Source organism: Canis lupus, chromosome 11, assembly GCF_048164855.1.
Source record: "Canis lupus baileyi chromosome 11, mCanLup2.hap1, whole genome shotgun sequence".
In the NCBI taxonomy this organism is placed as follows: domain Eukaryota; kingdom Metazoa; phylum Chordata; class Mammalia; order Carnivora; family Canidae; genus Canis; species Canis lupus.
In genome coordinates, this window is record NC_132848.1 from 13,820,440 (window position 1) to 13,963,967 (window position 143,528).

The 143,528-nt window shown below is 48.9% G+C and overlaps 1 protein-coding gene across 1 annotated transcript; it reads left to right on the forward strand.

The window, feature by feature from the left end:
* The first annotated feature begins 4,773 nt into the window (after positions 1–4,773).
* MYRFL (myelin regulatory factor like) lies at positions 4,774–87,998 on the forward strand. Its single transcript, XM_072768770.1, has 22 exons — positions 4,774–4,851; positions 12,190–12,467; positions 13,908–14,071; positions 20,511–20,658; positions 23,951–24,146; positions 26,140–26,216; positions 27,926–28,036; positions 28,899–28,989; positions 39,393–39,593; positions 47,820–47,928; positions 48,688–48,797; positions 66,726–66,889; positions 67,544–67,607; positions 72,121–72,206; positions 74,296–74,370; positions 74,454–74,506; positions 74,627–74,842; positions 81,817–81,904; positions 83,989–84,063; positions 87,081–87,201; positions 87,510–87,584; positions 87,721–87,998. Exons 1-22 carry the CDS (start codon positions 4,774–4,776, stop codon positions 87,805–87,807), a joined length of 2,667 nt encoding a protein of 888 aa, XP_072624871.1. The 3' UTR covers positions 87,808–87,998.
* The last annotated feature ends 55,530 nt before the right edge of the window (positions 87,999–143,528 follow it).

Genomic DNA, 143,528 nt, shown 5'->3' on the forward strand with positions numbered 1-143,528 from the left:
TTTTCCACGTGCACTTGAGAAGAATGTACATTCTGCTATTGTTCAATAAGGTCTTCTATAAATGCTAATCAGGTCAAGTTGTAGACATTGTTGTTCAGATCATCTCTATTCTTGAGGATTTTTGACTACTTTTATCTGGTACTGGGAAAGGAATGTTAAGTCTTCAAGAATGATTGTGAATTTAGAATTCTTGGTTAAGTTGTTTTTTTCCCTAACACTTAAAAAATTTTGACCTACTGTCATCTGACCTCCATGGTTTCTGATGAGAAATAGACAGTTATTTGAATCATTGTTCCTTTATATATAATATGTCACTTTTCTCAAGCTGCAAGATTTTTTATCTTTGGTTTTCAGCAGCAGTTTTATTACAGTGTGACTTGGTATGGGCATAGTTTTGTTTCGATTTTTGAGAGAGAGAGAGAGCAAGTAGGGGAGAGGGTAAGGGTGGAGGGGTAGTGAGAATCTTAAGCAGGCTCCAAGCCCCGAGCTGAGCCTCAATCTCACAACCCTGAGGTCATGACCTAAGCTGAAATCAAGAGTAGGATGCTCAAATGACTGAACCACCCAGAAACCCCTGGGCTTAGTTTTATTTGGGATTATATTATTTTTGAATTTGTAAATTCATGATCTTCAGTACATCTGGGAAGTTTTCAGCTATTCTTTCTTCACATTTATTTTCCTGTACCGAGTCTTTCTTACCTCTTTTTAATACTCCAGTAATACAAATGCTAGATCTTTGATTCTATATATAGGCTCCTGAGTGTCAGTTGATTTTTTTTTTCAATCTCTTTTCTGTCTGTAGCTCAAATTAGATAATTTCTATTAGATAATCTTCAAGTTCACTGACCCTCCTCTATCATCTCCATTTTGTTATTGAGCCTATTTTGGCATACCTGTAAATGCCCTCCCTCCTCTTCCCCATGAAAGAATGAAACCAGACCTGAATCTCAGTAATGAGGAAACCTATTTGTGGATACCTCTGGCACCTGGCTTTTGCTGCTCTTTGCTAACAAGAACATGCTTGCCAAATGGCCACAGGATGAAGGGAAGCTCAACATTTTGCAAGCTGGTTAAACACAAACACACACAAAGCTAGTGGGTTGCCAAATGTGCGAGCCTACACTCTGAGCTAGCTTTCCTGCTCCCAGCACTGTATGGGCTGAACCCAGACACTAATTGCCCCTGTGCCTTCCCTCACATTCCCTCTCACTCCATCCGAACCACTAGTGTAAATTCCTGTGGAAAGAGTGGAAGTTGTCTAGTTTCTCTTCTATGTAACTACTCCTTAAGGGAAGGTACAGCTGATTGTACCAGGGTTCTGTGTACTTATCTGGGTCACTTTTATAAGCTGCAGAAAGAACTTTAGCTATTTGGTGGAGAGAAGTGAACAAATGTCTTATTCAAAGAACTGTCTTCTTCTTTGGAAAGTCTGAAATTTGTCATATGATCTTAGTCTCCATGTTAATAATGGTCCTTCCTATGGGATCAGAATTATCTCCCTGTGGGCTACCACTATTGGTTTGCCCAACTGGATTCATTCTCTACCTTGAGGGGTGGTTGGGTACAAGAGAGGTAGAGGGGGGAATTACTATTGCTGAGCATTTACCAAGTATTAGGCAATGTTCTTTGTACCTTTTACATGTTCATTTATTTAATTACATATTTAATTTTACACATGTCATTCTCTGAACAAATTTGCCAAATAAACACAATATTATCTATATTTCATGAATATAGAGGGGCAAAGAGAGTAAGTAATTCTCCACAGGTCAATAAGTGGCAAAGCTGGGATTAAGATGTGCCTGGCTCTACAATACTGGCCCTTTTTTCTATATGCAGCCTTTAGATTAGGTCATCTTTTGGAGGAATGTGAACCTCAGGACAATACATTCAATGCATCTAAAATTATCTGACAAAAGATGTGACATAGGATGGATCTGAGCCATACTTTGCAAAGATTGTCAGAGTTCCTGTCCATTAAAGAAAAGTCCGATAATCAGATAACTTATCACTGCTTGATAAAAACCATTCAGATGCATGCAGTTAAGTGAGGCTGCAATTAAAGTCTGAAAGAGAACACGTGGAACCAGTCCCAGTCCATCCATGACCACGGGGCTGTTCAGCTGGTTCAATGATCATTACATCTGTACAACCTATTCAGATACTCCAAGGGTTGAATATTTCTAAGTCCCAGGCTCTTTTTTGCAGGTCAGTTGCATTCCTTATAACAGCACTGACATGTAGGGTTTTTTGCCTGGGCTCACAGCTAATAAGGAGCAGAGCTGGGATTCAAATCTGAGTTTACTACCAATCCTGAATGACTTCCCCTGCTACTATATTTCTTATGAATTATGCTTTTAAAAAATGTCAGTGACAACTCTTTGCCTAAATGATCTAAGAGACCGCTAGGCTGCAAAATTGATGAGAACCAGTTTGAATCACATAGGGAGATTTTCACATCTCAAACATATTTAAAAATTGAATTATTGGCCCTATAAAACAGATGCCCCTAAATGCTCTCTGCAAAATTGGTCCCAGGAGATGCTGTGGGGAAAAAATAAAAGTTCCATGATGAGTAAATAAGCTTATGAATCACTGGCTTAAACAAAATTAAATGAACTTTACTGCAAGACTTTTCAGAGCCTTTGTTACGCTAATATGCAACTGGAGAAGGGAAATGGTATGCACTGTTTCTTAAATTTATTTGGCTATGGACCCCCTTTGGGAGGCAGGTATCCATACATGAGCATTGGAATACACCGCTCAGGACTCTCTCATTTTTCTGTCTGAATCTAATTGGCATGTTGAGCTAGGGGCAGTCCTGTCAGCCTGTGAAAATTTCTGAATATTGCCCTTAACCCTTTGTTTCCTTGTGTGGCAGAATCCAGGGCAGCTGTCTGCCCAAGAGGGGCAAGCTGAATCCTGGGATTTCCCTAGGTTAGCCAGCTAATTACTTACTAGGTACACAAGTAAGCTGTGGTGGACACACGGCGAAATGTCTAGGTGGAGAGCTGCTTGAAGGGAGGAGGGCTAGATAATTAGGGGATAGCATAAAACCCTGGAGGTTAAAAAAAAAGTGGGGGGGGGGTGCCCGGGTGGCTCAGTGGTTGAGCATCTGCCTTTGGCTCAGGGCGTGATCCTGGGGTCCTGGGATCAAGTCCCGCATCGGGTCCCTGCAGGGAGTCTGCTTCTCCCTCTGCCTGTGTCTCTGCCTCTCTCTGTGTCTCTCATGAATGGATGGGTAAAATCTTTAAAAAAAAAAAAAAAAGTCCTGGAGGTTTCAGGGAAAAAGGACAAGAAGTGTGTGTGTGTGTGTGTGTGTGTGTGTGTGTGTGTGTGTAGAAGGAAGACTCCAGAAAAGAGACTAGTGAATCTTAAAACAGATTTTGTTTCCTTCAAAAAGGCCCAGAAGTTCACCTGCTTCTTTTCTTTACTCTAAGTGTGGGTCAGGGAGCAGCACTCACATGACCTGGGAGCTAGAAACGTAACATCTCAGATCTTACCCCAGAAAAGGCCGATCGGAATCTACATTTTTAATAGGATCCCCATGGCATTCACATCACATTATGGTTGAGAAGCCTTGCTTTAGGTCACATAAATATGCTTTCTTCCCCATCACCTCCTATGTTCCAAACCAAATAATTTGGTCTGGTTTGAGTAAGTGCGCTCAGTGGGGATCATAGCATCCTGGACGTTAGGCTGGCCTTGGGGTCCTTCCTGTGGGGTAAGAGGGAACTAGCTGAGGGCACTGGGGTGTTACAGTTTTGAATGGGTGACTTCACCGGGGGAGACCTTGAAGATGCATTAGGTCTGTGCGGAATCAACTGCAAGTTGTATTTTATTTCATTCAAATGGTTGAGCTTATTCTGGGTTTTACTTAGGACTTGGCTTATTGGGGTCAGATGGCAAAATGAACTGGGAGTCAATGACCCACTGCATGCTTCAGTTCTGCCGCTAATGGAATGGGGCTGACAAGCTCTTTATGGTGGTGTTGTGAAAGGGGTGAGGTGACACACCGTAATTCTGTGAGAAGCACCTGTTAAAGGCTGTGTGAGTCATTGACCAGTTGACTTCTGGGTTCAAACGGATGCAGTAGGAGAAAGGCTAAACAGAATCCTGGGCTGAAACATTCCTGGTGGCATCTTGGTTCTAACGATAATTGTGGAAAATTACCTAGTAATTAATTTGATTAGGACAATCTGTATTGGGGGACCTGGTGGCTCAGCGGTTGGGCGTCTGCCTTCAGCTCAGGGTGTGATCCCACAGTCCTGGGCTCGAGTCCTGCATCAGGCTCCCTGCATGGAGCCTGCTTCTCCCTCTGCCTATGTCTCTGCCTCTCTCTCTGTGTGTCTCTTGTGAATGAATGTGTAAAATCTTAAAAAAAAAAAAAAAAAAAAGACAATCTGTATTCAAATCACAGTGTTTTTTTAGCTCTGTTTTTTAGCATTAGCTCTGGTGGTCGACCACTTGATTCCGGCTTGATTAGTTGTCAGATGAATCATCTTGGGTGAGTTATGTAGCCTTATCAAGCCTTAGTTCCATTGCCTGTGGAATGGAGTTAATAGTAGCCTCTTTCCCCATGGTGGTAGTTGAGATTAGATGAGATAACACATGCAAAGGATGAAGTCAGTGCTTGGACCAGAGTAGGTTCTCCTAGTAGTTTATCTATTTCTAAAGCAGCAGGGGGAGTGGTGGCAGGAGGCCCAGGGTCCTTGCAGTCTGCCAATAATGGGCTGGAGGGGTGGGGTGGCATCTTGCTTCCTCTGTCCTGCCATGAAATTATTCTCGTGGGCTATCTTACACATTGACAACATTGCTGCCAAGGCCCTTTCTCCTCCCAACTTCCAGGTGGTATGTACAAACCCTAACTAAGCTTCATCAAGTATTTATTGTCTGCCTACAACATGTTCCCCACTGGGCACCATGCAGGACACACCCACACACAGTATTAAGATTTTTTTTTTAAGATTTTATTTATTCATGAGAGACACAGAGAGAGAGGCAGAGACACAGGCAGAGGGAGAAGCAGGCTCCACGCAGGGAGCCCGATGTGGAACTCGATCCCGGGTCTCCAGGATCACTCCCTGGGCCCAACCACTGAGCCCACAAAGCACCCCCTAAGATATGTTCTTAATGCAAATGTTCACGTGGGAGGATAAATCATACACATGAAAAATTGAAGAAATTATTTTCAATAACAACTATGTTTATAGTTGGGTGTTGGAGTACAACAGCGAACAAAACAGATGAAGTCCCTGCTAACAGTTTACCAAGGGCAGCGCGGTGGGAAGCAGTCTGCCCTGGCAGGGCTCCCAGGCATTTTTCTCTGAGTTGGTGGTGCATGGTGATAAAGAAAGCACACTGACTTTTTTGTAGGGTTAAGTATTGTTTTTAAATTCCCAACAGATGGTGCATTTCCTTATTGCCTGCTGCTGGGGTGAGACGCTCCCGTGCCCTTACTCTTGGTACACTACTGCTGTCATGCCCCTCTGGTGGGAAGAGAAAGGCAATGGCATACAGTATAAAGTCATGAAGTAAGATGAAGAAAAATAAGGCAGTAGGAAGAGGGGTGGGGGAAGGCTATTGTTTTAGATTGGATGGTCAGGAAAGTCATCCTTTAATATATGAATTTACATATATATAACTTTTATGGCCATATGTAGTATAAAAAAGGCAGTAATTCATATTTATTAAGTATCAACTGTATACCAACCTGCAGAGTTGAGCTCACCGTGCAATAGAGCCTTAGAGAAGGCACAATTGGTGTGTGAAGAAGGCACTGGGGGAGTCATCAAGGAAAACTAGGGATTGGACCTTTTTTTTTTTTAAGATTTATTTATTTATTCATGAGAGACACAGAGAGAGAGAGAGAAAGAGAGAGAGAGACATAGGCAGAGGGAGAAGTAGGCTCTTCACAGGAGCCTGATGTGGGGCTCGATCCCAGATCCCGGGGTCATGACCTGAGCCCAAGGCAGCCTCCCAACCACTGAGCCACCCAGGTGTCCCTGGATTGGACTGTTTGAATTGTGAGTAGTCCCAACTGGGTATGCCCAGGAAGCCCGTGTCTTAATACTGTATGTCCTTCATAGTGCCTAGTAGAGTCATGAACACACAGTAGGCACTCAACAACAACTTGGCCGAGGCTGAATACAATCTGAATGAAATACCAGCTGCTTTGGGCACAGCAGGCAGCCGTCATGGATATATTATATATATATAAGTCCCACCAGATGGAAAGAAAATCTGTTTTGCATTCTCTCTTTTGGTTGGCATGGCATTCAACCTCAGGAGACCATATTTATCCATTTATCCTCCCAAACCCAGACACAAGTTATATATCTGAGAAGAAGAGGTTTAGAAGGCAAATTATTCGTTTTTTATCAGTAGCTAAGAATCTCTTGATTATCAACTATTTCCTACAGAAGATGGAGACAGAAATGGCCACTCAAGGAATGATCCAGGGTTCTGTTACTTTCCAGGTCCACTTCGTGCAAATCCCTTTGATATAATAGGCAGATTCAGAGCATGAAGACCAAAAACAGTCTAATATGCCTGACTGGGATTCCTGATGTGATTCCTGTGTCTCTCATTAGGAGATTAGCGCCTCATCAACAGTCCCAAACAACAGTGTTTTTCTTAAAGTTAATTATTGCCTTTGTCTTAACAAGTTGCTCAGTTTCAAAGGTATCCATCACTAATTCTTCCTTCAAATTCTCTGAAAAGAACTACAACATTTCTCTCAACACTATAAAATACATTGAGCATGGAATGCAATGGCATAAAGGAGTAGCTATGGTGAGTTTTGTAAGGGAGAGTAGACTGCAAGGAAAGCATTGAAGATTTCAAAATCTTGGGGTGCCTGGATGGCTCAGTTGGTGAAGTGTCTGACTCTGTTTCAGCTCAGGTCATGATCTCAGTGTCCTGGGATCAAGCCCGATGTTGGGCTCTGTGCTCAACAGGGAGTCTGCTTGAGGATTCCTCTCCCTCTCCCTCAGCCCCTCCCCCTCCTCGTACACTCTCCCTCTCTCTAAAATAAATAAGTAAATCTTTAAAGAAAATGTCAAAATCTTCATTTTGAAACCATCACCACATGTTGCTGCCCCTCAACAAAGGGACGTTGGATTCTCTGTGCGTGCATTCCTATATACGATATGCCATGCCATATTTCTCAAGCAAATTGATCATTTATTTGTGATTTTTAGTTTTTATTAACATTACTGAATTCCAGTGGTGCCAATAATGTAAAGTTAAACAACTGCCTAGAATCTTGAATGTGTAATTGTGCGATCGCAGAGTCAATCACAAAATACAATTTGTCAACCTATGAGAGTGATACATGTGCAGATGGTACTGTGTGTATCTGGCTTATGAAGAAGACCAGCCATCCTCTGCCCCAGTCTTCTCCATTTCCCTCAGTTTGCCTCTCCCAGAGACAGATACTTTCCAACTCTTTTAGATATGTCTCCCACTTTATATATATCTTTTTTTAATAAATTTATTATAAATTATTGGTGTTCAATTTGCCAACATATAGAATAACACCCAGCGCTCATCCCATCAAGTGCCCACCTCCCATTTTATATTTAAATGGTGTTTTATATTGCTGTTCTTACTTGAGATGGTTTGAGAACTTCATATCGTCTTCAGGGAGGATTTAACTTTCTTTTACCACATCTGAGACCCACTTCTAGCACCAGCCTCTCAATATCATACAGTTATATTAAATTTTTGGTTAGGTCAGTATCCAGGGCTTACATTATTATTATTACTATGTACTCACATATAATTTATTAGGATTACATTTTCTTGAACTTTTTGTTTTTCTTGAACCAGAGCCTTCTTTCCATGATTTTCTTTGCCTTGAATCTATCATTAAGTCTTCCCACAAATTCTCTGAAGGGGAAATTCCTCTCAGTATTGAAACACATCGGTTCCTTTTCTTGTTAAAGAGATTTCTCAGATGGTCTCTGTCATTCCTGATTTTTTGGTTCTATCAGTTGAGGAGAGAGGGATGTTAATTAAAATCTCCAACTATGATCGTACAATTATTTACTTCTGTCATTCTGCTTCATGTATTTTGAAGTTCTGTTATTACATATGTAAACAATAAACCATCATGATTGCTATGCCTTCCTTTTTTTTTTTTAAGATTTTATTTATTCATGAGAGACAGATTGAGAGAGAGGCAGAGACACAGGCAGAGGGAGAAGCAGGCTCCATGCAGGGAGCCCGACGTGGGACTCGATCCCGGGTTTCCAGGATCATGCCCTGGGCTGAAGGCAGCGCTAAACTGCTGGGACACCAGGGCTGCCCTGCTATGTCTTCTTAGTGAAGGGACTGTTATTATTATAGAATGAGCCTCTTTATTTTTAATAATATTATTTTGAAGTCTGTTTTACCTGTTATTCATGAAATTACTTCTCACTTCTCACACCTTTTTTTCTCCATTAGTTTTCACCTTATCTGAGTCTTTATATTTAAAGACTTGTTTATTATATTATATTATAGACTGTTTCTTACAGGCAATGTATCGTTGGTCTTGGTTTTTAAAAATCCATTCTTATAATCGCTGCCTTATATTAGAGTTTTTAGTCCATTGACATTTAATGTAGTTATTGATAAGGTATTTAATTAAGCCATTATATTATTTGTCTTCTTTTTATCCCTTCTATTTCTTATTTCTGTGCAATTCCTTTTTTACTCTATTTTGTATTATTTGAATAATTTTAAAATTCCATTTTATCTGTTGACTTCCACTATACTTCTTAGCATCATTTAACCTTTTTTTTTTAAAGATTTTTTTTTTAAGATTTAACCTTTTTTAAGACCCTGGGATCATACCCTGAGCCAAAAGCTGTCATAAGTATTATGTCATAAGTTTGTCATAAGTATGTCATAAATATTACCTCTTCATACATTATAAATGCTACAAGATAATGTCACAATTTTTGCCTTAAACAGTCTTATGTATTTTAAAGAAATTAAGAAAAATTTAAAGAAATTAAGAAAAAAACGTATTTGCTTTCAGATATATAATTTTTTATTCTCTACATTCCTTCCTAAAGTTTCAAGTTTCCATCTGATATCATTTTCCATTAGCCTAAATAATGTCTTTAATATTTCTTATTGTGCATGTTTATGTTTATGGTCTCCTAAATTTTTTTAAAAATCTGACAGTATCTTTATTTTGCTTTTATTCTTAGAAGATATCTTCATCAGATATGAAATTCTAGATTGGCAGTTTTGGTTTTTGCTAGCACTTTAAACATATTTTGCACTGTCTTCTCACCTCTGGAGATTTTCATGAGAAGTCATTGGTCATTTTAATTACTATTACCCTACATGTAATATGTTGTTTTTCTCTGGTTGCTTTTGAGATATCTCTTTATTTTTGCTGATTTGATGACCTAGGGGTGTGTGTGTGTGTGTGTGTGTGTGTGTGTGTGTTTTCTAGATCTATCTTGCTTAGGATTAGCTAAGCTTCTTGAACCCATAAACTTATGTTTTTTAATTAAATTTGGAAAGGTTTTGGTCATTATATCTTTAATTACTTTTCTGTTACATTCTCTCCACCACAGTTCATGAATCTCTTTTTCTCTCCCTCTTTTTTATATTTATTTCTTCCTCTCTGTTCTTTAGTTTGGATTATGTCTATTGATTTGTCTTCAAGTTCTTACATTAAACCACCCAATGATTTTTTCATTTTCTATTTTTATTGTTATTTCTAATTTTTTTCAATTCTAGAATTTCCATTTTGTTCTTTTTAAGTTTCTATTTCTTTGCTGAGATTTTTTTATTTTTTATTTATTTTTTACAAACACATTATTGTCTACTCCATTAGGCTTACTTATAACAGCTGTTTTTATAATAGCTGCTGCTAAATCAGGTTTATTTATTAATCCAATATTTGGATCGTCTCTGGATTGGTGTCCACTAATTGTTCTTTTCCTTAAGGCAAGGCCATATTTTCCTGCTTCTTCATTCGTTGAGTAATCCTCAATTGTATTCTGGATATTGTGAATGTCTGGGGTTTTTTTTACATTCCTCTGAAAAGTATATATACTTTTGTTTTGCCAGGCAGTAACTTTCATTAAGCTCAAATTATAAACTCTGTCTCAAATTATAGTTTTGTTTCATTTGTTTGTTCATTTTGCTCTTTTGTTTTTTGTTTTTTGGGTTTTTTTGGTTGGACAGTATGCAGTCAGCCCACTGTTGTTGATGACTCCAGAGTTAGACAGACTCTTGGCCAGAAATTATACACAGAATTTTGGGTTCACCTTTCTGAATCTCTTTTTCCCAAGATTCCTCTTTCACTTTAAGCAGCTGTTTGTCCCAAATTCTATTCTCTGGCTCTTTAAGTCAGAAAGTTTGTGTGTTTCTAATGGAGTTTTAGCTGTTCTGTGGTTCTGCCTTCAACTGGCCCTAAACCTAAAAGCTGTTAACGGGTAACTAACCTTATGCTATTACCTTCATCCAGGTTTTCAATGTCCCCCCAGAATCATCTTGGTTTTGTCTGCTTTCCAGTATTTTTAGGCAGATTTTTTTTTTTTTTAATTTTCCAGAGTTCGCAGTTTTTATCTATGAAAAGGTCAAATCTGGTAGGAGCTTACTACTCATATGAGAAGCAGAAGGGCTCTTTGTGGGGATTTTTGCATCCCTTCTTTATCTAGTTGTTCTTTGTCTTTGATATCAAGGGTTTCTGGAAATGTCTGGTCCCTCATCTTTTGTTCCTGTGTGCAAGCCATTATTCTCAAAGGATGAGTTTCATTGTAGAGTGATTAAGCAGGCACTGGCCATTTTGTGGGGGGTAACTTCAAAATATTATTTTTTCCCTTGAGGACATTCCATTTTTCTGGGGAACAGTCTTGCAATTTCTAACCATAGGAAGTCTGCTTGGATGCCTGCAAAGTCAGGTTGAAAAAGAGTCTCAGGATACAGCATTTAGACTTTTAATGAATCCTTCCATTTTTAACTCAGTTGCTTTACAATCTCCCTGGGATCTGTTTCTCCAGAGAGTAAGCCTTTCCAACTTCTATTGGGGTGATGGAGGTAGTTGGATGTACAGATTGGGGAAGCTAGTGTAAGGGTCCAGCCATTCCTTAATCAAACTTTCAACTGATGGTTTTGTTTTCAGCTCTAACTTAGTCCTGAATTCAGAGGTTCTGGTAGCTTCAATACCTTGGGCTTTTCTTGTATTAAAATTGGATAATTTCTTGTTGGCTGTGTCCCTTTTGCCCTCTCCAGTCTTGTTGTTGCTTTTTCCATTCCGCTAATTCAGTTACCATCCATCCTACTTGTTGCCGCAGTGTCACTAAAATAAAGTCTGTTGTGCTCTCTGTTTATGTACTCCGTGTCCTTTTGTGTTTGTGCTTCTTTCTTTACTCCTTTACTTTCATTTTTGGTGGTGTTTTTGGAGGACGGTGGCATTTTTGGAGGAAGGTGTTCTCTTCCTTTATTCATAAAGAGCAAATAAATTATAAAGTATTAACATGAGGAGAAAACTTAACTTTTCTAGTTAAACACTAAAAACAGACTTTTCACTGTATGAGGTTAAAATCTTAATCAGCCACGAAAGACAGGATAGCTCTCGCAGGAGAATCAAGTGGAGGGTGGTGGTGCTTATGAATGCCTTAGAATCACGGAGTTTCTGAGCCATACGGAACCTGTAGGTTTTATTGGAATGGAAAATTTCACACTTTTTTTTAGCGGTGGTACTTATTTCTTTTCTTAAATGAAATTTTACTTGTACCTCAATATATAAAACAGAAAAAGTTATGAATTCCTCCCCCCTCCCGACATTTAGTTTTTCTTTTCTTTTGTAAAGCCACGTTGCTCTTTTCCAAGAGCTTTGGGATTTCCCAGGGTGCAGATGGAACACCATCGCTTTAGTGGTGACATTTTATAGGGCTTTAGCCGGAAGAGTATGCACAACCATCTCTCTGGTGTGAGTGCTTGGAGAATGTTAAGAAGCAACAACAGTGCGAATTAAACTACAATAAATAAACTATACATAAACTGTAATTGAGCACACACTCCGATTGGGGGCACTCACTATGTGATGGGTTTTATACCCAGTATCTCATTTAATTCTCACGAGGCCACTAGGAGGAAGGCATGATGGTTATTCCCAGATTGTAGGGGAGGAAACGGGGGCCTGGAGGGACTGGGGCCTTGTTCGTGGATACACAGCTCGGAAGTGGGGGAGCTGGGACCCCAACCCGGTTCTGTCCGGCTCGGGCGGGGCCCATCTCCTTCACACCTGACACCAGGCCCAGGGGGTGGGCGGGCGGGCTGTCCCAGGGCTGCCTCCCTCGGTGGCAGAGGCGGCAGGACAGGCCCCGGCCCCGGCCCCGGCCCGGCCCCGGCCCGGCCCCAGCCCCGTCTGTCTCCCCTCCCCAGGCAGCCGCAGCTCCCGGACACCCCGCCCTACTCGGCGTCAGACTCCAGTTCTCCTCCCGACGCCAAAGGTGAGCGGCCCCTGCAGCCCCTGCGGCGCCCGCCCCGCGGGTCACGGGTCAGGAGCGGCCCGTCACCCGCCTGTGCCCCCAGGTGCGTGCTGCGCCCCCGCGACGCCCTCGGGCCGGAGGAGCCCCGCCGCGGCCCCGCCTGCGCCGCCCCCCGCGCACCTGCGGCCGAGCAGCTCGGGCCCCCTGCGCCGCGGCCTCCTCACCTGCCTCGAGGACACCTGTCGGCGCCCGGCCCCGCCCGCCCGCGGCGTGTGCGCCCACCTGGGGATCGGCCCGGCCCGCCCGCAGCAGCGCCCCCGCCAGCCGCCCCGGTACTTAGTGAGCACGACGCTCCCAGCGGCCCCAGCCCTCCGGGCCCCCCCAACCCCCCAGCCCTCGCGGACCCCCCAGCCCTCGCGGTCCCCCCGCAGCCCGCAGCCCTCCCGGGCCCCGCTACCCACCCCCAGCCCTCGCGGTCCCCCCCAGCCCTCCGGCCCCCCGCAGCCCGCAGCCCTCCCGGGCCCCGCTACCCACCCCCAGCCCTCTCCGACCCCCGCAGCCCTCCTGGCCCCCCGCAGCCCGCAGCCCTCCCGGACCCCCCCACCCCCGCAGCCCTCGCGGTCCCCCCGCCCGCTCGGAAGCGCGAGCCGTGGCGGCCTCTCCAGCAGGTGGCGCTGGTGGCGCAGAGATCGGACGCGGCCCGGCGCCGGCCTAGGACGGTCCTTGGGTTCAGCCGCCCCGACCCCAAAACCTCACCCTCACCGTCGGATACAGAGGGGGCCTGAGAGCCGGGCAGACTCCGCGGCTTCCCTGCCTTCCCTGCCGACGAACATTAACATTCCCCCCCTTCCTTCCCCTTCTTTTCTCCTCCCTTCCTCCTTCTAAACCTAAAGAATGGCAAAAAGAGTAAAGGTCCTCAAAAATTGTGCTGAAATTCCACGTGAAGAAAAAATTTCAGGCATAAAATGTGCACCTATCGGGCTATACCTTAGGTCCATATCTTCTCTGCCTCAGTGGGCCCTGCGCAAATGTGGTCAGAGCTTATTTTTCAAGTAGCTGAACCTCAGCTCTACAGGATATTGGAAAACTAAGTTTCAGACTAGGAGGGATGCTGAGCTAGGATCTTGTCCTATTGCAGACCAGCAGGGCTCGAGCAGTCGTAACCAACCAGAATTAGTCTTTTTTAAAAAATATTTTATTTATTTATTCACGAGAGACACACAGAGAGGCAGAGACACAGGCAGAGGGAGAAGCAGGCTCCCTGCGGGGAGCCCGACACAGGACTCAATCCCGTGCCCTGGGGTCACGCCCTGGGCCACAGGCCCAACGGCTGAGCCCCCGTGTGCCTCACCAGAATCAGCCTTGAGAAGGCCAGGAGCAGACGCCTGGAATATTGAATCTGATGTGCTGCAACCTGGAGAGCGGAAACTCTTAACCTTCGTTTTGGGTTCTTGATTTTAGAACCTCGTTTCCACCAACCAAGAAGAGAAAGTGCACAGAGGTGCTGGAGGACCCTGGGGACTGCCAGGTGTGGGCCCAGCACCAGGACCCTGGGGACTGCCAGGTGTGGGCCCAGCATGAGGACCCCGGGGACTGCCAGGTGTGGGCCCAGCATGCCCGAGCAGGTGAGCCAACCCGCGGCCTGTCCCCGCGTTCACCCTTCAGCCAGGGGTTAGTCCCCGGGGGTTTCCTCCTTTCCTCCTAACCCCGGTTACCGGCTGTGCTAGGTGGGGTCACGCGGGGGCTCCTGGGGAGAGATGCCGCATTCTCTCCCTCTCCCTCTCTCTGGTGGAGGCCAAATGGCCATCCCCTGGATCTCGGGGCGGTGTGTCTGGGAGGACACAGGCTCCGGGCAGGTGGCAGCGTGCAAGGTGGCAGCACGTTCTGCAGCCTGCCGGTGTGCTGTTGCTTGGTGCGTTGCAACCCTTCTCAACTTTAATAGGGATCTTGGTAAAATGCGGTTTTGATTGAACCTGAGATGACGTTGAACCTGCAGCCTGAGGCGGGGTCCGAGATTCTGGGGCCCCGACGAGCTCCCGGGGGCTCCCAGGCCTGCGGGCCCGCAGCAGGTACTCTGAGAAGCCGACTTCGGAGAGTTTCTCCAAAGTGGAGCAGGAACCACTGAGAGACTTGAGTTCCCCTAGGACTCACTTCCAAGTTAGCGGGTTCCAAGTCGATCTTTCAGATTCTGTCGGACCAGTTCCTTCGTCCGGAAGATCAAGTCTTCAGCAGAATCATAGGATGCCCAAGGGGTCAGACGACCTTATCTTTGGTCTTATATAACCGATGACGCATCATGTTTTGAGCTTAGAGACCTCTTCAAGTTGTGAACAAATTGGAGTTTCGGGGTCCAAAGCCTTAACCTTTGAGAATACACGCGGCGGCACTTACCAGGCAAAAGGATAAGCCCCCGCGCGTCTTCTATCAGCTGCTGTGAATAATCAGATGCAGGCCCCGTGAATGGGCGCCCAGACTTAGGGTACATCCCTTTTATTCCCATGCATCAGCTTGGCAGGAGGTTACACACTTCTGTCCTGGAGCATTCTTTCCTCCTCCTGTCCCCAACTCCAGGGGTTTCTACTACCCTGAAGGGTGATGCAGGTGGCTTCCTCAACTGCTTGAGTTGCTGCCCTTGTCTTTCAAGGCCAAGGATTAGAACCGGTCCCCTGCGCTTGTGCAGCCCACTGTCCTTTCAGGGATCCAGCTCCGCCAAGGCCCACACGGGCCGCCCCCCGGGAGTGCTGGGGCACACGCGCACTGGGCATCCGTCCCTTGCAAGAACCAGACCTCTCCCTGCCTCCTTTTCTTTCGCATGGATCCAGCCTGGCCAGCAGTTGCTTGGTTTTCCTTTTTCAACCCTTGAGCCACAAAATGCTAATGAAAGTCTCCTTTCTGGATAATTTGGAGCTCACGGTCCACCTTCCTCTGCGAACTTCCTCTGAGTCTCCTCCAGGATCCTTACATCTAGCCTGCAGCTTCTTTGTGATTCTCAAACACAAAAGGCTGAGTAAGTTCCCAGCCAGACGAGGGACCCATCTGTTCGCCTCCCACAGAGGCAGCGGCCCACGGAGAGAACCCAGCAAGCCACCCAAACCTTCCTAGCCTTTCCCCATCAAACCAGATTGCTGCTCAAATCGTCCTGGCCGTTGCAGGGCTCGGCTCCATCCTGCGATGATTTTCTGCTGCCTGCCTCTTGGAGAGGACATTGATTTTTTTTTTTTTTCACCATCTCCAGAGAAAGTCATGGAAGAGGATCCAAAATGTCTCAACAGATAGGAAATTTTGAATTCCTTGTTTTGGTCCTTATTCGGACAGAGGTCACTGAAAAGCCCATGAAAGATCATTGCCTCCAGACAATGGTTCCAGAATGTAAATGAACAGGTTCCTGGGGTGGGGGTGGAAGGAGGCAAAAATCCGAATGCTGTGTTTTCATCACAGTTTACATTTTCTGCCGAAGTCTTCTAGTAGGGAACTCCTATTTGTTGTGGCGGAGGGCAAGGTTTTTTTTACAAGGACAGGAGAGCAGGAAGGAGGAGCTCATGCTAGTTTTTATTGGGCAGGGATTTCGGTGGGAGGAGATGTTCTAAATCAATCAATAAGGCTTTTCTGGTGACCTTCGCCCAAGCAGTTCACTTTGTCCAAGGGTTCCAAGAGTCCCATTTATAGGCTCACAATGTGGACTCACTGGGTTGCTGTGGGCAGATGTAACATCTTGCTTAGAGAGAAAATAGCTGGTGGGCAGGCTCCTTCTAGCGGTTTCCAGCCCCACATGGTCTAGACCCCATATATGAGAGGGTTCCCGCTTCCCTCTGATCCGAACCCCAATTATAAGAGAGTTCATGGACTCATACGGTTTGAACCTCAAATATGAAAGGGTTTTTCAGCCCCAGAGTGGTGGCCTTTGGCCCCCAGGAGAGGTGCACTGGCTGAGTTCACACTTTGGAATCAGAAAAAGTATCTGCTCATCTCCTCAGCAGCTGGGGACTTTCTGAGACTGACTCTTTTTTTTTTTTTTTTTTTAAAGATTTATTTATTTGGGAGAAATTGAGAGAGTGAGCACACGCAAGTGAAAGCAGGGTGGGGCTTGGGCAGAAGGAAGACGGAGAGGGACAAGCAGAAGCCTCCTCATTGAGGGGCTGGATCTCAGGACCCTGAGGTCACCACCTGAGCTGAAACCAAGAGTCAGCCACTTAACGAACTGAGCCACCCAGGTGCCCCAAGACTGACTTTTCTTGATTGTCAAATGAGGATCATAATTTCTATTTCACCCATTTCTAAGATTCTCTTAAAAGTAATGTATAAAAGAACATTTTTGAAAGACATTAAAAATGCAAGCTATGAGTTTTTCCAACAGGTGGGGACTTGGGCAGTTTGCTGCCTTCACACTTCTATTCCTCTTCTGCTACATGTTCTCAAGAAATCCTCTGTGTAGCATGAAGGGAAGAGGATGGCTTGAATCCCGTCTCTTCCGCTTAGCAGCCATGACACAGGGCAAGTTATTTCAGGTGTTTGAACCCCAGTTTCCACATTTGTTAAATGACACGAGGAATCCTGACCTCCTAACCACTCGGTAAATCAGTTTGGCTGCATGGACTAATGCATATCCTATGTCCCCGTCATTCCACTGCTAGGAATATGTCTTCCAGAAATATGCAGGTACACCCACTAAAAGACACACAAAAATATCCATAGCAGCATTACTTATAATATCCACGAACTGAAAATAACCCAAATGGCCATCAAAGGCAGGAGAAGGGACGGCTGGGGGGCTCAGTGGTTGAGCATCTGCCTTCGGCTCAGGGCGTGACCCTGGGGTCCCGGGATCAAGTCCTGCATGGGGCTCCCTGCAGGAAGCCTGCTTCTCCCTCTCCCTGTGTCTCTGCCTCTCTCTCTGGGTCTCTCAGGAATAAATAAATACAATCTTAAAAAAAAAAAAAGGCGGGATAAATTGTGGTACATTCCTCCAGTAATAGAGATGACAAATGACTGCCATTTGCAACAACAATGAGTGAATCCCATAAACACAATATTGGGCAAAAGAAGCCAACACATAAGAGTATGTATCATAGGATTCCATTTCTATAAACTCCTCTATGGCATTAGATTTCAAAATAGTCATTTGTCTTGGGCAGGAGGAAGTAGTAGCTGGAAGAGGACACGAGAGTGTCTTCTAGAGGGCTGGACATGTCCTATTTCTTGGCCCAACGCTAGTTACCCAGTATAATTCACTTTATTAGGAAGCATCAAATTGCATACTAATGATCTCGCATAATAATACATTCTTTTTTTATGTATATTGTACTTAGTCAAGAAAGCTTATTGAAAAAACAAAAAGGTATCCTTACCTTGCAGAGTTGATGAGGAGCTATGCCAAGTGTGTGGGTGCGCTTGGGGACAGCGGTGGTGGAGACAGCACACGAGAGTAGTAGATGTTCTTATTAGTGTGAACAGTGATAGGTCCCAGCATTGGGCTCAGGCTTTTTTTTTTTTTTTTTAAGATTTTATTTATTTATTGAGAGAGACACAGAGAGAGAGAGAGACAGAGACAGAAGCAAGCTCCCTGTAAGGGGCCGGATGTGGGACTCGATCCGGATCCTGGGATCATGCCCCGAGCTGAAGGCAGATGCTTAACCACCGAGCCACCCAGGCTCAGGCTTTTGCCTTGAAGTTCAGTGTGGCCTGGGGCCCGGGGTCTCACCAGCGGACATCCAGCTCCTCCTGCGGGGAAGCCTGGCTGTGTCGGTCCCGTGGGAGCGGTGCCCCATCCCTTTGCTGCTGTAATGAGAAAAAGCAGGAAAGGCCCGATCCTTGACCTTGCTACCACGAGTGAGTGGGGAAGGGCCCCAGTTAGTGATCGTCACTCAGGCACTCGGTGTGAGTTATTCCACCTCCGACTGAGTTCTCACGAAGGCCAAGAGCAGAAGTATTGGCCAAGGCTTCTTAGAAACAGCCGAGGCACCTGAGCTGAAGCAAGGCCACGTGATGATGATGACAGGCCACTGGTAAGTCAAAGTGCCACCGTTTAGGCCCTTACTGGGGATAGACAGGCGCTGAGCATGGATGGACGTAACCCGTTGAATCCCTTCAGCAGCCCCGGGAGGCTGTTACTCCCGTTTTGTAGATGAAGAACCTGAAGCCCAGAGACCTGAAACCATTTGCCTGGATTGTACATCTAGTGAGTGTGGAGTTGTGACTCAGGCCCAGGCCCGTCGGATTCCAGACTCCAAGCTCTTGAACTTTTTTTAGCCTCTTTTTCCGCTGGAGGACAGAGGAAGAAAAGATGGGAGGATAGTGTCTTCCTTTCTCGGGATTTTGTCTAAGCAGGAGAACCCTGGAAGGTGTTTGTGTGTGTGTATGTGTATGTGTGTGTGTGTTTTGAAAAGTTTTTAGGTCTGGTAACTTTTGGAGGAGTGACAGCCTGAATGAAGAGGTCCTTGCACTGCTGACCTTCTACAGTCCAAGCCAGGAAAACGGTTTTCATGATTTTGCAAAATCATTTCAAAATGGTTGTTTACAAAAACTGAAAAAAAAAAAAAGTTGTTTTCCTAAGGTGACATGTAATAGAGAGATACCCCCATAAGCCTATTTTCTATGACATTTGAGACCAAAGACAACCTGCAGCAGCTGTGTTACTTATTCATTTGAGGAAGTCCTCAGTGCAAGTGTAAAGAAAGGAAGTTGGGAGGGCGAAAGCCAACCCAGCATTTACCAACCCGTGGGCTCAGGGCACGCTCCACAGGAACTCATGTCACACTTCTGTGTTGGTGCTTACAGCCTGCACCTGAGCTTACGAACACCCACTATTTCCCTCTCACTCCTGAAGTCAGGCATGAGTGATTGGAGGGGGATTAAAAGAGAAACAGAAAACATACCAATAGAATTTACACCAAGATTATCCAAGGGTGAATCACACGGTCTGGAGGCATACTCAAATTAAGACAATTTGCAAGGATTATGCAAAAATAGTAGCTTGCGCCTGTGAAATTGCTGTTATTTTAACATATGAAAATAGCAATTTAGTATTGTCAATACTACATACTTTCGACCCTTTCTGTCACTTTATCTTGGCTTTAGCTTCTGGAAGCGCTTTCACTTGTACTATGGTAGTCTCTCTGCTTGTATAACGTTGCAAGATGGGCAAGACATCTGCTTTAATTTCTGTTTTTGCTGTTGAGGGAAGTAAGACCCTAAGTGAATAAATAGCTCATCTAAGTTCAGAAAGCTAGTGCCACAAGGGACCTGTAACGGATTAGATGTAGTGGTTGCAATGAACAAAAACAAAGAAACAAAGGACAAAATCCCCAAAACCTCAAAGTGCCTTAAGCAAAAAACAAACAAAAAACAAAACTGGAGGATTCCTTGGCTCCTGTAACCCAAGAGTTTAGAATTGGATCCCAGAACTCCAATCACGACATCAGAACTGGGTGCCCTTCATTCTCAACCCTGCCTTCTGCTGTGTGGGCTACGGTCCCAGACAGGCTTTTCCTTCACATACCAAAATGGTGCCAGCAGCTCTTGGGGCTGTGATCTCATGGGTTTAAAGCTCATAGCAAAGAGTCAGCATCTTGGAACCCGTGTCCCCTGAAGGGCTGAGGTCCACTCTGCTTGGATTGGCTTGGGCCATGAGTCTACCTGACGCAGTTATCCATGCAAGTAGTGAATGCTGTACTTTAACTGGTCCAGCCTGGGCCCCCGTACCCTCCTCCGGCTGGGAGTGGACTCCACTGGAACCACGTTGACTGGAAGAGGGGAGATGCTGTGCAGGAAGTAGAGTAGATAGATACTGAGGGCAGAGTTTCCACCAAGTACTCATGATGGCATCATAGAGATCACTGACCCCAAACTGCTCTTGTTACAGATGAGGAAACAAGGCTAGCCACATGTCTCCTGCCTCCCAACACTTGTCACTTTCTACATGGTCACTCTTCCTCATACGCGGCCAGTTCATTTGCTCCATGCAACTGTCTGTTGAGTCCAGGAAAAACAGCCTTGGAAGAAGGATCTAACACTGATTTCTTTTTTTTTTTTTTTTTAATTTTTTTTTTAACACCGATTTCTTTGCAGTGACAAGTAGGAGTCACAGTGAAGTGCAAGACTACGACAGTGAGGGGCTGAACGTGATGCCTGTGGACCAGTGTTCTCCTACTCTGAAGTGGCAGCCATACCAAAGTGTTCCTTGGCACAGTTTATTAAATGGTCATTATGAAAAACTGTAAGTGGTCCAGGACCCCCTGGTGGCGTACTGGAGAGTGAGGGAAGAAAGGCAGTGCTAACTCTCAAGACTAAATCCAAGTATTTGGGCTTTGATGCCACCCCTGATCAAATAGAAGGGGGTCAATGAGAAAGTGTGTCTTACTCCTTATGTTTTGCAGTCCAGCTAATGAGTAGCTGGGGCATGGGCTTCTGGCTTTTTGGAATCCACATTATAATCCCAACTCATTATAATTTACCCACTAAATGATGGAGGGAGAGCAAATCTTTTTGAGATCATATACCCAGTTCAAACTAAAAGCTGGAAAATAGGGATTTCCCGAATCAGTAACATTTAAGCCTGCAGCTGATTTAAAATTCCACAGAATACTGTTTTGGGGGCCACGTTAAATTGCTAGCTGGTGACATCCCCCTCTCCCAATATCTATGTTGTGAATCAGTATGTCAAGCTCATTGTCAATATACACGACGACAACAACAACAACAACAACAAAAACATACACGACAACAATCCTAGCTGGTGGTGGCTTTGTATTTAGAGACTGAAATGAAACCGTACAAAATATCTTTAAACTATAAAAGTTTCATCGTGATCTTATGACATTATAGTTTCAAGAAATAAATGTGGACCTATGTTTTATTGCTCTTAAATATCCTCTGAACCTTCTCTTTATTCCTTAGGGTATAATTTACCTACGTAAATCTTCTAGAATTTTCAAGATTATAAATACCTTCTTGAAAAAACTGAAAAATGTTAATGGCTAAAGAATAGGACTTTCAAGTAATAAATATAATGTGAAATGAGAAACGTTGATCTATAAACTTGAGGGCCTTCCCTGGTATTTCCCAAATTCAAATATAGCTCCTTTAAGAGCAAAACTTATCACTAGGACTTTCATGTCAGAGGAACTCTTAGAAGGAAGAAATCATTTCCTTAAAACAAATTCTAAGGACTTAAACAGACTTTGGGGGTTGGTGTGTTGAATGGGAGGCAGAAAGGAGCAAATTGCTAATTGCATCATTGAAATGTCACAACTTTGTGTCTTTTCCACTGTGTCCAATTAGACGAAGAAAGGAAGGGTCCACTGGTCTTGGTTTTGAGTCTTGGCCTTCATTTGGTTATATTTTGGGGGAGTATTCCATGTGCTATCTTAAATATGACTACTGAGGTCATGAAACCCTTGATCAAGTTTTTGAGGCAACTTACCCTTCTTCTTACTTGGGTAGATTTTTTTTTTTTAAGTTTTGAACAGCCAATCTAAGCTCCACTGATCTGGAAAAAAAGGAGAACATGGATGGTATCAGCTCAAAGGTACAGAGGCAGATTTATCTTGAATGCTTAGACGTAATTCACTTCTCTTAAGTGCAAGAAAAAGACCATGTTAATCTACATTAGACTTCATGTTGTCTTGATTTCACTACTCATATCATTGAGACAGAAAATTGCTTGTCCCAGATTATTTTGTCTAATTTGTCACAAGAATATTGTTTCCTTAAATTACTTAAAAGCAATCCAGTTAGGGGATTGAACATTCATCAAAAACTTTGTCTTCTGAGTGATACTTAAAACCTGTTTTGAAAGAGCTTTTAAAAAGCCAGTTTAGTTGACTTGATGTATAACTTTTGATATCAAGAACAGAATTGCTATTTTTAGGTAAACAGATTTCTATAACCAGAGTTTGGTGTTTAAGATTCAGAATCATCTTCAACTGCATAAGTGTTGTTGGTTGATTCAGTTTCTGCTTCTGACTGTCTTTAAATTTCAGGCTTAAATGTTCCTATCTGAGCTGTAAACCTTACCTGCTTCCTTTGGAGTCTTTGATAGTGAAACATGGAAGATCACAAAAAGATACTTCCTTTTTTTCTCAACCAAGACAGTTCTTATTACCCTCTGCAGTAAAATCTATACAATTTCATTCATCTAGCCGTGAGATGAGTAAATTCGATTAGTTCTAGAAACATGAGTCAATATGAAGTTCCCAGATGGCATAAGACATGTGGTCTTTATCAAATCCTTCACTCAATGAATGTTCTTGGATTTGCTGCTGCGGGCACTCTGATTGCGGAGCCTTTGACGGATCAGCTACTTGGGAGTAATCAATGATCCAGTGACTTGATCCATTGGGAAGGTGCTTAACTTGCAAAGAACATGAACACTTTTTTCCCAAGAGACTCATTCATATTTTCTGTCTCTGGAATTAGAGGAAAATGTAGAAACTCAATGTTGTTCATTATAATGGCAGCCATCCAAATTGAGATCCCAGAAAGCACAGACCCATGAAGCAGCAGAGAGCTAGCAGAGCAGTAAATCTGCCCTTCTGTGCTTCTGGTCCTGGGAAGGAGCTTCTTTCCTGAGGAAAACCCCACATTTAGGAATCTTGACGAATTAAAAATCCTGTTCCATATCTACAACATGTATAGGAAAAACTTACCAAAAAGGTTTCACCTTCTATATTCTGTTCTTTACTCAATAATGTTACACATGTAGGGTGTTTTATTTTTCTTAACATTTAAAGGGATCTAATTAAACCCATGATACACAAAGCACTGATATTGAAAATAATTTGATAGGACAAATAAAGCAAGGGCCTGATTAGCCATCCTGCCACTTCTGTTCCCAGTAGATGTAACCAGTATAGTAGGTTTTCAGTGCCATTACCAGATCAGGAAGGGAAAAAGGAAATGGCCAAACTCTGGTGAAAATAGGTTTGCAATCAGTATTCTTACACTGGCTCTGGTGAATCTAGTTTAAAGCTATTCCTGGTAATTCTGACCAGCCTCCTTTTTCCTTCTGACCACCAGTAGGCTGAAGAGTCACTCATCTGAGGGACTATTTGTGTATGGTGTTGCTGATGACATTTAGAGGCTTATTTTTTAAAGGAGGAAAAAGATGAATTTCATCCCAGATATTTCACAGGTCTGAGTAATGCAGTGACTTCTCAACTCCTAGACTATGCTTTCTGTTGTATGGTAGAGTCCAATTAGAATTCTAGAAAGCACAAAGGGAAAAGGCAGGCTGAGGAGACAGTGTTTCCATTTGGCAAGAATTGTGCTTCTTTCTTGTGAGAAGATAAAATGCTGTGAGAGAACCATCTGTGTTTTGAAATAGCATTTCACTTCCTCAGCAAAAAATCCACAAAATTGATTAAATATAGCAAGGGTCACCTTCCACAATATATTTTCTTGAAATGTTTATACTATTAATATTTTATTTTTTACTATTAATGTACTTAATGAAAGAAGATGTGTAGAAAATGTTTGTTAAATTAGATTCTTGATTCCTCTTTTCATAGACCTGATTTAGGCTATCGAGTTGTCACAGACAAAGGATTTAATTTTTCGCCAGCAGATGAAGCTTTTGTTTGCCAAAAGAAGAACCATTTTCAGATAACCATCCATATCCAAGTTTGGGGAAGTCCAAAATTTGTCAAAACTCAAATGGGCCTAAAGCCAATAGAAATGTTTTACTTGAAAGCTTTTGGGGTTAAGGTAAGTCTTTTATTGAGCTCAATTTAATTAAACCAACATTTATTAAGTGTTCCAGTTATCTGTTGCTGCATAACAAGCTACCCCCCCCCCCCAACTTAGCAACTTAAAATAATGACAATCATCTCTTTGGGTCACAGATGTGCAGGTTGGTTAGGGATTGGCTCTGACAGTTCATATCTCTTCAGGAGTCATCAGCTGGGGCAGCTTAGCTGGGCCTGGATCCAATTTCCAATATAGCTCATTTATATATCTGTCAAGTTTGGGTCTGGCCATTGGCCAGGAGCTCAAATGAGACTGTGGCCGGGAGGCCTTGGCTCTTCTTTACGTGGATAGGTTGTGGGATAGGTTGTGCTTCCTCACAGCATGGTGGATGGGTTCTAAGAATAAATGTTCTAAGACATAGGAAGCGGGAGATGCCAATTTCTTAAGGCTGAAACTGGCTTGGAAAGAGCATCACTTCAAACTACATTTTGATAGTTTTCACTATATAAATCTTGCACATCTTTTACTAACTGTAATGCTTTATTCTTTTTGATTCATAGTTTTCACCTCATTCTCAAATAGGTCTCTGACTTTAAAAAGCCACGGAACCATTAATCTAGTCAATGTCCCCATTTTTTCAGTTTACCAGAGGGGAGACTGGGTCATGGTAAATTTAGACAATTCATCCAAGATAAGTAAATAAGAGAGCTGAGTTTAGAATGCAGGTAGGATGACTTCTGAATGGCCAACAAGGATTTGTTAACTTTTTACCTCAGATCTAGCATTTAGGGCGAGGAGCATCCATTATCTGCATGTTTTATTCTGATTATTAATCTAATTGCAGGCATTGAGTCTCCCAAAATAGGGCTCGACTGCTGCACACATCAGCTGCTCTTGCTCCAAACTGAGTTCTTAAACCAAACCAAACCAAAAGCAAACACAGATTACAAACAAACAACAACAACAAAATATATTTTTCTGTGATTATGGAAGTAACATGAATCCATCGTGAAAATTTTGGAATAGAAAACAATAAAGAAGAGAGAAAATTCTTTCATATTTGGGATCTGCCATTTGGTAGTCTAATTTTTCCCATTATTAAAATTAACCTCATATTGTTAATAGTGTATTACAAAAATAGCGTATGGTACTATTAAAGATCCTGTAAAATATTGTTTCTGAAGATGACATAGTTTCTATTGAATAAATGTACCATATTCCTACCTTATTTTAAGTTTTTCTTATTTTCAATTCTTTATTATTAATAAAACTTCAAAAACATCCATGAATACCTGTCTTCGCATGAGGATACATTCCAGAATAATTTATACATCAAAGGCATGAACATCATTAAAGCTCCTGCTGTATGTTGCCCAACTGCTTTCCAGAAGAATATTATGCTAATACCCACAAGCCATATAGAACAAGGCAGATCTCACCAGACCCTGGCCACTACTCATTCATAGCAAGAGGAGTTTTGTAGCAAGTACTGAAAAGCCATTTTCTGTATTTTATTTAATTTCATTGTTTATTGTTATTTCTTCTTACTAGAATGCTAGCTCTGCGAGGGCTGGGGTTTCTGTTAATTTTGTCCACTGCTCACCTCTAATGCCTTGAGCAATGCCTGGTGCATAGCAGGTGCTTGGCAAGGATCTAGGGAATGAAAGAATGTATCATTTGAGCTGCCTTGCTCCTGTGTTTTGCTCCTGATGTTTTAATTATCTACAAGTCACACTATATTCAGCACCCAGAAAACTCAACTGTCTTCTGTTGCCTTCTGTTTTCATTGTTTAGTTTTACATGTATTCGTTTCTTTTCTCACCAATAGCATACTCCTTAAGGTTGGGGCCATTGTCTTATACATCTTTTCAGTGACTTGTTCCTTCTACTCGGTGCCTATCCTGATGCCTTGGAAAACTTGTAAAGTACTGAAATGTTATTTACTCATGGACTGTTTAAAAAAATAATTTATTTATTCGGCAACTAATTTACTTTCCACTGTTCCACACAGGTAGAAGCCACCAATCAAATAATTGCTATTGAACAATCGCAAGCAGATAGAAGCAAGAAGACTTTCAATCCTGTTAAGTAAGATTTTCTCTTCTGAATTCCTTTGTGAATGTATGGGGGAAAAGACCTATTGCCTAATTTATTTTGTTTATTAAAAATAAATCCTGCTGACCATATGATCTCACTTATATGTGGAATCTAAAAAGATAAACAAATACACCAAAGAAACAGAAACAGACCTATAAATACAGAGGATAAATGGATGGTTGCCAGAGAGGAGGGGTTGGAGCAGGAGTAAAATCAGTGAAGGGGGGTGGGAGGTACAGGCTTCCAGTTATAGAATAAATAAGTCACAGGGATGAAAAGTACAGCATCGGGGATAGAGTCAATGTCATTGGAACAGTGCTGTGTGGTGACAGCTGGGACCTGCACTCACAGCCTAAGTAGAGAGTTGTTGAATCATTATGTCTACACCTGAAACTACTGTAACATTATATGTTGACCATACTTCAATAAAAAAAGTAAATAAATAAAATCACTCCCACAGTAGAAACCACATTAGTAATATATTAATATTATGAATACCTGCTTATTAGCAAAAACAAAGATGGTAAAACGCATTGAAATAATTTCAAACAAATTCTTGTAAAAAGTTCCATTTTGAAGTCATCATTATTAGTTTTTTAAAAGATTTATTTGTACATGAGAGAGAGAGAGAGAGCAGGCATGAGGGGCAGAGGGAGAGGGAGAGAGAATCCCAAGCAGACTCCATGCCGAGAGTGGAGTCCAACACAGGGCTCGATCCCAGGACCCAGAGATCATAACCTGTGCTGAAACCAAGAGTCGGACACTTAACCCCCTATGTCTCTCAGGCGCCCCAAGTCATCATTATTTTAATAACCATTTATAGCATCCTTGCTAACTACGTGGGTTCCTTGACATAGATTATGGTTAGACCTTTCTTTTAATGTCATGCTGTGCTTATTAACAACTCATTTTTTCTTATTTTTTAATGCTATGTTGATAGACTGCCTCGTATGTTCCAAGGTAGACAGCATACAGGACTGGCATGACACAAAGCAATATGACTGTCCAAAAGGAATGTTCATGCTGTGGGCTGACTTGGAGTGGGATTTGCGTTTTGACCGTCTGGCTGGGATGTAGTTGAGACATCTCAGTATTTTGACCATGAGTCAATCCCATCTGGGCTGGAAAGAAGATGATCCTCCTGCCTGGAGGGACCAGGCGGGAGCTCAGCCTGACGCTGAAGCCACATGTCCAAACACAGCCTTGAACTTGCCTGGCACACCTGGTTCTCCCTCGCCGGGGCAGCCTGGGTGTGGTCTCCCTTAGGAGCCGGGCCAGGAGGAGGCCAATATGTGAAGGGGAGGCAAAAACATTCATGAGAAACTTAGGGAAATTGCTTGTCGGGAGGCAAGTGCTCTAGCAACAGCGGCAGAGGTGCAAATGAGATGTCTTCCCACCCCCCCACGGTGGAGTTAAAAGAGCTGATACGTGGAATGGGGAGCACACGGCCCATGAGTCAGAAACTCTGGGCTCGAGCTTCTGCTGAGTGGGCATATGTCACCTTTTAAGAGTGATTCCCCGGCTGCCATTCCTGACCATGTTGTGGAGAGTTTATTAAAAGGCCAGGGCCTGGGGTAGGGTCCCCCGCGGTGTGATGGGGACCGGGGACTGAACGTCCCTGAGAATCTCAGGACCGGTTAGACATGACCAGAGTCCACGTTCTCTCACAGTGTCCCCGTATTTCTGCTCTTTTGTTTTAGAATTGACCTGCCGGCCGACCAGGTCACCAAAGTTACACTGGGCCGGTTGCACTTCAGCGAGACTACGGCAAATAACATGAGGAAGAAGGGAAAGCCAAATCCTGACCAGAGGTACTGGCATCCGCGCATAATGGAAAGACTTGGATCTGAAATTTCACACCGCCTTGAGCTGGCTGGGTGACCTTGATGCGTAACTTCCCCCATTCTGCGAAATGGGGACAACGTTTATATCCTTCTCCAGTAGGGCTGTCCGGGACTTCTAGATGAGATACTGTAGATGAACTGCGTAGCCCAGCGTAGAACCCATTTCGGGGACTCAGATGATGGCTAATAATCATGATGAAAATAACCATTGTTTTACTTTAGATTCAGGGGAGAACTCTTGTCTGTAAGGGTGAGAGGATCTGTCCAGTTTGCAGAGGAAGGTGGTGAGGCTTAAAGCCAAAGCTTCTCTCATAGGGATAGTTTTATTTTGACTTTCAGGAAACGATCCCATCTTAGGAATGCCTCATCCGTGTTACATACGAAGCAGTCATTGGAATAATGATGAAACCTGCACTGGGGGTGATTGGAGGGGAGGAGGGCCCAGGTCTTTGACCAAAGTCATGACTGCAGGGTAGACAGTTGGAGCTGGCCAAGAGCAGGTGGGGTGGGAAGGATCCGCGGTGGCCCTACTGGGACAGCTAACGCAGCCTGGCTGGCTCTGGGCAAAGGGACCTGTCCCGTGGCCACTTGTCTTGAGGCCTGCAGAACGGCTCACCTCGGAACAAGCGGAGGGTGGGCCCAGAACCATACCAAGGGGATCAGCTGCTCTCCCTCCCACAGCAGGGGCAACTTGGAGCAGAATAGAAAATCTTTCAATGCACACACCCATCTAGGTGGATTCCCCATTGGTTGACAAGGGTTGGGGGGTGTTTGATGGCTCAGCTCATGTCTCTGTTTCCTGGTGTGTTGATGGCTGGTTTTGAATCAGATACTTCATGTTGGTGGTCGGACTATATGCTGCGAACGGAGACCAGTTCTATCTATTGTCTGCCCACGTCTCTGAAAGGATCATTGTGAGGGTAAGGTTCAGTTCCTGTGCTCTCCTGGGTCCCACCTGCTTTTCTCCTCGCAAGTAGAATTTGCATTTCCCCTGGCATGCTGGGCATGTGCTGTTTCGCAACTGATGAGGATAGTAATAGCAGGTGTTATCATTTTAGGTTTCACATAATGGTTCCCAACCAGGAGAATTTTGTCCCCTGCTCCCCGCCCCCTAAAGGTCGTCTGGCAATGTTTGGGTTGTCACAACTGGGGGATGCTACTGGCCTCTAGGGGTACAGGCTGGGGGTGCGGTTCGGTCCCTTGAATGGACAAGATAGGCCCCCGCAGCAAAGAATGACCCCTTCCACCATGTCAGCAGTGCTCCCGTTGAGACGCTCTGGTTAAGCCCTTGAGAAACTCCATTCCAGGCACTGGGCCTGATAAGTCATGTACAACGTCACTTCACCTCGTGGCACCTTTACATCACCTTCTTCACATGCAGAGGAGCCGAGGCTCAGGAGGGCAAGAAATTCATCATCTTGCATAGTTTGCAAAAGGGGAGCTCGGGTTACAACCTCCCAGAGCCCATGGGGTGGGGAAAGTAGTAAGAGTGACCGGTGCCCCAAGGAACCCCTGGGCCCCTGCCTATCAACAGCGATGGTTCCGCACGTTCTGCTGAATGACTGATCGGTCACAGCTGTGGATGTGAAGCTTGGCAGCTGCGAAGGCCCAGAGCTGTTGGCAGCTGGAGCTGCAGCTGTGTGAGGCCAGGCTGGCCACCACAGACAATACCAGGGCCATCAGATAACAGGTCACCACGGGCCCGGCAGCGGGAGGAGCTGGGCTGTGACACGGGGAGGACATGTAAGGGCCAGGAGAAACCGTTCGGTAAGGGCCTGCCCACGTATGTGGCTGTTGCTCCTGGGCCTGGGGGCAAGATCTGCCCATCTGGGGACACGAATCTCCTTTCTTACGCTCAGCTATTCTGAAACAAAGGGTGCTCTGTGTAAATTCTTTTAATCAATTAAAAATAATAAGCCACTTCTACGTGGAAATCCTTAAACCGCATCTCAAAATTTCAATGGAAGTGAAGTAACGATGGAAATAAGGTAAAACATTTGGGTTTAGATGTCCCAGGTCAGGCCTAGCCTGTGTCCCTGCGCAGTTCTGTGGGGCTTGATCTAACCTGTGGCAAACAAGGGAGGGAAGGCAGGGGAAGGGGGGGCCTCTTCCACGGCCAGGGGCCAAGGGCAGGGGTTCTCCATCTCCCGGCAGGGTTTCACGGGGTCCTGACGATGCCGTCTGCATTGCTTTGCTGCACTGACGAATGAGATCTGAAGTGAAGTCTGCAAACCTGGGGCTCTCATTCTTTCTGGGTTTTCCTAAGGAGGAATAAAGACAGACAATGCTGTTCTTTTCGGAGCTGGCAGAGGTCAGACGTTATGCAAGGGCTGCTCTGAGCTGGGAGGCTCATGCTTGAGTCACCTGCAGACCTTGAATACTTTACCTGGTGTCCGGTTCCCCCATTTCCTGCTGGCAGCTGTGTCCTCTGGCTCCTGCGGAGTCCACACAGCAGCTGCAGGAGAGAGCGCTCTCCTGTCTAATACTCCGTTACCAGAACCCGGGAACTGGTGCCTCCTCCTACCCAAAACTCAGTGATAATTTAACTCATGATCACTTTGAAAAGTTGAGTGTCTCTGCAATTCACATTCGGTACAAATACTAAAAACCATTAAATTATGCTTAATATAGATTGGTTGTCATATTTCTCACTAAACTTTTATTTGTAGTACGTGATTGTATTCCAGATTTGATTGCTTTCTTCTAGCTGTAAGTTTCGGTGAAAGAGAACGCCCTATTCTAGAAGTGCGCTGGGTAGTACAAGGCTTACTCTAGTAATAATGAGACAGAGGAGAATGGTAATAGTACAAACCATTCTCCCCCCCGCCCCCAAACTAGAAATATCTTACTGATACTATTTTGTTCTAACTCCAAATGCAGAAGTGAAAATGAATGTCCTTTTGAATCTATTTAATTGTTTAATGTTTAAGCCAACCGAGGATGGGACACCTGGGTGGTTCAGCGGTTGAGCATCTGCCTTTGGCCCAGGATGTGATCCTGGGGTCCTGGGATCGAGTCCCTCATCAGGCTCCCTGCATGGAGCCTGCTTCTCCCTCTGCCTGTGTCTCTGCCTCTCTCTGTGTCTCTCAGGAGTGAATGAAATCTTTAAACAAAATAAATAAATAAATAAATAAATAAATAAATAAATAAATAAATAAATAAACCAACCAGGGGAAAAAAAAACAAACAAACGCTGAACTTCAGAAGTGGTGATGTTGGGTGAATCTGTGAGTTTTTGACTTGTTCACAGAACACATTACCTATAGGATTGAATGGTTAGCCTTGAATGGTTAGACCTATGGTCAGACCAAGTGTAGACCAGCTCGCATCCTCCAAAAAAGCCAGGTGTGCCCTCTCAGGCCATGTCCTGGGTGCGTTGGTTTGAGCTGCGGGATAATGAGAGTAAAATTTGACAACTGAACATGTTTTAGGAGCAGACTCCATTATACGGAGAACTGCAAAGTACATTGAGCAGGTTCATTTGCTTCATTCATTCATTCATTCATTCATTCATTCATTCATTCAATTCAATCTGTTCATTTTGAGGCCGAAGAATCGTTCTTCCCAAGAGCAGAGATTAATACAAGGACGCATGTGAGAGGCATGGACTAGACGAGGTTTAGGCCTCCGGGGGCTTCAGGAGACCGAGCCCGTCAGATTTCTCCTTAGAGAGAGAACGGTGGGCAAGAACCCAGTAAGGGCTCATCTGGCTTGTCAACCAGCCTCCTGTAGTGTAAATTGCCCAATTTCATGGAAATTAAGGTTTACTCCGAAGACAGATTTATTTCCCAGGTCTTCTGTTTTTGGGGAGCACTCTGCCATGGGGTTCCTTCAGATTCTCCTGGTTAATGACTAGGTTTTCATTCAGCTCCCCTTTCCTTCTAAAACACGTAATTAAACCTGGTTTGGAGTGCTGCGTGGTAAGCAGGAGGGATGGTTACTTTTGTCTGCCTTTCAAAGACACGCCGGGGTTTCCTAGTTCTGAAAACGAATACATTATTCCAGTTTCTTTTCCAGAAGAATAAAAAAGCATATGTCTCCCCGAAATGCCTCTTTACCGCCCCGCAAACTGTTCCGTCCTCAGATGAGAGACCAACAAACAAGGGCAGGGAAAACAAACGAAATAATGCAGCTGTAAGGATGGTTGAGGGCGCCTGGTGGCTCCGTTGGTTGAACGTCTGCCTTGGGCTCAGGTCATGATCCCGGGGTCCCGGGATCGAGTCCTGCGTCGGGCTCCCTGCTCAGCGAGGAGTCTGCTTCTCCTCCCCCTCCCCCGCTTGTGCTCTTTCTCTCTCTTGCTCGCTTTCTCTTGTTCTCTCTCTCTCTCTCTCTCTCAAATAAATAAATAAAATCTTAAAGAAAAAAAAAAAAGGATGATGAGGGGTGGGTGTAAGAGCAGAGCCATGTAAGGGTCCACTCCCTTTCCTCCCCAACACATACACGCACGCACACACACACGCACGCACGCACACGCACACCCGACTTCTGGAGTTCACATGAATTTTTGCTTACCCAAAGGAATCAGTATGTGGAGCAAATGTCCATTCCACCCTGTGGGTGGAATTCACGTGTGGGAATACACATAGGGCATTGAATTAAAGCAAGTCTTTGGGGATCCCTGGGTGGCTCAGCGGTTGAGCGCCTGCCTTCGGCTCAGGTTGTGACCCTGGGGTCCCAGAATCGAATCCCACGTTGGGCTCCCTGCATGGAGCCTGCTTCTCCCTCTGCCTGTGTCTCTACCTCTCTCTGTGTGTCTCTCATGAATAAATAAATAAAATCTTAAAAAAAAAGAAAGACATTTCCAGGAGATGCCGATGTTGCTGACCTTCAGATCACATCTTGAGTAGCATCTCTAGGCCCATTTTCCACAGCCCTTTCGAAAGGAACAAAAATTTATTTGTTATGAACTGCCTTTCTCAACTCAGGCTTTCCTATCATGCTCTCTGGCTGCTGCTTTTGAAGCCCAAATGATGGTAAAGCAGAGAAATTCCAGCTTTCCCTTCCAAACTTAGGGTGGCCTCAAAGGACTATTAATTGCTGTGTCCTAATCCGAGCACCTGCAGAGGGCACCATTTACATTTATTCGGTGAGTGGAGCTCCCTCAGAATCAGGCAACTGTGCAGTGTGTTGCTGAGGAGAGCCGATTAAATGATTACAGGCGTATTTCGGAGACGGTGCAGGTTCAGTTCCAGGCCACCGCGGTAAAGTGAGTCAAATGAAGATTTTGGTTTCCCGGTGCACATGAAAGTTAGGTTTACACTCTACCATAGTCGACTAAGTGAATCAGAGCATTATGTCTTCAAAAACAATGTACATACCTTCATCAAAACCTATATATATAGGGGATCCCCGGGGGGCTCAGTGGTTTAGCGCCTGCCTTCAGCTCAGGGCATGATCCTGGGGTCCCGGGATCGAGTCCCGCGTTGGGCTCCCTGCATGGAGCCTGCTTCTCCCTCTGCCTGTGTCTCTGCCTCTCTCTCTCTCTCTGTGTCCCTCATGAATAAATAAATAAAATCTTTTAATAAAAAGATTTATATATTTTAATATATTATATATATATTTTTTCTAAAAAATGCTAGCAGTAATCTGAACTTTCAGAGAATAATACAATCTTTCAGAGAGGGTGGAAGGTCCTGTGTCAGTGTTAGTGGCTGCTAGCAGATAAGGGGGTGGTTGCTGAGGGTTGGGGTGGCTGTGGCAATATCTTAAAATAAGACAAGAGTGAAGTTTGCCCCATTGGTGGACTCTTCCTTTTAGAAATGGTTTCTTTTTTAGTGTGAGATGCTGTTTGTTAGCATTTTACCCACAGTAGAACTTCTTCCAAATTTGGGAGTCAATCCTCTGAACCCCTGATAGTGTTTTATCAACTAATTTTATGTAATATTCCAAATCCTTTGCTGTCTCTGCCACAGTCTTCACAGGATCTTTAACAGGAGTAGATTCCATCTCAACCACTTTTTTTGCTCATCCATGGAAGTTTTATTGTAAGATTTCAACAATTTGGTCTCATCTTTAGGCTCCACTTCTGGTTCTAGTTCTCCCCCTATTTCCACCTCATCTGCAGTTTCTTCCCTCTGCCAAAGCCTTGAACTCCTCAAAGTCATCCAGGAGGGTTGGAATCAACTTCTTCCAAATTCCTGTTAATGTGGATATTCCTACCTTTTTCCGTGAATCAGGAATATTCTTAATGACATCTAGATTGGTGAATCCTTTACAGCTTTTCAACTTACTTTGCCCAGATCCATCAGAGACATCACTATCTTTGGCAGCTATAGCCTTATGAAACACATTTCTTTCTTTTTTTTTTTAAGATTTTATTTATTCATTCATGAGAGATACAGAGCGAGAGAGAGAGAGAGGCAGAGACACAGGCAGAGGGAGAAGCAGGCCCCATGCAGGGAGCCCAATGTGAGACTCGATCCCGGGTCTCCAGGATCAGGCCCTGGGCTGAAGGCGGCGCTAAACCGCTGAGCCACCCGGGCTTCCCTGAAACACATTTCTTAAATAAGAAGACCTGAAAGTCAAAATAACTCCTTGATCCATGGCCATAGAGTGGATGTTGTGTTAGCAGCATGAGAACAACATTGCACATCTCCATCAGAGCTCTTGGGTGACCAGTACGTTATCAATGAGGATATATATATACTTAGATGTAAGATACTTTTTTTATTTTATTTATTTTTTATTTTATTGTTTTACTTTTTTTATTTTAAAGTTTTATTTGAGAGAGAGAGAGAGCAAGTGAGTGGGCCGGGGGGTGGGAGGGGCAGGTGCTCAGAGGGAAAAGCAGAGAGAGAATGTCAAGCAGACTCTCCGCTGGGTGTGAAGCTCAGTCTCACAACCCTGAGATCCTGTCCTGAGCCAAAATCAAGAGTCATATACTTAACTGACCGAGCCACCCAGGTGCCCTGAGCAGTTGTATTTTGAGAGGAATCTTCTTTTCTGAGTGGTGAGTCTCAAGAGTGGGCTTAAAATATTGAGTAAACCATGTTGTAAACCGATAGGCTGTCATCTAGGTCTTGTTCCATTTACAGAGCACGGGCAAAGTAGATGTAGCATAAACTCATAAGGGCCGGAGGCTTTTCAGAAAGGTCAAGGAGCATGGGCTTCAACTTAGACTCAGCCTGTCCTTTGATGCTTTGAAGCCAGGCACTGACTTCTCTCTAGGTATGAAAGTTCTAGATGGCCTCTTCTTCCAACAGAAGGCTGTTTCATCTACATTAAAAATCTGTCGTTTCGGGGCACCTGGGGGGCTCAGTCTGGTAAGCATCTGACTCTGGATTTTGGCTCAGGTCATGATCTCTGTCTCTCTCTTTCTCTCTTGCTCTCATTCTCTCAAATACATAAAATCCTTTAAAACGTCTGCTGTTTAGTGTAGTCACCTTCAAGAATGATCTAGAGTTTCTGGACAACTTGGGGCAGCTTCTATTAGCTCTTCGCCTTGTGCTTTTGTGTTACACATATAGCTTCTTTCCTTAAAGCTCAGGAACCACCCTCTGCTAGCTTCAGACTGTCCTTCTGCAGCTTCCTCACCCCTCTCAGCCTTCATGGAATGGAGGAGAACTAGGCTCTTGCTCCAGATAAGGCTCTGGCTTAAGGAAACGTTGTAGTTGGTTTGATCTTCTGTCTAGACCACTCGAACTTTCTCCGCATAGGGCTGTGTCACTTTCCTATCATCTGTGTGTTCGCTGGAGCAGCACTTACAATGTCTTTTGTCTTTTTCACAACTTGGCTGTCTGGCACAAGAGGCCCAGCTTTCCGCCCTTTCTCGGCTTTCAACATGCCTTCCTCCCTAAACTTATTCATTTCTCGCATTTGATTTAAAGTGAGAAACATGCATCTCTTCTTTTCACTTCAATACATAGATGCCATTGTAGGGTTATGAATTGGACTAATTTTAGTGTTATTGGTCTCAAGGAATAGTGAGGCCTGAGGGCAGGAGGAGAGGTGAGGAAAGGGCTGGTTGGTGGAGCAGTGAGAATAATACACGTAACATTTATTAATGAAATTTTGCCGTCTTATGTGGGCATGCTGTGGCTCTCCAAAGTATGATAGTATCATCAAAGATCATTGATCACTGACTACCATAGCAAATGTAAAAATAATGAAAACATTTGAAATATTGTTAGAATTACCAAGTTGTGGCAGAGACGTGAAATGAGCAGTGGCATCAGCAGTTGATGGTGCAGACAGACTTGCTTGATGCAGGGTTGCTACAAACCTTCAGTTTGTAAAAAAAAAATTAAAAAATAGAAAAAAATGTGCTCTCTATGAAGTGCAATAAAGCAAAACTCAGTGAAAAGAAGTATTCCTTTATAGGTAGGACAGTAGTTGCTGTGCACAGCGGTGTGTTAAGGCTAATTTGAGACTATTCATCCTCATTTTTGCCAAGTATTCATATATATGTGATTTGATTAAATTCCCACAACACTGTGAGAGAGGTAAAGACGTCATTATTCTCTTTATTCTTCAAAGAGAAAAAGCTGGTACAGAAAGGTTAAATGATTGCCCCGAGATCACACAGCCAGCTTGTATCATAACACAGACTGAGATGTTCAGGTGTTCCCTAAATATGTGGGGCTGTGGAATAAATAGTTAAAGTATTTTATTCACTATTCATTCACTTATTTATTCACTTATTCATTCATTTATTTATTCACTAATTCATTTGGGGGTTTGATATCAGTGAACCACTATTGGACCACATGGGAACACAACGTCATAATTCCGGAACGAGATAGTACATTACAGTTTGCTTTGAACTATTAAGATCGCGGATAACAGAGAAGGGCATTTCCCATTACTGATGAGGACAGCCTGTCCATAGGTCTATATATTTAGAAAATTGCAGATCTGTGGCCCTTTCCAAAATGACCTGAATGTATTTTAGGGATCTGAGTTTTCATCTGATGAAAGCTAAGTGAGATTTCAAAAAAATCCAAAAATCCAAAAAATAAAATCTACTTATATCTGCTGTTCCAACACGATATCAAGTTTATGATAATAAGTATCTCAAAGCTCTTTAAGAAAAAAATCCATCACTGTCTTTTATTTCCTTGAAGTGGCTCATTATGTTTAGATAGAGCAAAATGCATCAACATTTATCTGGTATACCTTTGGATTTAGTTGATTACTCGCTATAAAAGGATTTGAGTCAAAGCCAGTTTGCTATTCACAGCCGAGGGGGCTCTAGGGATCTTGTGGCAAAGCACTTTGTTTAAGTGAATTCACTCAAAATAATGTTCAAAGTTGTTACTTTCTATTCTTTTACTGCTTTTGTCTCTCAAATGGCAATGGTTGAGTCTTCTGAGCAGCTCAGGGTTCAAACAGGTGAGAATGAAAAATTTGAAGACACCTAAGAATTCTTTCACTGAACCCAAGCTAAACTTTGTGTGTGTGTGTTTTTTTTTTAAAGATGTTATTTGTTTATTCATGACAGACACAGAAAGAGAGAGAGGCAGAGTCGCAGGCAGAGGGAGAAGCAGGCTCCATGCAGGGAACCCGACGTGGTACTCGATCCCAGGTCTCCAGGATCACGCCCCGGGCTGAAGGTGGTGCTAAACCGCTGGGCCATTGGGGCTGCCCAACTCTGTGGGCTTTTAAAAAATTATTATTATTTTAAAATTGGTAGCACATCCTTAGGGTAAAAATATCCAAACAATACCAAGAGCATGTAGGTTGAGCAGTGAATCTCCTTCCCAGCCCAATTTCTACATCTCCCAGTTCCTGTCCTTAAAGAAAATGTTGTAATTGGTGTCTTGATTATTTTCCAGAGATAATCTATGTATATTCAGGTCCTGAATCCTGAGTGTCTCCCACACGGCCCAGAAAAGCAAAGTGAAGACATTGCATCAGTGTCGACTTTTTAGATGATCAGTGCCTGAACTTGTGACAACCTGCCTCAAATGCACAAAAATCACATTTAAAAGAATAGGTCACAATTTTAAAAACAAATTATTTTTATTGTGAGGATATGGAGGGATTCAGAGATTCCTACTTAAAGAAATATATTCAACAGCCGTAGGGATCCCTGGGTGGCGCAGTGGTTTAGCGCCTGCCTTTGGCCCAGGGCGCGATCCTGGAGACCCGGGATCAAATCCCATGTCGGGCTCCCGGTGCATGGAGCCTGCTTCTCCCTCTGCCTGTGTCTCTGTCTCTGTCTCTCTCTCTCTCTCTCTGTGACTATCACAAATAAATAAAAAAATTTAAAAAAAAAAACCAAACAGCCGTAGTAGGTGGGGAGAAGGGAAGGCAGTCGAGTGAAAAATTCTTCAGCAAAGAATTTTCTTGAATAGTAAAATCTCCAGAATGTTGTCTGGTCTCATCATTTCACTTGGATACTCTTTGAAGACTACATTCAGCCAGGGTTATTTTTTTTTTTTTACATTTATTTATTTATTTGAGAGAGAGAATGTGAGCATGAGCAGGACTGGGGGGTGGGTGGGAGGAGAGGGGCAGCAGGAGAGGGAGAAGCAGACTCCCCGACAAGCAGGGAGCACAATGTGAGGCTCCATCCCAGGACCCCGGGATCATGACCTGAGCCAAAGGCAGACGCTTAACCGACTGAGCCACCCAGGTGCCTCCGGCCAGACTTACTTCTAATAGGAAAAGTTAGAATCTTTATTTAATCACTAAAAGAAGTATAAGTCCAGCTCCAGAATTTATTAGCTTCGTGGCCTTGGGCGATATATTTATCCTTTCAGAGTCTTCTGGATATCTATAAAATGAGGACAGCAGTACGCGTCCGTCGTGCAGAACGGTGGTGCGGCCCAGCGCACATCGAGCGTAGCTCCTGTAACTCCTCCTGCAGTGTCACCTGTGTTTAGGGAGTGGTTGGGGTGAACCAAATACATTTGTCCTGTTGTTTGCTTGCCCATTGCATATGAAATCATAAATACTAAAGCGTTTTGAAACTTTTATAAAAGGGCTAGCTAAATGCAAAGTAGTTTTATTTACCCGGACTTTCATAAACGTATAATAACTTCTAATGTAAGGTGCTGGTGTGAAATCCTTATTCTTATTTTCCCAGAAAAGAAGGTCATATTTGAGTTTCCTTCTTCCTTATCATCTGCTCAACGTAAGCGACACATTCTAATTCCTGGATAGTCGCAGTCGAGCTGGGACGTCCCAAACCATGACATGCTGAGCTCTGGCTCTGCTGGGGCCACAGTTATTTGGATACGTCGGAATGTCCCATCCAACAGAGGACTCTCGCCTGAAAGACTTAGATGCCATTCCGTGTTCCTTAGCCCTGAGGAATAAAGCAACCATCGACTCCAGCTGCTCTAACTTTAGTTGTAACGTACTTACATATTTCTTCCAGGCCTCTAACCCTGGTCAGTTTGAAAATGACAGTGATGCACTATGGCAGCGAGGACAAGTTCCCGAATCTGCTGTTTGTCATAGTCGAGTGGGAATAAATACAGATGCACCTGATGAAGCCCTGGTTGTCTGCGGCAACGTGAAAGTGATGGGGACCATTATGCATCCCTCGGACAGCCGGGCAAAGCAGAACATCCAGGAGGTGAGCGCGGGGTGGGCCTTGGGCGCCCCCTCTGACACCTGAGTCAGGTGTGCTGGGTGCCCCTGGACGCCGACACGCCTTGCAAAGGGTCCCTGTCCACGTCTCCTGTTGGGGCCAGACACACACAGTGCGTGACAATTGTGGGTGTTGGAGCCGACAGGCCTGTCTGCTGAGTCTGAGCTACTTCCTACCCGAGAGAGCGGATCTACCTGACGGGAGCCGTGGGCAGGGACAGCACAGCCCTGGCTTCACAAGCAGGAAGCCTTCGAGTCACTGTCCACGGGCCCTTGCCCTTCCTTCCACGCATTGTCAGCTGCTGGGCTTGCCCTTTCCTTCCCACGCCCTAGTGTCCCCCTCCCTGTTCATCTTCCAAGCACGGTCCAGGCCAGTTCCTGCCCGTAGTTCTGCTGAGCCTCCCAGCCTCTCGCTCCTGGAGTCCTGGAGCCCTGCCTGCCGCCGCCTTCCCCACTCATCATCTTTCTCTGAGGCACAGTTGGAGGTGCCCCTCCTCCCCTTCTTCCCTCCACCAGGTCAGTCTCATGGCCTAAGGCTCCAGGCCAAGACCTTCTCCTATCTCTGGAGAGACGGTTGCCGAGTGGAAATCAGAACTCAGGCCTGGACGTCAGGAGGTGCTTCTCCACTTTGGGCTCGCCCCTGCAACGCGGCCCTGGATAGCACAGCTCCACCCGAACCCGCTGCCCTCTCGAGAGGGTGCAAATAGTGCCTCTCTGATTGGTCCTACCAAGTCTTTCTTACTTTTAACCCATTGGGATAAGAATCATCTTGGGAAGTCACAAGTGCCCTGGAGACCTAAGAGATTGGGATAAAGATGCTGGTTCCTTAGCCAGAACGCTCTAGTGTTCTCCGTCCTCGCCCTCCCATCGCTTAATTCTGTTTCCCACTCACCGCTTCTACCCCGACCCCGTCCTCTCATTCACTGGCTTCTCCTACACGCATCTTCGAGGCTGGGGCAGGATTGTGTTTTTGAACCCCCTTTCCTTAGTCTTTTTTAGCTCAAAGGAGACATAATCTGTAAATCATTGGCCATCCTTCCAGACTGCATTCCTTTCCCAGTGCAAATCTGCACTGGTTTTTCTAAACGGGCCAAGGAATGTCCTCCTTTGCTGAGTGGATTCCAAAGAATGGCTGTAATTGTAGACTTTTATACTGATTGCAAAGCCGTGGTTCGTGTTAGGAGAGCTGTGACCTACTGCCGGATGGGAACTCTTGGGGCTACAAAGTTCTCACGTACATTTCCCGATCCCAGTCCTAGATATGGTGCTTTTGACTTTCAGAGAAAGATAAAGTGTCTGCGTTTCGGATCACACCGACTCAAACTTATTTTTGCTATTGGCTGTTCAATTCCCTACTAGATCTTATCCAAATGCAAATGGAAGATGGTAAGTCGGGAGAGTCCTCCACAACCCCTCCTGCTACCACCAGGCTACCACCCAGAATTCGCCTACCAAACGTCTTGGTTTGAAGAAAACATATTGTCTTAAAATAACAAGCTTCCCTAGAACTTCTCAAATCTCTTCTAGGCAGCCTTCTCGTATAAATAAAATGTCACCCCAATCCAGGCTCTCACTGTGGAATTCCTGTATCCTCTTCCTGCCTGTGGCCACACGATGGGCTAAGGAGAAGCCCAATTTCTGGTGGAAGGCCAGAGTTTTAGTTTTGATTCCGGCAACCACTGGCCCAGGAACCTTGGCACAGGGATGTTCTGTGCCTCTGTATTCTCCTGTGAACAGGGAAAGCTCATATTCAATTCACTGGTGTTAAATGTGTCTTTTCAGCTCACATACGTGAAGCATTCTTTAGCTTTAGCATTATTTATCTGTATAAAAATGAAAATTCTATGTGATTCATTTATTAAATTATTTCATATTAATATGTTTGTTCTTAATAGGTCTATCCACCTTTATGAAATAGGGGTTTCTAGAAATCTTATCCCGGAGGCTGCTTTTAGGCAAACAGGCTCGAGTGATGGAATGCCGAAAGGGCCCAGAACACTCTCCTCTCCCCTAGGCTGAGTATGGACAGGCCCGGCAGGCTACACACTTCAAAATACCCTAACTGACCAATGGGCCTCTTACAACCAGGCACAGTTACCAGAAAAGGGAAGATTCCATATGTCCCCGTACCTCCTCACCTTCCTCCTTTAAATACAGCCCCTCCCGCTGTCTCCTGGCAGACAGCCTCTCCCTCCCCGCCCTGTTGGCCGCTCCCAATGAAGGATTCAGTAGACTTCTACATCGTTTGTTCTGCTTTGGGTGAATCCGTTCACACTGCTCATGCTGCCGGCTTCCTACTCAATTGAATCAACCCCACACTTGGGTCACCCCATCAGTAGAGTCATCACACTTATCAGTTCTGTTCACTATTACAGACAAGGGAGATGAGGGTGATGATGACAGGGTTGAGAGACACGTGAACTTCATCTTCACCTCCCTTGACTCAGTTTTTCCAACTCTTAAAAATAGCCATTGCACCCTGGTTGACCTGATTACAAGCATGGGACTGGAGGCAGTTTCTCGTTCTTTAAGGATGCATGGTCACCAGAGCTGGCTTCCGGATGGGCTGTTGCAGGACAGTGGCAAAGCACGTTGCCCAGTACTGTGATGGGGGGAAATGAATAGAAGTCGCCGCCTCGCCCTGGCTCTGTGCCTCCTCACTCAGGGCAATGGAGCTGGTTTTGTGGGTATTAAGCCCATGAGCACCCTGCATAGAGGCCTGGTGGAGGCCTCTGTGCCCATCTGGACACATATCTGCCACCCAGAGACCATAAAGCAGGTGTGATTGAAGCCAGCATCGTGGAAGCACTGGGAAAATGAGGTGGGCCTTGGTGAGGAGCGGCCTCCCTTACCCAGACGCCGTGTTCACTGACGTGACTACAGACCGTAGAAGGAAATGCAGCTCTTACGGTGGAAACAGCGAAATCAGGGTAGAAACGATGTGCTGAGAAACAAAGGAGCATGAAAAAACGGTAAGGTCGAGGCAAACAAAGTGAGGCGGTTGAAAGTTGAACACATCAGTCAGATTCTGTGATGAAGGCTGCAAACAAGGCCGCAAAGGATTCAAAACTAAAAGCCAGGATAGCAATCAGCCAAGATGAATTGCTCGAAGATCGATTTCCCCAACCACATCAGCAGCGTGGTAAAGACAGAAGTGTCGGGTCCAAGAAGGTCACGGGGGCGAAGTCTCCCCTCCAGGCCATGAGCCAGATGCAGAAGTTCCTGAGCTTGAGGTGACCCAGTGTCAGCCAGGCTGCTCCTGATGGGAGTCTGGTTGCCTAGGCTGCGGCCGGATGATGGAGAGTGAGATCTCCCCCCCTGAACAAACTGGGGTCCCGGGGGCAGGAGCGCCTTCTCTGCGGTGCAGTTGCTGAGCTCATGTTGGAGGAGCCAAGGTGTGAAGCAACAAGACAGTGACGGCCACTTGCATTCAGGCGCAGTACTTTCCAAGACTGCGATGTGCAAGACCAAATCAGACACCCGACCTCAGCTTCTAGCTTCTGGCTCAATGCGCATTGATGAGCAAGGTGCCGTGTGAAGTCCTGGCCGGTGTTTGGTTCCTGGAGGAGGAGGCCCAGAAGGCACAGCTCTGGCCTCAAGGGCTTTCCCTAGGCCACGTATACGCATAGGGAATGGGCAGTGCACGCAGCTTATGTTTAGTTCTGGAAAGTCTACAACCCGGCATTATAAACCAGAAGAGCATTATCTTTCTGTTTTTTTTTTTTTAATATTTTTATTTATTCATGACAGACACAGAGAGAGAGGTGGAGAAGCAGGCTCCCTGCGGGGAGCCCGATGCGGGACTCAATCCCAGGACCCTGGGGTCACTACTCAAGCCGAAGGCAGACACTTGACCATTGGGCCACCCAGGCGTCCCCAGAAGAGCATTTTTCTTACAGAAAATTTGCTATAGAAGGTGTTTAGATCCCCAAGCCAGCCCTCAAAATTTTCTTCAGCCAAAATCTATCTGAAGCACAGCGATAATAATACCGTGGAACCCAAGTACCGTGCGCAGCAGTACGTCTTCAGGGAAGATGTGTCAAAGGGGCCACATTCCCCCCACGTAGCCTGGACAGCCGGAGTGAGGGCACAGCCTCCTCTGCTTCCTGTTGGCAGCAAAGGCCCCCCGTGGGGGCTCAGGCAGGAACCACAGGGATAGTGAAAAGTAGGCAAAGCAGGTGCAGGACTCCCAAGGTGCAGGGAGTGGGGAGCTGGTTAGGGCCTGGCTGGCTCCTGACTGATGCCCTGTCTTCGATTCTGTGAGTGTCAGGGATTGTCCTGCCATTTTACTACCTTCATTCTCTCATCCCTTCTTCTTTCATTGAAGGTTTTGGGTGAAGTTACTCTGCTGGGCACTGCAGGGGTCCTGAGACGAACTAGCTGAGGGCCTTACCCTCAAAATCAGGACTTTTTAAAAAATTCAAACTCCAAGTAAGAAATACTCATTGGATCTCCAATGCCTGGGATAACATCGGGTGCTGTTCATGAACAATTTGTTGTTGGCTTGTCCCTCTCTCTCCCGCTCTGCCCCTCCTCTGACTCTCTCTCTCTCTCCAATCAATTAAAAAAAATTTATTGCATGAATGAAGGCACTCACCATGTTAGCTGCGTGCACAGGCCGGTGTGAAATCATGACTGCCCCTTCCTCGCGTGGCCTGCAAGATCCTCCCGGCTCTGACCTTAACCTTCACAGTCTAGTAATGCCAAACTCTGCCCTGGTCATGCAGACATCGTTCAGGGGACTTAGTCCCTTGAGACGTCGCTCATGATGTTCTTTCTGCCTAGCAAACCTGCCTTGGTCTCCCCCTTTCCATCCCTTCTCCCTTCCTTAGCTCTTTCCCTAACTCCTATCTTAAATGTATTCCTATTAAATTTATTTATTAGATTGTTAATTTATTTAACAAATGTTAGTTGAGCATCAACGCCATGCAAGGAAATGTACTAGAAGCTGGTAATATGGTGGTGGGCAGGAAAGCACGGCCTTAATGCGTCTCGGCCCTCATGGGGATATTACATGTCCTACAGGGAAGGCACATAGTAAAGGTGACACAACTAGTAGTCTGGGGATAACTCTGATTAGTGCTACGCAGGAAAACAACAGCTCCCATTAGCACATAAAGCAAAGGGACCCTTCCTAGTACAGGAGATGAAGAAGTGCTTCCCTGGGGAAGGGATGTTTAAGTTAGGGGAGGAGAAGGTAAGAGTGGGAAGGAGAAGCTTTTGAGGCAGGGTAAATGCCCTGAGCCAAAGGCCAGAAGTGCAAGGAGCAGAATTTGCTTGAGAACCAAAATAAACCAGGATTTCCGTGGGGCTTCACCATCTCTAGAAGCCCTCATTTATGCTTCCCTAGGAATATTTTAGGGACCCCCTTGGAGCTGCCATAATTCTCTATTCATAATTCTGTTATCACTCTGCACTTCTCACATTGTAATATAATCATATGGGATGAGTCTGCCTTCCTGTCTAGACCACAAACATTTTTTTTAAATGTTCATTTAATAAGTCTAAATTTTAGGAAATTTGGAATGTGAAACCCCATAGAAATAGTATGATACAAGGTCAAGACAGTCAGAAAACCTATCTACTTATTTTTACTTTTAAATTTTTCTTAATTTTAGTTTTGCTTATTTATTTCTCATTTGAGTATCATTAACACGCAAAGTTACGTTAGTTTTGGGTGTGCCACATAGTGATTCAACAGCCCTATGTTATGCTATGTCCATCACGAGTATAGTCACCATACAATGTAATTACAGCCCCATCAACTCTATCCCCGATGCTGCACCTTTTTTCCCCATGACTTCCTCATTCCATGACTGGAGGCCTGTATCTCCCGCTTCCCTTCACCCATTTTGCCCATTCCCCGCCTTCCTCCCCTCTGGCAACCATTAGTTTGTTCTCTTTATTTATAGGTTTGCTTTTTGTTTGTTTATTCATTTGTTTTGGTTTTTAGATTCCACATATAAGTAAAACCATATGGTATTTATCGTCCTCTGTTTCACTTAGTATAATATCCTCTAATTCCATCCATGTTGTCACAAATAGCAAGATTTCACCACTTTTTAATGGCCGAGTAATACTCCATTATATGAATATAGCATGTCTACTTTGTCCCTTCCTCTACGGGTGAGCACTCGGGTTGCTTCCACGTCTTGGCTCTTGTGCGTAGTGCTATGATAAACAGGTGCATATGTCTTTTTGAATTAGTGTCTTCATTTTCTTTGGGTCCTCCATAGTGGAATTATTGGATCATATGGTATTTCTATTTTTAACTTTTTGAGGAACTTCCATATTGTGTTCCACGTGGCTATACCAATTTACATTCCCACCAATGGTACACAAGGATTTCTTTTTCTCCACATTTTTGCCAGTACTTGTTGTCTCTTGTCTTTTTGAGGCTAGCCATTCTGACAGATGTAAGGTGATAACTTATTATGGTTTGGTTTGCATTTCCCTGTTGATTAGTGACATCAAGCATCTTTTCATGTGTCTGTTGGCTACCAGATGTCTGCTTTGGAAAAATGTCTATTCAGGTCCTCTGTCCATTTTTAATCAGATTCTTTATTTTCTAGTATTCTGTTATATAACTTCTTTATGTATTCTAGATAGTAATCCCTTATCAGATATATCATTTGCAAATATCTTCTCCCATTTAGGAGGTTGGCCTTTTATTTTGTTCATGGTTTCCTTTGCTGTGCAAAAGCTTTTTATTTTGATGTAGTCTCAATAGTTTGTGTTTGCTTTTGCTTCCCTTGCCTTAGGAGACATCTAGAATAATGTTGCTGTGGCTGATGTCAGAGAAATTACTACCTATGTTCTCTCTTAGGAGCTTTCTGGTTTCAGGCTTCACAATTGGTAGAGCACAAATTTTTAAAAGGCAATCATTTTTTTAAAGTGCCAAAACTAGTGTAGTGCATGGTATATAGAAGGTGACGGGTAAATGTTAATTGAATAAAACAATGAATGAATGAATTAAACCAAGCTTTTGTTAACAGCAGGTATCAAAATAACAGTGAGCCCCAAATTATAATTCCCAAGAAGAACCTGAAGTAAAGTTTGCCCGGTTAGCCAGTTAAGAGTCAAGCTACCACCTTTCACAATCAGCCAAACTAGTGAAGGACGGGGAGCTTCTAATGATATTGGAGGAGCTTTCCACTCACCCAACAGGGTGGGTCAAGGAAGGAGCTGAAGGCCATGTCAGGGGTTTTCCTAAAACAAGAAAAACACAGCACTTTTGGTTACTCTAATACATGGATGAATGTCCGAGCAGTATGATTTTAATTGCCAACAGACCACGGGTTTTGTAATTGTTATATTCCCAAAGAAAACTATATCGTAAAAGAAAAAGGGTCATCATTTTACTTATAGAAAAAGGTCATTTTAAAAATCTATTCTGCTAGTACCATGGATTCATTAAAAAGAACTCAAAAGAGAACCCCTTGAATCAAACACATCTGGCTTTAGGAAAAATTCACTCTATTGCCTATTATTATCATTTTGCTGGGACCCAGTGACATTATTTTGAGGAATTGGCAGTGAAAGTTGGGAATACCTTTTATAACCTATAAGAGCAATGAACTCAGAGGAGCACACCATCACTGACCAGCGTGGTTTGAGGGAACGGCCATCTGTAGGAGAGGAAAGTATGGATCTTAGAAGGCCTAGCAGGTGGCTAATACAGGCTTGCAACCTGCCACTTGAGGAAATTTTCTACAGCAAGGTGTCCAAAATCAGTGATATAGGATATAGCCATTCCTCAAAGACCGTTACCTGAACTAAGCCTTTTCAGTTTGTAAATTCGTTTGGCGTATTTGTGTTTATTTGGTGTTTATACTGTGTTCATTTGGAAATGATCCCTTGCAATCCTGGATCCTGATTGTTTCTCTCCGAAGTGATCAGTCTCCATTCTCAGAATGAGGATTGGCCTCTCACAGGAGAGAAAAAAGGCAAGAGTAGTGAACAAGGGAACGTTCACCCTGTAATTTAGACATAAAAACTCTGTCTTGATTTGTCAGTGGATTGAAGTCACTGATATGGACCTTGAAGCTATGGTTTCTCTAAGGAGAAAAACATAAATTTCTCTTAGAATAGTTTGGGCAAGAGAAAGAACAGTCCCACTGTCAACATTCTAATTTCCCTGGGTCCCTTTGGGCATTGATTTGAATAGGAAATATCTAAGCGGGTGAAATCTGCTCTTCTTTAATTAAATTAGGTCGACACAAATGAACAGTTAAGACGAATAGCCCAAATGAGGATCGTCGAATATGACTACAGACCAGAATTCGCATCTTCGATGGGAATAAACACCGCCCATCAAACAGGTAGGCACACAAATTCCCTTTTTAATTTTGTGTTGTCAACTCTTCAAAGTTTAATTCCCTCGTTAGCTGGAGGTTGCATGCTATGGCATTGATTTCCTCTGTGAAATCCATAGTCATGGGAAAGGTTAGAGCAATTTCTGTGTCATCCTTACTCAACACCCCCATCTCTACTCCTGCACCCTGAGGTACTGTTGAAATATTTTGAAACCTTGCTTCTTTTCATTGAGCCACTGTGCTCATGGGATGAGGCCTCAGGGCCAGATGGCAGCTCCAACTGTGACATGGGCAGCATTGGGCAGACCCGGGAGAGAGGGACATTGCAGAGTAGGTGGGTCTAGGTCAGAGAGGGGGAAAAGTGGTGTTTATACTCCAACCAGGAATCCTAAAGAAACAGGAACCGTTTAGATGGCAAATCCTCCTGTAGGAAAATAGGAAATCAAGCTAACACCCCAACCTTACTTCTAGATGCAGGGATTTTAAAGTATTTACTCAACCCCTTCCAACACTTAGCCCCCAGTCTCAAGGAAAAGTGAAGAAAATGACACCCCTCTTTTTAATCCTATAGCAGTTATGGGCTCAAAATTCCTCCTTTGCTTCAAATATATCATAGATCAAAGCAAAAGCTGAAAGGGGATAATAAGCATCTATCTGCAAAGATGTCCTGGGGGGCTGTCAACATTCTATTTTGATGTAGGCCTGGAAGGATTTTCTCCAGAAAGCTCTTTTCCTGACTAAACGTGTTGGAGTGTTTGTGTCTAGGAATGATCGCCCAGGAGGTGCAAGAGATCCTGCCTAGAGCCGTAAGAGAGGTTGGTGATGTCACCTGTGAAAATGGAGAGACGCTGCAGAACTTCCTCATGGTTGATAAGGTAACCACAAAATAGATCTACCCCCTGGAGCTATGACCCCACGGGGGAATCCCTTTTCTGTGGCATCGCAATGCACTGAAACATGCAACCAGGAACAGCAAAGCTTCCCCGGGCTGTGGAGTAATTGGTATCAATTATGGCACCCTGGGCATGGGTACCAAAAAGAAGCCCCATAAGGGAAAAAGAAAAAGGAATCTAAAAAAAAAAAAAAAAAAAAAAAAAAAGGAAAGAAAGAAAGAAAAGAAAAAAAAGAAAAAAAAGAAAGAAAAAGGAATCTGTAACAGTGATGGTTGAGCTCAGCCAGGCTGATTGTCAGAAGGAAATTGGCCTGGGGAACATCGGCTTAACAGGAGTGCCCCTAAAATGAGGACCTGATGTCTTGTGAAACAGGGACAACAAGTTGTGATTAGATTTGTCTTAAAAAATGGAACTGGAAAAAAAAAATGGAACTGGAACTCACACAACATAATTTAAGTAATTGTAATAGAATGATTACATTCTTAGAATGATTACAGTTCGAATGCAGTGTTCATTTTTCTTTCTGAGCATAGTTTTTCAACAAAATTGTGTGTTCCACTTTTACAGCACAATCATAAAGTGGGTCACTTCTACAAAGATATTCATGAGTCTCAGCCTTTTCCCCAAGGGCCTGTCTTCATTCTTTGATATTCAAATCATTCTCTTTTGAGGGGCCGTCCCCTCCTTGTAGATGAGCTCCCCTTCACTCGGTAAAGGGGTCTCAGCCTGCCCTTCCTCTGCTCACCGGGGCTTTGTTGTGTGACTTGAGTAGTTCTCCGAGATCACGGGCCTTAGTTCTGTGAAATCCTGCATCTTTTGCAAGGTTGGCAGATGCACTGTGCTGCTGGTTTGCTGTACATGGCACTGATGTATTTGATGCTGGAGGGAAAAAACTGATTGACGTGGGGATATTATGGTTGTAGGGAGAGGTATCTGAGTGGAGACCGATTGGTAATTTGTCAGTTCACGGGGGCAGTGCTTCTCAAACTTCAAAGTGTACATGAATCCCGGGGGGAACTCACTAAAATACAGACTCTGATTCAGCAAGAATGAGGAGAGACCCAAGATCCTGCATTTTCAACCAGCGTTCAGGTGGTGCCAATTTTGCCAATCTTGCTGGTCAGCAAGCCACACTTGGAGCAGAAAGGAGGAGGGTCTCTTTCCGTGTTGGGCCCTTGCTCGCTCTTCTTCCTATAAGCTCTTGGGCAACAAACACTTAGATCATAGGCCTGGATGGCCTGCTCTGCCCTGGGCTGCAGGGGCGGAGGGGCAAAAGTCAAGTTACTTCCTCTTGCTTCCCAGACCCATCGCGAGTAGAAGCAGCTCTTTGGTCTCGGACCTGGGCTTTCACTTCCCTTGAGAGGTGTATTGTGAGAAATCTATTTTTAATAATCAAGTCGTGAAGTTTTCCAATTATTTCTTTCAAATGTAAGATAAATGATACTCAGAGGTATTCATGTAGCAAGGTCACACTCACTCTCTTGCATTTTCAGAAAGAAGCTTCCTGAGTGAGAGAAATACATGTAGGCACAGCTGTCAGGAAGCTTCCTGGGTGAGAGAAAAACATGTAGGCACAGCTGTCAGGCTCAGGGTGCAACCTGCAGGGTGTCATTAGGCTGCCGAGGTGGGGCTCTTGGGATTACTCATGTGGTAGCAACCATGTCTCTTCTGACTGTGGCCCTCGCCTGGAACAGTCAGGAAAGATTTCTGTGTTTTCTGTGTAGGTCACATCTGCCCAGGGCCTTATGATTGTCACTCTGCAGGAAAATAATTAGTTCTCTGCTGGCCCAGTGTCTTCCCATTCCCAGTTGAGTTGCATGAGGATAGTGAGGATTGTTAGCAGCGGCAGTTCTAAGCACCGCCCATCCCCTTAACCCCCCAAAGAGGCTACAACCCAAGTTCATTCCCAAGAAGGCAAGCCCAGAGCCCTGGGACAATAGGGGTGGTATTTCCGTTCTGGGCAGCCGGGGTCGTTTGTCATCTGAGGAGCAACCCACGCCAAGGCAGCAGTTTATAAGTTAAATACAACCGACAAGAGTCCAGAATGGACAAGTCGTGATTCTCTCAGTAACAGGATCTTGCCCTGATTCCATCTGTGGAGACATCACCAAGGCCACACTCATTTACAGAACCTGTAACACGATGAGGGGGTGAATATCTCTGTGCTCTGAGGCCTGGCTTTCCTCTTGGGCTCATTTCCGAGGAGAAACTTCAACTGCTGGTTTAGCCCTCCACGCTGCGGAAGATCCCTCCACCCCTTATAAATACTGCACAGACTATTTCCTTTGTTCCTCCTTATTAAGGACACAACTAATGTGACTCCTGTTGTCCCCTACTCTACGTTAATTGTACGCTAAGCAAGGTGTACGGAGAGCCTCTTGCTTTCCTGGCCTCCTACCCATTCGTGTGCCCACCACGTTGGCCTTGATCACCACATTCAGGACTGCTTGTGTTTAGAGACTTTCCTAGGACTTCCTGGGCCTCACTTGCTGTAGCAATGGGTGGAGGTCAGGTTCAGTTACAGTTTCTCCCTCTGCTCTTCAGTTCTCTTCCACCCAATGTCCCTTTGCTATAAAGAAATTTTTATTGAAGCTCGAGTGCAAACTAGAAATGCACGTGAAAATGTTGAGATGCTGCACTCCGTGATTGCTGTGTCTTTTCCACATGCGCTTTGCAACTTTAAGCCCAAATAAGAAACAGAACCAGCTGGATCTTTACAGACTGTCCCTGTAACCAACCATAGCTAGAGACTAGTGATGTCGGCCCAATCATTTGGAGAAGAAAAGAAAGAAATCATTTTTCTTTCAGAAGAGATGACTGTGTAAGGTAAACCTCCCTTATCTGGGGTAATTTGCCTCCTCTCATAAATTTCTTATGATTTATGTGCCCCAGTGAAAGCTCAGTAAGAGTAGGTAGCATGAGAGGGCTCTGGGCTGGTCCTGAGAGCCAGGGGGCCATAGGAGGCAGACACCGTGATCTAACCTTGCGTAAGACCCCTAGGGCTTTGCCCTTTGGCTTGTTCATCTATCTCTTTATTTATTTCTGTGATTATTTGGGGGTAGGTGGTTACATTTCTCAAGCGTTGTTATTATTAGGTGTACTTGGGTGTAAAAATGTACCCAGTAAGCGTAAGAGTGGCCCTAAACATGTTTATAATTGAGTCTGTATAAGGATGAGGTTCATTCTGTGAATAAATAGGCTTTGAATAATCTGTGTGTGTGTGTGTGTGTGTGTGTGTGTTTTACAAATGCATGTTATAAGCCATCCTACCATATCTCAGTATGTGGTTACTTCTTACTCATTGATTCTCTTTTTCCTTCAACTAGAAGGAATTGTCTGTTCAAGTCATGCAGAGAGAAGTAAGGCAGGGTTCCTGTCTTCAAGCAGCTGACCGTCTAAGCAGGGTGATGAGACGAGACGCGAGGATGGAGCTATGAGTGGCAGCGTGACAAGTGCCGTGGCAGAAGCGGGGCCTGTGTGTGGCCACTGGGCAGGGGTTTGCAGGTGGAAAGGAAGCGGGGCCAAGAGACCAGCGAAAGAAGACAGTGGCTAACCTGGGGCCTGAAGGTCTGGCTGAGGAGGAGGAGCATCCGGGGGGTCTTTCCATTCTTCCATTTTCTCACACACGGTATCCAATGAGACGCCGAGTGCTGCTAGGACAGTTTTGGCGGCATCTCTCGTCTATCCTCTTCCCTCTTTATTCTCCTCATGCTTCCCAGTTTTCTCCCTAAAACACAGACAACACGAAACACCTCTGATCGGACAATCTCCCTTTTCCACTTGGGCTCTTCATTGGCTTATTATCACCCTTCCACCATCTGGATGGGATCTTCTCTGACTCACTTCCGAACACTCACACCCACCCCGCCAACCCCGAGGCCCCTGCAGGGGACAACGTCTCTGCGCACACCTGCACCTCGGCTTCGCCACCCCTCTGCCATCGGCTTTGCTGTCTGTCCTCACGCTCACCAAGCCTGCTTCTGCCCAGCACTGTTCCACTGAGTGTCCTCTGCCCCCGAACACTCGCCCTCTAGATAATCTTGTCGTTTGGATCGCAGCACCAAGACTTGACCCGGCCACCCCCTCTAAAAGACTCTCGGCGTCATCTGGTTTCACTGTTTTGTGACATTCAGGGCCACTGAGCGGGTGTGTAGCACCTTGGCTGGAATTAGAGAAAGGTGCCTCCTCTGGCCGGTACAGACCTCCCCGGCCCCTCAGCCCCAACCTCTGTGCGGGGCACACCCTGCAGACTTTTTCACAACAGCCTAGAGAGTTCTATCCCCAGCTGGAATGATCTTATTTGCCTACTTATTCTTTACCAGTCTCCCTGGTTCATTGCATGACCCCAAAAATCTTCTATAGTCTCAAAGCTTTATCTGCAGTTCTTTGTTTGTGGCTTCAACCCCAGGGCTTCGAGGACTCTAGGAATTCAACAAGTATCAGTTGAATGAATTAATGAATTCTTTGATGCTCTGATTGATCCTGTGTCTATATTGGCTCAGGCCTCCGAAAACACATCTTCTAGACTATTTATCACATCGTGTGGTCGTTCTCTTTCTACTCCGTGTCTCTCCCACTAGACCGTGCGCCTCCCAAGGTCAGAGGATGAGCCTTGTCAATCCTGTGTTGTTTAGTTCAGTATCTGGTACACTGTGGGTTCTCGGTAAGAATGTGTTTAAGTTAATGGCTGAGTTGCTGAGTCTCAATGAAAGGAAGAGAAGTGGTTCTATAAAAATGAGAAAATGTGACAGAAAAGTGGTTTTCTAGTGGGAAAATGAGTTCAATTTTTGAGTTTGAGATGTCAGCGGAATATTCAGATGAAAATGTCCAGAAGCAACTGGAGTATGAAAGTTGGGAGTGCAGTTGGGGCCCAAGGGGAAGCTGCAGCCGTGGGTGAAGATATTAATTAATAAGGAACAGATTATGGATACAGGTCACAGATCAGAAGCCTGCGGCCAAGTCTGGCCTGAAGACTTTTTTTTTCTCATGACATTTAAAAATTTTTCAAATTTGTTGCCTATTTTTATTTATTTTTTATTTTTTTAATAATAAATTTATTTTTTATTGGTGTTCAATTTGCCAACATACAGAATAACACCCAGTGCTCTTCCCATCAAGTGCCCCCTTAGTGCCTGTCACCATTCACCCCCACCCCCCGCTCTCCTCCCCTTCCACCACCCCTAGTTCGTTTCCCAGAGTTAGGAGTCTTTATGTTCTGTCTCCCTTTCTGATATTTCCCACACATTTCTTCTCCCTTCCCTTCTATTCCCTTTCACTATTATTTATATTCCCCAAATGAATGAGACCATATAATGTTTGTACTTCTCCGATTGTTGCCTATTTTTAAAACTTAGGAGGTCCCCACACGAATTCTGGATTCCTGGCTCCCTTGAGCCCTCAGCTCTCATGACATGATGCTGAGGAGTGGCTCCCCTGGAAGGGCTTCATGTGCCATCCCCGTGGTGCCTCCCTCACCTGCCCAGCCTGCAGGCTTGCAGTGCTCGTGGGAGAAGGAGCAGTAGACCAGAAGCAGCAGATTTCCTCAAGTTAGGGCCAGTAGAGGGAAGAAGAGATCTGGGACGGCCAAGAAGATTGGGCTAAAGCAAAATATGGAGCAAGCACAGTGTCAAGTGAGCAGAGAGGACGGATAAGGACATGGGGAGGAAAGAGACGAGATGAGAAGGAAATGAAAGTTATCAAAATATTGTTGATTTAGATGATTGGAAACTTACAGATAATGTATAAATTTTAACATCAGATAAGACTTTGTCCAAAACTTGGCTCAGCAAGTTTGGAAGATAATAAGGTCACTTTCACATCTATACCAGACAAATTATTGTATTCTTTACAGTTCTCAGGAAAAATAACTTCAGTATGGCAAGCTGAAATTCTCCCTTTATCCCTTTTCCTCCACCAAGGCAATTGGCTTTTATAAGTGATTTTTGTTAATAAAATCTTTCTTAAGACATGACTTTTAGGTCTACAGTAGAGTATAACCTAATAAGTGATTGTTAGTAAAATTTTTTCTCAGAAATGCTACCACCTTGATGTCTGAGATAATTTGTTTTATTTTTTTAATAGAATGGCACATTACTATTTTATACCCTTAGTATCTTTTTTTTTACATTTTTTTAAACTTAAATTCAATTTGCCAACATAGCGTATAACACCCAGGGCTCATCCCATCAAGTGCCCCCCTCAGTGCCTGACACCCAGTGACACCATCCCCCCACCCACCTCCCCTTCTGCAACCCTTTTTTGTTTCCCAGACTTAGGAATCTCTCATGGTTTGTCTCCCTCTCTAATTTTTCCCACTCAGTTCCCCTCCTTTCCCTCATAATCCCTTTTACTATGTCTTATATTCCACATATGAGTTAAACCATATGTTGATTGTCCTTCTCCGATTGACTTACTTCTCTCAGCATCATACCCTCCAGTTCCATCCACGTTGAAGCAAATGGTGGGTATTCGTCTCTTCTGATGGCTGAGGAATATTCCATTGTGTATATAGAGCACATCTCCTTTATCCATTCATCTGTCGAAGGACATCGTGGCGCCTTCCACAGTTTGGGACGCATACTATTTTTTATTCAGAAAAACTGAGTGGTAAAAAAATTTATAGTAGTTTGAGTTCCTATGACTAGACGAGAATCTCAATGGAGGCATTTCTTTAATTTATTATTAAAAATTTAAAATTCGTGTATAGTAACACACAATGTTACAGTAGTTTCAGGCGTACAGCATAGTGATGCAGCAAGTTTATACTTCATGCTCTGCTCACCCCAAGCGTAGCTCCCCTCTGCCCCCATACAACACCATCACAACACCATGGACTATATTCTCTGTGCTGTGCCCGTCATCCCCCCTGCTGTGATTTCTTTATCACATGACTGGGAGCCTGTCTGTCCCTGTATTTGCCCAAAATGGGGGCTTTCAATGTCCTACTCATCAGTTTGGTTTAAAAGTCTGGTCTTTTCTCATCAAGAGACATAGCAGAACTCATTTATTGGTTGTGGCAATAAGTCTCCTGGAGGGGGTAATCCTTCTCTGTTGTGCTCACATAATTGATTTGACTCCAAGCCAGGTGATTACTTTAGAACTAATCTGTTATTAAAATCAACCCTGGGTATTTTAACACCTGATCCCCTGTTTGTAGGCCATCTTCTTTCCTAGAAGCTCCTCACACTGGAAGCAGGGAGAAAATCCTCTTGCTTCTGGTAGATATTTTATTTATGTATTTATTTATGTATTTATTTATTTATAAGATTTTGTTTATTTATTCAAGAGAGCACACAGAGAGAGGCAGAGGGAGAAGCAGGCTCCCTGCGGGGAGCCCAATGCAAGACTCAATCTCTGGACTCCGGGATCACACCCTGGGCCGAAGGCAGATGCTCAACTGCTGAGCCACCCAGGTGCCCCGCTGGTAGACATTTTAGAGAGAAATATGATATTTATTGTTTTCTTGGAAATTTTCTTTTCGTAGGTTAATTTCTTTTTGTAGCTGTGTCTTCTTTAAAAAAAAAAAAGTTGTTGCTCATTTTTTTTTCATGTGTTAATAGTTCAGAAGTAACAGAAGTAAAACCTGTGGATCACCAGGGTAGTAATTAGTAAAAGTTTATTGTGCACACACAAAAAAGACAGTTTGTAAACTGAAACCAAAACACAGAATAAGACAGTTTATGAAGCAGCTTACAGAGAGACAAAGCAGTGCCTGTTCATTCTTCACGGTGATTGGTTATAACATTAGAATTTTCTTAAGTGATCGGAAAGTGGTCAGTGATTACTTCATATTGACCTTGGGAAACAGTTCAGGTTTTGCTTATGATTTCCAGAGGCGCAAGCAAGAGATGACGTAGGTCAAGTTAGTTATGCAAAATAAGTTAAAGTAAGCTTTGTTTATATGACTAAACTAGTTTTGTCTGCTCAGAGAATTTTCAAGGTTGGTCACAATTTGTTTTTTATTTTGACGCATGCATTTAAACAAGATGGATGGACGGAGCTAATTGTGGAATTTAAGTGGTAGGTATACGGGCACTTACTGTACAGTTTTTAAAGTTTCTCCACATGGTTGGAATTTTTTGTAATAAAATGTTGAGAAGACCTTGTTCCAGACACCTAAAACTGCAGTTTAAAAATTGTGGCAGCAGGTAGTGGCAATACTTTGAAAATCAGATAGCCCTGTTTACTCAAGCCACTGATTTATTTATTATGTTTTAAAGATTTTATTTATTCATGAGAGACTCACAGAGAGAGAGGCAGAGACACAGGCAGAGGGAGAAGTAGGCTCCATGCAGGGAGCCCGATGTGGGACTCGACCCCAGGTCTCCAGGATCACGCCCTGGGCTGAAGGTGGCGCTAAACCGCTGAGCCACCTGGGCTGCCCCAAGCCACTGATTTAATACCTGGAGTTTTATGCTTTATTTACGAAAGTGTAACTCGGTAGTCTCCTTTTCTGGCTTAGGGAGGCTATGTTTTTTAGATCCATATCAAGGCCTGGTGAGCCATAAACAAAATAAAGTCTTGGACAAACATTGAGAGCCGAATTTACTCAAAGCCCAAATAATTGCCAGGCACATCCGTTGGCTAAAGACAGTTTTCCTCCTGCTGGCAGGCACTCTCCTGATGCTCAATTGCAGGCTACTGTATTCCCATGATTTTATTATAAGACATGAGTCCATACAACATCAGATGCCATGAGGACAAACAGTCACATCCGTGACTCTCACTGGGAAAGAAATAAGAGTCTATTTCAACTTCTCAAAGCTTTTCCTTTGCCATCAGACTGAGTTCCCCTTAATTAGTGTCGTTAGAGAGAGGACAAGTTGTAGTTCCCAAAAAGAGAGGAAATCCGCTCTGCTGCCTGGCTGCTCATTGCAGGTTCCTTTATCATCAGAACTGCGAGGGACCCCGAGCTTTCAAACTGCATTCTGCAAGGCTTACCTAGGGGGTGGGGTATCCATTCCCTGAGCCAAACCCTCCCAAAGGGGAAAGGACCTACTCAGAGTGGAAACCAGTTTGCTGTGTACAGTCAAGCCCGCCCCCCACTGCACTGAGGATGTTAAACACTAGTATTTCTTTGTTTAATTCACCCAAAACTCCATGGACATTCCCTTACATGGAATTTGGACCTCAGTCTTTTTGCTCTTCTGAGAGCAACCTCAGATAAAAGAATGGACTAGAAGGTTGGCCGCTCTCCGTTTCACTAGAGAAGGGTGCTATGGGTCCCCGTGGGGCATGCCATAGCCGTCCTTGTAAGAATATGCATTCGTGTTTACGTCCCGAGTTCCTGCTCTATATGGAGAACTGTGGACAAGATGCGGCCCTGTCTGTAGGTGTTTATCATACGGGTAAACATGACACCAAGTGGAAGGAAAGTGGGAGGTGGGGGCGGGCAGGTGGTTGGGGTAGAGGGAGCAGCCTGTGCTGTGCTGGCTTCAGAAACCAGAGAAAGCTTGATACGTTCAGCAAACAGCACATGGTTCCATATGATTAGAGCACGGAGAGTGAAGGGAGCTACGGGAGGATGTGGCTGAAGGAAGAGGCCTGTCCAAGCTCAGGGAAGGCCTTGATTTCATAACGCTCCCTGCTGCTTTCCTGTGCACTTACACTCGCCAAACCGCTGTGCATGTCCTTGCAGGAAATAGGTCATGCTGTCCATTTGTACCTTTACCCCAAAGCAAGTCATAAATGGGCACAAGATTTTCATGTGACTTGAAGCAGGTTCTATCCATCCCGCCAGAGACCTCATCAGCAGTTTTGGGTGGCAAGCTGGTTTAATCATTTTTGCATCACAATCGTAAAGCCTCATTTCAGCTGAGACAATGGGTCCCATTTTACATGGTTAATTATTATTAACTGGACACAGTTGAATAACTCAATTAAGCTCAATTATAAAATAGTTATTAACCAACACTGGGTATTAGATGGGGAAGCTTTTCAAAATGCCCCAGACTTATGCCCATCTGAGTCCTAATGAATATAGACCTTTACATGGGACCTGGATGTACGTATTTAAACAAAGTTCCCCAGGCATCTAGTTACATGTTCATGGTTAAAGTGAACTCCCAGAGATTTGTCACTTGCATAGAAAAGAACAGTTTCAGAAAATTCTGGGTTATGTTTTTGAACATATTTATGGCTTCAGTCTGGTGTGAGAGGACAGTGTTCAGTGGTTAGGTTAGTGTGAGAAGAAGTCAGAGTCAGTGCCCATAACATAATGTCCTAGAAATTTATTTTTTGGTAAATTTCCATTGGATCCATAAAGTCAGGGCCATAATTATAACCAGGAAGGTAGTAGTAAATTTCCTCTCTACCTTTATTTCCTCTTAAATAGGAAAACACATGAATTATCTTTCTGCCTATTTGGATCTACCTGGAAGATGTATGGTGCCAGCAAATTTGAGTTGGAGAAATCAGAGTTGGCTTGTCATCATTATTTACAAGTAACTGGACAATTGCAGCCAATTGCTCATATCTCATGAGGCAGCATTAAAAGTCCTGTTGGGTAGACACTGCAGAATGACCTTACTGCACTGGAGAGGGGACTTTAGTATCATATTCCATGGTCTGCTCTCGTTTGGGCTAAATCACAAAGCCATGTATCAAGTGAGCATTAAAAAAAGAAGAGTTAAGCTGGTTGACAAGAAAAATAAAACAAGCTAGGTATGGTTGTGCCAGTGAGGATGGAGAAAAGTGGGTGGAGTCAGGAGGTTTGGGAGACTGAACTGGTCGCGTGGCAGGGACGTGGCACAGTGGATTCCCCTTTGCGGGAGTGGGTGGGGAGGAGTCAGAGATGATGGCTGGGAATCTGTTTGGGACCACTGATGTAATGACCAGTTATAATTATAGTATAAGGCTTTCCAGAGTGTAGACATCGTGAATGGTTGTATGGCATTTACTAGGATTTAGAACCATAGGATGTTATTCTTGTCTTCATGATTTCTGCCTTATTTTTATTAAAAAAAATTTAGATGTAAGGGAACATTTGTACCAGAATTAGAAAATCTTAAAGAGCTTTTGTCAAAAGATTTTTGGTTGTTTTCTGATTTACTCATTTCTTAACATTTTTAATAAAAAAATCTCAAATATACACAAACTTAGAATAATAGTGATACCCATGTATATACTTCACCCAGATTTGCTGGTTTTCAATTTGTGTCATATCTTATTTTCTTCAAATCCCCCACCAACTATCCTTCCTTTTACCAAGTGTGGGTTTTTTTTTTTTTTTTTGCTTTATTGAGATATAAGTTTAAGGTATACAACATGATTATGTGATACACATGCATATTACAAAATGATTAGTACAATAAGGTTAGTTAACACATCCATCACCCACATAATTATCGTGTGTGTGTGGTGAGAACATTTAAGATCTACTCTCTTAGCAACTTCCAAGTATATAATACAATATTGTTAACTATAGTCATGATGCAGTATATTAGATCCTCAGAATTTATTCATTTTAAATTGAGTTTGTATGGGGCGCCTGGGTGGCTCAGCGGTTGAGTGTCTGCCTTCAGCTTGGGGCGTGACCCCGGGGTCCTGGGATCGAGTCCCACGTCGGGCTCCTGCATGGAGCCTGCTTCTCCTCTGCCTGGGTCTCGGTCTCCCTCTGTGTCTCTCATGAATAAACAAATAAAATCTTTTAAAAAAATAATAAATTGAGTTTGTACCTTTTGATGAATGTCTCCTCATTTCCCCCATCTCTCAGCCTCTGAAACCACCATCCTACTCTGTTTCTCTGAGTTTGGCTTTTTTAGCTTCCACATGTAATGATATCATAGTCTTTCTATGTCTCACTTAATTCACTTAGCATATAGCTCTCAATTCCTGTCACAAATGGCAGGATTTCCTTCTTTATTATAGCTGAATAATATTCTGTGTGTGTGTGTGTGTGTGTGTGTGTATCCTATTTTCTTTATCCATTTGTCTATCAATGGATACTTAGATTGTTTCCATATCTTGGCTATTGTCAATAATGCTGCAATGAGCTTAGGGGTGCACGTAACTCTTAAAGACAGTAATTTCACGTCTTTCGGATATACACCCAGAAATTTTGGGGAGGGAGTATCTCCATTTTGTATTCTATAGTGCCTGTACCAATTAACATTTCTACCAAGAGTGTACAAGGGTTTCCCTTTCCCATACCTTCACCAACACTTGTCATCTCTTTCCTGCCTTTTAAAAAATAGCCATCCTAACAGGTATGTGATGATACCTCGCTGTAGTTTTGATTTGCATTTCCCTAATGATTAGTGATACTGAGCATCCTTTCATGGACCTTTTGGACATTTGTATGTATTCTTTGGAAAAATATTCATTCATGCCCATTTTAATCAAATTATTTGTGTTTTGCTACTGAGTTGTGTGAGTTCCTTATGTAGTTTGAATATTGACCACTTATCAGATACATGGTTTGCAAATATTTTCTTCCACTCTTTAGATTGCCTTTTAACTTTGTTGATGTTTTCTTTTTTTGTACAAAAGCTCTTTAGTTTGATATAGTCCCACTTATTTATTTATTTATTTTTAAGATTTTATTATTTATTCATGAGAGACACAGAGAGGGGCAGAGACATAGGCAGAGGGAGAAGCAGGCTCCTCAAAGGGAGTCTGATGTGGGACTCGATCCCCAGACTGGGATTGCGCCCTGAGCCGAAGGCAGACGCTCAACCACTGAGCCACCCAGACATCTCATCCACTTGTTTATTTTTGCTTTTGTTGCTTGTGCTTTCAGTGTCATATCCAAAAAAATGGTTCCCAAGACCGATGTCAAGAAATTTTTTCCCTGTTTTCTTCTTTGAGTTTTATGGTCTTAGGTCTACATTTAAGTCTTTAATCTATTTAATTTTTGTGAGTGGTATAAGGTAGGTCTCCAATTTCATACTTTTGCATGTGAATATCCAATTTTCTCAACACTGTTAAAGAAACTATCTTTTCCCCATTAAGTACTCTTGGCTCCCATGTCAAATTTTAGTGGAGCATATATATATGTGTGAGTTTATTTCTGGGCTCTCAGTTCTATTCCATTGGTCCATATGTCTGTTGTTATGCTAGTCTTATTTGGATTGTTATAGCTCCATTATAGTTGAAATCAGGAAGTGTGATGCCTCCAGTTTTGTTCTTTCTCAGGGTTGCTTTCGATTTAGGGATGTTTTGTGGTTCCATACAAATTTTAGGATTTTTTTTTCTGTTTCTGTGAAAAATGCCATTGGAATTTTGAGAGGGATTACACTGCATCTATAGATGGCTTTGAATAGTATGGACATTCTGACAATGTTAATTGTTCTGATCCAAGAACATAAGATATCTTTCCATGTATTTGTGTCTTCAATTTTTTTCATCAATGTCTTATAATTTTTAATGTGCAGATCTTTCACCTCCTGGATAAACTTATTCCTAAGTATTTGTTGCTTTTGATGCTATTATAAATGGGATTCTTTATTTCTTTTTTAAATAGTTTGTTGTTAGCGTATAAGAAATGCAACGAATTTTTGCATATTGATTTTGTGGCCTGCAACTTTAGTAAATTCATTAATTCTAAGTTTTTGGTGGAATCTTTAGGACTTTCTCTATATAAGAGCATATCATCTGTAACAGATACAGTTTACTTCTTCCTTTCCAATTTGTATAACTTTTATTTCTTTTTCTTGTCTAATTGCTTTGTCTAGTACTTCCAGTATTATGTTGCATAGAATCATGAGGCAGTGAGCTTCCTTGTCTTGTTCTTGATCTTAGAAAAAAAACTTTCAGCTTTCCATCATTGAGTGTAATGTTAGGTATGGACTTACCATATAGGGCTTTTATTATGTTGAGGTATAGTCCATCTGTATTTCATTGAGAGGTTTCTTTTTCACAAAAAGATGCTGAATTTTGTCAAATACTTTTTCTATTTTCTAACATCTACTGAGATGATCATATGATTTTATTAATGTGGTATATCACATTGATTTGAGTATGTTGAACCATTTTTACATCTCAGGAATAAATCTCACTTGATCATGGTATATGACCTTTTTAATGTATTGTTGAATTTTATTTGCTAATATTTCATTAAGAATTTTGGTACTCACATTTATTAGAGATAATTGTCTATAATTATCTTTCTTTTGTAGTCTCTTTATCTGACCTTGGTATCAAGGTAATGCTAGCCTTTAAAAATGAGTTTGAAAGTGTTCCTTCCTCTTCAATTTTTTGGAAGAGTTTGAAATGGATTTGTATTGATTCTTCTTTAAGCATTCAGTAGAATTGCCCAGGGAAACTGATTGATACGTGGACTTTAGTTTTTGAGGATATTTTTGATTGTTGATTCAATCTCCTTTTCTTACTTGGCCCGTTAGATTTTCTATTTCTTTGTGATTCAATCTTGGTAGGTTGTATGTTTCTAGGAATATCCATTTTTTTCTAACTTACCCAATTTGTTGGAGTATAATTGTTCATAGTATTTTCTTATGATCCTTAGTGTTTTGTGGTATCAGTTGTAATGTCACTTCTCCTTTCTGATGTGATTTATTTGAATCTTCTCTTTTTTTTCCCCATAATCTAGCTAAAGTTTGTCAAATTTGTTTATCTTTTCAAAAAACAAGCTCTTAGTTTTGTTGATCTTTTCCATAGTGTTTCTGATCTCTGTTTAATTTATTTCACTCTGATCTTTGTTATTTCTTTCCTTCTACTATTTTTCATCTGAGTTTGTTTTTCTTTTTATAGTTCCTTGAGGTGTAAAGTTAGTTTTTTTATTTGAGATCTTCCTTTCTTCTTCTTAATGTGTTTATTGCTATAAAATTCCCTCTTGAAACTACTTTTGCTATATCCTGTAAGTTTTCTTATATTGCATTTCCATTTTTATTTGTTTCAAGATGTTTTTAATTTCCCTTTTGATTTCCTCTTTAACCCATTAGTTTTGCAGGCATGTATTGTTTAATTTCCACATACTTGTGAATTTTCAAGTCTTCCTCTTGAATTTCTAGTTGCATACCATTGTAGTTAGGAAAGATACTTGGTATGATCTTAATCTTCTTAAATTTGTAAGGCTTGTTTTGTGACTTAACATATAATCTAGCCTTGAGAATGTCCTGTATGAATTTGAGAAAACTGTGTATTCAGCTCTGTTGGGTGGGATTTCTGATATAGCTTTTAGGTCCATTTGGTCTAAAGCCTAGTTCAAGTTCAATCAATCCAGGCTGATCTCCTGTCTGAATAAGCTATCCATTGTTGAAAGTAGAATACTGAAGTCCTTTACTGTTATTATATAGCTTCTATTTCTTCCTTCAATCTCTCTCAAGAGAAAGATAGAGAGATATCAATATAGAGTATAGAGGTATATATTTACAATTGTTATATTCTGATGAATGTTCCCCTTTATCAGTGATTAATTGACCCCTTTATCAGTATATGACCTTTTTTTAAATTTTTTATTTATTTATTTATGATAGTCACAGAGAGAGAGAGAGAGAGAGGCAGAGACACAGGCAGAGGGAGAAGCAGGCTCCATGCACCCGGAGCCTGATGTGGGATTCGATCCCGGGTCTCCAGGATCGCGCCCTGGGCCAAAGGCAGGCGCCAAACCGCTGCGCCACCCAGGGATCCCGTATATGACCTTTTTTGTCTCTTGTTGCAGTTTTTTTTTCTTTTAAGATTTTATTTATTGTTTCATGAGAGACACACAGAGAGGCAGAGACATAGACAGAGGGAGAAGCAGGTTCCCTGTGGGGAGTCTGATGCGAGACTCAATCCCAGGACCCCAGATCACAACTTGAGCCAGAGATAGACACTCAACTGCCGAGCCACCCAGGTGCCCCTCTTGTTACAGTTTTTGACTTAAATTCTATTTTATCTGACATAAGCATATCTGATATAAGTATAGCAACCCCTGCTCTCTTTTCGTTTCTATTTGCATGGAGTATCTTTTTCCATTCCTTAAGCCTGTGTGTGTCCTTAAAGCTGGTGTGCATCTCTTATAGGAAGCAACATATAGCAAAAAAAAAAAATTTAATTCATTCACTCTCTCTCTGTCTTTTGGTTGGAGAATTTAATCCATTTATATTTATAGTAATTATTGATAGGTAAGGACTTACTAATGCCATCTTATTAATTGTTTTTGGGCTGTTTCCCTGTTCTTTTCTCCCTCCTGTGCTGTGTTCCTTTATGAACTGATTTTTCTGTAGTGGTATGCTTTGACTCCCTTCTCTTTATCTTTCATAGGTTTATTGCTTTGTGTTACACAAAGTTTTGAGGCTTACATAAACTATCGTACAGATATAGCTTATTTTAGTCTGATAACAACTGAATTTTGATCATATACAAAAACTCTACCCTTTTACTTACATCTCCATGTTTTATGTTTTTGATGTCATAATATACCTCTTCTTATGTATGTACCATTAACTAATTATTATAACTATAGTTATTTTTAGTACTTTTGTCTTTGAACTTTTATACTAGTGTTAAAGGATTTACATACCATCATATTACAGTAGTAGAGTATTTTGAAATGGACTATATATTTACCTTTACTGGTGTGTTTCATACCAGTGTGCATGTCTTTAAACTTCATAAACTAAGCCTTAAGTTTATAATGTTCAGCTTTTGATTCCTTTCTGTGTGGTTGCTTTACAGTGTTTGAAACCCGTAAAGCTTCAGTTTGCATCATGAGAATCTCAAGGACACACAGCTCCAAGTCTGATCCCCCAACTATAAAACAATCTTTCACTTTTGGCCTTGAGCTCATCATTTTACAACAGTGGACTGGACTCTATGAGCCCCAAAGAATTCTGTGGCATTCAGAACTTGTAAACAGAGAGGGGGCGAGGAGAGGAGGTCACAGGGATCAGGATGTGAGTTTATGAGAGCTTTCCAGTGTTTTTGTTATGGCTGAGTGAGACACACATGTTTCTATGACAACTGAAGTGCGTGGGTGGGAGAAGGGATGGCTGGCACACTCTGGCTGTGGTGGTTTCCCTTTCTTGCTCTTTCTGGTGTGTCAGTGACCTTCTCTGAACAGACAGAGTTAAGTGGTGTTGTTTTCAATTCTGTTTGGGAGTTAGGCTAAAATAGAAATTGATAGTTCATGGGATGTTAAAGCAGGAATTAACACCTCAGGGGTGCCTGGGTGGCTAAATTGGTTAAGCTCAGTTTGTTAAGTCTGCCTTGGGCTCAGGTCATGACCCCAGGGTCCTGGGATCGAGTCCCACGTTGGGCTCCCTGCTCAGCGGGGAGTCTGCTCCTCCCTCTGCCCTTTCCCCCTGCTCATGTTCTCTCACTCTCTCTCTATCAAATAAAGAAATAAGATCTTTTTTTTTAAAGAAATTAACATCTCAAGAATTATTTTCTTGTTTATAGATGAAGATACTGAAGCTCAGAGAGGTTGTTTTGTTTCATACAGTCTCACATCTAGTAAGGGACAGACTTCAGAGAAAAGCCCAGGTCTTCATTCCTTTCCCCTTCACCTGAGCAAGCACATCTTACCAAGAAGAACTAGAACCATTTCTTACAGGGATTTCGTGATGTACACACAAATCAACATTCAGAAGCCTGATCTGATTTTCTTTTTTTTTTTTTTTTTGATTTTCCTTTTATGAGTTTTAAATATAGTATAATGGCCATACCAAATAAATCTTCAGATTCCAAACCTGACAATGTCCTTCAGCTCCATTCTCTCTCTTGGATTACAAGGACATATTTCCATTTTATTGCAAATTGAACATAAGCAGTTTTACTACACAGCCAGCAGTTTAGCAAGATCATTTTAAGTTGCAAACCTCTCCAGTTTTATCTTGAATGAACTTGAGGTTGTAACATGTGTATAATCCTTTGAAGTGGTTGTTTCACCTGACTTTGAATGGACTGTGGACAGGTCCCCGGTGGTCTCACACTGTAGGTTTATGCCCTGTGTACTGTTTTCATTTCTAGGACCAGATCTTTATGGAAAATGTGGGTGCAGTGAAGCAGCTCTGCAAACTAACCAACAACCTTGAAGAAAGGATAGAAGAGTTAGAAATATGGAACAGAAAGCTGGCCAGGCTAAAGCGACTCAATAGTTGCAAGTCATCAGCCAGCGAAGCAAGCTCAATCAGGTACATCCCGAAGGGCCATGCGAGTCGTGTTGGGTCAGGAGGAAGGGGGGAGTGGAGCCTTTCCAGAACTGGACCCTAGAACGTGGTCTTTCTGATCCAGCAACAACCATTACTCTCTGATGATGTAATTACTCTCCTATTCTCTTTATAGAATGTTTTGGAACGCCACTGCCTTCTGTGATAATTTTCTTTCTTTCTTTTTTTTTTTTTTTTCTGTTGCTGCTTTAAAAAAGGAAACAAAACATGAAGTATCTGTTTAAGAGCAAGGTGTTTTAGGAAATGTTACGTTTTAGCAAAGGATGACTTCTCCTTTAAGGAGGAGAAGTGGCCCTTTCTAAATTTAGAAAATCATGTTTGGTTCTCAGGGAAAAGACTTCTAGTTTTTTTCTTTACTTAAGGAGGTAAATGCATATTTCCTGGGGTCTAATTATGAGAAAAAAATAAATGCAAGGTTTAATGCATTCATTTATGCTTACTAAGGATGTTTTCCACAAAAGGAATGCTCAATTGCCTTGACTTTTCCTTTTTAAAATTACCACTGTATTACAGAAAAAAGTCAGACTGCTGTGTTAGTGGCAGCCTGGGCCTTTGTCTTATGACTCCTGGAGAGGCATTTGAATAGTAATTAACATTCTCTCACTCTTTTTTTTTTAGCAAATTTAGCAGAGCGGTTAGTGCCTCCTCTCGGAGAAGGGCTGTCCCCCAAAAAACCAACAAGGTAAAAAGACTTAAATTTGTATTGAACAGTGATGATGTTTTTTCTACCAAAAAAAAAAAAAAAAAAAGAAAGAAGAAGAAGAAGAAGAAAAAAAAAAAAGTCTTTAGAGAAATTGATCAAGAATGCTTTTCATTTATTTGTAATAGATTCCCTAGTTTATCCTTATGCACTTTAGGTATTTTATTTTATTTTTATTTATTTGAGAGAGAGAGAGAGAGAGAGACAGAGCATGAGCAGCAGGTAGAGGGAGAAGCAGACTCCCTGGGGAGTCCAATGTAGGGCTTGATCCCTGGACCCTGAGATCATGACCTGAGCTGAAGGCAGACATTTAACCGACTGAGCCAGCCAGGCATCCCAACACTTTAGTTATACCACCCCTTTAATAGACACTATTTTTTCAAAAAGATGTTTAGAGGAGTGAGTACAGAACAGAATTCATTTCAGAAATACTATCTTGCCAGTTTATACTGTGCGCCCCCCCCCCCCCCAAGTGAAATTCATGAACCACCGCATGCATATGGCCCTTGGCTGCAAGATCTGATGCCTTAACCCAATCTAATTCCTTATCTGTGGCTTCTGAAGATCCCAGAGAGATTTATTTTAATCCCCAAATCCCTCTTTTCCCTTTGATATTTAGTACTGTTTGTGCAAATGGGGAAATAGGCATTCACTTTCTTGCAGGGGTTAAAGTGTGATGGTTTTATTAATGAATAAAGAGAACTTTCATCCTCAAACTGGGTAACATTTATAGTAAAAAGTGAGGGTTAATCATTTATTGAAGTACAACACCCTCTCCAATGCAGAGAAATGTCAGTGGGGGAGAAGCGGCAATATTCCCTTTCCAGCTGCAATTCAGACAGACAGCTGTGAGACTCCGCTTGTTCCCTGTGAGCCACCAGTATTCCACAGGCGGTCCTTTCCAGGAGAAGACTTTCTTGACCTTAATCTATGTCTTGTTATGGGCTGACCTGGTGTTTGAGCCATTGCCATATTTATCTCTACTCATGTTATACTGCCTTGACCTATTCTAAAAGGATTCAGAAAGAGTTTAATATTCTACTAACAACCGCTGAAATGTTATGTTGCTGACAAGCTACTTGGTGTGCCAATAAACATAAACCCATGAGTAAATATATATGTAGAAGTGTCTTCGGGCAAGTTGCTTAATTACATTGAGAAATAAAGATAAAAATGGTATCTGCCTTGCACAGATTATTTACAGGATTAAATAAGATGAAGCCCTTATCCACAGTGCCCAGCACACAGCAGTCTGCTCAATAAGCACAAACTATTAAAAATATTTTGTAGGAAGGGTACCCTTTGTACTCACCAATTTGCAATGGGAAGGAGGGAATGGTACCCACGTCCACGGCGGCCCTGATTGCTGCAATTTGATCATGTGCAACCTCTGTAGCTCTCACCTGGCACCCAGAGAATCCCTTTATTTTGCAGTTATCTCAGAATATTAACTACAATGTGTGGTTCACGAGAACAGGCCCCATTGTCTGCCTTCCTCACTCTGCATCGCCAGGGACTGGCATATAGTAGGTACTCAAGAAATACTTGTGAAACGAATGCATGAATGGAAAGCCCCGTCTGATACTCTTTCCTAAGTGGTTCAGTGTCTTGGGTATGTGGGTGGGGAAGGGGATTGGGCTGTAGACCGTAGAGGATTTATATTAAGTACTAAAGAGCACCCATTCAACCTCAGAGACCACTTAGAGTCACTGTCATAAGCTTGTGGGGGGCAGACAAAGGTGAATAAGACATGCCGCCTTCGAAGGCATTTCTAGGTAGCCCAGGAAGATCAGGAGATCAGAGGACAACCTAAAGAACAGTTGTATCTAGATGTGGTGAATATTGCAAAGGCTCAGAGTGCTGCAGGAACGGTAGGGGGCTGGGCCTTCTGGGAGGAGTGAGCTCTGGGTAGGTAGAGGAGGGGTTCCAGAGGGAAGGGCACAAGCGAAGAGCCGGGGGCTGGCACTGGCTTCATTGAAGGATGAGGTTAGGGAGGAGAGTAGAAGAGAGGACCGAATGGATAGATAGGGCTCAGATATCCTGGACCACCTGTGAAACAGTTCCCTTATGAGCATGAAAACCCTTTGGAATAGTAACAATACTAAGTTGTAGAGTGTTCTCTTGTCTCACAGAGAGAGGGCGGCAACATAGCACGGTGGTTAGGAGCGGGGATTCTGGAGCCAAATGGTTTTTTTGGTTTCATTCCTGGCTGACTTACTAGCTGTGTGATCCTGGGTAAGGAACTTAGCCTTCATTATTTCCCTTCTCCATAAATCGGGGATGATGACAGTACCTGCCTCACAGGGTTGTCAAGGATTATCACGAGGCTAAACAAATTAGTATATAGCGAGCACTCAGAAGAGAGTAAGGCACATAGTAAGTGTTTTGTACATGTTCTCTCTTTTTTTAATATTATTATTACTAAGTAGGCTCCATGCTTAGCATTAAGCCCAGTGTGGGGCTTCAACTCACAACCTTGAGATTGACCCTTGAGCCGAGATCAAGACTCAGATGTTTAAGCAACTGAGCCACCCAGGCGCCCCAGGTGTTCACTCTTATTAGCATTTTCAAACCCATGACTTGAGTGGTTCTTATACTCTGGCCTGTTATCCGAGGCTTCGGGGGGCTTGTTAATGTGGATGTTTTCCCCTGTGCTGTCTCTGCAGGAGGTCTTGGCTATTTCTCTGAAGTTTACTTTCCCTTCCATGACACCAGCCCCTCCGTCATCCTTGGGTCACTGAAACATATGTGTGTGAGCAGAGTGTGCTACTCTTGGGTTGGGTGGGCGCATCAGTGAGCAAACTGCTGGCTGTGGGCCTTACCAGATGGTAAGAAACCTGGCCGGGCCTTGCCTCAACTTCCACACAGCCGCCTGTGGTGGCACTTGTCCTGGAAGAAGATTGAGATCTCCTGAGTAGTGCTCATCCAATCTAGTGTTCCTCTTCCTTCCTTCTCTTTCTCTCCCTTCAAGAGATAGGTGGGTGATCCCTGCTGTATGTTGGTGGTTGGGGTGGGGTGGGAAGGTCTTCAGGCCTTCAAGCAGAATTTGCTAGAAATTCCAATAAATTCCACAGTAATTCTCATGTGGGCCTGAATTTGAGAACCATTGCGCTATTAGTTGGACCCATCCAATAACTCTGTTGACGGGTATTATTTTATCATTCCTACTTTATTGATGAGGGAAATGAGGATTAATGGCATTTAGATGACTTATTTAGGACCTGACTCAAGCCTAACTCCAGGTCTTGGATCATTTCCCCATACTAGGTCAAAGGATTTGAAACAAAAGCATGGAGATTTAAAATAATCCAGCAGCTGTGGGGAATAGATTGGAGGGGGAAGCTCTTATCCTGAGACTAATGCTATTTAATTCCAGTCGATTCAACAAATTCATTGAGTCCCTCCTCTGTACAGCACATTATGAGGCCGTCCTCTGAACGCTTCCAGTGCAATGTCAGGATGGTGTGGACCATTCACTTCTTAGTATCCAGAGTGGCTTCCGGCGCCCTAAGGGTTTGCATATTTGCTAAAAACCTACATGCCTAATCCCACCCTGAGCCCCAATATAACATTGAAGGACATTTTACTTATTCAGAGAACCAGCCCAAGAAATTCAAATAAAGACTGATTTTAAACTATTTCTCAACTACCGTCATCCTCCAATTCGCTTCCAACCAAAAGCATGATCCTATCCTGTATCCCACAGGGGGAAGCAAACATAAGACTCCCCCTGTTGTATTAGTAGAAAACCTCCCACCTCAGGGGCACCCTTGTTAAGGTGGGCAGCAAACCAATCCTGTCCTTTCAGCGAGATTCATCACCGGTTACCCGGCAGTCTATTCCCTGGTTCCGGGCCCGTTCCTCACATGCAGGTTCTTTGCCCATATGCACCGGTCCTAGAGGTTGGCCTCATTCATTCCGTACCTTACTTATTTTTAGGTTCCCCGTAGTGTTAAACATAGCAGTGCTTAATGAATATTTGTTGACTGGGCATAAGGATCAAGAAGACACAGGCCCAGAACTGTTCTTCAAAATGATTTAAAGAGTACTTAGGATTTCACACAACAAAAGTCTTTCCCATGGTTTGTCATGATGCCTGAAATTCTCCCACTGGGATTTATTCCATCATTTATTCCATCACGTCTCAAAGACCTTGTGATATTCAGAGGTGTCGCAGTAAAGGCGATGGACATGTGGGTTCCGGCAGTATCCCGTCTGTAGGCCCTCTGCTCTCGTGAAACTAAATAAAACTAAGATGAGCGCGGGAGGAAGGGCACGGACGCTTGTCCTGCAGGAAGCCGGGGGAAAGGACCAGTGACTGTAGCCTGGAGAGTCAGGAAAGGGAGAGCCGGGCTTTGGGAGAACTTGGTTTTCGGGGGCCGGGCGGGAGGGAGGAGGAGGTTGAAGACAGCACCCCGAGCAGCCCTGCTGGGATCCTCCCCGCAGTGAGCACTGCTGGCTCACCTCACCTCCCAACACCATCTTTTTTTTACAGGTTTGTTTTTCAGGAAAAAAACGGCTGTGTCCTAACTGGGTTTTCCAGACCTTGGTTATAACTCTCATCGCTGTGATGGCATTTTGGTAAGAAAAGCTTCAGTGTTCTGCTATCTCAAGCTCTTTTTTCCTTCCCATTTTCCTTTTCTCATGTATGGACTAAGGACTGACCCCAACAAGGGGCCTTTAACTGACATTGACCTTGGATTTAGCTTAGAGATAAGCGAACCCCCTGCTTTCTTTTTTAAGACTTTATTTATTATCGGTGAGGGGGATGGTGGCAGAGAAGCAGTCTCCTCACTGAGCAGGGGACCTGATGTGGGGCCTCAGGATCCTGACCTGAGCCAGAGGCAGGTGCTTACTGACTCAGCCACCTGGGCGCTCCAGGAGGCCCTTTATAAACTCATATTCTAACGAAAAAAGCATGGGCTTTCTGTACCTAAATGTGGCATGAAGGATGATTTTTTTTTTTCAATCAACTGATATTTTTTAGTAGCTTACTGGGCCTTGTGTGTGTGTGTGTGTGTGTGTGTGTGTGTATCTTTTTTTTCAGTGTTATAAATAATTGTCTCAAATTGTTGGTTCTCTTTCCCGTCCATTTGGGGGAAAGGAGTAAGAGGGCAGGCAGTCTGGTGCAATCTGTGCTCCCCTGGACACGCTTGATTGTTAGGATTCTTCTAGATTCCTCAGTAAAGACTTCCCAGCAAAGGGCCTACGAGAGAACCCCAGGGTATACGGTATATTGAAACTGCAGCCGGATGTGCTAAGCAGCTGAGGCCCGCAGACACAGTCAGGACGGAGGGTTTGCTGTGCAAGCAGTGGGCACTTGCCCCCGTCCGCGTCTGTGGGGCGAGGGGAGCCAGGCCTCCCTGGGGGGCAGGGCCTTCCTGGGGCTCCGGGGGCCTGGGTCCTCTGGGTCTCCCTGTCCGTAGCCTGTTGGCCTGGCCAGATGGCTGTTTGTCTCTCTCTCTCCCAAAAATGCTTTGCAAGTGTGGGAAAGGGCTGCTGGGCCTGGTCTCGAGGGAGATGCTTGCTCTCAGGGCCCAGTGAGGGATGGGGCCAGGGTGCTCATGGCTGCTGGCCGCCGGCTTCCTGGCTCTGGAGGCTCGTGGGTCTCTGCCCCCCCTGCCCCCTGGGGTGCGAGGCCCTGGGGACCCGCAGCTTTCTCCTCCATCTCCCCAGTGAGCTGCCCTGCACTGGGATTCGAGCACCTGCCAAGAGGTCTCTCGGGGCCAGAAGCAGAATTTGCCCCCGAGGAGAGGAGCCGATGTCCCCTTCCTGCATGGTTCTGGAAGTTCTGGGGGTCGTGCGTGGACGTGAATGCCGGAGACGACTTAGAGCGAGCACCTGAGGGAACGGGGGGGCAGGGTGGGGGGCCCAGGAGCCCGGGTGGCAGCAGGCGGCAGGTGGGGTCCGTGTGACCGCATCTCTGGGGCTCAGTAGCACTGCATCTGGACGGGGAGCACTGCAACCGGCCGAGAACTCTCTGCAGACTTTCTTCTTCGTGGGTGGAATTCAGAAGTGCCGCACGTTCCCTGGCGTCTATTTGATAGTCACCCCAGGCCCTTGGAAGGCACGATGGGGTGGGGAGCCACGCCTGGGGCCGTGGGTGTGAAGCCAGGCTGGCCGGACGTGGGGTCGGGCCACCCTGCGGCCCACTGTCAGGGCGCCCCTGCTCCAGGGAACGTCTGGGGGCGCAGCGCTGTGGGGTGCGGCCTCCCAAAGCCCAGAGCCTTTGGGCAAACCTGCTGCTTGCGTGTCTGCGACCTGCTGGTCAAGGGAAAGGGCGCAGCCCCCCCTACGGTCACGGTGGCCTCCTCTCCCCGGCCTGCTGTTGCGGCCTGAAAAGGCAGGCGGCCGGCCAGGTCAGAGGGGCCCAGAGGAGGCCCCCCCAGGGCCCCAGGGCCTCCTCCCCTCGCCTCCCCGCGGCAGCGGCCCAGGCCCAGGGGGCTGCTCTCTGGAAACGTCCACCAGAGCTGAAGAGCCAGGGCCTCTGGGCCCCGGGACACCGAGGGCTTGCTCGCCCCAGGCCGGCGGCTCCGTGGTGCCCCAGTGGCCCTGTGGCCCGTCAGGGGGGACCTGTGGCCGCCGGCTGTAGGGGGGGAACGCATGTGAGCTCAAATCTGTCACCTAAGGCTTCCTTCTCATGTTGTCTTCTGTTTCCTTTTTTAAACAGCGCCCTGACGATAGTCTCCCTTTACATACTCAGCTTAAAAGATCAAAACCGACGTGCCCCAAACCTCCCTCTGAGGTGAGAGTGTTGGGCTGCTTTTCCTTGGGGGAGAAGGACTCTTGAAGGCCTCCCTCGTTAATCGGTTTGCTCTCTTCCCTCAGCAACAGCACCAGCTCTCGGGAGCCGGCCCCGCCGCCCACAGCCTCCCCCTCAGGTAGGACTTTCACATTCCTCACCCCCAAACCCAGCCTGGTTCAGGGGAATTGTCAACAGAAGAACCAGCCTTTCAGGTTAACCTTGTCGTCTCCCTCCCCCTCCGCCCAACGCTCTGCAGCACCTCCTCCAGCCCTGGCGACCACACAGGCCTCCCTCCAAGTCCCAGAAATCACTTTCTGTGAGGTCCTGCCCTGTCGGGAGACTTACTGCTGCCCCATCTGGGGAAAGAGAAGAGTCCCCTCAAGTCCCGTGCGGAGGCGGTCCCGGGAGGAGGACGCCCATCGGGGGCCGAGGCGGTCCCGGGAGGAGGACGCCCATCGGGGGCCGTGGGCAGGTAAAGGATGTTCAAAGAGAAGCGACTGTGGGGACTCTGCACCCGAGGTGTTTTTCTTTGCAAATATTTACTTGCATAATCTGTTCATGGTTCCAGACAGTGGTTCTACTTGGGGTGGCAAGATCCTCCCCAACACAAGTGTGCAAGCTTGCCGTCTCTGTAATCGTGAGTTCCCTGCCCGGGGATGAAATTGTGGTTGATGCAAGGGGAAAGGGCTCATTTGTCCATGGCCAACAAAGACAGTCATAGTAGAACATGTCAAGTAATCCTGGGTGGGTTGCGTAGATTTTCTGGCTCAGTTAGAACTTATAAAATGATGTCGTATCTGGGCTTCCTGCCCAAACCAAGTAGGGCAAAATGCAAAAGGCTTTAGAACTCTAATGAGTTCAGGGTAAGCTGCGAGTCAGTGAAAATCACAACCACTTTCAGAATATCTGCTTCTTCCTCCTGGGGAGAAACACACACACACACACACACACACACACACACACACAGAATTTTTTAAGTAACAGATTTCTCATGTTAAAAAAAATTATGGAGACTTGATCAAGGGCTAAAAGTATAGTTATCTCTGTAAAAACATATATAACACATCCAAATGTATCCTAACTCGTTGTTTGGGGGGAACCTCTGCACACACACAAGCGTATAGACTAATGATGACAATAATAGCAATACACACAGGTTAGGGTGGCTTCTGTATCCAGATGCCATGGCAACAATAACTCCCCAATTACAGCAGCTCACTGTGGCCAAAATTTATTTCTGACTCTGTATGTCAAATGTGGATCAAAAGAGGGCTCTCGCTCATGGTGTCATTTAGAACCCAACTAATGGAGACTCCATCTCAATACGTATTTCTACAATCTCTGTAACAGTGATAAGAACACGGCTCTCAAAGCTGCCACTGAGGCGTACCACATGTCCTTCTGCTTACACTTTATCGGCCAAAGCAGGTGACATTGGTCACATCCGACTTAGAATGAGTTGATAAAGTGCAGACCTAACATGTGCCTAGAAGAAGAACCAGAATATTTTGAGCAGTCCAAGTGACGGACATGGAAAGTACGGTCAGTGGTTGAAGTTTGGGGGGCAGCAATGTGATTTCCTTTTCCTTTTGATATTGTTCCATACCCTAGAGGTGAATAAATAACTTTTACAAATCGTCATCATCACCGTCGTCATCATCACGTAAGGAGCCATTACCGCATACAGAGGCACTGCCGTAAGTGACCTACGTAAACCTCCGTGAATAAACTATTCGAGCCTCACAAGCCTAGAAGATAGGCATCTCCATTCTTTCTAACGAGGGGTGAGGCATAGAGAATTGTTCCCTGCCCCTGTAGGAGGCGACGCTTGCACTGTTTTTCTCATGAAAGCAACTTTTTTTTTTAATATTTTTTTATTTATTTATGATAGTCACAGAGAGAGAGAGAGAGAGAGAGAGAGAGGCAGAGACACAGGCAGAGGGAGAAGCAGGCTCCATGCACCGGGAGCCCGACATGGGATTCGATCCCGGGTCTCCAGGATCGCGCCCTGGGCCAAAGGCAGGCGCCAAACCGCTGCGCCACCCAGGGATCCCCTGAAAGCAACTTTTGATTGAACTTGGGAACAGGTGCATCAGCACAGGACAGAGATAAAGCTTCAATGTGAAGAAAGGAATCTGTTTCAGCCATCAAATTCTCAGTAGTCTCAAATATGGAAAAGTCCAGCACTGTTACAGAAATCCCCCCAGGCCTTCGTCTTGTATGAAAGCACATGGATCCCTGTGGCTGGTAAACCTTTTTCTTGCCTTGGGAGTCCACCTTGGGTGTACTTGGTGGCCTTTTCGGAGAGCAATCCTCAGAAGAGACCATCTCACCTATGAGGATGTGTAACAGTGGATCCTATACAGGAAGAGGTTATGGACTGATCCAATCTTCATTTCCAAAAACGTTCTTGACCCTTGAGCGAACTCATTCCTATAGCACCCAGCTCTTTACATCGAGGGAAGGTTTATTGCTGTCTTCTCTGGGACGTGGGGTGCCAGCCTCTCAGTATGGGAGGCACTGACGAGACTTCTAGAGAAGGAAGGGCTTCTCCATAGCACCTGGCTGTGTCCTCCTAGACGCAATTATCAGCTTCTCTGGCTAATGGGGAAATTTAAATCCAGCCTTACCAGGCTCCCCAAGATCTGGGGAAAGTTGTTCCTCTTCCCTCTTTTAGATGAAGAAAGATGGAAAGGATTTAAATGTTCTCTTCACTCTCATCTTCTGGAAACTCACAAACTTTGGGGGATTTAGAGTCTCATAGAATGTCAGAGAGCAACATACCAGTGGCACCCTAACTTATTGACCCCTGGAAGCTACTATTAATTTGTTATTCTTTTACAATTATTTGACTGAGAAAATACCTAGAGGGAGAATGTTACTCTAAACTCAGGTAAGCTTTTAGTCAAGTTATTTTTGTTAATCCTACAGCAACATTTGAAGAAGAGTACAAACCTGTGGGAGAGTTGTTACAAGTCCACGGACACCACTGAACACTTTGTGCAATCACTTGGGGTTCCAAGGTATCCCCAGGTCAGGAAAACCTCTATTTTCCAGCTGATAAAGTGGAGGCCGGGGACTCTGCTTAAGGTTCTGCAGTAAGTTACTAGAGAGGTTGGAACTGGAAGCTGAGTCCCCTGTCTTCAGTCCCCTGTCTGTCCTGGGTTCCTACCCATCTACCATCATGCCGCCATTTATTTGGACATGGTGTACACATGCTCTAGAGGAAGCAGAAGGTATTCACACTATGGTTCTAGAAAGCCCCTTCGCCTCTCCCTACCCCAAGTTTGCCTTAGAGCCATTGAGCTATCCCTGATGTGGGGTATTTCTGGGGTGTAAAGAAAGCCTCTTCTCTTCTGCTGCTAGTCCCTCCTTCCCTTTGTCCTATAGGACACTGGGATTCCTAAATCTGAAAGTGGAGAAAGCCAGGCAAGTTCTTTCAACCAGACGTTTCTGAGGCAGCGACGACTAATTAAAAATTAAAGAATAATAAATAAAAAAAAAATTCAAGAGTTAAGAAAGAAACCAAGTTGAAAGAACTCTCTAGGATGAAGAGTGCTATCTAGCACTTTACCAAGCCCCAGAACACACTTATTGGCTCCTTCCCTAAGGAGAAAGACCACGAGTAAAATAGAGAAGGGAAATGAGTATTTTTATGCTATGCTGAGCACAAGCCATCATTCTTCTTTTGGGCCCAAGCTGATTGTGTAAAACGCCTTTCAGAAGGTTTATCCCCTCTCCTCACTTAATATAAAAGGTTTGGGTAAGAGGTGGAGAGTGGGTGTTTTGGAATATTGAGCTTCTGTTCTGAGGAGCCAACTGAGTGTGATGGATTAGATTTTAATCTATGCAACCAATAAAGATGTAAACAGACGGAGTTAGATATAAGAAGTGAAGAGCTTGTGAGGGGGGAAAAATCTAAGGAATTCTACAGATGTTAAGAATTTTGGTAAAGATTTTTTAAAAATCTCAGGAAACTAAAAGGCGTGGAAATTTGTGCTTATTTTGTCTGGAAGATCAGAACTCTGAGAAGAGCAAATGGCTGAAAGAAACTGGTTCCCCGTGTACAAGGACACAGCCATCAATTGGTTGGGCTCATTGACGTTTTCTTGGCATGAGTCTGGTTCAATCGGGAAAGAAAAAGGTATCCAAGATGCTTGGAACTCAGCCACACCGCCCAATTTTATGAGTAAGGCTATATACACAGTCTACCACAACAGGATATGCTTTGGTTGGACACCATCTTAAATCTCTCCTCTCCAGAAGTTTCTAATTTAGTTTATTGGGAGATCTTTTCCGCTGATTGCAAAATATATCTCCAACATCACAGTAAAAACCGCTGAGGGTGTATATTAAGTTTACAGTGAATATTACTGAAAGGCATTTGTAAAATGAGAGCCACCCCTGCTTGACTACAGGAGAATTTATGGTTTTCCAATAACCAGCCTTTCAGCATTGCCTAGTCTTGCCTCAGAGAAGGGACAAATTGGAGATGTTTTTATAGGAGACTTAAAATGTATTTCCAATCCTGCTTTTGAAAAGCCACTTTCATAACTCTAATCCTCAGGATTATGTCTCCTCAACTTTACCTTTTTATTACTGTTTTTAAAAATACCGTTATCCCATCAGATACTAAATCCTATCGTAGGATTCTGTGTCTCCAGGAACCCGAAAACATGCTTCCGTGGAAGTGAGGCAACTCTGTAGTTCTGTTGCTAAAATTGATAATGAGCCCTGTGCCTGCGAATTCAGTGGGAAAGTAGCAAAAAAGATAAGGGATGGAAACAGATAGGATGGAGAAGTTCTGGTTTCCGCTTCTTTTTGTGCCTCATTTGCCCTATAAATTCACAGCCTTCTGTCGAAGCAGTCATAAGCGACACTCCTAGCAGGGGACCTGTGCTTGACAGGTGCTTATTGGAATAGCTGGCATCCAGGAAATCTCGAGGCCTTTTAGACAGCACATATATTTCTATCTAAAGGGAAATATATATTCAATCTTCTAGAAAATCCTCATGGGTCAAGACCCATTTCTTTTTAATGAAAAAGATCAAGATGCTCAGGAAACCTGCCTCTCCTTCAAAGCCTGCCTCACTCCCCTTTGCCTCGCGAGGGTGAAGGAGCTCCGGTTTCCATGTGTACCCTCCCCCGCCCCCCCCCAGCATCCCTCGGCACCCATCCCCTGACAATTTCCCCTTCGAGCGTGCAAGAGGAAACAGTTTTCTAGAGGGTATATGATTGGCCTCTCTTCCTTCCATCCTCCCCCAAATATTTGCTGAGCACTTGCAGAAAGCCCAGCATTGCCTTGTCTGGGGCCATGGCCGTGCACAAATGTGCACGCGGGCTTCTAGAAGCTCACAGTCAGTTTTGTGCACAGGTAAACAAGCCTGTGTGCCTCGTGTGAGAAGTACTAACCAGGGCAGATCTACTTAGGAGTGATGGTGCCAAAGTAGCGTGCACCCTTGTGTGTGCTTTCTATCCGGAAATTGCACATAGAAGCTTGAGTAGGAACTTGTTTCTGATCTTGCCTCCCTTTTCTTCCTATGAAAGGAGCACACACTGTGTTAACCTCTGTCTCTTGTTAACTGAGGTTCCTGGCTTTATGTTTTGCCTCAAACTATGTTGAGAAATATAAACATATTATGTAATCCAAATGGAGGAAGATGATAAACAGTATGCGTACTTGGGGAAAAAATCGGCAAATTAAAAAAAGTGACTGCAAAACCATTAAAATTCTTTTTAAAGACTTGTTTAGCAGCCCACGAAATAATTGCGTTCGCCATTTACTCTAAGAATATGGTCCCCCCCACCCCCAAAGCCTTAACAACAATCATCTGAATAGTTACCCTTCCAAAACTGCCTTTTTTTTTTTTTTTTTTCCAAAACTGCTTTTTTAAAATGCCTTTTCGGCTATGACAGGGGCAAAACCACTCCCGGACTTCCCTCCCCACAAGCCAGCTCTGGCCCCTAACCAGTGACCTGACTCTTCTCAGCTGCAGCGGGGTCCCTACCTTGAGCTTTGAGCTTTTTTTTCCTGTGCAGATCACATTATACCAGGAGTTACTCAGGAATCAGAGAATTTTAATAGAGGCTCCCTATTCTGGAGCTGTCAAGAAAGGACAAAAATGCACACAAGTTAAGTGACAAAACAGAGATGACATGCTTTTGATGGGGCGACAGATAGATCACTAGCTGATCACCCCGCAAATGGCCCAAGGGTAAAGCTGTGGCATCACGAAGGAGCGGGCCGTGGGCCGCACGGATCCGACCTGGCCGCCGTAACAAGGTACCACAGACGGGCAACTCAAGCAACAACATTTATCTTCTCACAGTTTTGGAGGCCAGAAGTCCACAATCAGGGTGTTGGCAGGCCTGGTTCCTTCTGAGGCCTCCCTCCTGGACTCACCGATGGCCACCTCGGTGCTGCATCCTTCCAAGACCTTCCCCCGGGAACCTCTTCTTCCAGGCAGGGACACCAGTCAGATTGGATTAGGGCCCAGTGTAACAGCTTCATTTTAACCTAATTGCCTCTTGAAAGGCCCTATTTCCAAATTCTGAGGGGTTGGAGCTTCAACGAGTTTGAAGAACACAAGGTAGCCCCAAACAGCTGGCTTCTTGGAGGAGGGTGAGAACATACTAGATCTGCAAGGAGTGGGGTAGGGATTGGATGGGTGAAAGGTGGGAGAGAGAAAGGGTGGGGAAACATCGAACTGAAGAGACAAAGGGGCGTCTACTGGGTATCTTCTCATCCTGACCCACCAAGCCTTTAAGATTGACAGACATTTTCCCTCTTCAGAAGACAGAACCTTGTCCTTCCTGGCAGGAGATGCGCTAACCAGCCCTGACTGGGGGAGTGACTGTAAATTCACATTTAAGTGACCCTCCTTTGGCTTCGTAGAGCAACCAGCTCTTCGTAGAGCAACCAGCTGCGTCAGCCTTCCCCAGGGACACTCTCTAGCCAATGTCAGGCGTGAGAGGTGGTCACTCACCACCAGACAAGTGGAGGTTGATCCGCATGGATTTTAATTATTTATTTGAATTTCCTGCCTTCTTCTCCTATTCTGATGGTACTTTTAGTTCATTTTCTGTTTTCTGAGGTTTTTTTAAAAGCTTTCTTTCTTGGCCAGATTGCATTTCACATTGCACCCTCCCTTTTCAATAAATGTCAATCTAGTAGGACTTCCAAAAGAAATTCTTTTGTTTGTTATCAGATGTTATCTATTATCAGAAACTGGATTTTTAAGAGTTTTCCTAAAATTTACTCTAACTACAACAACAAAAGCCTTCTTCCCTCCCTTCCCCTTCTTTTTTCCATTTGAATGCAAATGGAACCCATTAATCTAGGAAACTCTCATTTCACATTCAGTAATTTGGAGTTTTGCTGGAGCACGATACCCTTTTCCTCTGCAGAAGGGTTTACTTTCTTTTCTCTATTTCTTCTCAATTCAGAGATTGATACAACCATTAGTTCTATTCAGATTGTGGAGATCCAGCAAGTAATAGATCATCGGTATTGTGGTGGAGGCCTCCAGTGCAGGTGGGTAAGCCTCCCCATCCTACCCTGATTGTTTCTGGGATTTACTCAGGGCTCTGGGTTTCTGAGACTGGAATGAAAGCCAAAACTACATGGTAAAAGTCAATGCGTGCATACACTGCTCCGTAAGTGAAAACACATTTGTTACATGGTAGACGAGGGAATCATAAAATGGTTGGTATTAGCGAATGTCAATAAACCATGGCTCCAGTGATGCCAGTCTCTCGTTTTTAATGGGGACGTCCAAAGCAAAAAACTTAGGGGGACTCTCCAAGGACACATTCCATGAGCACAGGGGCTGTCGGTTAATTTTATAGACAAGAAAGACGTTGTTACTGATGGCTCCACGTAATGAATGAGCTGACGTTTATACATTTTAATAACGAGGAATATCATTATCTTAATTGCTAAGTAACAAAGCTTATCGTGGCTTTTCCAGGCAGGAGAAAAAACATCCAGATATTGCAAAAGTTATCAGCAACCGCCATGTCCATGGTGAGCCATCCGGTCATGGTGCATTTAGAAGCATAGCCTACAAGTAGCCTCAGCTAGCTGGCCCAAAATGCAAGTTGAAGGCAGTAAGAGTGGGGACCTATTTTTCTTTCATCGATGAATATTTACTGGGTGACTGCTAGGTGAAAGGCAAGGTCCTGTACCGTGGACTGGTATCCCAAATCCTTGGGATTCTCAGCCTTATTTCTTTTTTCAACCTGATGACCCTGAGCTTTAACTGTGTGGTACTTTATGATTTGTTTATGGCTTTGACATTCATTATCTCATTGGATTCTCCCCAAATCCCTGTGAGGTTGGGATTGTTGATCCCATCCTGCCATGAAGGAACCTGACCTTCAGCGAATTTAACCAAGTGGGAGACCGATGTTAATTACTGTGCTAGGGTGACATGGTGAAGAAGGGTGGGATGATTTGGTTTCCAATTCCAGAACTTCGACAAGGTGTTAATTCCCCCTGAGTGTCCATGTCTCACCTGTGGGATGAGGCTACTGAATTGCGTTGCCGTGAAGCATGCAGACGCTGGCGGGGCGGGGGCACTGGTAGGAAGTGAATTCCATTTATCTCAGCTTTTTCCAGTAGAACAAGGCTCTCCTGATCCCAATTCAGATCCATTTCTTTTACTTCTGCTTTCTCATTTTTAACAACTCATTTTAGGAATTTTTTCTTTTTTTTTTAATTTTATATATTTATTCATGAGAGATACAGAGAGGCAGAGACATAGGCAGAGGGAGAAGCAGGCTCTCCGTAGGATCACAACCTGAGCCCAAGGTAGAGGTTCAACCACTGAGCCACCCAGGAGTCCCCATTTTAGGATTTTTTCAAGAGAATCTAAAATGATTAACTTTTCTCCCAATGTATCTGGTTTTAAGCTGTTTCTCCATGGAATTCGAGGTGTGGCCAGGTCCGAAGAATCTGTGTTAGATTCAATATGCTTTTCTGCTGGAGTTTTCATTACAGTATGAATCCCAGGAAGTCCCCCTTTGCCCCAGTAGCTCCCTTTTTGGGGGGATGTGGGGGGCGGAGTGCCTGCAGAAGCACTTCCCTGCTACAGTTCTCTCCAATACAAAATGGTAATTAGGACTATCAAAATGTTAGTTGATTCAAGTTCTGAAAGTACATGATATTTCCTGCTAATGTTGCCTATGAGGGAGCGATTCAGGGTAGAGGAGCTGGTATTTATTATCTTCAGTCTTCCTTTCCAGAGGGAAAATGCTGGTTTGAGGCCTTTGCCTCATTTTCTCCTGAAATCTGTGTCTCCTTAACGGGGACCAGAGTCGTTTTCTGTGCACTCAGTGGTATGCATTTGGCCTGGGATTTGGCTTTCCCTCATTTCACCTGTGTGTTCTGACAAACCATAAATCTTTGTGGTACAGTTTATATATTAACACCTACAAGAGATCCCTTTGAAATTTGACAGGTACGTCTCTGAAAAGCACAGAATTCTACGTGCTAAATTTGTTTTCCTGTGTTTGTTATAGAATATTTCACAGCTTGTGTGTAATGAGTAACAAAAGCCTTTTGAAGCCTTTCCTATGTATTTTGATTTGTGGTTTTATTTTTTTTTCCATAATTAGCCCTGGGAATTACAGTTACAATATTCCTGTTAATAAGCACACACCTACCAATGTCAAATTCTCTCTGGAAATCAAGTAAGTGCCTAATTGCAGAGAACAATTCTGCTTCTGTCATTATTTGAATAGCAAGGCTTTGACCTTACCTCACAGTTTGGTCACTAAGAGGGTGGGAAGTTAGCAGTCCCCATCGGCTGATGCTGGCTGGGGTGGGAGGTGGGCCAGCTTGAGGGAAGCGTCTTCAAAAGGATGGTCAGAGTCTTCCAGCCTCCCTCCGTGGGATGGAAAGGCTTCTTCTAGGCTTCACATTCACCTGTGAGATGGGGGTGACCTTGGGTTTGATGCTCACCAGCTCCAGGATACCCCTGAATGTGTCCCTTTGAATTGGGGTGGGAGCAAGAGGAATAGCATACCCCCTAGGGCGGGGGGAAACCTGCCCATTTTCCTGAGCTCCTGGTAGCAGTGCTAATGCAGACACCACTCCCTCTCCCCAGGGGAGTTCACAGAGTCAGAGTTTGGAGTTGGGCAGACCAAGGTTCAAATTTTGTCTCTGCCACTTACTAATCTTATAACCTTTTGGAGAAACCACTTCTCCTCTCTGAGCTCTTTTTAATCTATAAAATGAGTTTGAACTAATACCATAAGAAGTAGAGCTGCTGTGGGAAATCACTTGCTAATAGTGAAACCCATACCTACCATTTGCTGTGCACAGAGCATATGCCAGACACTCTCCACTTTAATAGCGGATCGTATAATCCTCACAATAACCCCCCGAGTTTGGTTTTTCTTTTCTAGTTTATATTTTTCAGATGGGAACACTTAGTAGGTTTGGAGAGGTCCAATACACTTGTCCCAAAACTCACAGCTAGCAAGCCGTATTGCTGGGTTTCAAGCTCGGCCCATCCTTTAAACTGTCACTTCTGGTCTTCCCGATGAAATGAGAGATGTAAGAACATTGCCCCTTCCCGACACATAGTAGGCGCTTCATAAATGGCAGCTTTTATTATGACTACCTTTCCCTCAAGATCGCAAAGCTCTAATTTTATCTATTCTTACCAAATATTTAAAATGATTACAGTACTTTTAAGACTTGGACCCATAAAATATTTTTAAAAAAGGGGGGGATCCCTGGATGGCTCAGAGGTTTGGCACCTGCTTTTGGCCCAGGGCGCGATCCTGGAGTCCAGGGATCGAGTCCCACATTGGGTTCCCGGCATGGAGCCTGCTTCTCCCTCTGCCTGAGTCTCTGCTTCTCTCTCTCTCTCTCTCTCTCTCTGTTTATCATGAATAAATAAATAAAATATTAAAAAAAAAAGACTTGGACCCACTTCACTCAAATTATGCAGTGAGCTACTCACTGGGGTGATAGATGGGTTTTATTTTGTGTCTCTTGATTGTAGTCTCTCTTTTTCTCCCCCTGCACTTTTCCTCTCTTCTCCCGGTTTGCTTCTTGCTCTCCCTCCTTTTCCTCTGTCCTCCGCTCACTCCTCTGCTTCCCTGCTCTGGCATTCCTCCCCCATCCGTTTCTGCTGCTCTGTCCCTTCCTCTGTTTCACTCAGGCTTCATACTCCTCCTCTCATCGACTTTGCTTCTACGATGAGTTAATGACACTCAACCCAACTGCTTGCCTCGGAAAGGTTTGTTTCAAGCAGTGAGTATTTCATGACTCGGAACTCATCATGCTTCATGCAGAGCAAGAGCCAAATGGACTATCTTCTAGCATCCCTGAGTAGCCTGGAGTGGCATTTCCTCATTCATTCCTAGCTTTGGTGAGGGAAATAAGCTGAAATGGGGTATTCCCTGAAATGGCAAAAGACCATTAGGAGCCACTACATCAGGCTTTTTAGCTTAAGAACCATTTTTCTAATATGGGTGATTTAAAAATAACACACATACTCAACTGAGATTGTAAGTTGTCCCACTTGTGCAAAAGGATCATTTCCAAAGACAGTTGGATCTCATCCTCTTGATGATAATTAATGGGCTGCCCTCCAGAGGAGAATCATTCTTTCGGGCAGGCCTTCCACTCTGAGAGCCGTGATGGTAGGTAAATTCTAACGGGGCTCACCCCCAAATCCCTTCCCGTTTGTTTACCTTGCTGCTTCAAATAGGATGTACTCAGATCAGGGGTTTGTAGAATCTGAAATCCTGGAAACTTCAGGTAGATGCAAGTTCAGTTGCCCATGAAAAGAAGAGGGATATCTCCAAAAATGATTTTATATATTTATTTATAAAATAGATATGATCTACTTATTTAGAGAGAGAGAGCACAAGCAGGAGGAGGGGCAGAGGGAGAGGGAGAGAGAGAATCTCAAGCGGACTGCTTGCTAAGCAAGGAGCCCAATGATGCGGGGCTTGATCTCACAACCCTGAGATCATGACCTGAGCTCAAACCAAGAGTTGGACACTCAACTGATTGAGTCACCCAGGTGCCCCCAAAATGATTTTAAGATCTACGGTGATAGGAACTTCCGCTGCCGGGATGATTTCAGTCATGAGATTGTCTTAGAGACCGTCATATGCTACCTCAGGTTGTTTTGATCGGTTCAGGCTCTGAAACAAAAACAAAACACCATAGACTGAGCGCCTCCACAGACGTTTACTTTCCAACATTCTGGATGTTGGGAAGTTCCACACGGGGGTACTGGCAGATTTGGTGTCTGGTGAGGGCCTGCTTCCCGTGTCACAGAAGGCCATCTTCTCACTGTGTCTACCTGGCACAGGAGCGAGAGAGCACTGAGGTCCTTGGTAGAAGAGCGGTTATCCCACTCAAGAGAGCTCCGCGTCAAGCACTGCCCATAGGCCCTAGCTCCCAACACGTCACATCGGAAGTTGGGATTTTAGCATATGACTTCGGAGGAGGGGATCACGAACACTGAGTCTGTAACAGTAACCTCCTGAGACAGTTTCTTGCTGGAACAAGGAGGTGGGAACGGGGATGCTGGCATCCATGAGCCTTGTGGCATAAGACGCCTACGTGAAACTGAATGGGTTTCCAAGTTACCGTCCCATTCGTACCTCTTTTTAGCAAAGTGTAGCCCAGTGGTGCTGGTAACTGCTTTCCCTTTGCCCTTTCTGCCCTTTGTCTCTTGAAGCACAACAGAGCCATTGATAGTCTTCCAGTGCAAGTTCACCCTTGGAAATCTATGTTTCCATGGTCAGAGGGGAGCCAGAGGGACACAGAGCCGCCAAGTGGTCTCCCAGGAGATGACACAGGTAATGTTTTCCAACCCCTGGTCCCGAAGAAGTGTGTCTAGAGTTGTGGCTCAGCCTCTGTTGCCTACAGAGGGATGCCATGAGGCACGTGCTCTCCCCTTGCTGGCTGATCCTCGTCACGGGGCTTGGCTCGCTATCTCCCGCGTGTCCTTCTGAGGCCACAGACTGTTTTAGCAACTCTGCTCAGAAGCTGTTGCCCCAGATACCTTTCCTGGGGGAGTCAAGGAGATGCTTTCTCAGGCTATGTTCTTTCCAATGGAGTGTAAAATGTGGTTATGAAATGGATCTCTCTGTCATTCATTATTTAGGGCTATCAGCACATTTGGAGCCTCCCCGTAGCCCCATTCTTTGATAGCATGTACCATTTCCGTGTAGCTGCACCGGTAAGCTTGCTTTTTTTTTTTTTTTTTTTTTTTGCCTTTTTCTTTCCAGGGAGAAAGAAATAGATGTTCAATCAATTGATCAATTGATTTGGCTAATTCTTATATTAATCATTCTTTTTTTCTTCTCTTCTCACAGGATTTAGCTGACTGTTCCACGGATCCTTATTTTGCTGGGATATTCTTTACAGATTACTTCTTTTACTTCTACCGGCACTGTGTCTAATTTATTCAAGTTGGTTGAGGACTTCACCAAAGGAAAATACTCGGAAATACAGGCAACAGAGGCATCGCCTCTTGCAATTTCTTTCTTTTCTTTGTAAAATATTCACGTTTCTTGCCATAGGACTTTTTCAGGCTTCGGCTCCCAGCAGTTTTGAGCCATTAATGAGGAGAATAAAGTGTTTGCTGCAACTTGAGATAATGTGGTCTTTGATTTTACCGTGACTAGGAGAAAAACATTTCTTGGAGTCGACAGCACCGTTGGGCTTAAAAATACTGCTTCTGGTATTAAGGAATCTATGAGGTCAAAGAGGCAGGTCAAACTTTATCTGTCTTATGTGTTTCTCACTGTAGCTTTTGAGAAAAAATAAAAAGGTCCACCTCAGCCATGTCAGCTTGGATCCACTCAACACAGACTCTCGATACGGGCTGCGTTAAGGGGGACGGATGAGCGGTGTCTGATAGCTGACCTCACATTGACACAAACTATTGCTATGTGTTTGTGGGAGACAAGGAGTGGAAGAGAGGGAGGGAGGGAGGGAGGGAGAGAAAACAATATACACTGGAGTACAGAGCATAGCTTACTAATGAATTGGATTTAGGAGAAATAGTTGCAAGTATATCCTGTAAGGCTTGATGGGCACTAAGTTTTCTTAGTGAAACACTAACTTGTGACAAGTCTTTTAAGATAACCAAATACTCTAGGCCCGGATAGTTGCATTTAATCTTGCAGTTGTCATCGTTTTTGTTTTTTGTTTTGTTTTTCCTCTATATATGCAGGGCTTCTCTCATAGAGCATTAGTACCCATCTCCGTGGCTTACAGCTGAATTAGCTTTTGGATACTTCTGTCTGGCTTGTGGGTACATTTGTATGCCTTCCCCAACTTAGAGCAGCCAGATATCCTCCAGCTGGAGGCTATCAACCATGCCTTTTCTCTTCTGTATTCTAATGTTTTGACATTTTGGGGTCGTGCGGACCCTAGTGGGACTCTACCTCCTAGGGTCAGCCAATTCCTAGAGATAGCAAACGACTTGCCCATGAGTGCTTTTCACATACAAACCAACCAATTCAGAGTCCACACTGCAAACCGCCTCCTTTATCAGGCTCTTACACCCCACCCGCCCTACCCACATCAGGGCCAGGTACCAGACAACTAGGCACGGCTCCTATATCCCAGCGCCTGCTGGAATTATTCAAATGAGCCAATCCCAAGCCAGTTCACCCTGCCTCACCTGTTTCTTCTGATAGAAACCACATTAAAGGGTGCCTGGGTGGCTCAGTTGGCTCAGCGTCTGCCTTTGGCTCAGGTCATGATCCCAGGGTCCTGGGATGGAGCCCTGCATTCAGCTTCCTGCTTGGTGGGGAGTCAGCTTCTCCCTCTGACTGCCACTTCCCCTGCTTGGGCTCTTTCTCTCTGTCAAGTGAATAAAATTCTTAAAAGAAAAAAAAAGTGAAGGCTCTTGCCCGAGCTTATTCCTCTTCCTCTGCTTCCCATCTGACCCTGGTGCCCCCCAACATGTGGCATATCCCATTCTCTTGGGAACTGTAACAAACTATCTTTACAGTGGCAATCCTTGGCCATTCATATACCTCAAATTTTCTATTAATACACTGTATTTAGGACCTGGAGATTTGAGCCATTCCAGCTCTAGCTCCAGGTGACAAGGCTGAGGACTGGCTGGCCTTCCCTCATCTTACTGTTGGCCTGTGAGTCAATGAGGAGATGAGAGTATTTGGGTTTTTCACCCTGACAGTGATAATCAGTAGTAATAATATGTGGGAGTGGACTTTAGGTCCAAACAGCCCATGTCTCGAGTTCAAATCCTGACTTTATCTGTGTAACCTCAGGCAGGATACTTCTCAAAGTTTTAATTTCCTCTTTTTTTTTTTTTAAGATTTTATTTATTTATTCATGAGAGACACAGGCAGAGGGAGAAGCAGGCTCCATGCAGGGAGCCCGATGTGGGACTCGATCCTAGGACCCTGGAGTCACGACCTGAGCCAAAGGCAGACGCTCAACCGCTGAGCCATCCGGGGATCCCTTTAGTTTCCTCTTTTAAGGGAGAGGATAGTGAGTGTCTAGACAGATAGAATGAAATGAGATAAAATATGTAAAGCACAGAAAGGCTGTACATAAGTATAAGCTATTATTGTTATATGCAAGTAACAGAATCAATATAAAGCTTACAATGGGATTATAAAGGGATTGAGTCACTGAACACTCACACTTACACCAAGGCATGTTTGTGAACTATAAAAACCAAGTTGTGGATAGAGCATCTGTGTGTGTGTTACACAATGTTTATATTTTTTCTGTATTTGGAAAATCATTCTCCCTTTTATGAAGAGCAAAGCCTTTGTAGAAAATGAAATAAGGGGGGATCCCTGAGGGGCTCACCAGTTTAGCATCTGCTTTCAGCCCAGGGCATGACCCCAGGGTCCTGGGATCGAGTCCCACGTTGGGCTCCCTGCATGGGGCCTGCTTCTCCCTCTGCCTGGGTCTCTGCCTCTCTCTCTCTCTGTGTCTCCGTGTCTCCCATGAATAAACAAAACAAAATCTTCAAAAAAAAAAGATAAAAAGAAAACGAAGTGAGGTAGTTAATTCTTGGGAGTATTTCAGGATTCCTGCCACTTCCTGGATTCAAATTCAGCCTTGCTTGGCCTCAGGGGTAGTATCAGCCTGTCCAGGCATGACCTGCGTCTTGAGACTTCATTTCCCATTTCATGCTGTAATAGCGTCCCACGTGCTTGGTGTGGGACACACTCCGTGACGTCGACTCTCCCACCAGGAGCGGCGTGCTTGTGGGCCGCAGGTGCACAGACCCCGTGCTCGCATCCGTGCGCTTGTCCTCAGCATCACACGGGGGTTCAGGGACCAAATGGGGTTCAGTAACATCACCAAAGAGGCTTTCTCTCAACTAAGTGCTGTTTTCAGATCACATCCGATTAGGAAACGGAAAGTCTTTTTCATACCACAACACAACACCAGGACGCGTTCCCAGAGACCGTGTTGGAAGTCTTCAGAAAGACGGGGTTCAACACAGCAAACAGACCGGTAGTGATCCGTGGTGTCCTGGGATCAGCTAAGGCCACTGGGAGAAGAAACTGCTGGAAGATGCTCTTTGGATTTGAAGCCCTTCTCCAGCGGTGAGGTGTCCACTGGGGACCCCGCAGCTTCAGGCCAGAAGACTTTATGCCAGAGAATCATCTAGACTCGCGGCAGGAGTATGTCCAGATTTAAGGAATGTCCACACATCTGTCTCCCCAAGGTTATAAGCTCCGTCTAATCATGAGCAAGACATCAGACAAACCCAAACAGAGTGACATTCTACAAAATAAATGCCTGAGCAAGACTCCTTAAAATCCCCAGGGTTATCGACAGCAGGTAATGTCTGGCAACCCGTCAAAGCCAGGAGGAGCTTAGAGACGCGGGGCGGCTAACGGCGCCGTGGTACCCAAATGGGAGCCTGCAGCCAACATGGGGAACACACAAAAACTGAAAAAAAGGACGGACTTTCAGTTAATTAAAATGAATCAACGTCGGTTCATTTATTGTGATGGAGGTTAACAATAGGGGGGTAAGGTGGGGAGTTTATGAGAACCCTGTGTACTAGCTTCACAGGTTTTCTATAAATCTAAACCTGCTCCAAAATTTAAAAAATTAGGTATTTTTTAAAAGTCAGAAAAGAAGTCTGACAGAGCAAGGCTGTAAGAGTAAGAGCAGGGCTGAAGTATCAGCTGCTGGCACCAGGTGCCACTTGGGATACCATAGGGTAGGCTCGGTCCTGAAACAGAAATACAGTTTAACGTCGGGTCATTTAGCTCTTAGTCACAGTATATGAAACACAGTAATTGCTTTGCCAATTATTCGCCGGATTTTGCATGTCAATTTAATTAGCTGCCCCCAACTGTCACAGAAAACACTATATAAAACATAAGGCAATCGCGTAACCTAAACAAGTAGAATTGCAATGATTTTATGAGATCTAATAAAGAAACCCATCAAGATTTTGGGACAACCAAATCATAAAAATTCACTTAAAAATCTGCAGGCATGAGCTCAACCCTGTGGCATTTGGAAGAAAAATAAAATGTAGAGCCCCTAACCTACCTCTCTTCCCATTTTTATTTTTACTTCCTTTGCCTAAACGATTTCTGGATTCCCACTTCCGAGGCAGGTTCCTGGCGACACGTCTTTGAGGATGTCCCACGGAAGTGCCCAAAAGCCATTTTGTCAGCGGTTGACTGAGGCCTTGGGCGGCCTCCCTGGCTGGCCTCTCACCGCGGCCTGGGGGCTGGCGGGGGCCGCTCTGCTCCCCCCCTCACATAAGGAAAACGAGGCACACAGGGGCCAAGCAAGGACGAGGGGGGGCGGTCTTCTGGGCCTCCATGTGACCCCTTCCCCCCGAGGGACACCCTCAGACCTCAGACGGGTGGCCGTGGCCTCGGTGTCACGGTGCTGGGGTCTCCAGGCCAGAGCCCCACCTCTGTGCTGCTGTGCCCTCCCCCCCCTCCGTGGTCTTGGATGGGTGCGCGCAGGTGGAGAGAGGGTGCGGGGGAGGCGGGGACAAGCGCTCCAGTGCCTCATTTTCAGAGGCCACTAATGCCACCGTGAGGCTCCCCTGTCCTGGCCCCTCATTACCTCCCAAGGCCCCGTCCCCGTGTCTGTGGGCTCAGGCCTCGGGCTTCACGCGGGAGCCCCGGGCTCACTTACCCCGAGGGGCCACTGTCCTCTCCCTCCCCCCCGCTCCTCGGCCTTGGCAGGACACCCCCGCTCAGGTGCTGATGCCCCAACAGGCATTGGCTGGGCCTGGCCTGGGAGTGGGGTCTACACTCACCTGCCCTGGAAACGCGTGGGATTATTGGGGGCCACTTGGCTCCCCGCAGAGGGCCCGAGACCTGGGTCCCGGGCCCTCCGTGCCACCCGCCTCCCCGCTCAGGGCAGGGGCCACTGGGCCTGTCCTTCAAGGACATGGCCACGGAGTCTCGCGTCTGACCGAGGAGGACAAGCGTGGTTGGCGGCACCTGTGGCAGCGCCGGGAACCCCGACGGCAGCCCCGCTCCCCGGAGGGCGCCCCGACCCGAGCCGGTGCCTCCAGGTGCCTGGCCCTGGGGTCTGGGGCCCACCCGCTGCCGCTGTCCCACCGCCCGTCCGGCCGCAGGGGACCCGGAGAGAGAGCTGGAGCCCCAGCAGGACAGTCGGGGCCCCGGCTCCAGCACCGGCCCCGTGTTCCCCGGGCGCAGCATCGGGCCCACGGGCGTCCTGCTGGCGTGACAGCCGAGGGTCGGCCGCGACAGGTGGCCGTGACCCCCCTGGGCCGCGGGAGGTGCCCGCGAGCCACAGCCCCCGTCGGCGTGCCTGGAGCGAGGAAAGAAGATGCTGGAAATCCTCCTTCCTTGAAGGAGCTCGAACGGCGGTCGGGCCAGGCCGCACCGTAACGCAGATTTGGATTGTTGTGCACTGTGTGTGTCTTAATCGCTATTATTTGGAATAATCGGATGTTATTACCCTCCTCCAAACACAACCACCTCGAAAGGACTTCCGACAGAAACTGGAAAATCGCCCGGCCTGTTGCGTCCTCCAGGATTTCGGACCCGAGAGCTGCCACCTGTTGCCCATCGTTTATATTTACGCTGCTCGAGGTTTTTTTTTTTTTTTTTTTTTTTTCTAGAAAGCACAACCGTGTGAGAATTTGCATTAATTGCAGATTAATTGTAAAGCACTTAGTGAATGTTTCCTATTAGGTGCGAACGTGGAGCATTAGGACAGGAACTCGGCTGCTGCTGCTCCCCTGAAGTGAGGCCTATTCTCCCCTGCAACGACCAAGAATCATTTCCTTGTTGGTGTGGACGTTCCTGGGCTCTCAGGAGCAGTTTCTGGAATTATCTGCAGTAGGGAAGCGACTCCAGATTATGCCAAGATGCTAGAGGGCCGCCACTTCGGGAGGGAGCCGTCACCCCTCCGCGGCCTCTGACCTTCCATGCTCAGCTCTGAGCGCCGTTCGCTCTTCCGCCGAGACATTTGGGGGGACCTTCCACGTGCCAGCCTCGGGGTACATGAGGAGCAGGCCACTGATCCGCTCCTCCCGGGGCCTCCTGCACCGGTGCACCCACCACACGGCCACCCAGCCACCAACCGCCACGACAAGGAGCGCAGTAGCTGGCCTCAAGGCAGGGGGGGGGGGGCGGTGCAGGGAAGGCGTGCGGAGGGGGCCTCGCGGGCAAGCGGGGAAGAGGCTGGAAGGGAAGAGGCGCAGGCTTCAAGCGGGAAGACACGCACCAGCCGTGGGGCTCCTGCAGGGACGGTGCACGTGGCTTGGTGTTGGGAGCTGTTCCTGTTGTAAACAGAGAAATAAAACAAAAAATAAAATTAAAAAAACGTAGGGGCTGCCTGCGGATCGGGCCCTGATGAGAAAGCCTGTGGCCTGCCGTGCCCGGGAGGTGCCCAGGGCAGGATGCCGCGCCCCGCCTGACCCAGGCCTCCTGCGGGCTCTCTGCCCGGCAGGCGCGCCCCTGCTCCTAGGAGACACCCCTTCTTGTGCTCAGCCCGGGAGCCAGCCATCCGTCCCGGAGACTCGGGGGAACCGTGGGAACAGCTAACCCCGCTGGGTGGGGCAGGGGGTGACTCAGGACTGGCGGGGACTCAATGGGCGGGGAGGCCGGGCCTCGGGACGGCGACTGAGTCATTGCCAGGTGCAGCGACCGCCCTGGTGGCCGGAGACACCCGTGCAGTGTCTGCCCAGGGCTGCTGGTCACCCCGCCCGCCGCCCAGAGCTTGTCCTTCTGCAGGACACTTCCACAGGTGCTCGTGGCAGGGAGCGCAGGGAGCGGGTGGGAAGTCTTCCCAGGACGGCTTGCCCCTTCTTTGGCAACAGCACCCCCGGTTTTCGCTTGGCCGACTACCTGGGCCTAGCGGTCAGTCTATACCGGTGAGGACAGCTGGAAGGCAGGTCAAGAAGGGGCAAGGGGCCCCCCACCCTAAGAGGAAACCAGCCTCGCAGGGAGCCCTGCACCCTTTCCCACGTGATGCATAGGTGACCCAACTGGGTGACAGGCACAGGGAGGGGTAAGCAGACTAACAGCCTGCCAAGGAGCCCGTACAAACCTCTTGACTTAGGAATCCGGGTGGCAGCCCCCCGGGATCCCCCGTCCTCAGAGTTCCGTGCCATCACCCGACGACAGCTCAGTACACCTTGCTCGCTGCCTGCCACTCGGCTCCAACTCTTCCTTCTTCCCACGCCGTGTGACCAAGAACCCCGGGCAGCTGCAGAGAGAGACCGTGCAACCTCTGTGAATCCGGGGAGCCTCAGACCCAGGTCCCCCGGGGAAGAACAGCAGTGACCCAGGCCCCACGGAAGGAGACAAGATGTGCCTTATTAATTAGTTCGCATTTGGCAAGAGCAACGGGTTTCGGGGTCGCTCTCTGCCCCGAATCAGGGTCACCGGGACCCTCGGGGTGGCTGGCCTGGGTCTGAGCAAACAGGTGCTCAGTGGGGGCACCCGGGACTCATTGGCTGGGCTGGGCCCAGGAGGATGACGGCTTGTGGTGGTGGAGGTGGGGGTGCACCCGCAGGAGGGGCTGCGGCCTGGGGTCGGGGTGCAGCGCAGGAGCTCCGAGCATCTCGGGGACAGCCCCTCTAGGGACCCCGATTGGGCTGCAGGAGTGATAGCTCCCAGCTCACAAGGGGCACCGGAAAGCCCGAGGCGGTGCCCCCCAGGCGACACACGAACTGCAACCAGCTCGGTGGGCAGCTCGCAGTGTCACCCGGGGCACGGCCTCCCGGCCTCGGGCATCGCGTTCCCGGGCGCGTCACCGTCGGGGCCCGGGGCCACCACGCGCGTCACGGAGCCTTGGCCTTGGGGCTGCGGGAGTAAGGGCACAACCGCATAAAAGGTCGCCTGTCCGCGGGGCCGGCCCGGAGCGTCCCGCCGTGCACAGCGGCGTCGTCCCTGCGGCGCGACAGGTGCCATCGTGCTCCGCTGCGGCCCGTGGGGGGGGGGGGGGCGGGGAGGCTGCCTCTGAGCCGCTGGAACCGCCGGCTTGCCGCCCCTGACAGCCGCGGAAGGACGGGCGCCCCCCGCGCCCCCAGGAGGAGCCGCGCCCCTTCCCACCCTGCGCTAAGGCAGCTCTGCCTCCGCCTCCTCCTCTTCCGAGCAGTCCGCCTGGATCCGGGTCCTGGCGCTGGGATGGGGGTGGGGGGCGCTGACAGTTGCACTTCGTGGGGAGCACGTCCCAGGAGGCTGGGTTCTATCGCGGAGCCTAAAGGTCGCAGGCGGGCCTCTCCTTGCACCCCCGGGATACGGCCTGTCCCCGCGGCGCCAGATGCGCCCGCGGCCAGCTGCGCCCGCGGCCCCAGTGAATGAGGTTCTGGAAGGAAACCTAAGCGATGCGCGCAAACCCGGGCGCGAGGGCAGGCGGGCGGCTGTTACCCGACGGAGCTCGCTGCGGCCCCGCGGGGAGGCGGAGAGGAGACCCCAAGCCACGGCGCTCGGCGGGAAGGTGAGGACAGGGGCCCCCACCCAGGCTGCTGACGCCCCGCGGGCCCGGAGCTGCTGACCCCCCGCGGGCCCTGAGCTGCTGACCCTCCCGGGCCCGTGAAGCTGACCACCCCAGGCCTTGTGCTACTGACCCCCCACAGGCCCCAGGTGCTGACCCCCCAAGGCACTGTGCTGCTGACCCCCCCCACCCCCCGGGCCCCATGCAGCTGACCCCCCCCAGGCACTGTGCTGCTGACCCCCCCCCGGGCCCCATGCAGCTGACCACCCCGGGCCCCGTGCTGCTGACCCCTGGCAGGCCCCGTGCTGCTGACACCCCCGTGGCCTGAGCTGCTGACCCTCCCCAGGCCTCGGGCTGCTGACCCCACCATGCCCTGTGCTGCTGACCCTCCCGGGCCCGTGTAAGTGACCCCCCAGGCCCTGTGCTGCTGACCCCACCGGGCCCCATGCAGCTGGCCCCCAGGCCCTGTGCTGCTGACCACCCCAGGCCCTGTGCTGCTGAGCCCCTCGGGCCCCGTGCAGCTGACCCCCCCCAGGCCCTGTGCTGCTGACCCCCCAGGCCGTGTGCTGCTAACCCCCCAGGCCCTATGCTGCTGACACCTCCGGGCCCCATGCAGCTGACCCCCCCAGGCCCTCTTCTGCAGACCCCCCCAGGCCCCGTGCTGCTGACCCCACCCAGGCCCCGTACTAATTAACCCCCCAGGCCCTGTGCTGCCAACCCCCCTAGGCCCCAAGCTGCTGAACCCCCAGGCATTGTGCTGCTGACACCCCCAGGGCCCCGTGCTGCTGACCCCCCGAGGCCCTGTGCTGCTGACCCCCAGGCCCCGTGCTCCTGACCCCCTCGGGCTCTGTGCTGCTGACCCCCCACAAGGTCCGTGCCCCATGCTGCTGACTACCACACGCCCGAACTGCTGACCCTCAAAGGCATGGTGCTGCTGACCCCCACGGGCCCCCTGCTGCTAACCCCACCCAGGCCGCATACTAATTACCCCCCCCAGGCCCTGTGCTGCCGACCCCCCCAGGCACTGTGCTGCTGACCCCCGGGCCCCCTGATTCTGACCCCCTCTTGGCCCGAGCTGCTGAGCCCCCCAGACCCTTTGCTGCTGACCCCCCCGGGCCCCGTGCAGCTGACCCCCCGAGGCCCTGTGCTGCTGACACCCCTGGGCCCCATGCTGCTGAACCCCGCAGGCAACGTGCTGCTGACACCCCCGTAGCCTGAAATGGTGACCATGCAGGGCCTGTGCTCCTGACCCCCCGTGGCCCAAGGTGCTGACCCCCCCAAGGGCCCTGTAACTGACCCCCACAGGACCCTATGCTGCTAACCCTCCGGGGCCCCCTGCTGCTGACCACCCCCAGGCCCCGTGCTACTGACCCCCCGGGACCCCTGCTGCTGACCACCCCCAGGCCCCGTGCTACTGACCCCCCGGGACCCCTGCTGCTGAACACCCCGTGGACAGAGCTGCTGACCCCCCCGGGCCTGTAGAGTTGATCCCCCCAGGCCCCGTGCTGCGGACCCCACCCCGGCCATATGTTGCTGACCCCCCTAGGCCCTGTGCTGCAGACCCCCCAAGCCCGATGCTGCCTACCCCTCCGGTCCCCATGCTGCTGACCCCCTGTGGCCCTTGCTGCTGACCCCCCACAGGCCCCATGCTGCTGACCCCCCAGGCCCGATGCTGCCTACCCCTCCGGGCCCCGTGCTACTGACCCTCCCGGGCCCCCTGCTGCTGACCCCCGCAGGCCCCGAGTTTCTGACCCCCCCGGGCCCAGGGACCCGTGCTGCTGACACCTCCCGGCCCTGTGCTGCTGATCTCCCCGCCGCTCCATGCTGCTGACCCCCCTAAGCCATGTGCTGATGACCCCACAGGCCCTATGCTGCTAACCCCTCTGGGCCCCCTGCTGCTGAACCCCCGTGGCCAGAGCTGCTGACCCCCCAGGGCCGTGTGCTGCTGACCCCCCCGGGCCCTGTGCTGCTGACCCCCCCGGGCCGTGTGCTGCTGACCCCCCTGTGCCCCTGCTGCTGACCCCCCGTGGCCCGAGCTGCTGACCCCCCCGGGGCCCTGCAGCTTACTCCCCCAGGGCCCTGTGCTGCTAACCCTCCCGGGCCCCCTGCTGCTGACCCCCCAGGCCCTATGCTGCTGACACTCCGGGCCCCCTGTGCTGACCCCCCCGTGGCCAGAGCTGCTGACCCCCCAGGGCCATGTGCTGCTGACCCCCCCAGGCACCCTGCTGCTGACCCCCCGTGGCCCGAGCTGCTGACACCCCAGGGCCCTGCAGCGAACCCCCACAGGGCCCCGTGCTGCTGACCCCCCCCGGGCCCCTTGCTACTGACCCCCCGTGGCCCGAGCTGCTGACCCCCCCGGGGCCCTGCAGCTAACCCCCCCAGGGACTTTTGCTGCTAACCTTCCTGGGCCACATGCTGCTGACCCCCCTAGGCCCTATATGCTGAACCCCCGGGCCCTTTGCTGCTGAACCCCCCGGGGCCCCGTGCTGCTGACCCCCCAAGGTCCCGGTGCTGCTGATCACCTCCAGGCCCCGTGCTACTGACCCCCCCGGGCCCCCTGCTACTGACCCCCCGTGGCCCGAGCTGCTGACCCCCCCGGGGCCCCCTGCGACTGACCTCCCATGGCCCGAGCTACTGACCCCCCCGGGGCCCTGCAGCTATCCCCCCCAGGGCCCTGAGCTGCTAACCCTCCCGGGCTCCCTGCTGCTGACCCCCAGGCCCCATGCTGCTGACCCCCCCAGGCCCCATGCTGCTGACACCCCCGTAGCCTGAGCTGCTGACCCCCAGGGCCCTATGCTGCTGACCCCCCCAGGCCCTGTGCTGCTGAACCCCCCCGGGCCCCCTGCTGCTGACCCCCCGTGGCCCGAGCTGCTGACCCCCCGGGGGCCCTGCAGCTAGCCCCCCAGGGCCCTGTGCTGCTAACCCTCCCAGGCCCCCGGCTGCTGACCCCCAGGCCCTGTGCTGCTGACCCCCCAGACCCCGTGCTGCTGACCGCCGTGTGCCCCGTGCTACTGACCCCCCAGAGTCCCCTGTTGCTGATCTGCCGTGGCCTGAGCTGCTGACCCCCCCGGGGCCCTGAAGCTAACCCCCCCAGGGTCCTGTGCTGCTAACCCTCCCGGGCCCCCTGCTGCTGACCCCCGCAGGCCCCGAGTTTCTGACCTCCCCGGGCTCAGGGACCCGTGCTTCTAACACCTCCCGGCCCCGTGCTGCAGATCCCCTCAGGCCCTGTGCTGCTGACCCCCCAGAGGCCCCGTGCTGATCCCCCCAGGCCCTGTGCTACTGACCCCCCAGGCCCTGTGCTACTGACCCCCCCGGACCCCCTGCTGCTGAACCCCGCAGGCAACGTGATGCTGACACCCCCGTAGCCTGAGCTGCTACCCCCAGGGCCCTATGCAGCTGACCCCCCCGGGCCCTGTACTGCTGACCCCCCCTGCACCCCGTGCTGCTGACCCCACAAGGGCCCCGTGCTGCTGACCCCCCCAGGCCCGATGCTGCCTACCCCTCCGGGCCTCATGCTGCTGACCCCCCTAGGCCCTATGCTGCTGACCCCCCCGGGCCCTTTGCTGCTGAACCCCCCGGGGCCCCGTGCTGCTGACCCCCCAATCGATGCTGCCTACCCCTCTGGGCCCCCTGCTGCTGAACCCCCGTGGCCAGAGCTGCTGACCCCCCAGGGCCGTGTGCTGCTGACCCCCCCGGGCCCTGTGCGGCTGACCCCACAAGGGCCCCGTGCTGATGACCCCCCTGTGCCCCTGCTGCTGACCCCCCGTGGCCCGAGCTGCTGACCCCCCCGGGGCCCTGCAGCTTACCCCTCTAGGGCCCTGTGCTGCTAACCCTCCCGGGCCCCCTGCTGCTGACCCCCCAGGCCCTATGCTGCTGACACTCCGGGCCCCCTGTTCTGACCCCCCCGTGGCCAGAGCTGCTGACCCCCCAAGGTCCCGGTGCTGCTGACCACCTCCAGGCTCCGTGCTACTGACCCCCCAGGGCCCCCTGCTGCTGAACCCCGCAGGCATCGTGCTGCTGACACCCCGAGCCTGACCTGCTGACCCCCAGGGCCCTATGCTGCTGACCCCCCGTGGCCTGAGCTGCTGACCCTCCCGGGGCCCTGCAGTTAACCCCCCCAGGGCCCTGTGCTGCTAACCCTCCCGGGCCCCCGGCTGCTAAACCCCCGGGCCCTATGCTGCTGACACTCCGGGCCCCCTGTGCTGACCCCCCCGTGGCCAGAGCTGCTGACCCCCCAGGGACGTGTGCTGCTGACCCCCCCGGGCACCCTGCTGCTGACCCCCCCTAGGCCCTGTGCTGCAGATCCCCCCAGGCCCTGTGCTCCTGACCCCCCAGGACCTGTGCTACTGACCCCCCCGGGCCCCCGGCTGCTGACCCCCCAGGCCCTATGCTGCTGAACCCTCGGGCCCCATGCTGCTGACCCCCCAAGAGCCCCGTGCTGCTGACCCCTCTCAGGCCCTGTGCTGCTGACCCCTGCAGGCCCCGAGTTTCTGACCTCCCCGGGCCCTGGGACCCGTGCTGCTAACATCTCCCGGCCCTGTGCTACTGACCCCCCAGGCCCTGTGCTGCTGACCCCCCCGGGCCCCCTGCTGCTGATCCACGCAGGCAACGTGCTGCTGACACCCCCGTAGCCTGAGCTGCTGACCCCCAGGGCCTATGCTGCTGCCCCCCCCGGGCCCTGTGCTGATGACCCCACAAGGGCCCTGTGCTGCTGACCCCCCGTGGCCCTTGCTGCTGACCCCCCACAGGCCCCATGCTGCTGACACCCCGTGGCCCGAGCTGCTGACCCCCCCGGGCCCCCTGCTGCTGACACCCCGTGGCCCGAGCTGCTGACCCCCCCAGGGCCCTGAAGCTAACCCCCCCAGGGCCCTGTGCTGCTAACCCTCCCGGGCCCCCTGCTGCTGACGCCCGCAGGCCCCGAGTTTCTGACCCCCCCGGGCCCAGGGACCCGTGCTGCTGACACCTCCCGGCCCTGTGCTGCTGATCTCCCCGCCGCTCCATGCTGCTGACCCCCCTAAGCCATGTGCTGATGACCCCACAGGCCCTGTGCTGCTGACCCCATAGGCCCTATGCTGCTAACCCCTCTGGACCCCCTGCTGCTGAACCCCCGTGGCCAGAGCTGCTGACCCCCCAGGGCCGTGTGCTGCTGACCCCCCCGGGCCCTGTGCTGCTGACCCCCCCGGGCCGAGTGCTGCTGACCTCCTGTGCCCCTGCTGCTGACCCCCCGTGGCCCGAGCTGCTGACCCCCCCGGGGCCCTGCAGCTTACCCCCCCAGGGCCCTGTGCTGCTAACCCTCCCGGGCCCCCTGCTGCTGACCCCCCAGGCCCTATGCTGCTGACACTCCGGGCCCCCTGTGCTGACCCCCCCGTGGCCAGAGCTGCTGACCCCCCAGGGCCATGTGCTGCTGACCCCCCCAGGCACCCTGCTGCTGACCCCCCGTGGCCCGAGCTGCTGACACCCCGGGGCCCTGCAGCGAACCCCCACAGGGCCCCGTGCTGCTGAGCCCCCCCGGGCCCCTTGCTACTGACCCCCCGTGGCCCGAGCTGCTGACCCCCCCGGGGCCCTGCAGCTAACCCCCCCAGGGACTTTTGCTGCTAACTTTCCAGGGCCACTTGCTGCTGACCCCCCTAGGCCCTATGCTGCTGACCCCCCCGGGCCCTTTGCTGCTGAACCCCCCGGGGCCCCGAGCTGCTGACCCCCCCGAAGCCCTGCAGCTATCCCCCCCAGGGCCCTGAGCTGCTAACCCTCCCGGGCTCCCTGCTGCTGACCCCCCAGGCCCTATGCTGCTGACCCCTCCAGGCTCCATGCTGCTGACCCCCCCAGGCCCCATGCTGCTGACACCCCCGTAGCCTGAGCTGCTGACCCCCAGGGCCCTATGCTGCTGACCCCCCCAGGCCCTGTGCTGCTGAACCCCCCCGGGCCCCCTGCTGCTGACCCCCCGTGGCCCGAGCTGCTGACCCCCCGGGGGCCCTGCAGCTAGCCCCCCAGGGCCCTGTGCTGCTAACCCTCCCAGGCCCCCGGCTGCTGACCCCCAGGCCCTGTGCTGCTGACCCCCCAGACCCCGTGCTGCTGACCGCCGTGTGCCCCGTGCTACTGACCCCCCAGAGTCTCCTGTTGCTGATCCGCCGTGGCCTGAGCTGCTGACCCCCCCCGGGGCCCTGAAGCTAACCCCCCCAGGGTCCTGTGCTGCTAACCCTCCCGGGCCCCCTGCTGCTGACCCCCGCAGGCCCCGAGTTTCTGACCTCCCCGGGCTCAGGGACCCGTGCTTCTAACACCTCCCGGCCCCGTGCTGCAGATCCCCTCAGGCCCTGTGCTGCTGACCCCCCAGAGGCCCCGTGCTGATCCCCCCAGGCCCTGTGCTACTGACCCCCCAGGCCCTGTGCTACTGACCCCCCCGGACCCCCTGCTGCTGAACCCCGCAGGCAATGTGCTGCTGACACCCCCGTAGCCTGAGCTGCTACCCCCAGGGCCCTGTGCTGCTGAACCCCCCGGGCCCTGTGCAGCTGACCCCCCCCGCGCCCCGTGCTGCTGACCCCACAAGGGCCCCGTGCTGCTGACCCCCCCAGGCCCGATGCGGCCTACCCCTCCGGGCCTCATGATGCTGACCCCCCTAGGCCCTATGCTGCTGACCCCCCCGGGCCCTTTGCTGCTGACCCCCACGGGGCCCCGTGCTGCTGAACCCCGCGGGCTCTGTGCTACTGACACCCCTCAGGCCCCGTGCCGCTGACCCCCCCAAGCCCGATGCTGCCTACCCCTCCGGGCCACATGCTGCTGACGCCCCCAGGCCCTGTGCTGCTGAACCCCCCTGGGCCCCCTGCTGCTGACCCCACGTGGCCCGAGCTGTTGACCCTCCCGGGGCCCTGCAGTTAACCCCCCCAGGGCCCTGTGCTGCTAACCCTCCCGGGCCCCCGGCTGCTAACCCCCCCGGGCCCTATGCTGCTGACACTCCGGGCCCCCTGTGCTGACACCCCCGTGGCCAGAGCTGCTGACCCCCCAGGGCCGTGTGCTGCTGACCCCCCCGGGCACCCTGCTGCTGACCCCCCCTAGGCCCTGTGCTGCAGATCCCCCCAGGCCCTGTGCTGCTGACCCCCCAGGACCTGTGCTACTGACCCCCCCGGGCCCCCGGCTGCTGACCCCCCAGGCCCTATGCTGCTGACCCCCCAAGGGCCCCGTGCTGCTGACCCCTCTCAGGCCCTGTGCTGCTGACCCCTGCAGGCCCTGAGTTTCTGACCTCCCCGGGCCCTGGGACCCGTGCTGCTAACATCTCCCGGCCCTGTGCTACTGACCCCCCAGGCCCTGTGCTGCTGACCCCCCAGGCCCTGTGCTACTGACCCCCCCGGGCCCCCTGCTGCTGATCCCCGCAGGCAACATGCTGCTGACACCCCCGTAGCCTGAGCTGCTGACCCCCAGGGCCCTATGCTGCTGACCCCCTTGGGCCCTGTGCTGCTGACCCCCCCCGTGCCCCGTGTTGGTGACCCCACAAGGGCCCCGTGCAGCTGACCCCCCCCCAGGCCCCTTGCTACTGACCCCCCGTGGCCTGAGCTGCTGACCCCCCCGGGGCCCTGCAGCTAACCCCCCAGGGCCCTGTGCTGCTAACCCTCCCAGGCCCCCGGCTGCTGACCCCCAGGCCCTATGCTGCTGACCACTCCGGCCCCCTGCTGCTGACCGCCCTATGGCCAGAGCTGCTGAGCCCCCAGGGCCGTGTGCTGCTGACCCCCTCGGGCACCCTGCTGCTGACCCCCTCAGGCCCTGTGCTGTTGACCCCCTGTGGCCCTTGCTGCTGACCCCCCAGGCACTGTGGGGCTAACCCCCCAGGCCTCGTGCTGCAGATCCCCTCAGGCCCTATGTTGCTGACCCCCCCGAGTCCTGTGCTTACTGACCCCCCCGGACCCCGTGCTGCTGATCCCCTCAGGCCCTGTGCTGCTGACCCCCCCCGGGCCCCCTGCTACTGACCCCCCGTGGCCCGAGCTGCTGACCTCCCCGGGCCCCCTGCTACTTACCCCCCATGGCCCGAGCTGCTGACCCCCCCGTGCCCTGCAGCTCTCCCCCCCAGGGCCCTGTGCTGCTAACTCTCCCGGGCCCCCTGCTGCTGACCCCCCTAGGCCCTATGCTGCTGACCCCCAAGCCCGATGCTGCCTACCCCTCCGGGCCCCATGCTGCTGACCCCCGACAGGCCCCGTGCTGCTGACCCCCCAGGACCTGTGCTACTGACCTCCCCGGGCCCCCTGTTGCTGAACCCCGCAGGCAACATGCTGCTGACACCCCCGTAGCCTGAGTTGCTGACCCCCAGGGCCCTATGCTGCTGAAACCCCCCAGGCCCTGTGCTGCAGACCCCCCCCCCGGGCCCCCTGCTATTGACCCCCCATGGCCCGAGCTGCTGACCCCCCCAGGCCCCCTGTTGCTGACCCCTAGGCCCTATGCTGCTGAGCCCCCTCAGGCCCCGTGCTACTGACCCCCCGGGCCCCCTGCTGCTGAACACCCGTGGCCCGAGCTGCTGACCCCCCCGGGCCTGTAGAGTTGATCCCCCCAGGCCCCGTGCTGCGGACCCCACCCCGGCCATATGCTGCTGACCCCCCTAGGCCCTGTGCTGCAGACCCCCCAAGCCCGATGCTGCCTACCCCTCCGGTCCCCATGCTGCTGACCCCCCGTGGCCCTTGCTGCTGACCCCCCACAGGCCCCATGCTGCTGACCCCCCAGGCCCGATGCTGCCTACCCCTCCGGGCCCCGTGCTACTGACCCTCCCGGCCCTGTGCTGCTGATCTCCCCGCCGCTCCATGCTGCTGACCCCCCTAAGCCATGTGCTGCTGACCCCACAGGCCCTGTGCTGCTGACCCCATAGGCCCTATGCTGCTAACCCCTCTGGGCCCCCTGCTGCTGAACACCCGTGGCCCGAGCTGCTGACCCCCCCGGGCCTGTAGAGTTGATCCCCCCAGGCCCCGTGCTGCGGACCCCACCCCGGCCATATGCTGCTGACCCCCCTAGGCCCTGTGCTGCAGACCCCCCAAGCCCGATGCTGCCTACCCCTCCGGTCCCCATGCTGCTGACCCCCCGTGGCCCTTGCTGCTGACCCCCCACAGGCCCCATGCTGCTGACCCCCCAGGCCCGATGCTGCCTACCCCTCCGGGCCCCGTGCTACTGACCCTCCCGGCCCTGTGCTGCTGATCTCCCCGCCGCTCCATGCTGCTGACCCCCCTAAGCCATGTGCTGCTGACCCCACAGGCCCTGTGCTGCTGACCCCATAGGCCCTATGCTGCTAACCCCTCTGGGCCCCCTGCTGCTGAACCCCCGTGGCCAGAGCTGCTGACCTCCCCGGGCCCCCTGCTGCTGACCCTCCGGGGCCCCTTGCTGATGAACCCCGCAGGCCACGTGCTGCTGACACCCCGTGTCCCGAGTTGCTGACCCCCCCCAGGGCCTGTGCTGCTAAGCCCCCAGGCCCCGAGCTGCTGACCCCCCCAGGCCCTGTGCTGTTTACCCCCCAGGGTCCTGTGCTGCTGACCCCCGCTGGCCCCGAGTTACTGTCCACCCAGGGCTCAGTGACCGGTGCTGCTAACCTCCCCAGGCCCTGTGCTGCTGACCACCCGGCCCCATGCTCCTGACCCCCCTTGGCCCTGTGCTGCTGAACCCCCGGGCCCACTGCTACTGACCCCCCTGGGCCCCCTGCTGCTGACACCCCGTGGCCCGAGCTGCTGACCCCCCAGACCCTGTGCTGCTGACCCCCCAGGGTCCTGTGCTGCTGACCCCCGCCGGCCCCTAGTTACTGTCCACCCTGGGCTCGGGGACCCGTGCTGCTAACACCCCAGGCCCTGAGCTCTGAATCCCGCTGGCCACGTGCTGCTGACACCTTTGTGACCAGAGCTCCTGACCCCTCCAGGCCCTGTACTGCTGACCCTCCCGGCCCCACTGCTGCTGTCCCCCTCGTGGCCCCGTGCAGCTGACCCCACCGGTCCCTGTGCTGCTGACCCCCCCAAGCCCCGTGCTGCAGATCCCCCCAGGCCCTGTGCTGCTGACGCCCAGGCCCTGTGCTACTGACCCCCCCAGACCCCCTGCTGCTGAACCCCGCAGGCAACGTGCTGCTGACACCCCCGTAGCCTGAAATGGTGACCACGCCAGGTCCTGTGCTGCTGACCCCCTGTGGCCCAAGGTGCTGACCCCCCCCCCGGGGCCCTGGAGCTAACCCCCCCAGGGCCCTGTTCTGCTAACCCCTCCGGGCCCCCTGCTGCTGACCCCCCCGTGGCCAGAGCTGCTGACCCCCCCGGGCCCCCTGCTGCTGACCCCCCGGGGCCCGAGTTGCTGACCCCCCACAAGGTCTGTGCCCCATGCTGTTCACCCCCACGGGCCCCGTGCTGCTACCCCCCGCAGGCCCTATGCTGCTAACCCTCCCGGGCCCCCTGCTGCTGACCCCCCAAGCCTGATGCTGCCTACCCCTCCGGGCCCCATGCTGCTGACCCCCCAAGGGCCCCGTGCTGCTGACCACCCCCAGGCCCCGTGCTACTGAACCCCCCTGGGCCCCCTGCTGCTGACACCCCGTGGCCCGAGCTGCTGACCCCCCCGGGGCAGTGAAGCTAACCCCCCCCAGGGCCCTGTGCTGCTAACCCTCCCGGGCCCCCTGCTGCTGATCCCCAGGCCCGATGCTGCTGACCCCCCGGGCCCTTTGCTGCTGACCCCCCCGGGGCCCCGTGCTGCTGACCCCCCGCGGGCTCCGTGCCCCGTGCTGCTGACCCCCCTGTGCCCCGTGCTGCTGACCCCCCAGGCCCCGTGCTGCTGACCCCCGAGGCCCTGTGCTGCTGACCCCCCAGGGACCTGTGCTGCTGACCCCCCCAGGCCCTGTGCAGTTGACCCTGCCAAGCCCCGTGCTGCTGACCCCCCGTGGCCCGTGCTGCTGACCTCCCACAGGCCCCGTGCTGCTGAACCTCACCGGGCCCGGTGGTGCTGAGCCCCCCAGACCTGTGCTGCTAACCCGCCCGGCCCCGTGCTGCTGAACCCCGGGGCCCACTGCTGCTGACCCCCCCCGGGCCCCGTGCTGCTGACCCCCCCAGGCCCGATGCTGCTGAACCCCTCAGGCTCTGTGCTACTGACACCCCCTAGGCCCCGTGCTGCTAACCCCCTCCAGGCCCCATGCTGCTGAACCCCTCAGGCATTGTGCTGCTGACACCCCCAGGGACCCGTGCTGCTGACTCCCCACACCCTGTGCTGCTGACCCCCGCAAGTCCATGCCCTGTTCTGCTGACCCCCCGAGGCCCGTTGCTGCTGACCCCCATAGGCCCGCAAGGTCTGTGCCCCATGCTGCTGACCCCCCCCCGGCCCTGTGCTGCTGACCCTCCCCACACCCGTGCAGCTGACCCCCCAGGCCCCGTGCTTCTGACCCCCACAGGTGTGTGCTGCTGACCCCCCAGGCCCCGAGCTGCTGACCCCCCGCAGGCCCTGTACTGCTGACACCCCGGCCCCATGCATATGACCCGCCCAGGACCTCTGCCTTTGACCCCCCAGGGCCCTGTGCTGCTGACCCCCCCTAGGCCCTGTGCTGCTGACCCCCCAGCCCCACTGCTCCTGACCCCCTCATGGCCCGAGCTGCTGACCCCACCAGGCCCCGTTCTGCTGAACCCCACCGGGCCCCGTGCAGCTGACCCCCCTAGGCCCCGTGCTGCTGAACCTCACCGGGCCCGGTGGTGCTGAGCCCCCCCAGACCTGTGCTGCTAACCCGCCCGGCCCCATGCTGCTGAACCCCGGGGCCCACTGCTGCTGACCCCCCCCCGGGCCCCGTGCAGCTGACCCCCCCAGGTCCCATGCTGATGAACCCCGCAGGCCCTGTACTGCTGACCACCCCCAGGCCCCGTGCTACTGACCCCCCCTTGGGCCCCCTGCTGCTGACACCCCGTGACCAGAGCTGCTGACCCCCCTGGGGCCCTGAAACTAACCCCCCCAGGGCCCTGTGCTGCTAACCTTCCCGGGCCCCCTGCTGCTGACCCCCCAGGCCCTGTGTTGCTGACCCCCCAGGCACCTGCTGCTGACCCCTTTTTGGCCCGAGCTGCAGACCCCACAGGCCCTGTGCTGCTGACCCCCCCGGGACCTGTGCTGCTGACCCCCCCGGGCCCTCTGCTGCTGACCCCCCCGTGGCCAGAGCTGCAGACCCCCCCAAGCCCCTTGCTGCTGACCCTTCAGGGCCCTGTACTGCTGACCCCCCAGGCTCCATGCTCCTGACCCCCCTGGGCCCCGTGCTGCTGAACCCCGCAGGCAACGTGCTGCTGACACCCCTGTAGCCTGAGCTGCTGACCCCCCCAGGCCCCGTGCTGCTGACCCCCGCAGGCCCCGAGTTTCTGACCCCGCCCCGGGCTTGGGGACTCATGCTGCTTACACCTCCAGGCCCTCTGCTGCTGACCCCATAGGCCCTATGCTGCTAACCCCTCCGGGCCCCCTGCTGCTGACCCCCCGTGGCCAGAGCTGCTGACCCCCCAGGGCCATGTGCTGCTGACCCCCCCAGGCACCCTGCTGCTGACCCCCCGTGGCCCGAGCTGCTGAACCCCCAGGGCCGTGTGTTGCTGACCCCCCCTCCGTGGCCTGAGCTGCTGACCCCCCCAGGCCCTGTGCTGCTGACCCCCCAGGCCCGATGCTGCTGAACCCCTCAGGCTCTGTGTTACTGACACCCCTTAGGCCCCGTGCTGCTAACCCCCCCCAGGCCCCGTGCTGCTGACCCCCCCAGGCATTGTGCTGCTGACACCCTCAGGGACCCGTGCTGCTGACTCCCCACGCCCTGTGCTGCTGACCCCCCCGCAAGTCCGTGCCCTGTTCTGCTGACCCCCTGAGGCCCGTTGCTGCTGACCTTCCGCGGGCTCTGTGCGTTGTGCTGTTGTCACCCCCGGGCTCCGTGCTGCTCACCCCCCCAGGTTCTGTGCTGCTGACCCCCCCATGCCCGATGTTGCTGACCCCCGGCAAGCTCCATGCAAATGACGCCTCAGGCCCCGTGCTGCTGACCCCCCCCCATGCTGCTGACCCCCCAGGGCCCCCTGCTGCTGACCCCCCCGTGGCCAGAGCTGCTGACCCCCCTAGGCCCTGTGCTGCTTACCCCCCAGGCCCTGTGCTGCTGACCCCCCAGGGTCCTGTGCTGCTGACCCCCGCCGGCCCCTAGTTACTGTGCACCCTGCGCTCGGGGACCCGTGCTGCTAACACCCCTAGGCCCTGAGCTCTGAATCCCTCTGGCCACGTGCTGCTGACACCTCTGTGACCAGAGCTGCTGACCCCCCCAGGCCCTGTACTGCTGACCCCCCCGGCCCCACTGCTGCTGTCTCCCTCGTGGCCCCGAGCAGCTGACCCCACCGGTTCCTGTGCTGCTGACCCCCCACAGGCTCCGTGCTGCTGACCCCCTAGGCCCCATGCTGCTGACACCTCCGGGCCCCGTGCTGCTGAACCCCCGGGCCCACTGCTTCTGACCCCCCCGGGCCCTGTGCTGCTAACCCCCTCCAGGCCCCGTGCTGCTGACCCCCCCGGGCCCCCTGCTGCTGATCCCCCCGGGCCCCGTGCAGTTGATCCCCCCAGGCCCCGTGCTGCTGACCCACCAGGCCCCGTGCTGCTGAACCCCGCAGGCAACGTGCTGCTGACACCCCCGTAGCATGAGCTGCTGACCACGCCAGGCCCTGTGTTGCTAACCCTCCCGGGCCCCCTGCTGCTGACCCCCGCAGGCCCCGAGTTTCTGACCCCCCCGGGCTGCTGACACCTCCTGGCCCTGTGCTGCTGATCTCCCCGGCACCCCATGCAGCTGACCCCCCTAAGCCATGTGCTGCTGACCCCACAGGCCCTGTGCTGCTGACCCCATAGGCCCTATGCTGCTAACCCCTCCGGGCCCCCTGCTGCTGACCTCCCTAGGCCCTGTGCTGCTGACCCCCCAAGCCCGATGCTGCCTACCCCTCCGGGCCCCATGCTGCTGACCCCCCAAGGGCCCGGTGCTGCTGACCACCTCCAGGCCCCATGCTACTGACCCCCCGGGGCCCCCTGCTGCTGACCCCCCGAGGCCCTGTACTGCTGACCCCCCAGGCCCCATGCTCCTGACCCCCTCGGGTTCCGTGCTGCTGACCCCCCGCAAGGTCTATGCCCCATGCTGCTCACCCCCACAGGCCCTGTGCTACTGACTCCCCAGGCCCTGTGCTGCTGACTCCCCGGGCACCTGCTGCTGACCCCCTCTTGGCCCGCGCTGCTAAGCCCCCCAGATCCTGTGCTGCTGACCCCCCCGGGCCCCGTGCAACTGAACCCCCAGGCCCCGTGCAGCTGACCCCCAGCAGGCCCCGTGCTGCTGAACCCCACAGGGCCCTGCGGTGCTGACCTACCCCAGACCCTGTGCTGCGGACCCCCCCAGAACCTGTGCTGCTGACCCCCTCGTGCCCCATGCTGCTGACCCGCCAGGCCCGTGCTGCTGACCCCCCTGGGCCCCGTGCTGCTGACCCCCCGAGGCCCTGTACTGCTGACCCCCCAGGCCCCATGATCCTGACCCCCCTGGGCCCCGTGCTGCTGACCCGCCAGGCCCTGTGCTGCTAACACCCCCGTAGCCTGAGCTGCTGACCACGTGAGGCCCTGTGCTGCTAACCCTCCCGGGCACCCTGCTGCTGACCCCCACAGGCCCCGAGTTTCTGAACCCCCGGGCTTGGGGACTCGTGCCGCTTACACCTCCATGCCCTGTGATGCTGACTCCATAGGCCCTATGCTGCTAACTCCTCTGGGGCCCCTGCTGCTGATCCCCCCGTGACCAGAGCTGCTGAACCCCCAGGGCCGTGTGCTGCTGACCCCCCCAGGCACCCTGCTGCTGCCCCCCCCCCCGGGCCCCGTGCTGCTGACCCCACAAGGGCCCTGTGCTGCTAACCCTCCCGGGCCCCCTGCTGCTGACCCCCCAGGCCCTATGCTGCTGACCCCTCCGGGCCCCATGCTGCTGACCCCCCCAGGCCCTGTGCTGCTGACCCCCTCAGGCCCTGTGCTGCTGACCCTCCCGGGCCCCCTGCTGCTTACCCCCCAGGGCCCTGTGCTGCTGACCCCCCAGGCCCGATGCTGCTGACCCCCCCGGGCCCTTTGCTGCTGACCTCCCCCGGGGCCCCGTGCTGCTGACCCCCCATGGGCTCTGTGCCCCGTGCTGCTTACCCCCCAGGGCCCTGTGCTGCTGACCCCCCCAGGCCCTGTGTTGCTGACCCCCCCGGGCCCTGTGCAGTTGACCCCGCCAAGCCCCGTGCTGCTGACCCCCCAGGTCCCGTGCTGCTGACCCCCCCAGGCCCTGTGCTTCTGACCCCCCCGGGCCCTGTGCAGTTGACCCCGCCAAGCCCCGTGCTGCTGACCCCCTGCAGGCCCCATGCTGCTGACCCCCGTGGGCCCTGTGCTGCTGACCCCCCCAGACCCCGTGCTGCTGATCCCCCAGTCCCTGTGCTGCTGACCCCCCGGGCCCCATGCTTCTGACCCATTCAGTTCCTGTGCTGCTGACCCCCCTCGGGCTCCGTGCCCCATGCTGCTTAACCCCCCCAGTCCCTTTGCTGCTGACCCCCCAGGCCCCGTGCTGCTGACCCCCCTGCCCCGTGCTGCTGACCCCCCGCGGGCTCCGTGTCCCGTGCTGCTGACCCCCCCGGGTCCCGTGCTGCTGACCCCCCCGGGTCCCGTGCTGCTGACCCTCCCGGGCCTCTTGCTGCTGACCCCCCACAGGCCCTGGCCCCGTACTGTAGATCCCCGCTCCCCAGCAGTTGACCCCACCCTGCACCCCAGCATCTAACCCCTGCAGTTCCCGTACCCCTTGCTGCTGACCACCCCCGCCGCCTGGCTGCTGCTCCCCGTGAGTCCCGTTCCCCCTCGGCTGACCCCCTGCGACCCCGGCCCGGCCAGGAGGCTGCCTTCCTCTCTCCCCTTTGCCGCAAGAGCGAAGCCGAGCCCCAAGGGAGACTAGCCCTGTGCCCCCGCAGCACAGAGACCCAACTGGTCTCTCTCCAGTTGACAAACATCCCGCCCCGACCCAAAGATCTCTGACCCTCGAAGTCTTGGGACAACGCACAGCTATTTACGTCTCAGGCTACTACCCCTCTGATGTGCTTTAGGGGTTTTTCTTATTCAAGTCTTAGTCACACACTTTCTGGAACAGACAGTTTTTTAAATACAGCAGATTTAGGACATCTATTTAAATCAGTTTTGAAATGCAAATTTTTTTGGGGGGGTAAATAGATTTACAAATGGCATTGTTCCATTTCCGTTTGGACAGGTTATTAAAATAGGGTGTTGACGTGATTACTTTGTGACCGGGGCGTGGAAGATGGAGACAGTGGGACGAGGGGTAAGGTGACATGTGTCCATGCACCGAAACTGTGAGTCAAGCTAGAGTAAGGCAGTAAAAGGTTTTCCTGGACCCGCTTGGGGTTCCTGGCTGGGTGTCAACACTGAAGTGACGAAGGCAGATTCACAGGAGAGAAGCACACACATTTATTTAGCGTGACTGTGGCGCGACCCCGCAGACTGCGTGAGGACGAAGGCCTGATGGGGCAGAGGAACCGGGGTGTTTACACTCACGCTTGCTGGAAAGCGGACAGTCTTGTAAAAATGGGGTAGGTCCGGGAGTGTGAGCAAGTGTGTGAACTGGGGGAAAACTGAGCCAGGCCTGTTTGTTCAGATGTTTCTTGATAAGAACGCTCCCCCGAGTGCAGGGGGGACGTCTCAAGCGGGGGTCTTATGACCTGTTTCAGCAGAGGAGCCCTAGGGGAGAGGGCCCACCTTGCTGCCCTGCCACCCTCCTCGCCCAAACCTACTCAGTGCGGGGTTCCGCCAGCCACGACCGGGGGGGAACTCAGAGCCCGCTCCTTCTCCCCAAGGGGCGGAGGGTTCATGCCCTACATCATGTAGCTTTTAAGATTAGCACCCGAGAGAAGGGCCCCCCAAATATCGACCTTTGAGGACCAGCCCACCCCACAGACCTGTGCGACTGTGGCAAACTGAGCCCCTTCAAGGGGCTGCGTGTCGAGCTCCCCGGTCCGGGGCCGGGCAAAGCAGCCCTCTGAAGGGTCCCCACGCTGGACGTGAAAGAAGTTCGTTCCCTCATTTTAAAGAGTCGGTCTAAGGTGGCGGGGGCCTGCAGGGATACCCCCCAGGGACAGAAACGGGTGGGTGCCGTGTTCCTGCTTCCCCCCAACTTGTGTAGGCCAAAAGGGGCCACCTCTTTCCCCCTCTCCCCTGGGCACCGTTGCTATCCCCTCCTCGGGGTGGGGGTGGGGTGTCTTCCCTGCTCCCCCATTTCCTTACTGACACTGGCAATCACAATCTTTTGTTTTTTTTTTAATTTCCCTTTCTACTTTTTCTTCTCCCCTGCCCCCCTTTTTTAAAAAAAACAAAAAAACAAAAAACAAAAAAACTTCTTTTCCATGAGTCCTCTCTTTGTCCTTCCTCTGGGCCCCACTGCAGCCAATAGGCGCCGGCGTTAGGTTCTCCTCCGGCCACACTCGGATGCCACTGAGTCACAGAGGGGAGCATCTACACACCTCTGGTGACCTGGCTTTGGTGGCCGCTACTTAGGAGATGCTCCTTGATTGCCAGGACCCGGAGGGGGGGCTTGGGTTCCTGGGAGCTCCCTGGCCCCAGCAGGATGGATGGCCCTTGGCAGGCTGCCCCAGCTAGGGCGCTCCCAGACAGGGCTCTCGGGGACCGCGGGCTGGTGACTGGAGCGGCTGTGCCCCCACTCTGTCTCGCCCCGGCCCCCCTGCATCTTGCAGGAGAGCGGAGGCCTTTCTCGCGTGCCTCGATTTCTGTGGCTGCGGCCAGGGGCCACCGACCTCTCTGGTGGCCTCTCTGGTGGCCAGGGGGGCTTATGCCTGCTGGTGGCACAGGACCATCCCCAAGAGTTGTTAATCAGCCACTGCGCGCAGGGCACGGCAAGGGACGACAGACCTAGGGGCCCAGTCTTTGGGGCAGAGGCCTATGGGCTGCCCGACCGGTCGCAGGCCGAGGGCATCTGTTCTGAGGCCCTGGAGGGGGGCACTACGTCTGGCTCCCCGCATGCTGGGACCTGGAGCGCCCACATCTCCTGGACGGGCTCTTGCGGGCATCCAGCGCCCTCGGGCTCACGTCTGGAGGCCTGGTTTTTGTGGCTGCCAGCCAGCAGATGCCCCTTGGTCACCCGGCTCTGCTGGCCAGGGGGGGTGGGGGTTCTTAGCATTCTTGGGTCCCAGGGGACAGATAAGGGCGGGAGAGACCCCTCTTGACAGGCTACCACCCCCCGGGCATGACACGGGCAGCAGATGGAAACACAAACCCAGCCGGTCTGTGGGGGGACCTACCTGCTGGAGTCCTGGAGCTGCAGCTCTGGGGGCGGCTTCAGATCCCACGCACCGACACCCGCAGGTGTTCTCAGGGGTGCAGGCAGAGGGATGCGGTCGCTGTGCTCCCCCTCTGCGGGTGCCGGCCCACCGACAGCTCAGGAAAGAGCTCGTAGCCTTGCCTGGAGCTCCGGTTTTGGTGGCTGCTGCCAAGGGGACACCTGGCTCGGGGGCTGGCCCGGCTGATGCTTGCAGCACGTGGATACCTGCGTCTTTCGTAGCCCAAAGGGGCTAACTTCCAATCAGCCTGAAGCTAGGTGCCGATGGAGGGTCTCCCCTTTGCCCCCCTGCCTGGTCCTGGCGTGCCCTCCACGCCTGAGAGCCGTTAAAAATGCAAGTCGCTGCCTGGACAACCACAAAGGCTTGAGAGACAGCTGATAGGCCAGCGCTGGGCCATAAGGCTTACGCCCTGTGGGAGGCCACACTTCGGTGACCATGAGCGGCTCCTGTTCCCTCTAAAGTGGAGGTGGCAGGAGTCAGGGGGTCCGGGGAAACTCTTTTGAAGAGTCAAAAGGCACAAACTCCCAGTAAGTCCGACATAAGTCGTAGAGACGTATGCACAGCGTGTAACTGTCGTCAACCGTAGTGTATCACATATTTGGACGTTGCCAAGTTCTCATCCTGGGAAAAGAATTCTGTAGATTTCTTGTGATGATTGTATCTCAATATATGTGAGTATTGTGTCACCATGTTGTACACCCAATATTAATACAACGTTGCACGCCAATTATACCTCAGTAAAGGGGCGCCGGGGTGGCTCAGTCGGTTAAGCATCTGCCTTCGGCTCAGGTCATGATCTCAGGGTCCTGGGATCGAGCCCGTGTCGGGTTCCCTGCTCAGCTCAGCAGAGAGTCTGCTTCTCCCTCTGCCTCTTCCCCCACCCCCTCTCACGCTCTCTCTCTAATAAATAAAATGTTTTAAATTAAAAAAAAATATGATACTTCAGTTAAAAAAGAAAAAAAGGAAAAAATAAAATATTCAAGATGCCATATTTGGGGGTAGCGTGTCCTGAAGCCCATCACTAGCCCAAACATCGAGGGGTCCTTATGGTCCTTCTATCGAACCCCTGGTGTCCCAACAGGCTCGCGATTGTATTTACGATCTTTTACAGGAAGCCAGGAGAGCATCCAGCCCAGTTTCCCAGGTATTCGTGAAGTACCTATTAAGTGTCTTTTACACACAACGGAGATCTCATAAAAGACAAACGCCGTGGAAGGCTCCCTCCTCCTCTGAGCCGCTTCCTTCCGCTGTTGCTCTCAAGGACTCTGAACAGGAAAGGTCAAAATCCACTTCAACTCCACTTTGGCCGCTGCTTACGTTCAGTCTCATATGTAATCAACTTTCCAGGGGCTGAGACACTTTCGTGCATGTGGGTTTGCATGTTATAGGTTCTCCTGCCTCACAAATAGCCCAGGATTATGTCAGGTGGGTGCCTCCCTCAAATGGTCCTTTCCTGAGCCAAGGAACTGCTGGCAGGACTAACGTGCTCCGTGACACCTGCTCAGTTCCGCAGGACCAGGGCGGCAGGCGGGCGGGACCCTAAGAAGGCCCAGTCCTCCACGTTAGGCCACGCTGTGCTTCCCTGGGGTACGTGAAGGGAAAACAGAGCTCACCCAACAGGCCGTGCCTGTTTAGTGCCCTGGAGCAGGACTCCTGGCACCTTAGGGTGTCTACCGCTGATCTCGGGGTCCGGATCCCGCCACAATGCGGGTTCTGATTCAGGAGGCCTGGGGAGGGGCCCGAGAACTTGCCTGTCCACGAACCCCTGCGTGATGTGGATGCTGGTGGCCTGGGGACCCTCTCCAGATGGCAGGTCTTTCCTACATCATCCCGTTCAATTCTTTGGATGGGCCTGGGGTGTACTTGACTGGAGCATCCGCATTTTACAGACGTGGAGACAGGTTCAGTGAGGAAAACAGGCCCACCGAGGGTGTGCAGCCGGTAGGACCGACGCTCCGTGCTCTGTGTTTCCTCCCCCTTGGCTTAGGCTCCTCTGCACACACCAGCCCTGCACCCGTGCTGTTCCTCCTGAAATTACCTACCAGCGCTTCTCTCGTCCAGAGAGTCGGTCCTACAGGACATGGCTGTGTTCCTGGTCCTTGAATCCTGTCAAATCTGCTCCTCACGTTGCTTGTTAGCACGTGTTGGTTGGTGATTCTGTCGTCCGACATGCTGTCCCTCAACATACGTGACCCACCGATACGTACAGGATTCTTGCTTTCTCACATCGGAATTATACATATGGGCCTTTGGGTGATGTTCGGAGGCTCAGGTGTTAATGGGTACACACAGGGACCTATCTGTGAGGAGTAAGATAGATGCACTGGAATACAAGGTGAAACACTCTCCTATTGGTAATAACAGCAGAATGAGAAGAACAGTATATATGAGAAGTTGGCAGACGCATCATGGCCAAACACAGGGGCTCAGGCTTCTGAATCCAAGTTCTGCCTCTTACCAGATGAGTAAGTTACTTAACCTCTGTGCTTTGATTTCCCTGTATCTTTAAAGGACAGAATATGGGGCACAGGGGGGCTTAGTGTCGAGCATCTGCCTTTGGCTCAGGGCGTGATCCAACAGTCCTGGGATCGAGTCCCACATTGAGCTCCCTGCATGGAGCCTGCTTCGCCCTCTGCCTGTGTCTCTGCCTCTCTCTGTGTCTCTCATGAAAAAATAAATAAAATCTTAAAAAGAGAAAGAGAGAGAGAGAATCTGGGTTTTGTGACAAATATTTAATTCACAACTATGCCCGGCACATAGTAAGTGCTCGATAAAGGTTAGTCAGCATCATTATTACGCATCATACCAACCTCCTTATTTTTAATCCAGAGCCACAGAGGCCCACAAAGCTCAAGTGGTTTCAACCTTCATTTACAAACCACGATGACGCTTTTGTTATGCAGCAGACATTTACTAGCTGATAGCTACACTAACGGGTTTTTGATATTCCGAACAGTTCCGGGGGTGGCCTGGGCTGCGGTAATCACCAAGCCTTCTTCCTTCTCTATTTGTCCTCTTGGCCTGGGGGGCCCTGGGGTGGGAGCTGGATGGCAGGGTGGGGGCAGACCCGGCAAGGGGGTGCCTGGCATGCAGGTCAGCCACGCTCTCACTGTCCCGGGCTCGGGAGGGCTTGCCCCCGGCATGCGTGTCCAACCCCACCTGGAGCCCTGAGACCCTGGGGTTTAGAATCGGCGTCGTGTATGTGGCCCAAGTGAGTGCTACCAGCATCTCTGTCCCCAGGGACAGTAAGGAAGCCGGTCAGCTCTGGCCGGGGTCAGGGGCGTCAGTTTGCAGCTGAGCCTCCTGCCACATTGTACGGTTCTCTTTGCCTTTGTGTCCAGAGAACTCTCTGGCTCTGAGCTTTGGTACTTTTGTTCGGAGCAGCCTCGCCCCAGTCTTCAAGTTTCAGGTCAGGATCTGGCGGATGACTAAGGGATAAGCCGAAGAAACACAAATCTTTGATGACCTGTGTGAAGCCAGGTATGTGCCCGTAAAGAATAGAGAAGCACAAATGACTTCGAGAGGGGAACCGTGTAAACTCCCAGGGGGCTAAGCTCCTGTCCTCACAAACCAAAACTTGCCTCGCATTTCACTACCTGGTTTTCCTCTTTGTTCAGAACGCAAATTGATGCTCACCCATGGCAATTTAAGGGGTATGCTCCCTTCACAATGATTGCAAATGTCTGTCTCATTGCAAATTATTTCAATGTCATCAAATAGTTCTTCCTTCAGCCAGAGCTCCTGTATGTGAAGCCTGTGTGTGCAGAAAACCCAGAAAGGTGGAAAATGGACCTTCATAGACAGTCTAGCCCCGGGGACTTCACACTGCCCCAGTGACAGGGAGTTTGGATGGCATGGGATAAAGGGCTCCAAGGTGAGAAATGGAAAAAATAAATAAATAAATTAAATAAATAAATAAATAAATAAATAGATTTTTTAAGTGAGGAACGTGCAAGATGGGAGAAGCTGTGATCTTTTGTCTGTAAACATGGAATAGGAATTCATGCTACCGAATTCCCAATGCACTGAGTTATGGAAATGGACAAAATTCAGGGTTTTTTCAATGTTATTCTATCAGAGTAATACATGCGCGTGATTTTGGGAATTGAATGGGAATAGTGAGCCCATGGTTGAGGGTAGGGTTCTCTCATACACACCCACTTCACTCTCCAGCAGCAAAGAATTCCTGCACTTTGAAGCTCTTTGTTCTTGAACGAGGCTCATGTTTCTAAAGAACATGCTCATGCTGCTACCATTCACCAAGTTTAGACATTACGGTAGATAGAGATTGAGCTCAACTACCTTCCACTTCAATCTGTAATATATTTCTACCAAAATTTTGTGACAATTTATGTTCTGTTTTCATTATCCCGAATGCAAATGTCAGTTGTTGCCGAGCTGAGAGGTGTGATTCTGTTTTCTGTAGACGTTTATTGTGGCTCTTTCCTGGGCTCTGTGGCCCACAGCGGTTGGGACCTTTCCTACCAGGTACCCTCTCCTCTTACTCCATTAGCCGATGACCAGAATTCGCCAGCCTTGTGGTCAGTAGATGTCTCCACTGACAGCACCTCATCAGGCAGCATAGTTATTTAGATTGGTTCCCTCTAAATCGGTTGCCCATCCTCAATGAGCAGCAAAATGTGAGGCCCCGGCATGGCCTGAGAGTCCCAAGCAGGATTTAGAGATGGCAAGAAGAGAGAACAACATAAATAAAGGCGAGAGGTGACCATGAATATGGCATCATCTAGAAAGGATTGCCTAAGATCTTGAGATGCTGCGTAATCTTACACAACGTGGCTGTGGATACCAAGTCACAGGGGATGGCTTTCGAATCACTTTGGGGGTTTTCTGTTTTCATTTCTCTTCATAAATACAACACATACATCTGGACAGCTTAACAATCTATTTCTTCCCGAAATATAGTCTTTGGCCTACAAAACCTGGTGAGTGCACCCCATGTTTTACCATCCGGCCCCTCATGAATGTGCCTCCTCCTCCTCCTTCCCTCATCACTGTTGAGAAAAGACAAGCATCTGCCTGCGGTTGCATTCCAGGCTCTGTCCAGATGCCCTGGAGTACCGAGCACCAAAGGATCCCCGCCCATGCCACACACACAGCCATGCACGCACTTACACACTTCCTCAGAAGCACACGCACATTAATCCCCTCTGATTCTTTTAAAGCCTTTTTCCCAGAGAGAGAGAGAGAGAGAGAAACCAAGAAACAGACTCTTCGCTATAAAGAACAAACCGATGGTCCCCAGAGGAGAGGTGGGCAGAGGGATGAGGGGAACAGGTGATGGGGATTAAAGAGTAATCATAATGGAAATAAGAAAAAAAGAAATAGGAAAGGTAATAATGAGTGGAGGAGCGGCAGGGAAGGGATGGCTGGAAGCTCAAAAACCATCCCCGCCGCATTTTTGTTTTCAAGCCCAGGATATAGAAAAACATACTTATAATAAGCAGTGCAAGTTCCTGCAGAGCCTAGGCCAAGGACATGCAAAGAAAAATGCTGGTCGGTCATTTTTTTTTTTTTAGATTTTATTTATTTATTCATGAGAGACCCAGAGAGGGAGGCAGACACACAGGCAGAGGGAGAAGCAGGCTCCATGCAGGAAGCCCGATGTGGGACTCGATCCCGGGACCCCAGGATCATGCCCTGGGCCACAAGTAGACACTAAACCACTGAGCCACCCGGGCTGCCCTAGGAAATCAATTTGAACAAAGTTGAGGTTGGCCCTTTCTGACAGTATGGAAATGGCCGCAGCCCTGTGGTGGAGGGGGACTGGCCTCCTTGGCTGTTCATTTAATTTAATTTCTGGTCAATCATTCATTGAGCGAATGTCTTAAGTACCGGCCACGCGCAAGGCTCTGTTTAACGACAGACCATGTCTAAAGATCCTTTTCCTTCACCTTCTTATCGTTTCTCCTCCTTTCCATCATCACCGCATCCCCAGGGAGGGAGGGTCACGTGATAATGAGCCACACAGGCCACGTCACCTTGAGGAAGTTATTGCACATCCCGGAGCCTTGGCTTCCTCATCTGTGAAACAGGGGTAGCAACCGTGCTCAGCCAACACTGGAGGCTCAGCACACACTGAGCTCCCAGTAAGTGTTAAATATGAATAATGTAATTAAAAGATCATGATAATTTGCCTCACGGCTGCTGAAGCCAACTGAAAGCCACCTTCAGGAAAAAGTGGCCTTAGGCAGAGATGAAACGAGGATAATGTTTTGTGACTCCCAGTGTTTTGTTATTTCTTGAGCATGAAGAAGCCACCAGCACTGACTGGGCTGGTACCAGGCCAGGATATGAGCAAACCTTTTGATCTGGGATATTTGTGGCCGAGAAAAAAACCAAACAAATGATTTTCACTTACCCTCTTAAGTTCTGTGGCTGAGGCCCTGAAAACTAAAACTAAACTGGTAAGAGGCAGATTGGCAGGAGAAAAAGGGTTATTCCACATTAACGAGGAGAGGCTCACAGAAATGAAGTGAAAGCTCCAAAGAGGCCATCGGGCCCGAAGGCTTATATCCTTTTTTTTTTTTTTTTTGCTTATATACAATTTTAACAAAGAGTGATAAATGTTGAGATACAACGTGACAAAAGAAAATGAAGTGTGGAAGTCAAAATATGTGCGGGGAAACCAATGGAAGATAAGGGTTGCTCATCTCCATAAGGTTTATACTGCAGCGTCGTCTCAGTGCCATCACCCGGGCTGCTAAGAGTCTGGAGGTCCCAGGTCACGAAGTCACTCTGCCCCTCCCGGTACTACAGCGAGGGGCAGGGGGCACAGGTGAACAAAGGGAAGCCTGCACTCTGCTTTGAGGCAGACAGACTGGAGGTAGAGAGCCTCGGTCTGCATCTGTGGTTTCTCAACTGTCTTTGGTTTGGAATAATCCTTATGCCCCAATGGCATATTCAGGGTGGCACAGTGTTTACCTGCGTCATATTATTCAATATGCCCTCACACGAAACCCTATAAAGTGGGTAATGTCCGTTTTGTATTTGGGTAAACAGGCTGAGAGAGGGAAAGCACTTGCCATGTTTACCCAGATGGCAAGTGGTGGAACCAGGAATCAAATCCGGGTTCCTTGAGTCTAGAACCAGCACCCTCAGCCCTCAACCTCCCTGAAGCTCTGTGGACACAGCAGTGGCAGAGATCCCGAGACAGCCAGGACTGCAAATAAATTCCAATTCTAAGAATTAGAGGAGGGAGAACACTGTTTGCTTAGGAGCCGGGCCCTGGACTCCGTCTGGTTATTGTGTAAAGGACTTCATCATCTGGTGCCAGTGACAGACTCCTGCTACAGCAAGGAGGGAAGCATGTGCTGAGATTCGGGATGAAGGCTCTGAGTCACTTTTAACTGTGGTTCCATAGAGACTGGTCATTCCCTCCTCCTTGGTCTGCCCCTGCTGGAGGTCAGCGACTGTGTCCTTGTCACTTGGTAGAGTCCTTGTGCATTTAAGTGACCCCCTGCTTGTGGGGATGAGAAAATTTTGGTAGAGAGGGGCTCCTCTCTGTCGATGAGACAGAAACAGCTATGCAGCTGGAGAAAAACAATTAGGGCCATCAAAAACCTTTAGGGTGGACTAATCGGGTTTCTTTGGGTCATCAGTATGTACAAAATGAGCAAATATGGGATCCCTGGGTGGCGCAGCGGTTTGGCGCCTGCCTTTGGCCCAGGGCGCGAGCCTGGAGACCCGGGATCGAATCCCACGTCGGGCTCCCGGTGCATGGAGCCTGCTTCTCCCTCTGCCTATGTCTCTCTCTGCCTCTCTCTCTCTCTCTCTGTGTGACTATCATAAGTAAATAAAAATTAAAAAAAAATGAGCAAATAGACACTACTTGCAGAATCTGGCCATATATGAGTATTTGTTGGATTTTTTCTTTAACCCATCTAATTTTTTTTTTAACTTAACAAATCTAAATCCACAAAGCCTGCCTTCGACTCATCCCACTCAGTTGGTTTGACGAAGCTTGAACTCATCAAGTAGTTGGTTCTTTTGTCTTGACTGCACATTTATCACAAGTCTGGATGACTTGGTTTGCCTTCCCATGGCAAGACCTGCAGAATTCATTGACAGGTCCTTTGGTTTCCTGCTGGATGGCTCTAAATGTGTTTCCTCTTAGGGGCAGGGATTCTGAACCCATTCTGAGTTGGTGAGCCATTTGCGATTGATTCCTGGTCAGATTCAGTCCCCGCTTACCCGTGCAGCCCCATAGGCTAGAGTAGCTTAAGGCTGGAGCAAGTATAAGGTGAATTCAGACTGGGGCACAGATCCATACAGGCAATGGGTTTACCTCCACACCAAAACTTCCCTCCTCGGGATAAAGCGTAACCTCCTTCACACAGGAGAAAGTCTGGTGTAGTAGTTAGGGACACAGTCCTGGAGACCATCTGCCTGCTGTTGGACTACTGCAGCCATCCTGCTACCAGGAAGAGAGGGCCTCCCTGAAGGTGAGGCCAATATGGCCAAAAGCAGAGCTTAGGGGGAGTGAGAAACCAGGTCCTGGAGATGCTGCAGGAAATCAAAATACCCCACCCCCAAATATGCCTCCTTTGGCAGAAGAGTTATTTTTAGTTGGAGGAAAATGAGAATCAACAGATGTAGAGAGAAGCCTTCCTGGAGCTTCGTCATCTGCCTGGAAGTAGAAACTTCTGAGAAATGAGGACTGTCCTCTCCTGGGGAACTTTTATGGCAACAAAGAAGATAGTAAGTTGGCACCAAGACGGGCCCACACAAACAAACCTTCCTCTGGTGCTTGCCCCCATAGATTTGCCTGCCCACAGTGTGCTGCCCTTGGAAGCTGAGAACCTTCTCCTTTCTCTTGTCACTTCTGTACAATTGTATTCCTCTTCGTTAAGATTCCATAGAAGCTCCAAGTTGTAACCACCACTTTGAGTTACTTGTCGCTGAGCTTCTCCTTTGTAAGTGCACGCTGCACCTGTTCTTTCCTGTTACTCTGCTTTTTGTCAGTCGCTTTGTAGGGCTGCAGCCTGAACGCATAGGAGGCAGCAGGGGACAGAGAAGGGTTGTCTTTTCCTTCCCTGCAATCCTATAAGGAGCCCTGGTCAAGCTAAGCTCGAAGCTACAACTATTGCTAGATTTTTCAGGCGTGTGAGCCAAAATGCTTCTGTTTTGCCCGAACCATCTTAGATTGGTTTTTTCCCATCATTCACATTCTGCTCTCCATCTATCAAAATTTTCCCCGATAGCCAAGCCCATTCAAATGCACCTCTCCTCAAAGCCTTCCTTATCCTCTGAAACTTTTCTTATTCCTTCCAGGCAGAATGGACCCGGCCGTCCCTCTCCCCTTCTGTTCCCATGTAGTACTCAACTGGCACTTCTCTAAATTCTCTTACCAATTATGTGTTGGGCCATGAAGCAACTGGGGACTCTGGCGCTGCGTTGCTTGGATTGTAATCCTGGTTCAAACACCCAGCACGGGATCCCTGGGTGGCGCAGCGGTTTGGCGCCTGCCTTTGGCCCAGGGCGCGGTCCTGGAGACCCGGGATCGAATCCCACGTCGGGCTCTCGGTGCATGGAGCCTGTTTCTCCCTCTGCCTATGTCCCTGCCTCTCTCTCTCTCTGTGACTGTCATAAATAAATAAAAATGTTAAAAAAAAAAAAAAAAAAAAAACACCCAGCAGCTGTGTCAGATCTCCCCAAATAGAATATAAGAGGTTCATGGTAGAGATCGTGGCTTGAGCTCTTCCCTTGTTGTGCTGCCCATCTTGCTGTGCCATCCCCCGTGAACAGGGCCTGTTTGTAGATCGACCTTAGAATTCATGTGTTGCCCTTCTGCCCTCCCTCTCTTCACAAGACCAGTATTCCCTTGGCCTACCTACTACGCTCAACTTCAGGTCTTTGGCTGCCCTGCAAATATGTTGGAATCCCAGACTTCCTAAATCTTCCTCATGCTAATCATGAGGAAAAAGAGGATTCCTCATGCTGATCAGGATTATGACATAAATAAACAATCTCAGTGACTGACCCCTTCTCTTTTCTGGATTCTGGAAATGTCTGGCGCTTAAAGACAGATAAAGGTTGATCCAATAATCTATCTTGACTGCAAAAAATTCGTTCCAACAAATTAGAAAGTAAATTCTATTCCCCGGTTTACTATAGAATGTAGTTCCAAATCCGTACTTCCTTTTGCTTTTCTGAGAGGCAGTCTGAAGGGTTAACCGTTGGCAAAAGCCATTCATTCAAATGAATAGACTCTGAAGACTTTGTGGAAAGAATATTAAATCCAGCTGTTCACAAAGATGTTATTCTTGAGCTAATGGAAAAATAAAAACAATATAACTTAGCAGAGTCAAAATGTACATAAACAGAGAACAGAAAAGATTAAAGGCTTTTAGACAATAACCTGAGTTATGGTCCCATTTCTTCCATTTAATAAATATATGACCATGGGCAAATCACACAAGTTCGCAGCGTTCCCTTCTGCATAATGAGATTGATGATAAACTACTCTATTGCTACGACACTGAGCCGAGATGATGATCAAACTGGCGGATGTATGGTTGCTTTGCTACGTACGTAAGGTAGTGTTGTTATTATTACTATTTCCCAGTGACCTGGGTGGGGGAGAGAATCTAATATCTTAGTGGGACTTTTACACAATATTTGGTAATGATTGAAATCCAACATCCTTGAGGAACTCAAGTTCAATTCTTTGTGAAATGGCCATATTTGTTTTGTGAGCAAAGAGAGTAATAATGTCTGAACTTATGAAGTCTGTTCTTGCTACTTTCGTGTTTAGATTGACGATAATCAGATTAGGTAACAGTAGTGTAATATAACTACGTAACTATAATCCTTAGATGCATGAAATAGAGCAGAAAAGCAAATGGGAGTATTGAATCTGGGTTTGATGGTGGGCCAACGGTTCTTTAGGTTTGTGGTTGTATGTTGGGCGGGAGCTTACCCTATCCTACTCAGCTTTGGGTTCCTCTGCTTTATCATATATACTTATTTTCGGGCTCCTTATTGATGCGAACCTAGATTCTTAGGTGCCATGGAATTGGTCTTCCTAAAAAAGTACCCCTCAGCAGGATAGCTGAAGTCTTCCCATCAACAGTCACTATGTTGACATTGGCCCAGGGGTTGTAACGCTGGGTGACACTGACCGTTCCTTAGCAGTAATCAGGGGAGTGACACCAAACCTTACTAACAATCGTTGATTGTATTCTTCTCCACCCTGAACGTCCAATCTCGACTCCCTAAATACCTCCGCAGAGGCAAGGCCTCACACGGGATGGTCATGTGGTATTTCTGGAATCCTGGACCACTGAGGCACTGAGCACAGGCATGTCAGGGAAGAGCATCTGCACTCTGGTTTGGGCAACACAGAACTCAGGAGGAACTGGGACAAACTAGAGATTAAAGGACTTTCTTCCAGTTCTGGGCTCCCACCCAGATTCTAGGCAGATGCAGGCTTCCATAATGTCTAAAACAAAACTCTGCACCAGACAGGTGGGATGGGAGCTTAGAGGAAAAAATGAGGTTGATTTAAGGGAAATGAGAAAATGCCAAGGGAATAATTCTGGCACACTTGGGTTTGTGGGTGGAGATGAATATCTGCTACTACAATAATGTGCACTGTATTTATATTCTCGCTACTTAGGGGACAGCCTATTTTAAGGAAGATGTGTCATTGAAGTGTATGTCTGTGTGGCATTTCTTTTGTCCTAAAGCCAAGCTGAAGTTTAACATGCTCTGTGCTGAGCCACTAACGTCTTGCAGGGTGTTTTTAAGGCAATTGATGACCCCACAGCAAGAGCAGGATCAGAATTTGGAAAACCTTTGGCGCATTCCTTGGAGAATGGACAAATCTGAGAAGAAAGGCATCTAATAGGGAAAGGAGCAATTCGCTAAAAGAAGAAGAGAGTAAGTGGGGTAGAGAAGATGGAGTTTGAACGTGACACTGCCTACTTAGTCACTGGATCAGGGGACAAGCACAGACTGATAATTCCAGTCAACCCCTTGAATTCTTATTTTTCCTAAATAACACTCCTCCTCTCATTTTCAATCTACCCAGATCAGAATTTTCCTTTTGCTTCCAGAATCCACTCCATCCTAGTGAACCCACTTCACCTATTTCTTCACTTGGAAAATACTTTTTGAACACTCGCCAGTGCCAGCCATTACATATATAAAGAAAACACCACACGGTCTTTACCTTAACAACAAAAACAATCCCAGCCGCATCCACTTCCTTCTCTTTCTAGTCACGCAGCTAGATGAAAATAGGCTAAGGGAAGATTAAATAAGTTGCCTAAGGTTGCATAGCTAGTAAAGTTGCGGAGTGGGATTTAAACTCAGGGTAGAGGGGAATCCCTGGGTGGCTCAGCGGTTTGGCGCCTGCCTTCGGCCCAGGGCATGATCCTGGAGTCCCGGGATCAAGTCCCAAGTCGGGCTCCCTGCATGGAGCCTGCTTCTCCCTCTGCCTGTGTCTCTCATTAATAAATAAAATCTTTAAAAAAAATAAATAAATAAACTCAGGGTAGGGCCCAGTTGAAAGTTAGATGACAGGTTCGAAAACAGACCATGAGCTGACCATTCCCTGTATTTAAATCCCATGCCCATCTGAATTTCAGAAAGGACTTTACTAGAAGGAAAATTCCTAAGACCTGGCAACCTCCCCTGCAGTTAAGGAGGGCCAGGCGACGGTCTACGCCAGTAGAATGTGCGTGAAAATGATGTATATCGCTTCCCGGCCTGACGCCTAACAATCTCTCTCACAATCCCCTCATAGGCTCTGCTTTTTTTTTTTTTTTTCCCATCTGTCAGCCAAATGCTAATGAACTAGAAGATTCCGGAGGATACATGGGCTGGAAATCACAGGATGGAAGACCCTGGGACCCCGAAGGACTGCGTGAAGTAAATCATCCCCGACTAAGTCCCACTGAGAAATGGGTCCAAACTAGAAAATGACATGCCTCTCACCAAAAGCCATCAGATTGACTCCTAAAGACTTCGTTGGCTACATAATAAACATCTCCTAGTCAATTTGTCCATGGAAGCCACAGTCACCACGTGGGAGATGCACCTAGATGTCTGTGGATGGCCCACCCTAGCTCTCGTTGTCAAGAAGTTCTTGGGTGTATAAGATTTTCTCATCGTTGTCCCTTGGGGAGATGATCTGAAGGAATACTCTCCAGTCCAAGATGCTACTGTTTCTGGATCTTCGTGCTTTATTCCTTCGAGGCCTAAAAGTTTTGATTTCCAAGAGTCCAAACTATTAATTTAATGCATCATTATTGACAGGATCAGCTGCATAATTTGTGAGGCCCTTTGCAAAGTGAAAATGTATGGACTTCATTCAAAAAATGGGGAAAATATGATTAAAGAGATGAAAACACCTCAGTCCAGGAGTTAAGCCTCCAATTCTGGATTTCAGCTCAGGTCATGGTCTTAAGGTCATGCACTTCGGGGGTCCACGCTCAGCGGGGAGTTGCCTTCCCTCTTTCTCTCTCCCCCTTCCTCTGCTCCTTCTCCCACTCATGCTCATGCTCTCTTTCTCTAAAATAAATAAATATTTAAAAACAAAATAAAATAAAATAATTGTTTAAAAAATATACTAAATATTAACCATTTTCTTTTGTGGTTTCTCTCTTGACTGTCATGGTGTTTTGTTTAATGTGTATTTAAAATTGTTAATTTATTTAAACTAATCTGATTTAATTTAATTGTGCTAATTAATGTCATGCTCCCTGGGGTACAGGGATGTGCCTGGGGAAATATGATCTTGGCAGGCACCTGGGGCTGCATTCCTGGTGGGCTGCACAGCACTGTGCTGGATATGCTGGGGACAGGCAAGTCCTGCAAAGGCCCTGCAGCCTGCACACCAGGATGCACTTGGCTCCTAGACTGGGTATGGGCGAGAGGCTTGCCATGGTGGAGTCACCCACTAAATGCACTTGTGGAGCTGCCCCTCCAGGGTGGGACAGCTGCTGTGATGTCCTTCCAGGAGACGTGGCAGGGCACAGGCACCCAACTTCAACCTTTCAGCATCCCAGACCCCGGGCCAGAGTCACAATTCCCCTTCCCCAGACCACCTACCTTAGGCCCCGTTCACAGGTGGGGAGTGAGCAGCCAAGAACCCAGAGAGGCAGGAGACGCAGAGGTAGGAAGTGGGACCACATGTGAGCAGAGGTTCAAAGTGCCCTGCCCATGCTCCACTGTCCTGTCAGATTTCATCTACAAAACACAAATTCCAAGATATAATCACTAAGAAGGTCATGATGATGACCACAGAGCATTAACACCAAGCGCGGAGCCCTTCTGAATCGGGGCCCTGTGCCACTGCCCCGCTGGAACACCCATGAAGCCAACTTCGATCTTGCATCATCTACCACCTGCCAAGCACCAGGGCTGCAGTTCTGATCAAAATACACCAAATCCCTTCCCTGACAGGGTTTACATTTTTAATCCAGTCCTTGCTGAAGTGCAGATGAGCGTGAGAGGGGTCATCCTTCAAGGAACAGTTTAATTACGGGGAAGGTTAGCCAATGGTCAACTTGTGAGCCTTCCATAAAGATTTCACCTTTGCAGAGCCCCGGGTTTGGACCCTGCTCTTCCACTGCCACCAGTGTGTGACGTCGGGCAATTTACTCAACACCCCTTAAGCCAGTTTCTTCATCTGGATAATGGGAATGATAATAGTATCCATTTCTGTAGACAAGGAGCCTGGAGGGGCACAGGCTCATGTTCATTATCACTGTTTGGCAGTAGTGGTAATGAGAGTAGTGCCACCCATTAGCTTTAGCTTAAACGACCTGAAACAAAGTGCATGAAATTGAAGAAATGACAGCAGGGAAAAGGAGAGTATTGAGGTAGAGGAAGCGTTCATCTCACTGCAACTAACTGACTCAACTTTGGGTTATTTTTCCTTATTTAATGCCAGCTGAATTAAATTGTCTCTTTTTTTTTTCCTTCACTAAATTGACTGAATGATTTGGTGCCAGGAGAAGAAGAATCTAACAGGATAGCTTCCTTTTATTTTCCTTAAAGAAAACTTGGGTCTTAAATTTAAGTGAGGCACAGTTTATTTCTGATTTCTAGAGGCAAGGAGATGATCATGTGTAATGGACTTTTCACTATACTCTGAGTCATGAAATTTGGCATTTATGTTCTCTTCTCCCCCTGGCCTGCTAAGTGCATTCTCTTTAACCTCTGGAGAATTGTAGTGGTAACACTTGTCACATTCCCTACTGATGTATTTTGAGGATTAGGTCAAATTCTTAAAATACTAGCAATGTAATGAAGGGCATTTGCTTAAAGAGGAGAAAAACCACTGCAGGAATTCTGCTTCCTGCTTGTGAAAAGAATCCAGGAATTGTTTGAAATACAGTTGGATTTCTACGCATCTTGATTGTGACCTTCCAGAAAAGCATTCATAAGTCTGGAATTTCCCAGGATGCTTTGCACGGAATAAGTGTTGAATTACCAGAAAATCAATATGACACGTAGTATCCATTTATGTAGATAGTAATTCAACACACACACACACACACACACACACGCATGCATGCACACACACCCCTCTCATTGTGGAGCTCCGACTCAGGAGGAACAAATTCCTAATCAGAGATGGAAAGGATTCATTTCACAAGTTGTTCTATACAATCATCTCCAGTTGGAAATATAATACGATAAAACACAGTTTCTGTAGTTCTTATACTCATCCTGAAAAATAGATTCTGTATTTTTTCAGGTTTTAAAATTTTTATTTATTTATCTCTAAAGATTTTTATATATTTATTCATGAGAGACACATACAGAGAGAGAGGCAGAGACACAGGCAGAGGGAGAAGCAGGCTCCATGCAGGGAGCCCGACATGGGACTTGATCCCGGGACCCCGGGGTCACGCTCTGAGCCAAAGGCAGATGCTCAACCACTGAGCCACCCAGGCGTCCCTAAAATTTTAATTTTAGATTTATTTTCATTACCTGTCCTGCTAATCCCTCAAGTCCTGCCTCATATACCATTATTAGGAACTGCTCCTGATCCAAATCATCTCCATCTTTCCCCTCCAGCTCCCTTTCCCCTCCTCCCTGTGTGTGTGTGTGTGTGTGTGTGTGTGTGTGTGATTTCAGCAATTTTCCTCTGACAGGAGTCTGAGCCCCTTTCTGAGAACGTGGGTGAAGGCTCCACAAATCTGGCCAGGAACTCCGTACTGTGTATGAGGATTTTCTTCCCCAGGTCTGCATGTTTCCACACTGTCAGAAGTCCTTTCCGTGCCTGGCGGAAAGCCGGAGATATGTAGACCATCTTCTAAAATAAATCCTTTCCATATCTGGTTGGTGCACTCTCTGAGAATCCATGTGCCCAGAAAAGATCACAGGGTTAAAAACTCCCAAGCGCCGGGGGATGGGGAGAGAAGGAGAAGGGAGCCTGGGAAGACTGGATAGAAAACATTTGGTTCTTCATCTGGACTGAGTTACTTAATCACTGTACCTTCAACCAGAGCCTCCAGAGACCCCAAGACAATTCCTGGACTCTCTCAGGAAACAGATTACTCCATCTGAGTGAAATCCTCCCTGGAAAATAAATTACACACGCACATAGAGAGAGAGAGAGAGAGAGAGAGAGAATGGTGCAGGCTCCCATGTGTCTATTTCAAGTGATTTATCCTCCCTCTGGAATACGTGAGCTTCTTCGTGCCTTGGGTTTATTTTGTTCAAAAGAGAATTCAAGTGACTATCTGGAATTCAGCTACCTAGATTCAGCCCAATTTTGGATTCCTTCCGAAATTAAATAGGTAGGAATTGTCAGGCACCGTAATAGACTTTTCCTTCTTCAAGGGGGAAAATGAAGGAGTGACTCAGTATCTCCTAATTTAAATTACCTCCAGGGTTGAACAAGGCTTAGGAAAACCACTGATATTTGTCATAAAGGTTCAGAGCACCCAGAAGCAAGCTGGCACTTTCTGTTGGGTCTGTTCAGGACCAGTCACGTCGTTTATGGCCTGCCTTCCCCATTTGACAGAAACATCTCTAAGTTCTGCACGTGTGTCTAGCACACTTAGATGCCCTGTGCTAACGGTTCTGTCCACACTTGGAGGCCCTTATGGATCTCCCCACTGCTAACTACTCTGCAGGATGGGGAAACGCGAGGCCAGGAGATGGGTGGGAAGAGAGGCTAACATGTTTTTAGAGGCCCCCTGGGTGCCGGGCACCACCTTGGGCACAAACTACAGAGGCAGAGATTGTTCGATCCCCTTTAAGCCTTTTATTTAGATATGTGACTTCAGGTAAGCTACTCAACTCCCCAAGGACCCAGGTTCTTCATCCATAAAATAGAAATATTCATGTTATTTATGTTGGATAATATCTAACATTTTTGGGGTGCTGTTTGTACCAGGCGCTGTACTAAGTGCTCATGTGCGCACGAGGTGGGTACTATGGATAGAAGAGAAAATGTAAATAAAGTGCTGAGCAAATCGGTGCTCAACAGCACCTACTATCATCATAATAACGTCTCATTATTACATAGTGTCTTGCAGATATCATATATCTCAGTTGATTTTCCCAAAACTCCTATAAAGTTGGTATCATCCTTCCTAGTTTTTACTCATGAGGATGCTAAAGGAGGTTAGGGCACCTGGACAGGTTCACTTAGCTGCTAACAGACAGAGCTGCAGGTTCAAATTTAGGGGTCTGATGTCAAACTGGTTCTCTTTTTACTATACTGCAAAAAATAAAAAGCCCCCCCCCCCCCAATTCATGCTACAGAAACAGTGTCTTCTGCTCGTGGCTACAGGATTTCCTATCGTTTATGACCCTGCCTTACAGGTCTGAACTTGGTCCCAACAGCTTTGCTGAGAAGCAGGGTCAGCATCCCAGGGCACGGGTGCTTGAGACGGCAGGTGCGAGTATTTGCACGGGTAGGTGTGGGCATTGCTGACGTCATGCACCCATGCCCGGCTCCTTACCCGGTACCCCCACCCAGGCCGCCGTCAGCAGCAGTACCACCTCTGCCATCCCGCTGCCCTGACTCACCCTTGCTCATCTTCCAAGGCTCATTCATCCAGCAAATATTTGCAAGGGCCGACCCTACATCAGGCACGCTTCTAGAAGCTGGGGTCCAGTACCGAGACTTGCTGCCCCTGTGATGCTTTCATTCTTGTTTAGGTAAGCTTCCCCACAGCATCCCAAAACGCTCATTTATGACGTTGCATGCTTGAGGTTATTTATTTGGAAGAATTTAAATCAATACCATTCTTCCCCACCTCCCACCCCCATTAGTTTCTCGGTACAGAAAAGGCATAGACCACATGAGGTTGTCTCCATTGGTTATGGAACTTTGCACGTTGTAGGCACTCAAAAAAAAAATTTGCTGAATGATCGCCTCGCAGTGGGCACGTTAATTCATCTTTTATTTCCTGGGAAGCTCCAGCGATGGGGATTCTCAGTACCAATTCCCAGGAGCTCCTCGGGGGCTTGAGCTCAGCACCCAGCCTGGGAGCAAGACACAAAAGGCGCATCGTGGACGAGGGGAGGGCCCTACAGTGTGACCTACTTCTTGGAAATGAGCCCTCCCCGGGGGATGTGGAGACGGGTTTTCACACGATGTTAATGCACGTGTAGACTGGTACAGCCATTCTGGCGAAGCGATCTTGCAGAGTTGAGCCAATCCAGGGCGCACTCATCCAGCGCTCCAACCGCAGGGCTCCCGGGGGCACCCAGGGGCGCGCACAGGTCACTGAGAAGACACACGCAGCGGCCTCGATTGCAGTATCCTTTGTGGGCGTCTGTCCATCACCTGGAGAACAAATGGGTAAAATGGTGTGGAAGCCACGATCGGCACATTCACAGCAGCCGGGAAGAGGGAACCTGATGCATACTCAGCAGCACGGGGCCCAGCAGCATCTGCCTAATGCTCCCGGGAAAGCCGGCAAACGGACGCGGATGCTGGACGTAAGCATTTATGTGGATTAAAAACCCATGAGCACAAAACATTGCACGTTTCGCAAAAATGCTTGCAATTCAAATAGCCACACTAAATACATTAAAATGATGGCCTACGATGAAAGGAGCATGGGTGTGAGTGTGAGGGGTGATGGGGATGAATGGAATTCCAGCTGTGCGATAACGTAACTTATTACATAAATTAAAAGTAAAGCGAGGGAGATGGCTTGCGTGGAGCGTTGACGTCCTCGAATAGAAGACTCAAAAGCAAGCAAACAGAATAATGTTTTCCGGAGCACCTGCCCTGCTTGTGGCACCGCTGGCCAGCCCCCGCTGTCTGTCGTGTCCACTCCTGGTGCCACCTGCGGGTCATAGGCCTTGCACAGATACTTGATGGGTTTTAGACTCCGCGAGGCCACCCTTGCTCAGTTTTCACCACGGAAGCTGCTTGAGGACCCCGAGTGCCCAGCGAGTGCTTCTGTCCCAGAGGAACTGGGTAAAACAAGGAGCATTGCTGCAGCTGGCTCCGCTGGTTCTGCTCCAGGACATCACTGCAGGAACGATCCACCTCCGCCTGGCTGAAGATGCTAAGGCCTGGCCTGCTCGATCCCCCCAAACGCGGCCTCCGGGCAGGGCCTAGTCTCCCCATCACACGGGAAGGTTGACATGACTCCTGCTTTTATTCCGGATCTCCATGTCCCATTAGCGTGGTGTGGTTCTTGGGCTCATCTGGAGTTTCCTGGGCACAGACAGGTGTCGAACGTTCCTTCGTCCACCCTTAGCACTGTCGTTCCCCATGGTTTACGTTGTTGTCTTGCCACGAGCCCCAGATCGCTGGTTCCAGAACTTCGGTTCTCCAGGCAGCAGAGAAGCTGGGCACCGGGGTGCACTGTTGGGCCCCCACGGCCCTGCCACATCAGCCGCGCTTCTAGGGTGGCCACACTCTCCAAGGTGAGAGCTGTTGAGTTGCAACAGCCTGGGTGCACCTAGAATATTTTTGGGAGAGCCATAAGCCCAGAGACCCCGAGTACAGCCTGGAAATGCCAGAACGAGGGACACATGGGTTGGATCGAATGGACTCTTGCCCCTAACCCGAACTAGTCTCGCCTGGGACAGAGACGGGGCCCCTTACAAAGGTAGCAGGAGGGCCGCACGACCCCAGGCGTGCATTCCCAAAGGGCCTCGAACTTTGATTTTGGATATTTTGATTTCTGATATTATCTCCAAAGGCATATACAGCCAGATACAGTGGGAAGAACTTCAAGATACCCCTTGAAATCTGAGGCCAGTTACAGGACTGTACCCTATTCCCGTAGGACGGTCTGTGCTACAGCACAAAGATTTTCCCCAGGATTGTTACATAGAATTATACAGAATGCTTTTCTTGATGATAAAAGCAGTAATTTGCTAAATGTAAATAGACTACAAATTTTGTAACCCTCTTCACCCATTTCTCCTTTAAAGAGAATATATACATGTACACTAAGAGCCTTAAAAAAAATGAAATAAACCTGAATATCTCGATGTCTGAGAGGCCTATGGCAGAGGAGCTATCAACAGATGTCATAAAGAAAAAAGTCGTGTCAAAAAAAAAAAAAAGAAAGAAAAGGAAAAAAGCGCTATCAGAATTAACTAGAGGGTTAAACCTAAAGAAGAGGATAACCAGCTCTCACTAGCTAGTTCTTGGCGAATTTTTGTTCATGGCAATGTTTTTCTAATTAAGACAATAATGCATACTCATTCCTGAACATTCAGAAAGTTCAGAGAAATGTAAAGATTAAAATTAAGCGGACACTACTTGAGTAATGTCCGTAAAAATTGTGTTCAGATTTGTTCTGTGTGCACGTTACACACTCACGCACACACGCGCATGCCCCCATCCCCAGTAGAATCATAAGTCACATAGTCTTTTTCCACGTGAGCCTATAAACATCTCTTTTTCCATGTCTGCAAATACAGAGCCATATCATTCGAATTCATGGCTTCATATTTACTGTGTAGACGTGCTGTAATCGTTCAACAAAAACCCAATTGATAAATATTCGGGTCATTTCAATTTCTTTTTCTTTTTTGGGGGGGGGTCATTTCAAATGTATCGTACTGTAAACTCTCCAGTAATTAATATCCTATTTACTTATTTTAACACATTTATCCAACTACTTCCTTTGGGCAAATTGCTAGGGCAGGGTTGGGGAGCGGGGCTTCTAAGTCAAAGACTTTTTAAAAAGACTTTTCTACATGTTGCCAAATTTTCCTCCAGGGAGGGTTCCTTTCTCCAGGAAGTTTGCACCGATTTACACTCCCATCCAAAGTGCAGGAGTTGCCTGATTCCCCGGCTCTTGGCAGCCCTGGACACCATCAGTATCAGTCTTCTTGGTCGTTCCCACTCCGGCATCTGGTTCTTCCTTGGAAGCCTGGGCTCCATCATGGGTCGCTCGACCTTTTTTCCAGGTTAAGCAGGTCAATCATGGAACTTCACTATTTAGAGCTAGCTTCCCGAGGGGACAGACCCGCCTTCCCCAGAAGCCAGGGAATATTTATCCCGGTCTTCAAGGTTGAACTACATTTTCCTTTAGACATGTGCCTGGATTTCTGAGTTTTACTGGCAAGGAGAGACTGGGCTTATTTCAAAGCTGAGTAAAATTAATGACCAAGTGAAGGATCGTCTGTGGTCAGGGCTGATCTAAACTGGAAAAACACTGTCAGGACACCCCCACTCAGTTGCACCCAGGTCGCCATCCCTCTGATTTATCTTCAACTCAAGGTATACCAAGTCCTTGAAAATCTACCTTTTGTTCAGTCATACTATATGTTTTAGGCATTTAAGTTTTTTTTGTGGTTGACAATGAATCTTCTCACGTAGAGCTAGCAATATTGATATGCCTGGTCAGATTTTATTAATAAAGTCGAAGTAAGATAATTTATAGAAATTATGACATCTAATTTCCTAGAGACAACTTAACCTTATCATTTGTGGGTTTTTTTTTTCCATTTCTGAATATTTGGAATGTTGCTTTCATAGATACACACGTGAAACTGAAATAATTGTTTTCCTCCAGGAGTCACTGTCCTCTCAAGAATTAATTTTCTGTGCCTTATTTTAAAAATGGTTAAAGCAGAGCTCCTGGGTTTGTCCTGCCAGCTCCTGAGATGAAGAAGACATTCATCAGCTTAGACTTGCCCTTGCGTCAGCCAAGGGTGGAGTCCAGCCCAGGACTCCACATCGATCCTCGTGTGACCCAGGTGCCTCTTTTTAGGCTGGTTTTTGGCAATAAGTCGTAAGTGCTACTCAACCTACTTGCACATTTTATGGAGTTCCTTAAAAAAGATTAAGTCTTAAATGTGACCTTGCCCATCCTACGGGGAGTCTGGGGGGGTGGTTTGTAGGACCTGGGGATGGGAGGAAGAAAGGAGAAGGATGGGTCGCCTGCAAGTTTTAGCAGAAGAAGGATAAATAGGAGTTGGTGGCAAGTGATCGGGATTATTTGCTGCACATGAGACCCAGGATTTCAAATGGGGGGGGGGGTCAGAGGCCAGGAGTATACTTTCAAGTTAGGCAAAAACGAGTCCAAATCCTAACCAGCTGTGCCATGTTCCCGCTGTGTGACTTGACCATGTTATTTTTCTTCTCTAAGCCTTAATAATATTATTCACTTTTGGATCATTCTAAGGGTTAAGTGAGCAAATGTATGGAAATCCCTTAGGATAGCACTCTGCAAAAGCTTCTCAATAATGAGAATTGTTATTGCGCTTCATTGAGACATGGGGCCACCTTCCCCATCTTTGGAACAACTCAATATATCCTACTTCGAGGCAGCGTCAGGCACACCAGCGTCCAGCCCACTGTCTGATTTTTGCACAGCCTGTGAGCTCAGAATGGTTTTTACATTTATAAATGGTTGAAAAAGGATCAAAAGAAGAATTCCATTTTTGCAACATGCGAAAAATGATACGAAATTCACATTTCAGTGTCCATAAATAAAATTCTGTCAGAATACAGCCACGGCAAAGGGTTCATATGTATTTCTGTGCTCCAGAGGCAGACTTGTGTAGCAGCAGAAGCGACCAGAAAGCCTGGTAAGCTGAAAATATTGACTCTCTGGCTCTTTACAGAAAGTTTGTCAACCTCTCCTCTAGGGAGCAGGTGAGGACTTACACCTCTGCTTGGGGCCAAGGGAGTACTGTTCTCTGTCCCCCCTTGTTCTGCATGTTTTGTCTCATTCCTGCTAATGGGACCATGTGGTCAGAGCTGTTCCCTGCAACCCAGAAGGACCATCCTTGGCGATGGTGCGCTAGTCAATACCTGACAATTAGCTTCATGGAAGGAAAAGGAGCCCTCATATGTACTGCTGGCCGACTTGGTTTGCATGATCACCCCAAGGCTGACTTCAAGCTAGCAATGTGTCCTCAGCTGGCTAGCAAAAAAAAAAAAAAAAAAAAGGTGTATTTATTTTAGAGAAAGAAGTCACAGTGGGGAGGAGCAGAGGGAGAAGGGGAGAGATCTCAAGCAGACTCCTTGCTGAGTGCAGAGTCTAATATGGGGCTTGAGCTCAAGACCCTGAGATCATGACCTGAGCTGAAATCAAGGGTCCCGGCTTGACTGACTGAGCCACCCAGGTGCCCTGGCTCAAAAAATGTTTAAGACTCAAAAAAAAAGAATTTTCTCTTTAAGACTCTAACCACTGGTTCTTGTGAGTGATGCCAGCCAGCATCACTCTGGCATTGACCTGACCTCCCCTGCAGCTGCAGCCTAGGGCTCCGGGCAGGGGGGACCTCTACTGGTTACTGTGTAACCGAGGAGGGGCTTGACTTGGGTCTCTGTGAGGGGCTCATCCCAGAGTCCAGGGATTCCAAAATACTGATCATCCGTGAGAGATTCGGAATAGATGCAACCTGACACACATGTGAAGAGAGAAAGTGCTAGGAGCAAAGCTGGCGAGTAATATAGTAAGACATTTGGTACATTTGGTCTAATTGGAATATCCCAGGCATGATGCAAACCCTACAGGTTCACCTCTCCTACCTCCTTCTCCCTGAGGGGGGCCTTATTCTGAGTGTGGCTGAAGGAATGAGCCCTGAGGATATCTCAAGGGACCTCCAGCTGAGGGAGAACAGCAAGTGCAAAGGTCCTGGGGTGGTTGCCTCTGAATTTCCTCTCCCCTTTATTACTTCTGTGGGCTCTGACACTTCAACTCAGCTTTTACTTTTGGGAAATATGGGGTTGATTGTTACCACGTGCATGAGATGGGAGATCCTGGAGACTAGAACTGTCCTATTTGTCTCTGTATCCCTGGCGCCTCACACAGTGCTGGCTACATAGGGGGAGCCACAAGCAGGGCACATCATGCAACCCCTGATTCCCCAACTCCCTCTCTACGCCGGGTCTCTGTGTCCTTTCCAGCAATCTGTTTAGGGTTTCTGAGACCGACTCTCACCTCCATGCAGCAAGCACTCCCACGGTCCAACGAAGCCCGCGTTCCCCTCCTTGGACAGCCCGCCCTGTCTCCTTCCCAGTGCTCTCCTGAGTGGGCACCCAGCTGTCCTCTTCACGCAGCCCGGGCTCGGGGGTGGGAGTTACGACAGAGAGGGCGGCAAGGGTCAGCGCCTGAGTGTCTGCCGCCCGGTGCTCTCCACGAGCTCTCCACTCTGGGATCAAGCCAGAGGCGGGACCTGGAAAGAAGGCAGGAGAAGTGCTTCCCCCCTATTTGACCAGTGGTGAAAATTCGAGAAAAGCAACCCTGGCCAATGAAACCCGTCTGAAGGATTGTCGTGGAGTCGTCTTTCTTCAAGGGCCAACCCATCCCACATGCATCTCCCCCACCCTCACCCCCCCAGGCCCTCTCTCGGGCCCTGGGCCCACCACCGCCTCGTGCCCAGTGATGCGGTACAGACTCAGGTGGCCTCATGCGAGCGCGGTGCGGCCTCGGCCCACTGTCCCCGTGATCCGGCCGCACGGGCCCAGCTCTAGTAAGAACAGCTCTGGGGGCAGGAAGTACATGGACTCACGAAGAGCTATTTTTTGCCTCCCTTGTTTTTCTGACTATAACCATATTCCAAAACATTCTTGGATCGAAGCTTTAAAAAGCTTGATGCAGCAAAGCCCACACAGTGCTCTGAGCTCAGGGTAGTTTCAGCTCGGCCCACCGGTCACGCTGGCAGCGGGGGCACTTTCTGCTTTAGGCTCCCATTGCTTCCCTCTCGGTTTGAATGAACGGAAAGCTGATTGGCCTGTGGTTTGTGCGCCAGCGTGTTTTACTCAGAATACTCCAGAAGGCTTCGCTGGGTGAGGAAGGGTGGGCCTTGGTTAAAACAGGCAGGCCAGCCCGAATCAAAGATTTATTTGGCTGGAGCCCGTTTCCAACTGCTGGCTTCCCCAGGGACCCCTGAAGAGGATCTGTACGGTGCCAGGAGATGTGGTTCTTCATCTTTGCTTTTCCTAAGTGGGTGTGCGTGTGCGTGTGTGCACGTGTGCGTATTTACTGCTGGTTCTGTAGAGGAAGGGATAAAGACTGACTATGGATCCATCCAAGCTTTACCTACAATCCACCGTGGTTCAATGTAAATACCGTATTTCATCAATCCAAAGACATACATTTTTTTCCACATTTTAATATTTCCAATATCAGAATGAGCCTCACCGTCTACAATATATCCTCATTTAATCGGTAGCGATGAGTAATTTTCCCAGTAATGCACAGAATTAATGGAGTGTGTGACAGTCAGTGGTGCCTTAGACTCTGGGACACGCGGGATCTGACCTGGATACCTCGTCCCCGCCTCAACCCATAAAGGCAGAGCACACCTGTCAAGGCCTTCAAAGGCCATGCAGCCGAACCAAAGCCCATGGGCCCCACCTCCATGACGCCCTCTGGGGTGTCCCTCATGTGCCTCTCTGGGTTGCCCTGCTCCCACTTACCAGGTTCCTATCGCAGCCAGCCTGTGTTCCAAGCACGTTAGCTGGTGAGCCTCACATTTCTGTGAAGTAGGGGTCACTGTCCAGTTTCCACTGGGATCCAGGCGAGAGATGGAAACCGCACTGGTCCTTTAGACACTGAAAATGGTGGGGCGCCTGGGCGGCTCAGGCGGGTAAGCATCTGACTCGATTTCGGCTCAGGTCTCGGGGTCGTGGGATCAAGCTCAGGATCTGGCTCTGCGCTAGGTGTGGAGCCTGCTTGGGATTCTCTCTCCCTCTCCTTCCCTCCCCTTCTCCTCCCCACCCCCCCCCCAAAATGAATGAATGAATGAAACAGAGAAAATGGAATAGAAAGACTTGTTAACCAAGCATAAAGCTGATAATTAGTAACTAAAAGGGTAAAAATAAAAAAATTTAAAAAAGAAAAGAGAAATAAAATTTTTTAAAAAGGGTAAAAAGAGGACTCTAAGGTATCAAGGAGGCAGCAGCTATAGGAAGCAGGTATCACCCCAGGACTGGGAGAGCAAACGGAAGAGGCTGGAATCCTCAAACCCCAGACCTGAGTCTCAGGCCTCTGCTGGCACTGAGGCATCTGAGGGGGGCCGAGGTGCTGGAAAAAGTGCAAGTTGGGTCTCGTTGCTGCTCTAAAAAAGAACCGCTTGTGGCTCGGTGAAGAAGCTTTGAGGAGAACGATGCTGTCAGGAACAGGGAGCAGGAACCGGCCCCTCCTGGCTCCTCAGCCAGCCCGCAAGGCCGAAATGTGGTCGCAGCCCCAGCATCACGGGGCAGAGTGCAAAGCATCTAGAGCCTGGCCTTACTTTTACGTATGAAGAAACTGAGACACAAAAATATCGAAAGTAGGGATTATATATTACTCCAAGTCACTCAAATCTGAAGACAGGAAGCCAAGACCTGAGCCCAGGCCCACCCGATTCCATGCGCTGTCTGCTCAACGACTACACAGGCTTCTTTCCCAGCTGTCGTCTTCTGCGTGTTTCTTTGTCTTGCTTTTCCATTTTGGGGACAACAGTTATTTCTTGAGTGTCTACTCTCTGCCAGGCGCCGTGCTTGGCTCTGGGGGAAACGGCAGCCAACACATCAGACGCAGCACTCGTCCTCAGGGCACTGACCATGCAGCTCTATTTCTGCGGGTAGGATTTCATTTCCCTGTGGCACGTTCTTTCTCTCTCTCTCTTACGATTGGTGCATCTGGTCTACAAATGTATATTCCTGGGATGCTGGGGGGTGGGGGGCTCAGCAGTTGAGCATCTGCCTTCGGCTCAGGTCATGAACCCGGGGTCCTGGGATCGAGTCCCATATGGAGCCTGCTTCTCCCTCTGCTTGTGTCTCTGTCTGTCTCTCATGAATAAATAAATAAAACATTTTTTAAAGTGTATATTCCTTTCTCATAATTTAATATCTGCCCCTCTCTCCTTGCTGTCTCTCTCTCTTTATGTATTTTTTTAATTTGTCCTGGTCCCTTTTCCTTCTAATGTTACCGTGCTTTTCCCCTCCTCCTATTTCTCATCGTACTCATGGCCAAAATGTAGACCCAAGTGTAGGCTCTGCGTGTTTCCTCTTTTTGACCATATTCACAAGCTCTGTTACTAAAATTCTGAAAGGAAATGAATGAAATAGTGTATAGTTCTCTATCTTAAAACACGGACAAATAAATCTAATTTGGCAGGCTTTTGCGTTTCGGCCTTTCATGTTCGTATGTGGCTTGCTCCTCCGAGGGAATCGGTCATTGGGAGACTAATGCAGTAGATCAAAGGAAGCATGACATTTATAATAGTTTTTACAAGCAGGACTTCCAACCCACAAGTCATGCCAGCAAATTCCTTTCTGTTTAAAGAGGGACCGTGTGTATAGTGGTTAAGGCTGGGGAGCCAGACTCCTGGGCATCTGGACCCACGGGTCTTCCATTTCCTGGCTGTGTACCATCAGGCAAATTATTCAGTCTGTCTATGCCTTGATTTTCCCCCCTCTGCAAAATGGGGACAATAATATTAGCGCCTACTTCATTGGGTTTGGGGGATGACTAGGTGAGTTAGTGCATAAAGGCACGAGGAAGAAGGGTGTAATAGATGCGGTTAGCCAGTATTATTATGTACAACACAAAGTGTACCATGGAAATAATGGCCCCTACGCCCACAGTCCTTTTATTCTGTTTCTCTATATTCTAGAGCACTGTTCTCCAGCATTTTTGAGTTAGAAGCTCTCCCTTCTGTGGTTCGGCTCCCGTAAGTATGAGCAAATGCATAACGTCAAACAATTACCAAGTTAGTTCATTCCGGTTGTAGGTGACACAAAACCAACTCAACTCGGCTTAACCAAAAAGGGCCACACAGCCGGGAAGTCTGGGAATAGAACCGGTGGCCACGAGTGGTTTCAGGGCCTCCAGGAAGACCACGGGGAGGCTCGCCCTACATTAGTCTCTCGCTGTGGTTTCTATTGGCTTTGTGCCCTCCTACTGCAGTCGAGCTTTTGCCAAGTGGTGACAATGATGTCCTCTGGCAACCCATGCTTTTCATCTTTCCGGTTGCCCTGTGATGTCAGTGCTCCTCCATGACAACGTGGGGGCAGCTCTGAGGCCTCCCCTGGTGAATCCATGTCCTCCCGGGTAACCCTCCAGCCCTGGGGAGTGGGGCAGCTGTGTTCTCTTCTGTTTATCCGGGACGTTAATCCTGGTGTCCTGGCCCCGATCGCGAATGTCCCCTTCACCATTTTCTTCAGGTGGGCTTCGCTGTCCTCATACATGGAGGACTCCTGGTGGCTGGTTATGATGACCCAGCATGCCCAAGACTGGCGGGTGCGTTCGGTCCTCGCTGCCACCTGCCTGCACCACACCGATCCTGTGTCTGCACGATGAGCTGCTCCTTCAGGACAGCGCCGGGTGGCAGCACTGGACGGGACCAAGGCAGGGCGGGAATCGACCTGTAGGCAGGAGGCATCTGTTGCCAATCTGAATTTGAGTGTCGCCAAACATCATATCCCATTTCTTTTTTTTTTAAAGATTTTATTTATGTATTTGACAGAGAATGAGGGGGAGAACGCGAGTACAGCAGGCCAA

What these genes read in the sequence shown, in the direction of transcription:
- MYRFL (XM_072768770.1), top strand. Translation starts at nt 4,774, where the DNA reads ATGAAATTATTCTCGTGGGCTATCTTACACATTGACAACATTGCTGCC. An exon ending in AAACACCGCCCATCAAACAG is followed by an intron (nt 47,929 to 48,687) that starts GTAGGCACACAA and finishes GTTTGTGTCTAG; the next exon opens with GAATGATCGCCCAGGAGGTG. An exon ending in TCCCCCAAAAAACCAACAAG is followed by an intron (nt 67,608 to 72,120) that starts GTAAAAAGACTT and finishes TTTTTTTTACAG; the next exon opens with GTTTGTTTTTCAGGAAAAAA.